Source organism: Pituophis catenifer, unplaced genomic scaffold, assembly GCF_029215685.1.
Source record: "Pituophis catenifer annectens isolate HBS135680 unplaced genomic scaffold, rPitCat1.0.hap2 SCAF_3, whole genome shotgun sequence".
Classification (NCBI taxonomy): domain Eukaryota; kingdom Metazoa; phylum Chordata; class Lepidosauria; order Squamata; family Colubridae; genus Pituophis; species Pituophis catenifer.
The window spans coordinates 171594427-171715715 of NW_027256883.1; the positions used below are offsets into that span (position 1 = coordinate 171594427).

Consider the following 121289-nt stretch of genomic DNA (forward strand, 5'->3'; position numbering starts at 1 on the left):
TCAGCTTGAATAAATAAAAATGTATCTTCAATTTTCTCTGGAGCCTGCCTTGTTTTCTATTTCAAGTTCAGTGTCCTCTGTTGCATGGTTCCTAATCTGTAAAGTTTCAACTTGTGTTTAATTTAGGGAAAGGCCATTGATAAGACCAACTCAAAACCTGACTCTTGGTGATGTTGACATCATTGGCCTGTTTGTTTTAGGGGGAGCTTTAATCATGAGACTTTGTTATCACTCTGCTGCTTGCCTTTCCTCCATTATTTCTGCTTTGTTCTTTGTTGTCAAGAGCATCTGGTATCACTTTGACTGGAAGAAAATACTTTAAATGTTCTACATTTGAACTTGTGTAACACAATAGAATACTCTATTGGGAGATATATAATAAGTATAGATGTTTTTAAAGAGTTATGCTGTGCTCACAAAGACAAGGTTCAGTCAAATTCATAAACTTGATTTAAGCATAAAAATGCACAAAAAATGCTTAGGGGTATATTTTAGTGACACTTTTGGAAAGTAAGAAACTGAAGTATTTTGGGAGAGATGGAATTTCTGGAATACATTTTGAGTTATGAGAGATCTCTCTTGCTCAAAAATTATACGGGGTGTCCAAATAAATTGTTTTCTATAGTCTTCCAATTTTCTCCACCTCTTCTGCCATTTTTTCCCCCTGAGAGAAATAGTTTATGGTTGGTGATACTACGGTATCAGGCTTCTGTTCAAAAGTGTCCTAGGAATTTACAGCTTAAATTACGCACACTTATATGAGAAGAAATTACATTCATTTCAGTAGCAGTAGTTTATGTATAAATGGATGAACAGGCTACTGAAGAATCTAAGGAGTGTACTTTTAGCAAATAAAGATTTAAGTATTAAAATAAGAACAAAATAAGAATACTGTTTGAAAGGAATGTGGAGTTTTCTATTGCATTTTGTTTCTGCTGAACCTGGTCATATTAATCGAAAACTAGATGCTATAGCCAATGAATAGCAGTCATCCTTGTTTGTTTAGAAAAATAAAATTTAGATCTCATTTAGTAGAAGCAGGCAAGCTGGTTTGCTCCAGATTTTCTAGACAGCTTCCAATAGGTCATGACTAATGGTGCAGATTGTGGGATTGGTTCAAAACATCTGGAATGCTTCAGGTTATCTATTGTTGTAGTGTACACATACTTGTTTATGCTATTATGTCTCTATTAAAATCTTAAAGGATTATCTTGGTAGTTAAGTACACTACAAAAATATAATTTCCATCAGAATATTGGTAGTTGTAAGTACATAAGTACGTAAATATGTAAGTAGTTACTAAATATGATTAGTAACTAGTTTCCTGAAATTTAATATTTAGAATGTTCAGAGCATGTTCAGCCCAGTTTTCAGATGAATTGTATATGGGAATTGGATTATGAAAATTTGATGTCCTAGCTGCATGGATTATTAAAGTTTCCATCACACATTTGCATTTGATTGTTGTTTTGTTTTCCTGGCTGTATTCCCATTGGGCTAATTATTGGGTAGTTGACCTATATTCCTCATAAGAGTCATATGTATAGATGTGGTTTGTTTCCTATTTTACTCTGCTCTCTACTATTATAATCATCAGAATTCCAATAGAGGAAGACATATTTTCACAAGAACAGGGTGTTTTTATTTTGTTTTCCTTGTTGCTATTAGAACAAGACTACATGGAAAATGCTCATGGATGTTGAACCTGATTCCAGTGACCTGACTAAATGAATCTTCATGCATCTTAGGATGCAGATTCTGAAGTCAAGGGTTGCTATCTGCAACTGATTTCCTAAAATATAGTATATCTTGTATAATATAGATTTAGCTCTAGGAATGAAAAGTGAGCCATTTGAATCCCTGGAAATAAAGAGGAATAATTTGCCATGCACTTACTATCTTAGAGATCCTTGCCCATCCCTTGCTCATGTTATTCATGAGAAGGTGGAAGACAAAATTGTAAGAGGACATGGCAACTATCAACTTCAACTACCTTGAAGGAAGTTTGGCCACGGAAAATCTTCATTTTATATTGGAGATTGCTAAAATACATACAGGTGGTCTTCAACTCAGAACAGTTGTTATTCAAAGTTATAATGGCTCTGAAAATATGCACTGCTTACGACCACTGATGGATACATATCCATGATCATGTGATTAAAATTCAGACACTTGGCAACCGACTCACATTTATGATATGAGGAAGCCAGCTTCACTTAACAACTGTATTACTCACTTAACAGCTGCAATGATTCCCTTAACAACTGTGGCAAGAAAGGTTGTAAATGGGGCAAAACTCACTTAACAACCATCTTCCTTAGCAACATAATTTTTGGGCTCAAAATTGTGGCTGTAAGTCGAGGACTACCTGTATTATCTTAATGAAAATGAAATGGGAGCTTCTGTTACCCTGTATTTAGAAGGGGAAATAGAGTTTGTGTTTCACTATAAATGAACCCCTTCTTAAGTAAATAGGATGGGGGAAACTGAGGATTCACAGATCTGAATGCACCATCTAGGACTGTGATGGCGAATCTATGGCACGCGTGCCACAGGTGGCATGCAGAGCCATATTGGTGGGCACGCGAGCGTTGCTCTAGGTCAGCTCCAGTGCGCATGCATGCGCTGGCCAGCTGATTTTCGGGTCTTCTGGTCCCACTGGAAGTTGGCAAATGGGCCGTTTCCGGCCTCCGGAGGGCCTCTGGGGGGTTGGGGAAGACTGTTTTTGCTCTCCCCAGGCTCTAGAAAGCCTCTGGAGCCTTGGGAGGGTGAAAAATAGGCCTACTGGGTCCACTGTGCCATCATGTGCCAAAAGTGTGGGGAGCGTGGGGGGAGGTCGTGCGCACATGTGGGGAGGTGGGGCACATTGAATTATGGGTATCGGCATGCGTGTGCATGACCTCCCCACTCTCCCCCTGCTTTTGGCACGTGATGGCAAAAAGGTTAGCCATCACTGATCTAGGACACAGTTTAGTCATGAAGAAATATATGACAGCACATTGTAATATAGTGTATTATTAAAATGGTCTGTATGTTGCAATATTACAGCAGAATTCATGTCACAGGAAGTCAGGTACGTCAGGTACCTTTCATTCAGACCAAATATTGCTCTGGAACGACTAAATCAAGCACATGACGATGGTCTTCACTAAACATGTTTTCAGTTGTCTTTTTATCCTTGATCTCATCCACATAAATATTTCTACTACTAAAGCAGGTAAACACTATGGTTTGGATTGAAATCAGCAATAAAAGTTAGTTGATATAGTTTTGAGCTGGATTATTACTTTATTTTATGCGTGTAATGTATTGTACTAAGCAAGTGAAAATAATTTAGCTTCTTTTTAACTTCTGCAGATGTTAGCAATGGTCTTAAAAAACAAAAACAAAGGAGAGAATAGGAAAAATCTGAATTAAAAAATACAGAGTTGCATTGCAATTATATAGCATTTTATTATATTTGGTCATTATATTATATTACATTACTACATTTATTCTGCACACATAAAACATTGTGAGAATAAATTAGCTAATATTGATTCAGAAGAATGTAAGACTGATAACTTTGAAGTGAAAATCAAGACCACAGGACAAATTGAATTGTTTTAATAACTCTAACACTAAGAATGCAAACCTATATTCATAAAGTGACATGAAATGAATCATGAACAGTTTGAAAGGAAAATCTCTGGAGGCAGACAAATAATTTGCATTCTAGATTCTGGGCCTCAGGGGCAACAACTGGAATCATATGTAGAATAAATTGCCTAATTTTGGAGGTACTTGATAAACATGTATAGAACTGTTTTATTTTTTCTCAAGTTTTTCTCTGTCCCCATCTTGCCATGCTAATGTTACTGTTGAGCCCTTTGAGATATGACTAATTTTCCTGCCTGCTGTGAATTGGTCATATCTTGGAGAAGTTAGTCCTTTTAAGAAGCTTCAGCAACACAACATGGTTGAGTGTAGTAGCTGCCTCCAGTGAAGTGCTAAGTTCCTAGCCAGGCTGGCCATCATAGCTAAAAAAAAATCTAGTATGCAATACATGCTGCATGTACTATGAAGATTTATATAATCCCAGAATTAGGGAAAAGCAGAAAGAAATGGAACATGATCTATTTCGGGGTGGGGGTGGGGAGTCATTATGGATTGTTTTTCCTGTAATATATCACATTCTGTTTCTTCCTGCTTTTATCGAAGGGTCTAGGTTTGAATTTAGTAAGGGTTATTTTAACTATTCCTTACCAGTCTTTGAATTTCAAATCCAAAAATTGAGATAAAGAAACCAACCCATGTCTTCAGACACATGAATATCGGTTGAGAGAAGACAAAAAATATATATTTTAAAATTGGAAGAGGTAAATACGATTTTTGGTGTAGTGAAGGAAATTATATTATAGAAGTTCTCATGCTTACAGGACAAACCTCTTATGTTGATGTGTAGAGATATTGTAAAGACAAAGGTTTCCACTGTCCAGTCATGTCTGACTCTAAGGGCGATGCTCATCTCCTCTTAATTGAGGGAGTCAATGTTGTCCAAAGACATTTCCATGGTCATGTGGCCAGAATGATTATATGCCAAGGTGCATAGAATGCTGTTACATTCTCATCAAAGTGGTACCTATTTATCTATTCACATTTCCATGCTTTTGAACTGCTAGTAGGCAGGAGCTGGAGCAAGTAACAGGAGCTCACCCTGTCACACTGCACTCAGGTCTTGAACCCAGGCTGTCAGCTCCAGCTCCAGATATTTTACTAGATGTTTTAAAATCTAAGCATCTTCAGTTTAATGCAGGCCAATAAAACATAGTTATTCAGCTGATGAGAACTCCTAACGTTCCTGTACTAATTTATTAGAGCAATACAACTACCTTAAAGTAAAGGTAAAGAGCCTGGTGGCGCAGCAGACTAATAGTCTGTTATTATCATTCAGCTGCCTGCAATTACTGCTAATTCGAACCTCCCCAGGCTCAAGGTTGACTCAGCCTTCCATCCTTTCTAAGGTAGGTAAATTGAGGACCCAGTTTGTGGGGGCAATAAGCTGACTTTGTATAAATATACAAAAGTATGAAGGCTATTGCTTAACGCATTGTAAGCCGCCCTGAGACTCCGGAGAAGGGCGGCATATAAATCAAATTTAAAAAAAAAAAGTGATTTATATGCAAGAATAGCGTGAATTTTACCCAAAGCAGCAAACGACCATGCTATACCTTCAAACTATTGTTTCATAGTGCCACCTGGAGGCCTTAGTCAACAATGGTGCTAGGTGCTGTACATTAAGAACTGATAAACCTCATTTTACTTTTGGCCAAAATTGCTTGTTCAATATTCTGAATCCAGTTTTTCTCATTGTAAATGGTAACCTGAATCAGCTACACGACTGTCAAATTTTGGACGCTCTTTTCCTGATATGTAAATGCAACATATTATATAAAAATTGAGAAATGGAATATTGTTTCCCCCCCACCCCACCTCTCTCTCTCTCACATACACAGACAATCACAAAATGGCTGGATATTTGTTGCCTGTTAAAAGAACAAGAAGAAAGCCAACAAATTAAAAAGCCAATGTGTAATTTTCTTTGCCTCTGCTTTGTGATGTCAGTATTGAAAATGAGAATGCAAATCCATTTGTGCGTGTTTTATAATTTGACTTTTGCGAAATTATCACTGATTCTATTATCTGAATAATCTACCCCTTGTGAACCATTGGTAAGAAAAGCAGAGGTTTTTTTTCTCCCTAAAGAACTACTACATCAACAGTCAGGTACTTTGGCTCATATAATCAGTCTTTTGCTGCCACAAGGAAAGCCCACTGACATCAGCATGCTAGTGCAGAATGGGATATATGACAACAGCCAACTTGCCATGGCCAATTCGCTGCAGGACAGTTTACCACAGGACAATTCAACAAATACAAAAGTTAAATTAATTTCAATGTAACCATAGCCAATAATAATAAAATAAACTCAATCCAGAAACAAGATTTACAATAATTTCGATGTAAACATGGTCACCAGTAATAAAAGTAGCTGAATGAAATTATTAATGCAGCATTGAATTGTACTGCAGCGAGTTGTCCTGTGGCAAATTGTCCTGTACCAAGTTGTCCTGTGCTGTAGTGAGTTGTCCTAGACTTTAGTGACATTATTGGTTGGGCGGAAAGATGACTTTAAGTTTGATTTCAATTCCAGTTGAATTGGTTGTTTTCTTTTTCAGACTCTTTCTCCTCTGTTTCCAGAATGATAAAAATGGAGGCATCTAATGTTTTGGGGGAGCCTGAGACTTACTGAGTGGAGGAATGAAGCGAAAGGAGAAGGACCATGGGTGGGATCCAGAAGACAGCATTAAAAGAATCTAAAATTGTGATTTAAAATAGCAGCAACCATTATTTATACACACTATGCATACACCATACACACACACTCAGCAGCAAGTATAATAGATGTTTGAAAGGAGATGTATTTTGATGTCTTTTTTCATTTTCCTTTGTTCTAAAATGCTCTTAAATTCATTTCCCCAAAGTAGGATGTCAGCATAAAGCTCTCTGGTTCTCACCAGCCCTCTTGAGCCTCCACTAGTTAAGCCAAATGTCAATGTTTTTCTTTGCTTACATTAAATATTTGGAGCATTTATAGATGATTTTTTACAGGCAGATGGTCTTTTAAAGTGCAAAAAAATAAAATAGCCAGGAGTCATTCATAGGTTCACGCTTTCACACTTGCTGAGCCTGTGCCAATGTTTGATGTACCACTTCACATGAGTTTCAAGTCAAACTAACGACGGGCTTGGCAGCCAGAATGAGGATTCCAGACACCTGGCAACTATTAATACACACACACACACACACACACACACACACACACACACACACACCTGGAGCAATTGAATGAAAATGGATGTGCACATTTTCTTCTTCCATCTTGAGTCCATGGGCAGGAAATGAAGTTCAGCAAATAGACAAAGGCATAATGCATAAAACCAGGACATATTTTGCCAGAGTAAAAATAAATTAAATTTTAGACCAGTCAAATTATTTTGTCCCCAGAGGCGGGAAACTATGATTTGCTTCCTGGCAATAAAAATACAATTAGCTAGATGCCCTCCAGCTGTTGGACTACAACTTCCATGACCACTTAGTATTGAACACGATACCTGAGTTTAGTGTAGCCCCAAATATTTGGAAGTGTATATGACGTTCCATAACACAAAAGAACAAAAAGAAAAAAAGAAGAAGGGAGTAGATAAATCAGGATATTTGTTCCACCAGATGAAATTGTTCCTCTGTTCTTTTCTGAGGAAGAATATCTTTAAAAACTTGACGGGCTCAATTTTTTTTTATTTTTTGCACACTTTTGTCTCCATATCTTCTTTTTCCTTCTATATTGTATCTTCTCTTCTTTTCACTTCAAGTTTAATTAAACAGTTCATGTTAAGTTGTTTGAAATCTGGGTCAGCACTGGACAACATGGTCTTGATCTAGATAAAATCCAAGTCCTTTGACATTTATAGTTCCATTTATATCAGTGTTTTTCTAACTTGTCAACTTTAAGATGTGTGGATTTCAGCTCCCAGAATTTTCTAGCCAGCAGGCTAGCTGGAAAGTTCTAGGATTTGAAGTCTATGCATTTGCCAAGTTAAAAAAAACAATGATTTAGATGATATCTTCCTTGTGGACATGAAGCTTTCTTTTTAAAATCCAATATGTTGGGATTGAAGCAAAATAAAGAATATGAACAAAGACGTGCTGGGGGCAAAGGATGTGGCAGAGATAGATGGGGATGAAAAGAAAGAAAAATAAGAAGCATAGTGTGAAAGAAAGGAAGATATAGAAGCAAACAGAAGAATCCATTGATCAATCTACTTTCAGAGGTGTTCACTGCGGGAGCAAATAATGAAAGCAACATTGCACTTTTGATGCAAGTGCTGCTCATTCTCAGAATGCTATTGTTGTATGTCTTTGAGTGAGGGATGCAGACTATTAATCTCCGGAATTACCCAGAGAAGATAGCCATGGCTTGCTGTAAATATGCTTCTGGCTACATTCTTTGCACTCTTGTATAGACATGACCTGCATCCTGCTTTCTTGCAATCAAAGATTGGCGACTAATGCAATTGGGAAAGGATGGATCTACACCTCTGAAATCTTATGACTGGTCACTTTATGATGTGCCAATGGGTCTTGGCTTGCAGAAGTCATAGGTTGGTTAAAAGATGAGACATACTTCTCTCCCCACTTCTTTCAGACAGACAGAGAAAATCCCTTTTAGAGCACAAACATTATTTGCAACCAAAAGATTCCCATTGGTTTTTTTCTTGGGGAGTATGTAGGACTACAAGCTTAAATGAAGGAGGCAAAATAGACAGTTTTTCCTGAACTTATTACCCCTTACTAAATAGAACATAGAATAATATGGTTGAAGGGGCCTTGGAGGTCTTCCACTAAAGCCTCCTGCCTGTAGAAGGAGACTATTCTGGAGAAATGGCTGTCCAGTCTCTTCTTGAAAACCTTCAATGATGGAGCACCCAGAACTTCTGAAGGCAAGCCATCCCACTGATTAATTGTTCTCACTGCCAGGAAATTTGTCCTTAGTTCTAGGTTGGTTCTCTCTTTAATGATATACCACTTGTTATTTCTTGTCCTGTTGTCAAATGCTTTGGAGCATAAGTTGAGTCCCTCTTCTCTGTGATAGTCCTCAAGTACTGGGAGATTACTATGATATCACATATCATCTCTAGTCCTTCTCTTTGTTGGACTAGACATACCTAGTTCCCTCAATCATTCATCATATAGTTTAGCTTCCAGACCTCTTATCATTTTTGTTGCTCTTCTCTACTCTCTTTCTAGAATAGAATAGAATAGAATAGAATAGAATAGAATAGAATAGAATAGAATTCAATTCAATTCAATTCAATTCAATTCAATTCAATTCTTTATTGGCCAAGTGTGATTGGACACACAAGGAATTTGTCTTGGTGCATATGCTCTCAGTGTACATAAAAGAAAAGATACGTTCATCAAGAATCATAAAGTACAACACTTAATGATAGTCATAGGGAACAGATAAGCAATTCCAGCATCTCAACTTCTTTTTTGTATCATGGTGATCAGAATTGTATGCAGTATTCCAAGTGTGGTCTCACCAGTACAGCATAAAGCAGTACTATCAGTTCACATGATCTTGAAATTATCCCTCTGTTGATGTAGCCTAGGACTTTTTTGGCAGCTGCAGCACACTGCTGGCTCATACTTAAGTGGTGGTCTACCAGGACACCTACATCTCTCTCACAGTTGCTACTATTGAGTCAGGTACCACCTATTCCATATCTGCATTTGGTTTTTCTTGCCTAAGTGTAGGACCTTAGTTTTCTCACCACTGAATTATATTTTGTTGACTAGGGCCTGGTATTCAACTCTATCAAGGTGTTTCTGAATCTTGAGTCTATCATTTGAAGTGTTAGTTATTCCCCCTAGCTTGGTGTTATCTGCAAATTTGATGAGTTCCCTTTCTATCCCCTCATCTAGAATATTGATGAAGATGTTGAAAAGCATTGAGCCTAAGACAGAACCTTGGGGGTACCCCATTGCACACTTCCCTCAATGTAGATGTAATTCCATTGAGGACCACCTGCTAAGTACAGTTGGCCAGCCATGTTTTATTTGCTATAAATACTGTTAGTACCCCTTTGAAAAATGAATGCCCAATGTAAAGTATTATAACATTAGAAAGTTTGCAGACTGTAGTATTCGACAAAAACCTGAGAACGCTTTCAGCCAGGTGCCTGTAGAAAGCTCTCTAAGGCACACCCTCTTTACCTCCCCAAGTTCTGTTAGAGAACCAGGCACTGAAAAGAACAAATATTTTCATATCACCTTCATTGTTCCTCCAGAAGCGAAGGCTTCTGAAAGTAGGAAAGCTTTCCCTTTGGGAACTGATCCCTGAGGCAGCTTCTCAACTTCCAGGGCTCTCTGGAAGTGTTGGGACTATAAACCCCAGAATCTCTAGCATCACACTTCATTTTCTAAGAGCATCTCTCCATTCCGTGAAAAACTTATTAAGCATCTAGGCAATACATTTGAATGTGCCTTGCTAGGCATAAATTCTAATAGTATCACTCAGTGAAATGCTTTCTTTAATTAATTAAAAGGTTTAAAATATTTATCTTTCTAGCAATTGTAAGCTACAAGTATTTTAATGTTTGTTTAAAATATGAAGTAGCACATGGTCTACATGTTGTGCACAAAACATAAAAGTAAATTCTGAGATTAATGGAATTTTCTTTTGTATGTAAGTATGAGAGTGAATCTTAAACAGTTATTATGGCCTTTCTTTTTCTACTTTCTGTAAACTTTTAAGTTAGTTTAACATAATTTTTCAATTAGTTTAGTAGAACCTGTTCTTGAGGCTCAATTAATTTAGTATAACCTGTTCTCAAGGCTCAGTTTAATTTAGTGGAGCCTGTTTTTCCAAATAGGAAAAAAGAATACACTGTCTTAAAGTATATATTATTAGTGATTTAAATTGTAAAATGTAACTGCTTTAGTCTGGCTTCAGATTATGTTTATTTAAACCCTTCTCTTTACATGATTAATGGTCCCCTGGTGATGTCACAGCACAAATCTGATTTCTGCTTATCAGATCCAGAACTGTAAGTTGAAAAGTTGTAATCTGGACAGCTGTTTCAATAACAGTCATCCAAATCCATCAGAGAATATTAGCTCAGGATAAATCAAATTAAAATGTATATACACTGGATAGTGTTTGTGGTGTACATCTCATAGTTTGTGCAAAGGTTATATTTTTCTGACATTTTTTATACATGGGCAAAGGTGTGTGTGTGTGACAGAGAGAGAGGGAGGGAGAGAGAGAGGGAGGGAGGGAGAAAGAGAGAAAGAGAGAGAGAGAGAGAGAGAGAGAGAGAGAGAGAGAGAGAGAGAGAGAGAGAGAATAAATGTGGGGAGGATTAAATCCTCTCCTTTCTCCTGCACCAGAATCCCAGATTGGAGCACAGGTGCCATTTTCAAATGCTTCCATAGACAGGGAAGTATTCAGAGTCTCTCTCTTCCATCTCTCTCTGTTCTTGCAGTAGCTATAGTTGTTCAAAGGAAGGTTCAGGAGAACAAAAAAAAAAATTGGGATTCAGTTTCTTTTTCTGTGTTTCTAGGTTCAAGCGAACACAAATAATTGGATACAGGTTATCTCTCTCTGTGTGTGTGTGTGTGTGTGTGTGTGTGTGTGTGTGTGTGTTTATAGATCTCATGTTAGTGATATGTATCCTTTCCTTGCTCTGAAACAATGTGAGTGATTTTGTGAAGACTGGCCTAGAAACCCAGGGAAAGAGGGCATAACCACACCTGATTCCTCTCTGGTAACATCTTTTGCATGTCTGGAGCCCAGAAACTGATCTCTTTCTTTCAAATGTCAAATTTTTGACTCTTGGATAGAAGCAAATAAGACAATAGCATCCTGACTTTTAAAATGTCAATCTGGCACAGATTACCACCACAGCACTGTTTTTCATGACTTTTCATTACTCTTCTTGAGCTAGGTGGAAATTTGTGTCCTTTTTTTTCCACAAGAAAAAATGAAACATAGCTACCTTTTATCTTCCTTATTTAGTGCTTACTAGGTATGTTGAATTATAATTGTCATTCATCATCACTCAGTATACTGAGCTTGCTGGCTGCTCCAGATGGGAACTGTAGTGCAACGTTTTGAAGGATAGCAGGAAAACTGTCTGACCTGATCATCATCCTTCTTTTGTTCATATATCTTTGCCTGTATGCCATTGCTTCTTTTTTCTTGCATAATTTTCTGACAATCTCCTCTCTTCAGTATTTAGTCTGTAAGTTCTTTGGACCTGCTCTTTGAGTTGCTGGGTACTAAAATCTAATTAAAAAGATTCACTGGCTGAAGTTTGAAATCCCCACTGACTGGAGGGTATACTGCATAATTCTGGACTATTGACTCCGTTATCCAGCAATTTTTTTTTTCGTAAACTCAGTGCAAATTTGTCTGAACATGGAGCGCTAAGGCTTTGATACTATTTATAATAATGAATTCACATACATCCTGCCATATTTTCCTTCATAAATCATTACCAACTAATTCCTTGGTAAATTTGCTTTGCACAAAAAGAAGAAAAAATTTTTTTTTTAAAAAAAGAGGCACCTTAGGTCTTATAATATTGAAATTCACACCCAATGGTTTGGCAAGCAACTCTCCCTCTCCTCCCTCCCTATGTCCAAACTGAACAAAGAATCCAATTGTGTTGGAGCAGGGCTTACCTTCGCTCAGGAGGAGAGCCGCAATGGGCTGATCCTGGCAGGTGAGTGAGCTGCACAAAGTGACAGGAGGCAGAGAGCTGCCTGCTCCAAGGAGTTGCAACTGAGAAGCTCTGGGCTTCAAAAGCCCTGCGAGTCATTTATAACTCACCTCAGTCAAGGGGACAGAGGGCAGAGCTTAGAGTCTGATTGGCTTGCTAGCAAGGCAGTTGCTAACAGCTCTATCCAGGCAAAGCCCAGGGGATAGGAAAAGGAGATAAGAAGGCACTAGAAGGACAGCTCTCTCCACCCCCCCAATTTCTCTATATGTCTCCCCTCCCTTTAGAATCAGGTTGTTTGATCCCTTTGACCTAGGTGGTCACTCTTAGACAATACATTACATTCAGAGTCCAGTGGGCTCTCCCCCCCAATCCCCAACCATCACTCTGTTTCCAAAGTTGGGACTTTTGAGAGGGTTGCCAATTGAGGAATTGCTTTTGTTGACCTGTTCTATGATTTCCTGATGGACTGGACAGTGTCTCCTGCCAGTCTATCTGTCTTCTTGATGGCCAATCTGCATCAGTCAAGGACAATGGGACTCATTGTGCAATCTCCTGAACTCCCACAAGTCAGGCTTTGAAGATGGGATGTCCAGGGGAAAGCACTTCCTTTCTTGCTTCCAGGTTTTATATTAGAAAAGAATGAGATAAAAGAGGTAGAATGAAAGCAAAGGAAAGACCTCCTCAAAAGTGGCAATTGATTCTGAACTCCCTGAATTGAGGGAAGAGATTGAAATTGAGCAGTTTCAGTTCTCCCACTTCCACACTAGTACAGACTTATACATATAGATGGGCAGGCATACAAATCACACAAGGCTATAGTTTTAAATGAGCTCATTAGAGTAGAGTTCCAAAATAAAAACCTATTTGTATGCCTGTCATGGTCCTTTAAAAAAATAATTTTAAAGAAATGTACTATGACTAGATTCCAGCTCCTGTTGGGAGAGCTAATGTCATAGACACTAGCGCTAATGTTGGGAGATGATGAAAATTGCAGTAAAATAGCATCTGCAGGGCTGCCCTTTGCTTACCTCTGCTTTTTACTGCAGAATTATTATATTAGCATTTTCTTGAGAGAAATAGAAAAGTGGAATGCAGTGATCTGTTCACTTTCCACACAGTGGCAGTTCTTCAGGTAGTAACATAAGGGAGATTGCATACCTAAAGCTGGATTTTGGTGAAGATTGGCTGGTGGGAGCATAGAAATGAGTATTACAGGTTAGTGGTTAGTGAGTGGTGAGGATTAGCAGACAACCTAGACTGTATAAAGACTTCACAGCAATTCTGTACACTCAGATGCTAATATTGGGAGATAAGCAACAATCCAGTCAGCACTACCTACAAATATTGTCCTACAAATATTGGCAGAAATGGTCACAGCAATACTCTGCTTTGTTGCTTTGATATCCAGCTGCTGAGAAAGAGCAGGGGAAGGAGAAGAATTGGAAACAGAAACAGAAAGGTAAAGCAGGAAGAGAAAAAGATGGAGGTGTCATTGACAAGTTCCCAAGAATTTACATTTAGCCCTGGGAAAATAATTTTGATATATGGGTATTTTTTTTTCATATGAGGAGTGCAAGACTGTCAGTAATTTTTCATCCATAAGTATCATTAATATTACAAACTTATCTCAGTGCCCAGAAATCATACTTGTTTGGTTTATCAATGAAAGCAGAAGTCTGATTAATTGTTTCCAGAGAGATAAGAGGAAATAGGTACACACTTGTTCCCCTGTAAACATAATTAATTATCTGTATCACCTGATTTACAGGGCAGCTTGATACAAAATTACAGAAAACCCAGAAAAAGAAGAATGCAGGAAATATCATACCTGTAATGTTGTCTTCCCTGCCTTCATGTCCTTGAGAGGTGTTGGAACTCCATTGCTCAAACTTCTCTGCCAACATAGTCAAAGTCTGTTTCAGATTCTGGAACATGCACTCCATTATACATCTCAAGAATACTAGATTTAAGGTGGCTGCTTTGTAAGATCCTCAGCTCCACATCCTTCTACTATATTCAAGCATAGATTATAACTCTTAATGGTATCTTCACAACATCACTGTGAAGTTGAGATGGAAGAAAGTGATCTCAAAGCCATAATTATTTGACCCAAAAATATATGACTCTTTTCTCTTTCCTCAAAACATGCATAATGAATAGTGAATGTATGATGATGGAGTGATGACTGCTTATTAAAAAAAAAACCTGCTATACATGTCTACAGCCCATGGCTATATATAGTTGCCAAATCTTATGCTTCTGAGCTAGTGAAAGATTATCATCTCTGAACTCTACTTATGGGCTTCCTAGAGGTTTCTATGTGACCACTATAAGATGCTGGACTGTATGTCATGAACAATTAACTTCACCACACTTGCTTTCTAATAATTTACTTTTGAATAACATTTAATATCATGGGATTCAGGGGATTTAAGGTTAAGTGTTACAATACAGGATTATAGAACAAAAACAAACATTAGTTAGAGACTTACTAATTGTGAAAAGATTATTCCTTCTTATGCTCTCATAGCAAATACTCAGAACATTGGAATGGTTGTTATCCCTTTCCTCTTGGTTGTTACCTGGTAGAATGGAAACTACTATTGGATTTCAGTTTGATATTCCATAGGTTGCATGAGCAGCATTATCACATCTACAGTGTGATACACACAGTCAATAAAAAAGCAGGAAATCTCAAAAGTAATGGTTGAACTAAAAGAAGGTTTCAAGTCTTTCTTGTGTATTTCCTTTCTTAACCAAATATCATGATTAATATCATTAATCAAATCTCGTACACACATGTACAATCAGTGTGCATGCCTGACATTCAAATATGGCATTATAGTTCTGCGGAGTTTAAAAGTTGGATTACAGCTTTTGATATGTATAAGATAACAGCATACTTAATAATTCCTGGAAAATGGAATCTGATATGAATAAATAAAATTGTGCAGGTACAAATTATTTATCGTTGGTAAAGGTGTTACCTTTAACTTTAGTGGTTTTCTGGAGCTTTCCTTGGTTTGTGCACTCAGCTCATTTTTTTGGTTCCGTGTTCTTTAAAAACCTAGGTTTTCAAGGAAATTGTGGGAATGATCCATAGGAACTTCAATCAGGATATGTCTTTCCTAGAGCTACCAAACCAGGGCTGTAAGAATCCAACAGAAGGCAAAAATTCAATTTTTGGGGGGCATCTTTTTATTGCCAGCTAGTGCATATATATCGTAGAATTTTGCCAGCCAGGTCTGTAATCAGTAATCAATCTCATGTACTTTTTCATAATGCAAAGGAGGAATATTTTCTTCAGCCACGGGGTGCCATCTGGAAGGATAGTGATTGCAAGGGTGTTAAGGGGAAATTATGGCATGATGGTGACAAGAAATGCATTCTGTCTACTATCTCTACTGCTGTGTTCACATTAGTACAATATGGTAAATCAACTCTTATTTATTGTTTATTTATTGTATATGTATATGCACTGCTTGCTCTCCATAGATAGTGGCTTATACTGTATATGCTTAAACATAGCATTTGAAGCTGAAGTATTATTACCATTTCTAGGGCGCAATAACAGACATTTGAAATCAAAATGGCACAAAGCTCCTGCATCTTGAATAATTGTCAGCAAGGCTATTTCAACAAGTATAGCCTATTGATAAGGTATATTGACCTGAAATTATGAAAGATGCAGGAAGTTTGTCCCTATCAATCAGTAGTCCCTGCAACAGATAACTCTGTTGCAGAGTTAATGGCCTGGACAGAACCAGCTGAGAGACATCAAAGGTGGGAGATCTTCACTGGTTGAGCTCATTTGATTAATCATAGATTATTGAATAAGCTAAAATTGGCTGAGTTCATGCAATGTGCTAAGACACATACCACATCTTGGTTTAGCATAGGGATGAACCCAGTCCTTACTTCCGACTCTTGCTTCCAAGAAAGACTTAAGTTGAGTAAATCTTTCTCAGGATGGAAGTTTAGCACTGCTTTGCTTCTTTTCCAGATGGGGGAAAAGCTCTGAAGAGAGTTGAGTTGTGTATCCAGAGGTATTTACTTATTGCTCTGCTGATAACTTGTTCAAGGAAGTTTGAGAAAGAGGAAATAAATTTATCCTGTTTTAGACCTTAGTGTACCCTAGAATGTACATGCATATAAAATATAATTGTTTTTCACACACCATGATAACATTATCAAAGTAGAGGGTTTATTTCTAGACACTTAATATTAGTGAATTTATGACTCTTCATTGGATAATATCTTAGGATGGATAAACTTATTATAACAACCTTCATGAACCCAACTTAGAATGGTTTTATGATTTTATGATTTGAAATATTGAAGTGTTTTGGGGGATACAAGCTTGACAAATGACATTAAGCTTTCACTAAAATCATAGCAGTCCAATTCTTCAACTATAAAAAAGTCAATAGGACGTAGTCCCAGTTTAACCTCTATAGATTTGTAGTAATTACAATTAAAGTGCATTAATTCCTCACTGGGATTTGCAATCTTATGGTTGAGGTTCTAACTCCGTGATGGTGAACATATGGCATACGAGCCGTCACCCAAGTTCAGGTCCAATGCGCATGAGCGCGTGCCTCTCGCCAGCCAGCTGGTCTTTGGATCTCTGCCAAGCATGCGTGTGGGGTGGGGATGTGCATGCATGTGTGTAGGGGCACATGCTTATGGTCACATGCAAGGGTGTGTGCGTGCATGCATGGGGGTGGGGTGCATGCAGGGGTCACTTGCGCATGCGCAGGGGGCGGGGCACCTGGGTAGGGCCCGCACACGCATTGCACTTTGAGGGTTCGGGCACGCGCACATACGTTCGCGCATGTATAGCATGCTTTGTGCACTCGGTCCGAAAAGGTTAGCCATCACTCTTCTAACGTAATGTGCAAAAAGTTCTGCATATAAATTATTTATAATATTCTCACTGTAATTATGTTTCTGTATGGAAGTTTCGATTTTTAAACAGACTGGGGCGATGAGCAATACTCCTAGAGTAAATGCCTCTATTAGTCAAATGAGTTTCATTATCTGGAGCAAAGCAGTTTTGAAGGACTTGGCCAGAAATGTTACTCAGGAGAGAAACAGGTCCTTTGCTTCTTTTAGGTGAAATAATCCGTATTGAAATTTTAGCTCCCAAGTTGCCTTATGTTATATTTTTAGACCAACTAAATCCCCTTGTGTTCACTTGAATACTTGTCTGAGTTAACATAGGGAGGCAGAACTTTATCCAGGCAGGAATGAGGAACCGAAATTAGAGAGAAAAGGGGGAAGGGGTGGGGGACAGAGGAGGGCTTGGGAGAAAAATTGAAAGAAGCAACCAGAGTTTTTGGCCCACACAGAAAAAAGACTTGAAACCTCTCTTGTGTTTCTACTTACATAGAATATATATGGGTACCATTTTTTATTTATGATATTGCCTTGCTTCATAGGGAGTCCTTGACTTACAACCACAATTGAGCCCCAAATTTCAGCTGCTAAGTAGGACAGTTGTTAAGTGAGTTTTGCCTCATTTCACGACATTTTTGCCACAATTAAGTGAAACACTGAAGTTGTTAAATCAATCTGGCTTCTCCCTTGACTTGCTTGTGAGAGGTTTGCAAAAAGTGTCAAATGACACTGGGACACTGCAATCGTCATAAATACGTGTCAGTTGCCAAGCATCCAAATGTTGGGAATGTGAGCTTGGGAATGTTACAAGGTCATAAAGTGTGAAAAACTGTCATAAGTCACTTTTTTCAGTGCCATTGTAACTTTGAACGGTCACTAAATGAAAGGTTGTAAGTTGAGGGCTACGGTAGCTGTATAAACTTTGAGAAATCTCATTAAGGCTATAATGAGGGTTGCTATGTCCTCCTAACACAAAGTCCAGGCCTGTATACCTAAAATACACTTGTGTATTTTACCAGGGCTGGTGTCAGCATAAAGTATCTTTGGCCAATTCAGATTCTTATAATGGCTAGAGTGAGCAGTCCATACCCACTGGAATGCCATCAGTTGATGAACCCTGAAGATCCTCTGACAATTGAATGGAATGCTCTGGAAGAATTTTGCTCAGGTTCTCACTGACATGGAGTCATCATTCATTTGTGCTATGAGATCACAGATGAGAGGAACATGGGAGATTAGTTGGGTAGAACCATGATTTAGACCTCTCTGAGGGTTAAGGTTCGTGTATTATACTGGGCAATTTTTATATTAACTAAGATTTGTTGAATAATCACAATTGGTGTATAAGCCATAATTGACTGAATTCATCCACATGCTAAGCATATACCAAAAAAAGTCACTTTATAGTCTTGCATATTAGGTGAACCAGGCCATTGTCTTGGCGGCAGCAGACTGATGTCTATTTATTTCGAAGCATAGTTTTTCAAGTTTTCAACCATCTATTCTACGTGCAGGTTTAAGCAGTCACTTGATCTGCAAATCTTACTAATATGTATAGTAGTGAACATTTCCTTGATGATTTCTCTATTTCAAGGTACAAAACCTGGCCAAGCTATTTAAAACCAAAAGCAAGTTGGCATTCCTATTTGGAAGTAAGGCCTTAAACCAAATAGAATTTAACTTCCTAATAAATAGGAATAGCATGGGGTATCTGGTTGATGTTTTAGTAACTTGGAGGAAGGGGTAAATATTTAAGTTCTACTGTAGAAGGAATTACCCCAAAACTTTTTCTTTGTTCAATTCTAGTACTTGACACATATACGGCAAATCTTTCACAGTTACGAATTATTTTAACAACTATAGAAGATACGAGAACCCATAACAATATTGTACTTTTTGTATTTATTACCACATTATTCAATAATAAAGTTTATATCCTGTGAGGATACCTGTAATACCATCAAAAAAAAATTGTGCTTCTCCCAGGTGCGTGGGAAGGACTTGATAGATGGACAGAAATGCCAAAACCGATCTAAACTTCTGGCTGACTGTGCAATGAACCATAATATTAATGACTTGATAGGTAGACAAAAATGCCAAATCCAATCGAAACATTTGGCTGACTAGTTGACCAACAGTAAAATATAACTTATTAAGGACTTTAAAAAAAAATCTATGACCCTATTCAAATTTAATACTTCCAGGTAATTGATTATCAATCTTGTTAATATCATAAGAATCACCATAACATGTGACATGTATAGAATAAGTCAAATGTTGGAAAGAAAAACAAAACTACAGCAGTGTATTACCGGTATGTTTGTTTGTGTTTAATGCCAATCCTTTAGCTAGAAGTAAAAATGTCATATGATTACTTCTAAATGTATTTATGCATTCATTTATTTATTTGTATCCCAACTTTGTTATTATTACAAATAACTCAAGGTGGCAAACATACCCAACGCACCTTCCTCCTATTTCCCACACAATAACAAATCTCTGAGGTGGTTTGGACTGAAAGTGCTCAACTCAAAGTCACCCAGTTGGCTTTCACAGGTCCCACTTTCTAACCACTGGACCTAACTGGTTTATGAAACCAATAAATCCTTGGATTATAGATTTATTACTGGAATATCACTGAACAGGACAGAAATGATTCTATGATAATTCATGATAAGAGAATAAATTTTTCACACACATTTTATATCCATAGATAGACAGATTGGCAAAGAATAGAAAGGCTGTATGGTATCAGCTAAGTTATCGTATGATACAATATCCTGTAATTAGTAAAAGCCAGAAGCTAATAATTTACAGTAAGTTTAGAGGAGTATATTTAATCTTAGAGAACAGCTATGGTACAGTTCAATTGTATCCAAAGCTTTTCCTTTTGCACAGAAATGAGAGGCATTACACTTCCCTTTCCAAACGTTCCAGCTGTATGGATTCTTCACATTCCTTTTCACTGAAGTTTTGAAAGAACATTAAGCTTTAGACTAAGATTTTTGCTTACAGAGGTCATTGTATATGGAGGTGGACTTCCAGCAAATCATTAAATCCTTTGTTTTAGAAACCCACGCATACCTAGAGTGCATATGCGTAATGAAACACATAGGTACATAAAATTATCTCTGGAGTATGAACTATTTGTTTTATGTATGCTTTGTAGGGATAAGAAGAATTGTTTATTGATTATGTAATTCTCTAGACTTTAATGGCAAGTCACAGATCACATATAGTATATAAAGTCCTTTGTACATGTTATTCACAAGACCAGGGACATATACATATTTGTATAGTGAGCCCTTAGGGTAAGTGATGAATATTCCCCGAAGCGGGTATATCTAACAAATCATTCTTGGTTTGTTTTATCACTGTTTGGGAATATTTCCACAATGGTTCTGGCTTCACCTGTCCAAATAAACTAAAGAATGGGTAATTTACTTTTCATTTTTGATATCTTTGCTCTCTGGCTGTTTTCAGACAGAGAAAGTCATATCTAATGTGTGAATATCATATAAGCCTTGGCTAATAGACCTAAGCAATTTAAATGAAAATTGTAAAATAAATTTAGGACAGAATGCGCCAACATTTAGCTATCAAATTTGGGTTTCAAAAATCCAGGGGACCGCTAAATATATCTATGCTGGCATCCAATAATCTACAGGATTATTGCAGTACAAATTTGGTAGTCCTATGAGCCCTACCAGCTCCTCCAAATGGGACCTTCTACTTGAATTAGAAAAACTTCCTGTCATGGGTGTACCCCAGACCCGTACCCAGAATGGGACAACTTGCTGTAGTCAACTCACCATGGCCAACTTGTCATGGTAAACTCATAACAGCCATTTTACCGTGGCCAACTCACTACAGCCAATTAGCCACAGAACAACTCATTGTGGCCAGCTCACCATGAGACAACTTATTGCAGGACAATTCAACAATTCAATTTAATTATTTAGAATAATTTAAAAAATATTTTAATTTTCTTCTTTCACATTTCATTTTGTCCTTTCTTTGGCATCCTTTCCTTAATGATTCTATTCCACGATTTCTTCAATATTAGTGTAACTCTTATCCTTCAGCAAGTTCCCCGCAGTGAGTTGGCATGGAGAGTTGGCTATGGTGAGTTGGCAGCGGCAAGATATTATACACCTGATGTTGTTGACAGCAGAAATAGCGGAATAGGTCTGTGAGACAGAAATCACTTAGTGGTACAGAACTGTACTGTACTATACTGTGCTGAAAGGGTAGCAGTTCCTCTGTTCTATACAATCCACTTGAAGGAAGGAAAGATTAATTATTTGGTTATGCAATAGTAGGCATTCATATTGATCTGTGATGGTCATTTTTTAATTGAGAGGGACTATTAATTCCTGCATAAGTAGTTATTCCCTAACTGAAGTCAAATAAACAGAACCATTTATTTACCACTCTATTGCACTTAATTCCACATAAAATCCCTCTCTTAAGCAGAACCAAAACATCACCTTTATTCAGAAATACAGTCCTATTTTACAGCCCTGACTGATTAGTCGAAGGGAATACAACTGTGATGGGTTTCAAATATTTTTACTACTGGTTCTGAGGAAGTGGCTTGGTGGGCGTGGCGTGGCGTGGCTTGATTGGCATGGCTTAGTGGGCGTGGCAGGGGAAGGATACTGTAAAATCTCCATTCCCTCCCCAATCCAGGGGAAGGTTACTGCAAAATCTCATTTCCTCCCGATCAGCTGGGACTTGAGAGGCAGAGAGAGTGGGGCCAGTCAGAATTTTTACTACCGGTTCTCTGAACTACTCAAAATTTCCGCTACCGGTTCTCCAGAACTGGTCAGAACCTGCTGAAACCCACCTCTGGAATGCAAGTATATTAAGCATTAATATTTTGAGTTAATAATATTCAGGTTATAATCTGGAGGTTGCAAAGAGGATGTCTGTCCCATTATTCATATAAGATTTACCTCAGAAGGCAGATTTTATTTAATAAAGAAAGAAAATAAGTTGAGAGTTGTTTCAAGGTTAGTTACTGGTTTTAAACAATGGCATAAATATTTTCAGACTTCTGGGTTTTCCTACAATTTTTATTTAATTTAATTTTAGTTGAAAGGGAAATATCCTATATCCTGCTCAGTGGAAGTTTGGAATAGACTAGGATAAACTATTTGAACACACAATCTTCCTAAGAACCTATACTTGAAAACAATTTTAGTTGAAACTAGTAAGAGTGCCAAATGCTAGTATAATTAACTTCAGTGTGATTCAAAAATGTTGAGTTTGTGGAAATAAACTGAGCGATGTTATTTCTAGAATATTTCAGGCAATGCAAAATTATATGGCACAAAGAGATGGTTTATGATGTCATTTTTATACACCATGATTAGCCAGCTTCTGTGCAGCCTGCAGATTAAAATGTACTCATGATAAGATAAGGTATGTTCATTGCAGAAGGTTTTGGTACCATAAAAGCAATTTATGTTGGCTTTGTATGTTATGGAATGCAGGGGAAACAGAAAGTTTAAGGGCCTCTAGATTCCCGTATGTGCTTTTCTGCTTTGTCTCTAACACAACTTTCAGATGTCTCTTACTGAATTGAGATATTCACTCATGCACATTTTTTTTTTTTTTGCGTGGTAGGGGAGGAAGCGGGAGGAAAGGGAGACAAACATTGCCAGAAGACACACTTAGAAATACAGGAAGCATGAAATGTAAGGTAAATTCATTGAAGTGGAAAATCCTTCCAAGAAATCAAGCACCAATTATTTACTAATTATGGTACAGATAGTTAACCCTCTGAAGTTAAAACATTAAAGAGTACTGTATAATACTGTATCTTGACCATGATTAATAAGAATTATTTTGTCTGTTCTTAATGCTTAATTTTAAAGGGTGAAAAGCTATTGAAGGCTGGAAGTTGTGCTGAATGTTCCAAGGGCAGCAAAAGTTGGATGTGGCACAGCAACAATGTCTGGTGAATGTGTCCCATCTTGCATTTTTCTGAGGCTAGGATTTGTTTCATTTCTCTGGTTTGCTTTCAAGGGAGATGTGGTGTGTTCCTAGTTTTATTTTGGTTTACCTGGTTTGGTTTACTTTAACCGTTATAGTTGATTTAACATAACTTTAGTTTGTTTTTTCCTCACAAATTGGGAGGGGAGAGAGAGAGAGAACACAAGTATCAGAAGATTTTGGAACAACTCTATAGTTCTTGTACTTTTTGTGAAAATAGAAAAAAACAAAACCAAGAACATATCTTGCTGCAGAAATGTTGCACACCATATGGCCAAATATTTCTGCTTTAAAATTCAAAAAGGCTATTTGCAGTAGCCTTGGGAGACCAAAGCAAAATTCCATAGGGGCTTTATTGCATCCCACAGAGAATATTTATGCCAAGGTCAATGGTGCACTTGAGGCCAGAACTGACTGCTGATTTCAGCAAATCCAAACTTGGCCAGGGAAATCGCCACATCCTTATAATCCTTATTACATGCTGATTTGCAGAAATGGTATGTAAAATTGTAGCGCTAATATAGCCTAGATCGTTGCCATTCCTCAGCTATACGGATATCATGGGTTGTCATTTTGTGCAATATGTGATTATGCATAGCAGAGAAAAGCCCTATACCTCTCAGGGATTTTTTTTTTTTTTGGCAATACACTAGTTTTACCTTCAAGGCTATTAAATAACTTTTAATAATGCTTATGAATTATTTGTTCTCCTTCTGATCAGGATCAGTTAAAATGGAGTACTTCTTATCACTTCTCTTGAACCAACTCAATGTGATATTAACAAAAAAGATGACTTCAGGAAATCAGGAATTTATCTGTTATAATGGTTATAAAAGATTACAAAATATGGATAAATGATTACAAAATGTTGACCTAGAGAGATCTGTATATAGCTTTAAAACAAACAAAATGAGAAAACAGAATTTTCCATGAAATTCAATGCAATTCAAACCACTTGAGATGAGAACTACTAATCCTTTGATGCAGTGGCCACTCAGGTTAGGAACAATGACAGAAGAATGAACATCCCAACTAGATGATTGACTAGATTAGTCAATTTAGAAGAGTCATTGTGTATCCAGTTGATATGGGATTTAAGTGGCAATATACAGTAAATACATATTGTCAGAATATTTCAGTGGGATGAGGATTATGTATGCCGCACTTTCTATTTCATCTTAAAAATGAACAATGCATCTCCCCAGGATACTAATATTCATAAATCACACAAAATTAAGCAGCTTTCTTTGGTTCCTAAGGTTGGATAACCTTGAAGAGACAAGTAAACAAGGGAGGATCTTGATAATAGATGGTGATGAAATAAGCACCTGGTCCCAGTGCACAGAAGTGGAATATCCTCTTCAGAACTCTTTACACATAAGAGAGTGAAATCAAGCACTCTTTATTGTGCTCCTTACCTGTGTTGAGAGTTCACTTTCACTTATTGTACAGGATGCAGATTTCATCCTGTTTGCCATTTCTAAGAACCCTTTCACATCAATTGTTGCCTCATTTAGGATCAGCTCTGGATGTGATTAATCTCATTGTGTAATTTGCTTTATCTGTTAAAACTATAGCAATGTGGGCATTTACTTTGAATCATCACAGATCTTGTAACTTTCACATTGGCAGGAACTCTTGCCTTGCCATGCCTTCTGGATCCAAGACTCAAATCAACTGTCGCTTTCTCAATCAGTCCTCCCCTCTCCATAAAAGTTAACAATTTTCTTCCTGGAACTTGTAGCTTCCTGGGTGCATTGTTTATTTCCTTTCTTCCCCAAATCCAGGGATTCCTAAGCAGGGATTGAAAGTTTGAAAGGATTTGGTGGCTTCTTTAGCAATGGGAAATTCCTTTCTGAAGAGCAGGTAATCTCAGGAAAGCCTCACAAAATGTTATTTTAAAGAACATTTCCTGAATCACAGAATATAATCTGGTACAGATGCAATTTCAATGTGCAACCTCATGTTTACTGTTTTGAATGTAGGTGTTCTGGGATTTGATTTGCTATAAGTGATTTCTCAGACTCCAGCTCTTCCTCAACTCTTAACCAGAGCTGCAGCTCTGCAGCAGAAATCTGGGCAGAGAAACAGAAACATCTAAGTCGTTGATGCCACTGAGTAGTCACTGGGTTGTTCGAATGACCAAACAATAGGTCAATGATCATTTTGAATAAATTAGGCAGATACAATATATATGTGTTCTTGGATTTACTTCTTTCTTTTTTTTTTATTGAAAAAGTTTTACAATTACATTTTCTCCCCAATTTCCCCCCCAACCCTCCCTAACCTCCCTAACCCTCCCTAACCCCCCTAACCCACCCCTCCCCCCCAGACTTCCACAAAATATAATCCAAATCAAAATCCCCTTTTTATAAAACTTGAACCCCTCCATCCCCTGTATATTTTTCACATCTTCACAAAATTCAATTATTCTATTCTGCACATAATCTATCCACTTTTTCCACTCCCATACATAAGTCTCTTGTGAGTGATCTTTTAGATATGCTGAAATCTTCGCCATCTCTGCAAAACTGGCCATCTTCAAAGTCCATTCATCAATAGTAGGCATAGCTTCATTTTTCCAATATTGGCCTATCAGTAATCTCGCTGCTGTTATCATATACAATATCAACTTTGTTTCACCCAATGTAAAACCCTTAACTATACCCAATAAAAACAATTGTGGAGAAAACTGAATTTTTTTCTTCAAAACATTCTGCATAACCCACCAAATTTTTATCCAAAAAACCTTCACTTTCTTACAAGTCCACCACACATGATAATATGTGGCATCTAAGCAATCACATCTCCAGCATTTTGGATGAACATTAGGGTACATGCACGACAGTTTCTTAGGATCTAAATGCCATCTATAAAACATTTTATAAAAATTTTCCCTCAAATTCTGCGACTGTGTAAATTTAACATTCTGAACCCATATTTTTTCCCATGTTTCCAACATCACTGGTTCTGCAAAATTTTGTGCCCACTTTATCATGCAATCTTTAACCAATTCAGTTTCTGAATCCCTTTCTAACAAAACATTATAAACCCTTTTAATATGCATTGGACCTTTCTCTTTTATATGTCTAACCAGTTCTTCCTCATGCATAATTATACCAGTTTTTTGGTCCTCTTTCCATCTCAATTGAAGTTGATTATACTGTAACCAAGTTAAGTTAATCCCTTCTTCCAACAGCGTTTCCAAAGTCTTCAGTTGCCATCTGCCCGCATCTGCAAAAACAACTTCTTTAGATAAAAACCCTCCGAGTGACAATATATTTGTATTCCACATGATATGACCAAGATCCAGCCATAACGGTATTTTGTAATCCAATTTGAGTCGGTGCTTCTTCCAAACTCTCATCAAAGAGTCTCTAAGTATGTGGCTTTTGAATACTTTATCCACTTTGTTCTCATAAAATAAGTAAGCATGCCAACCAAATTCAAGATCAAAACTTTCTATGTTCAATATTCCAGTCTTTTTCCTTCCAAACCAATCACTTGCTTGCATCAAAGCTGCTGCTTCATAATATAATTGTAGGTTTGGAAGTTTAAGGCCTCCCCTTTCTGGAACATCTTGCATAATTTTCAGTTTAACTCTCGGCTTTTTCTCATTCCAGACAAACTTATTCAGTCCTCTTTGCCATTCTCTCAGTTGTTTATCACTTTTAAGCACCGGAATCATTTGAAACAAAAAAAGAAATCTTGGCAAAATATTCATCTTAACTGCTGCTATTCTTCCAAGTAGAGACAGCTGCAGTTTTTTCCAGGTCTCCATATCTTTCTGTACGTCTCGCCACAACACCTCATAATTATTTTGAAACAATTTCATATTTGATTCTGCAACTTGAACTCCTAGATATTTAACCTTTGGTAGTATCTCAAAACCTGCCTTGCTTTCAAGTTCCTGTTTTCGATCTTGTGTCATATTTTTAACTATCATCTTAGTTTTTTTCTGGTTCAGTCTAAATCCTGATACTGTACCATATTGTTCTATAATGTCTTTCATCTGGATTATTGATTCCATCGGCTGTGTTAGGGTAACAACCAGATCATCTGCAAATGCCCTTATTCTGTAATCCTCTTGCCTTATCACTATTCCTTTCAAAGTGCTCGAGTCCTGTATTGAATTCAACAAGACTTCTAATGTTAAAATAAATAACAATGGGGATAACGGACAACCTTGTCTTGTTCCTTTTTCAATATTAAAGTCTGTTGTCAAACTTCCATTAATAATAATCTGTGCCTTTTGTTCTTGATAAATTGCTGAAACCGCCTGTATAAATTGATCCCCAAAGTCCATCTTTTTTAAAGTCTTTAATAGAAAGTTCCAATCCACTCTATCAAAGGCCTTCTCCGCATCCAAAAAGACCAGCACTGCAGGGATCTGTTTATTCTTCTCGAGATATTCCAGTAAATCTATAACTTGCCTTACATTATCCTTCATGTATCTGCCTTCTATAAATCCCGCTTGATCACAATGAATCACCTCTTGAATAACTGGCATCAACCTGTTGGCTAATACTTTTGCAAATATTTTATAGTCATTATTCAGAAGAGATATTGGTCTAAAATTCTAAAGTTTTTTAGGACCTACTTGTTCTTTCGGTATCAATGAAATATAAGCTGTTTTCCATGATGGGGGTATTTTACCCCCTTGTTGTATACTACAAAATAAATCTTTAAGATGTTCAATCATTTCTGCTTGTAAGGTTTTATAGTACACCGCAGTTAAACCATCCGTCCCAGGAGCTTTAGCTGTTTTCAATTGTTTAATTGTGGCGATAATTTCCTCAGCTGTTATAAGATGATTCATTCTCTCCTTTTGTTGACTAGTAATTTTTGTGACTCTTTTATTTTCTAGATATTTCTCTATAAGTCCATTCTGTGTATCATCTTTGGCATATAATTTAGTGTAATAAGCTACAAAAACTTCTTTAATTAATTTTTGTTGAGAAATTTCCTTCCCTCCAGTATCAATGCTATCAATGATCCGTGTACTCTGCTTCTTCCTTAGTGTATAAGCCAACCATCTGCCCGGTTTATTAGCATTGCAAAATGTGTTATGTTTCGCAAATTGTAAATTTGTTGCTGTTTGTTCTGCAATAAGCATTTGAAATTGATCTTTCAAAAGTTTTATAGCTCCTCGTATTCTTTCATCTGTTGGGTTTTTTATAAGTAACTGTTCTTTATTCTTTATTTCTGCTTCCATTTCAGATCTTTTCTTTTGTTGGTTCAATTTGTGTTTAGAGTTCATATGAATGAGTACCCCTCTCATATATGCTTTACTTGCATCCCACACGATTTCAATAGTGGTACCCTTATTCAAGTTCATTTCAAAAAATTCTTTCATCTGCTTTTTAAGTTCTGTTATATTCTTTTCATATCTAAACAGATTTTCATTTAATCTCCAAGATCTTCTCTCACTCTTTCCCATTTCAATTTCTATCCATACCGGACTATGGTCAGTTAAAGTCCTTGGAAAAATCTTTGTTCTTTTAGTTTTTACAAGTAGGTCAGCTGATAGTAAAATAAAATCAATCCTAGAAAAGGATCTGTGTCTATCTGAAAAAAAAGTAAAATCCAGTTCTTTTGGGTTATATATTCTCCAAACATCTTTTAATTCCAAATCTTCTTTCATATCAAAAAAAGTCTGTGGTAGTCTAATCCTTGACTTCGCCGAACTCTTTTTATCTATTTTAGAGTCAATTACTCCATTCCAATCTCCCATAATTAAAATAGATCTATAGTCCCATTGCAGTACTTTAGAATGCAAAGTTTTGTAAAAATTATCCTGTTGTTGGTTAGGAGCATAAATTCCAATCACTAGAATTGGGCCACTTGCTGTATGCAATTCAATTGCTATAAACCTACCACATTCATCTGCTTCTATAATTTGGAAAAGCTAGGCTATGTGGCAGGATGGCTTCTAAGCAGACTAAACAGGATGTGAAGGCAGGGGGGAGGATCCCCCACACACAAACTTGAACAGCAGCCTCCCAGCCAGCAAAGTCAGAAAAAAGAGATTGATCTTGAAAGTTTAAAGGATTTTATTGCTCAGGCTTTGATGAGGCAAGATGAAAATTTGGATGAGAAATTTAAAAAGTCACAACAGGAAATTAAGCAGGAGATTAAAGAAATCAAAGAGGTGGTGCAAGAAAAATATGACAAGGTGACCCAAAAATTAATGAGAGTGGTGACTGGAAGCAATTATTAAAACTGATGCTAAGGTGGAAGAATTTAGATCAGAAATGGATGTTAAAATGAAGGAGACTGATTATAAAATCTTTGGTGCTGACAATAAAATGCAGAGACTTGAAAATGAGATTACAATGATGCAGTTCAGGTCAATGGAATTTGCCATAAGGCTGAGAGGCTTAAAAGAGAATGATAGACAAGACCTGAGACAGACCTGTGCTGATGCCCTAGCTGTGTTGTTAAAGATTAGCCCTGAAGAGATTTTTTGCAAAATGGATAAAGTGTACAGAGTGAATTCGTGGGTGGCCAGACAAAGACAATTGCCCAGAGATGTGGTGATATATTTTACAGATAGAAAAATGAGAAATGATATTTTGCAAAAATCTTTTCTCTCTACGGTGCAAGTGGAGGGGAAGGAGATTGGAATTTATAAAGAGCTACCACCTAAGATGTTAAAAGATAGAAAGGATTTTGGATTTCTAGTGAATGAATTAAAAAAACAACAAATTCCATTCAGGTGGGATGCTCCAATTGGTATAATCTTGAGGTATAAGGGAGAAAGATACCGATTAAATACTGTTGAGAAGGCGGAAGAATTTTATTCTAATGTTTTTAAAGAGAGCTCACCATTCCCACGTACATCTTCTGTGTTGGAGATAAAGGAGAGTGATAAGGAGAAGCAACCTCAGCGAGAGATGGAAGAGCAGCCTAAGCATCTGGAATTAGAGGCAATGGAAATGCAGGGAGCTACAGGAGGTTTTCTGGATGAGCCCCTGCTAGATCTTCCTTCGAAAATTGTGACTGAACCACCTAAGATTACAAGAGAAGTGGCTTTGGATCTAGCCAGGATGTGTGAAGCTAAAGATCAGCGTATAACCCGAGCAATTTCTAAACAACTCAAAGAAAAACAACAACAGGAAAGGCCCAAGCCACAGCAATACAAGAAAGGAGTCAAGGGTGATATACAAGAATCTGAAGCCATGGGGGGAGCAAGGCCAAAGACTACTGACTCGGAAAATCTTCGGCAAATGTGCTTGTCGCTTCAAAAAAGTGTACATGACAATTAAGTTTTTATCTTGGAATGTGAATGGATTAAACTCACCACAGAAAAGGAAGAAATTATTTATACTTGAGACAATTTAACAATGATATAATTTGTTTACAAGAAACTCATGTTAGAATACAAGACCAAAAATATCTGATAAATTCAAGATTAGGAACACATTTTATAGCTTCAAATTTGGAAAAAAAGAATGGTGTGGTTATTTATATAAATAAAAGACTGTCAGCTAAAATTATAGATTTACTCCTTTCTTGAAGTCTGGCTCCAATACTTATGAAGCAATTCCAACTGGACTGTACAAATCCAGGTGATTGGTGTTAAGTAAGCTAATCACTTTATGATCAAGAATAGCTTTAGACCATGGGTGTCAAACTTGCTGTGTCATGTTGCCATCATGTGACGTTTTGTGACATTTTTCCCATTTGTGGAGCTGGGGTGGGCGTGACTTGTGTGTGACGCATTTGGCCAGCAGGCCACCAGTTTGACACCCCTGCCTTAGACTTATAAAAAAAAAAAGAACAAAGTGACTGACTACCAAGACACAACAGACATTTTGTATAATATTTCATGGCAGCTAGTCCTGAAGTTGGTAGCATTTGAATTTTGGCCAAGGAAAACTGTCAAGAATTGTAACTACAATGTCATGTGGAGGAGCCATCCAACAAAGCCCCATTCCAGATACTCATTAAGATGCTATCTAGGCAGTGTGATTTAAGATGATGTAAATTTTTACAGCTCTGGGATGGCAGGAAAACACAATAAAGTGCCAGTTGAACGATAACCTCCCATCCAAAATCCTTTAAAGCTAGATATATTGGAACCTGTTACTGTAGATATTAATCACTTGCAGTCAGCACATAATCAGATGAATTTTATTATTCTTACTGCAGGATCCAGAGTAGGTTTCTGACATAGGATGTATTATTGGGAATAGCCATACTTATGGCATGGAGGAAACTCAGTGTGGGACAATTTCCAAAAATGATCGGGGGGGGGGGGGGCAATTCAATACCATGATTAGAACTGCTCATATACAACTAATATCAACTCTTGACTGGGTTTCAGGAATGAGACAATACCATATAATATCTTATTCTGTTATAAACTGTTGTTGCAGTGTCATCTTTGCAATTTAAGGTAATTGTAACATTAGCATTTTAGAGATTGTTTCATTCCATGTATTTAACAAGTAGCACCACTTTTTGTGTCTACTACATGATTAGTTATCTCCTGAAGAAAAGCAACTATTAACCTGGAGATTTCCAAGTGAGACCTATATATTACTAAAATTCTCCGTATTTGTTTTGTTTGTACCCTCAGTTTAGCCCAAATGATGCATTATACTGCAACAATTTTTTGAATCAAGGTTCTTAAAATCTGCTAGCTTAAAAATATGAACAATCTGGGACCTACTACTCCAGTTGAGTTGAAATTTCTAGAATGTTCAGACCAGTTTATTTGCAAAGTTGTGGCTGTTGTAGTGTCCCTATAGTCACGACTTCCAATGATTCCTGTCAGATCCCCGGAAGCAAAGTCAATGGGGAACCAGCAGGTAATCAGTCTTGGAAATCATGTGACTGCAGGAAGCTATATTTCTCTTGCTACACATATTTAATAAACTGATATTTTCTTCTTTAATTTTCAAAGCAAAGTGACAGCAATACTGTTCATTGTGTTCATTCTGGACACATCTTTCTCTCAAAAGATGGCCCAATGGGTTGGACAGCAGTTGATCAAAATGATCTAATTGGCATTTCCTTTTGCTTTCTTAAAAAGTGGGCTTGGTTTCTCATTATTAACACTTTTTGGAGTTTCCCATTCAACAAAGAAGATGATGCAAAGGCACCTGGGAAATTGATGCTTGGCTGAATATTCAAAGTCAGCAACCCCCTTTAAAACTTGCACCTTTTCCTTGCTGCTAGGCCATGGGTAACCAAAATACAAAAAGGAGGGGGGCTTAAATGTTTTCAGCAATCCAGCCATGGAATTTTTTCAATTACCATTTCCCGATTAGACAAGCTGACAAGTCACTCTCATAGCTAACCTATGACATGGGATCAAAGCAAATCCACTGTGTTTAAAAAAGATGAGAAAAAGCCAATCTATCTATTACCTCATTATTCCATGTGATTTAAGATCAGAATCTAAGATCAGACTGTCTAAGGGTGGGCATGGTGTCTGCTTTATGAAGAACAGTTTTCTGTGGGGCAGATCTGCTTGGCCCATTGCCATCATCGGAAATCCAGTGCTTTCTAAGTACAGGAGCAGATGACGTCTCCATTCTCCTTCGGCCAGGTGAGTGAATATATGCTCCACACCAACATTTTCCTGCTTAGATTTAAAATGGTTGCTTCCCAATCAGAAACCCTTAACCCTTTCAGAGCAGGTGGTTTCTAATGCTTAGTTTCAATATGATAGTAGCCACAGCACCAATTGGTCATAGCACTGGACTTGCCTCCATTGCCTGGTCCTTGTCCTCTACAGGTCCTTGCCTCCATTGCCAGGTCCTTGTCCTCTACAACCCTTGTCCTGGGTTGCTGAGTTCCTTTAAAAAAATAAAGTTGCACTTAGTCTACTGAGGGCCCATTAAGTCTTGAACTATCCTAGCTCTTAGAGACTCCATTCAGCCTTCCCAATGGGCATCTTTTGGTTTTTACCCAGGCTGTCTCCCATCATACATTCTCATGCCTGTCATCACTGCAGCGCCCTCTCCTGCCATTTTCCCTCTCTCACCATCCCACTCTCCCGACAAATCTCCCACTACCAGCTGAAAGAACCAGTCCACAAACACAAGGAGATAAAATGTGAAATGTTAAAGGAAGGAGTGTGGGAAAGGATCCCTATGTGTAAAATCTGGATCCAGTAAGGATATATGATCAAGTGTATACTAGCTTAGAATCTGAGACCTGGAGAAATTGGAGAAGGGATACAAATTGGAAAGTGCCTTGTTGGGGAAAACCAATATTATTACTCAATGGGCCACATTGGCCAGGCTCCCAGGTCAATAGAAAAGAACTGGAGCTTCTTAGCTTGCAAAGTCAACTCATCTCCAATGGCTGCAAGGTAAGGAGACAGAACTAAAGTTGGTACTACAGCCTTTCTCTATAGAGTTCACACTGGTTACTTGGAATCACATTAAGGCACTAATCTTCTTGCTACCATAAATGATTTTATTTAGGGGGCAGAGGCCTTGCATCTCCCTGTATTTCCATTTTTCCTGATGAAATAAAGATTGGTAGGATCCATAAAACTTCCAACCATATCAGTGCTTCCCAAACATTTTCCTTCACTATGAAAAATGCTTATTAGACATTGCTTATCAGAAAAACCTTTTACCCAACAGTAAAAACTTTCAAGTCAATATAAATGTTCCTGTTGTGATTGGGTGATGGGTTTGTGTGCTCTTACCCAAAGGGGAAAAAATGACACTTTTATCCAATTTTGAGCAATTTAGCAAGGTTTGGGAAACACTGCCCTATGCATTTAAGAAAAATAGAGTTACATTGTTACTAGTAGTTACACCAGGACAGTATTTTATGGAAGCCTTTTTTAAAAAAGGCTAAATGTCAATTAGGAAGGACAATTGCATTATTAACCTGCCCTTTCATTTTTTGGGGGTGGTGAGCAATAGCACTTAGACTTACATACCACTTCATAGTGCTTTACAGCCTTCTCTAAGCAGTTTAAAGAATCAGCATATTGCCCCCAACAATCTGGGTCATTTTACGATCTCGGAAGATGGAAGGCTGACTTGCGATGGTGAGCATCAAACTCCTGGCAGTGAGCTGAATTAGCTTGAAATACTCCATTCTAACCACTGCACCACCATGGCTCTTAAGACATGAAGATGTGAGCTATTATTCACCTTATTATACTGCAATACATATAAGAGGACTAGGTGCTGGTAAAATCTCTATAACCCCACTCGACAGCTCTAATCCAATTTGGGCCTTCTGTCTCAAGCTACTGATTGCACCCCCAATGCCAAATTCTGATAAAGTCATTCAAGTATAATCCTACCTTCCTTTTCCCATGGCCCTGAAATTAAAATGTATTAAAAGACCTCCTTGTTAGCTCAGATTTTGGACAATAATGACATGTCCTGGTATCCCACTAGTTGGGGCAAGGAGGGAAACAGAAGAGGGATGGTTTCTCTTACTCACTGTGGGCATATAGGCCTTAACAGAAAACAAGTTTTCTTCCCTGCCATAAAACTTAAGAGCAGACCTTTCAGAAGTGATGCAAGATGTTTGTATTTAAGTAGATATTTAGTGGTTGGGGATAAGTAAGGGTTGTGTTATATTGTATATGTATTCTAGAAATACCCATCCAGCATGTATACTGTTTTAAACTCAGTTGCCTAAACTGACCCTGACTAGAAAAGCAGTCGAAAAACCAAGCAAATGAGAGTTGAAAATATTAGTCATTCTATCCACCAGAGCTTTGCTGTTTTCATGGCTAGATTTACTTTTGCTGAACTATTATTTATTTATTGAATTTATATGCCATCCATCTTGCTATCCAGAGCTATAGTTGCACCACAGATAGAGGCTTAGATCTAGTAACCATGATTTATTAAATAAACTCCAACTGCCATGTTTTGCATAATACACTAAAGTCTATACCTTGGATGGGCACCTTGAAACTGAAATGCAGCCCTGAATCTCCTTTTAGCAGTCCTGAGCTCCTCTGATCACATTCACATTAAAATGAAAAGGTCACAAGATTCTGATATTCTAAGGCAGAACACACAACACACACAAAAGTCTAAGATTTAAAAAAAGAAGAAGCAAACAAGTATACAGGGGGAAAATTGTAAATTGCAGTTCTGCCCCTTTACATGATATGATCCTCCCACTGTGACTATTGACCTACCTAAATTCAGAATCTCAGAAAGGTTGCCATTTTGTCCATAAACGATGGATTATAAATACCCGTGGCTGGATTCACATAAGAAAAGTCACAATTAAACAAACTATATTATTATGTGAATTTAAATCTTATATAGAATTACCATCGACTCTGGAGTCATCCTTGATTAGATTTTCTTCTGTAGTAAATATTGAATACACAAGTAAATTGGTTAATTAAACTGAATATGCAACATCCCATAGAATAATTTTAGTGGGATAAAGAAATATGCTTGAATAATCACTTTTATGAGCTACTGTCCCACAACTGACTTTTTAAAAATGTTTAGGAAAATCTTTTTAAGGAAAACCTTTAGACCTTTGGCTCGCTCACTTGTAGCTGACCACCAAGTTGTAGATAACTAGATGCCCAGCTGATCTAGAAAACTCTACTTTAAGCTTCAGTATAGGCAGTATATATCTGGGTTCCCAGAAACATAGATGTTCTCCCAACTCTGCTCAATGCAGGAATCCAAACAAAAAAATCTATAATCCAGCCCTGCTGTAGAACCTCTCTCTTGATTATTTTCCCTATTGATCAATTAGATCTATAATACCATACTCAATACAATAACCACCATTTCTTATGAGTTATTAATGCAGCCCCAAAATACACATTTTGAGACTGCATCAATATTACTAATGTATATGAACAATCACACAACTAATCCATATACAATTTGTATGCTGGATTAAAATTATAAAATTCATTCAGGCAAAAACTACTAGGCACATTGATCCTACGGCTGTACATTTGATTACTTTCTTCCAGGTAAGTAATTTCACATCTCTTTTTATTAAATTCAATTTTAATTGAGTTGGCAGCACAATGTCCAAAAATGAATTTGGCTGTGTCCTCACCAGCCAAACCTGAATTCCAAGGTGTTCAAGTAGTACAGTCAACAAAATATTTACAGAACAGATTCACGAGATCATATTTCCCCACCCAATTCATTCTGATTTGCAATGAGGTATCAGTTCAGGCTCCATGTGGTCCTTTCACAAGATGGAAATCAATAAAAATCGTTATAACTTAACAATAATTTTATGATGGTTGATGTCTGTACTGGCTGAGTTGTATATTTTTAGTATTAGTCTAGCCTCTTCTTTTAGTTTAAAAGAAGGTGATACATTCAATCATTATGTGAGCAAAGAACAGATATTTGCACCAGCTAGTCTTGACCTGATCTATATCTCTTGTGTGCTAGTTTTCCCTGTTCCTTGATTCATACATATGCATCATTAACTCTTATAGGAAGAAAGTATTTTTCCCCAGTACCCGAGTTCTTCCTTCTGGTAAGTACCGTATATCTAACAAAGAAGCAGACAGCAGGCTGGCAGGACAATAATTGGCCTGATTATGCTTCAAATTTCCATACTGATTCAATACGAGAACATCTTTTCTGAAAATGGCTTCAATCTGTTCCATACAAATACAATTCACATCTGAAACTCTTTTCAGTAAAAAACAGGAGGATCTTTGAACAATGGTAAGAATTAACTACATATCCAATTTTTTTTTAAAAAAAGAAATCCCTTTTTCAAATCTCTGCTATATATTTCCATGTATAAATTGATTCTATTATATTCCCTTTTCCAATATTTCATTTCTCTTTAGTATTTTTTTAAAAAATTCTCTGTAGAACTGCTTAAGTAAGCATTAACCTTCTACAAAAACAAGGACCCTGAAAATAGAGTCTATGTCTATAGTTTTAAAGGTTTTTTTTTTTTTTGCTCAAGAGCCTCTGTTTCTATGCAAAAAGAATCATATATCTATGTGATATTAGTTTCCAATTCTGTATAATATTAATAAACAAATATTAAAAGTTTTGCATTTCTGCTGTAAAATCAAGGTTAACATTGCATTTTTAAGGGCAGGAACCAAGAGGGGAAACCGAGCTGTGCACTAAGGTGATCTAGGAGTTGAATGTTGGACTATGCAAGACTCAGATGCTAGTCAACTCTTTACCATGGAAGTACACTGAATGATTTTGAGCAAGTTACTCTTCCTCAACTCAACACACCTCACATGACACTTGTTGTGGGAATGAGACATAGACCTATACCTAAAATACTACATATGTATATTTAAGTAGCTGAGCCTGAACTATGTAGATCAGCTTTCCCCAACCTACTCTAGCACCTTCAGATGTGCTATTTGGGAATTAAGCTGTATCTAGAAAACATTAAGCTGGGCCAGAAATTATCTACTACAGTTTCCTCAAAAGAACATGACAAAATCTAGCAGTCAATTTCAATATGAGATCAGATCATTCCACAGAGTGTTCTGGAACATAGATCTGAACTTCAAAGTTGCATCTGAGAAGGGTCTGACTGATTCAGTAAGGTCGTAAATCTTTCAGCTCGGTAATTATTTTCCCAATACTTGATGCTGATTCGTAAATGTCTGTGTGTTCAGTAACCACCAGCAGTCTGTTCCATCTTTGCTGGGATGCCAGAGGGCAATATTGTTATATCAGTTCATCTTTTACCCTGATGGGCAGCATTTCCCAGTAGCAGCAGCTGTTCCATGTGCCAACTTTCAGACTGTATCCAAATGTCAATCATTCCGAACGGGATGTCAGCAACATTTGGTTGTGGGCTGATCTTCCGGACTGAGCTTTATAGATTCGGTTAGGTAGTTCTCAATCACCCCTTGATACTAAGAGAAAAATATAAATAATTAAAAACATAAATCTAAAATTTAAATCTAAAAAATCACTTTGCAAGATAAGACCATTTATTCACCTGGCCAATCATTTGAAAGCTGTATAGACAGAGAACTCCCCTAAGAAATAGATATATGGTACATTCATGGAATCTATGAAACGTTAATTTTTTAAAAAATTTACGGCTTCCAGTTTGGCTCCACTGCTACTTTATTTTCTTTTTCTTACTACAGTGAGCGAGGTTATTTTAAGGGAAAGCTGGCTGTCCAATGTGTTTTAATTGATGTTGTTAAGAGCTTTCCAATTGGAAAAAAGCTTTATCCCCTGTTCATTATGTCACTTGGATTTTCCATTCATTTTTCTGAAATATAGAACCACAGAAATGCAGATTTCTCAATTCGAAGCTTTCTTAAACTTCTTAAGCAAGATTGAAAGCCAGGAACTTTGTACCGCTTAGAGGAAGAAAAAACATTCAATGCACCAAAAAATTACATATTTAAAAATGGATAAATTTTTCAGTGCCATCACCTGTATTTTAGAAGCGTCCAAGAACATTCCTGCTCAATGTAAGCATAAGGCAAAAAGACATGTATTGTTTAACGTAATACAAAATAATTAGTTGCAGGAAAATCAAAGCTATCACATTTTTTGGAAATGGTTCAGAGAGCATCAAAGCCTTCCTACCTACTGCAACTTTTGGTTATAGATTTCTGCTTTTATGAAATCCACTAATCATGTGGATTCATCAAAGAAAAAAGCCAAGAACCAGACTGGGGAAGGAAAACCTTTATATTTCTGCATATGGCAATGTGAGCAAACAGCAACACCTTGTGGTGAAACAGTTTCTTCATCATGTTTCATTAGGCAAAACAGATGGCTTTTACTTGGACATGAGGGGGGAAAAAGGAAGCTAAAATCCACAACCAGTCAACATCTTCATTAAAATGTTCTAAAGTTTCATGTTGGATAGAACTTTTGATAGGGCCAGCTAGGTCAAAATGTATGAGATAAGGAAGGCGTCCTCAATCCCTGGTCCATGGCCTGGTGCCGGGCCTCAGCGTGTTAGGAACTGGGCTGCACAAGCGGCAGGCAAGCATGGAAACGCATGAAGCTGGATTTGTGCAGTGTGTGTGCACCAGGGGTGGGATTCAGCCTATTTGGTCCTGTTCGGGCAAGCCGGTTGCTTCGACGATCAGCTGAGAGTGAACCAGTTTGCTCTGACAGTCAGCTGGGCCCGCCCACCTGCCCCTGCACTATACCTACCTTTATTTTGTTTGTTTGAAGCCCAGCTGATAGACACAGCAGAGTGGATTGCCATACCTCCACTGTTTTTAGTGCTTTTAACACTGCTTTTAATGGTGTTTTTTAATGGACTGCATCTGCGCGCTCAGTGCGCGCTCAGCAAACCAGTTGTTATATCGGTCTAATCCCACCACTGGGGTTCGTGAGTGAAACCATCCCTCTGCTGCTGTTCCACAGAGTCGGAAAGATTGGGGACTGCTGAGATAAGGAAAGCAATGTACAACCTTTAGGCCAGCTTAAAATTAATTTTAGCTATTACATCTCCCTTTAGCTAATGATTTAAAAATGACAGTCTCACTAATCTTGGATAGCATTTGCCAAGACATGAGGGTTATATCAGTCTTCCCTTTCTCAACCTCTCCCTTTTGTGATCTTCAGAAGTTTGTTGGAAGAAAGCAAATTAGATCATTAAATATTTATACGGCATATACTTTTGAAGATTATAGTCTACCATGGATGAACTGTTATTCTGAATTGCAGGCATGTCTTTGCTATACAAAAGAGAACAGATTTTCTATTTCTTATAAGCAATTTGCCACTTACTCTTGATAGCGCTTGCCTTGCCAGGGTCTCAAATGCCTGCACCACATTAATATCATTTTTGGCACTAACTTCAAAATATGCTATATCTTTCTCCTTGCACCAGGATGAAGCCACCTCTTTGGACACCTAAAAATAAAAGAAATGTGATTAGCTGGTATAATATTACATGGAAAGTTGTTTCTTTCAAGAATGAATGCAATGAAAATGCTGCTTATATTTGTCATCCCCAAATAATGTAACATAACAAATAATATATCATATATCATATAATGAATCTTGGATGGCACTTAGAAAATCTGCACATTGACAGAATTACCATCTGTCAATTGCAAAAGGCCACACTGCTTGGATCCACATGTATACAGTTAGTCCTCGATTTACACTCTTGCATTTAGTGACCGTTTGAAGTTACAACTGCACTGAAAAAAAGTGACTTATGACTTTCTTTCACACTTAGGACCATTGCAGCATCCCCATGGTCGTATGATCAAAATTCAAACACTTGGCAACTGGCTTATACATATGGCTGTTCCGATGTCCTGGAGCCATGTGATCACCTTTAGTAATCTTCTGACAAGCAACGTCAATGGGGAAGCCAGATTTACTTAACATCCCGATTACTAACTTAACAAATGCAATGATTCACTTAACAACTGTGGCAAGAAAATTTGTAAAATAGGGCGAAATTCGCTTAACAACTGTCTTGTTTAGCAATGGAAATTTTGGGCTTAATTGTGGTCATAAGTTGAGGACAACCTGCACTCTGCCGATACATTACGACATCCTAGGTTCTTTGAACTCAATGCATTTGAAGGCCAACACCACTAAATCAGGGGTCCCCAACCCCTGGTCCATGGACTGGCACTGGGCCGTGGCATGCAAGCAACCAGGCCATGCAAAGAAGTGAAATTCCATCCACAGGATGCAGGCAGCACATGAAACCACGGCCCCTCTGATCCATGGCAAAACCTCTCTCCACAGAACCGGTCCCTGGTGCCCAAAAGGTTAGGGGCCGCTGAGCTAAAGGAATAGTAAATGGCGAAAAAATGATCCATTGATGTATGCAATGAATTATAATATAATACATAAACAATAATACAGTTATCTTGAGCTGCACTAGGATAGCTTTATATAATGGTTAAACGAATATATTCCTGAAGCCTCAGAGATGGATACAGATCCTTGCTTTGCTTGGAGAAGATAAGCCAATGGACAGGGAATACATGGTACACAGATTTGTTTTAATGCAGATCTCAATCTAGTAGAAGGGCATTTTTCATTTAAACATAAGGAATAATTTCTTAAAAACAGTTATACTTTAATAAGTTCAGACTTATGCAGAAGACACTTTTCACCAAAGGACTTAACCAAGGGTTGGACAACCATCTGCTGTAGAAGCTCAGCTGCAAGATTTCTTGCATTATTCAGGGACCAGACTCAGCACTCAACAAAATCCTATCCATTTTGAGTCGATATCTAATAAAAGGCCTGCACAGAAATGCAGGGCTTGTGCGCAAACACAGTTTAGTTCCAATGTTCAATAGCTGGAGATGGGAAAGTCCTATAATATGAAGCATGGTAAAAATGCAAAGAATTCTTTGTGTTACAAAAATGTTAGTTTTTCTTTATGTTTATTGTCTGAGAACAAACTCAAAATTTGTTCTCAGATCCTGATTGGAGAGCTCTATATTCAATTTCCATCCCTATTTCTACTTCCAGCTCTTACTTGTCGATCTTTCAGATCAATTTTGTTCCCCAGCACAACTATTGGGAAGCCTTGCTCTGTAGAGTTGACTTTCTGAAGAAAATCTTTCCTCCAAATATCCAAGGCCTCGAAAGAATCCATATCTGTGACATCAAAAGCCAGCATGCAACCATCTGAACCTTTGTAGAATGTGGACACAATAGACCGGAATCGTTCCTGGCCTCCAGTATCCCAAATCTAAAAGAGGAGGAACATACAAGCATTAGCATTTGCAGTGTGAAAAGCATTACTATTCTACAATTCAATTGTATTTATATTTTATCCCTCTATCTACAATTGACAAGAAGTCTTTCTGCATTAACATCAGTACAGTAACCATTGCAGCAAACATAGGAAACTTTTGGATGTGGGGTCCACATTTGGAAGTCTGAGGTATGTGATAAGCGCACTCACTACATGACTACCAGAATACATTTACCTGTTCACAAAATGGATCTTATAATGGGGAACGATATTTTCAAAATCCCTACATATCAGAATGCAAACTAGCCCTTGGGCTAGTTTACCATTCAAGTGATGAGCCAAGGTGGCACAGTGGTTAGAGTGCACTACTGTAGGCTACTTCTGCTAACTGCCGGCTGCCTGCAATTTGGCAGTTCAAATCTTAAAAGAGCCTTGATAGTACAAGGGTTTAGTGCACCCTGTTATTAACACAGCTGCCTGCAATTTCTGCTGGTTCGAATCTCTCCAAGGCTCAAGGTTGACTCAGCCTTCCATCCTTTCTAAGGTAGGTGAAATGAGGACCCAGTTTGTGGGGGCAATAAGCTGACTTTGTATAAAATATACAAAAGAATGAAGGCTATTGCTTAAAGCATTGTAAGCCGCCCTGAGTCTCCGGAGAAGGGCGGCATATAAATCAAATTAAAAAAAAAAAAAAAATCTCACCAGGGTCAAGGTTGACTCAGCCTTCCAGCCTTCCAAGGTGGGTAAAATGTTGGGGGTACTGTAAAGCGGTATATAAGTCTAAGTGCTATTGCTATGTGGGCCTCAAAGGCACTCATATAAAGTCAAAGGGTACCAGAAGTGAATGCTTTACTTTATAATGTCTCCTTCCTTACTAATATTAAGCAAAAAAGACAGTCAAACAGTGTGAATGAATGAGCAGCAGGTTCAGTTCCACAGGTGACAATAATTAAGGTTTAATTATTTATACGGAATATGAGTATTGACTTCGATGTGGTGTTATCAATTAAGAAATAGCAAGGAAATGGTGCTTGCTGAGACAATCAGATAGCAAAAGACTGCTATGCTGTTGAACTCCCACCTCCTCTCCCAATAGGTCACTGACATATAGGAAAGTGGTTCCTCTTCTCAAAGGAAAACCAAAATGCCATTGGACCATCCAATGCTTTAACATTAACATTTTAACATCAACAAAGTCAGCATTTTAGTGAGAGATGCAATTACAAAGTGATATTCTTAAACTCTGAAGGAGTCTGATAGTTCCTTTTCTAAGAAATTTTATTAAAAAGCACATAATTTTGAAAGTTGCAGCTCACTTCATTAGATGCCAGCTACCAGATTCCTCCTGATTTTTTTTTTTTTGCCACCTTAAACTAACATGATTTTCTTCCTACAATGTCATAAGCTCCGGTCTCTCTTGGAAATTTGCTGTCAACAGCAATATAAACATATGAAAATATTTCACAATATCTGTCCTTTCTTTGCAGTACATTTGATTGAGCTATAAATATTTGGCTAACATGGAATTAAGAAATCTGAGACATTAAAAACTTCTGTCACCTGCAATTTCAGTGGTGTGTGGTCTACTTCCATAACTTTGGACAAAATACTAGCTCCCAGGGTGGTGCGATAGTCTTCATAAAATCTCTTGTGAATATACTGATGGAGAAGAGAGGTTTTTCCTACACTGGGGTGAAAGAAGAAACACATATGCAAATTTCATTTCAGCAAGTTTGGATTCAAACTTTTTAAAGATTGTCCATTAATGTTTGTTTCACTTGAACTGATGAAATTAGAGTATCCTAATCAAAGACTAATTCTAATCAGTTATTGCCTATACTAAAGTAAGTCTGTAGAACTATTTAGTTATAGTCTTTATACAATTTAGTTGATCAGCATGGCCTCGTCTCAGACTGTGTCCATTGCTTTTATATCTTTTCTGCAAGCAGCAAATGTAAGATCATCTCCTCACTAGGTTTTTATATAATTTATAGAAGATATGTCTTTCTTGGTGTTTAAAATAGACAGGTCTGGATATTTCACTCTATGTACTAATGGTGCTATAATTCATGTTGGTTTGTTTGATGAGCCAGGATTTAGGATCTGAATAGCAAGTATTAGATTCTTCACCTGCTGTTGGTAAGTTAAAGTGTTCACTATAACATATCTGACTAGTACTGGCCAACAATAACACCTAGAGTTGCCATTTTAATTATATATTTGGACTGCGATCTGTTCTTAAACTTAGCAGGCTCTCCTTATTGTAATTTTTGTAAGTAGGCACTTTTTTATTTTCCAGAACACCATTTCTATTCTTTGGTTTGTCCCCTGATTTCTGATTGTTGTGCTGTATGAATTTTCTTATGTAACATCCATTTAATATATTTACTAATTGCTTCATCTGCAAGTCAACGAGTAGATCTCTAATCAATACGCAAACAAATATTACTTACTAACAAATATTTTTAATTTTTGGCTACATATATACCATATATAGTTTTTGATAATAACTTATAGTTATAAGTGAATCTTGTATAGCATATATTTGCAAATATTGATATAAAATGTAATTGACAAAATAATCCTGTGGATTGTTTATTTGGAAGAAAATAAACTACTGTACAGCAGTAACTACAGAAAACTTTAAAAAAAACCAAATATTCGGTTTGCCTGCTTTGTTATTTATCTGATCTCTAGCGTATCACTAACAAATTGCTAACTGAATCTGGTCGTACTAGTAGCACAAAGTGGATAGCTGTGGTGTAATATTTCTTTTAATGTCAGCAAGTAGAAATTCCATTTTCTTTTGGAGTAACTGATCATAAATCAATGGCACATTCATCTATGTACTTTGATCTTTTTAAAAATAGGTTAACTACAATGGTTATATGTCAAAGGACTTTTTTCTAAACTAATATATCCGGATAGTGAGGGTTTCTTAAAGAGCACCTTTATTGAATCCCAAAAGTCATCTGTCACATCCATAATTTTCTTTGACTTTATTTATGGTGGTTTTTTTAAAAAAATATTAGGGTTTATTGTAAAAAAGAAATTGAACACTTTATGTACCGTCAGTTGTGTTTCACATATCTATTATCAATCCTTTAAAAAAATATTGCACAGTTTTTATACATTATCTTAGAAAGGGAATTCCAAAAACTGAAATAGTATTTTAAATATTCATGGACATGAAATTCAATTTTTTAAGAGTATATGCATCATTTAATTTAAAATTAATTGTATTTTAACATTTCATTGTACACCACCCAGTCTCTCTCTGAGGGAGATGGGCAGTTCAGAAATGTGAAAAATATTTTTTTAAAAAAATACACATTTCCCCCAAATATATATTTATGATTCATCAATAACAAGGAAGAGAGAATTTATGAATGAGGATTATCCACCACTAAGTCTAATGGAGTCCTTAAACTCCACCTGCCTATTCTTTTATTTACCCCTTCTACTTTCTTTAGAGAAAAAAAAAATCCTCTAGGTGAAAAAAAAAATAGCCAGGACTATAAGACAGAAGTAATGAATAAAGATTTGCTAGTGAACATTATGTAGCATATTTTAGCTGGAATTCCATGGTTTTTCCATTCTGCTCACAAATGCCTGAAATTTAAAACCATAAAAGTTCCTCTTCTCCCACTCTAACATTACACAATTCAATATGTGAATCTACTTTCATTTCTAATGAAATATTTCTTTCCTCTTTCCAATGGCAGAAAAAATTACACCATTATCTCAACTTGTTCTAAACTTGCAAGGTTCTATTACAATAGTTTTAACCTTCCTGTGGATTTGGCCTGGTCTACCTAGTGGATAGATACACTCTGATTATGTAATAGCTCCTTCTCCTATTTGCAGTAGAAATAAGGCAGTATCTGAGCTGCAGAAGCACATTATCATAAAAGAATACTATCTGCTTGGTATGGACTTGAATATATATTTAATCCTTTGTTGCCTTAGCAATGGATTTTGCATATCTCTGTTCAAGTCATCTTCCTTACTCCTTACATTGCTCCACTAAGTACTCTCTGAGAGGGCATGCTTCAGGTCCCCTCTATTCAACAAAGTCATCTTATTGGAGTCATTCTTTCTGTGTGGAATAACATCCTTCTGGAGATCCAGAGGATCCAGACTCTGTTATCTCTTGTAGGCTTTGAAGACTGGCTGTCTTGCCCAATATTTGGGCCAGGAGGTCCGGTGAATTATACTGTTGGCATGGTTTTATAACTGTAGTGTATTATTCCACTTGGGTATCATGGATTATTGTACCTGCTAGTTTTGTGTGTCACCCACAATCACTGCTGTGAAATGAGAAGCCATCAAAATTACATAAACAAACAAACAAACAAACAAACAAACAAACAAACACTTCTGGGATAGTCACTAGAAAACCAAAGTCAGAAGGGACCAGTTAGCTCTGTGACTTTCAGCCAGTCTCCATTTTCTCATTTTCTGTCTCCTAATCTTTTTCACAAACTTATTATGAGACTAAAATGAGGGTTCGGGATGAGAGAGAGAAATGCATCTTAAAAAAGATTTTAAAAATATGCTTACCCCAAAGCTCCAATGATAATGATTTTCAAATCTACTCTTTTACTTGGACCCATGAATGGGACCTACAATGCAAAAAGGAGGAGAGAAACTATTACTTTGCATCTCAAATCATCAAAATGACAGAAATCCATCCAGAAACACAAATAGCAGTAAGCATTAAATCCCAGGTATCTTACTGTTTTACTTACTAACTTTGTTTTACTGCAGAAAAAGAATGTTTGGTTTTGGATAAGACCCCTTAATAAACCTTCTCCCAAGGATTATGCTGTATAGGATTTAATGTCTGTTTGTCACAAAGATTTAGTAGGCAAGCTCACATTTCTAAGCAGTGTCACGGGCAGTGTGGTTTAAAACCTGCCAGCTAGGAAGGGATAAAAAGAAAAAGAGGTAAGGAGGGAATTTCTTGCTCAAACCTATGCCTGGAGAGCAACTGAGATTTCATGACAAGGACTTCTTTGCTTGAAAGTATCCCCAGAAAGATCCTGGATAATATCCTCATAATCTATATATATAAAAGTGAAAACCACTCACGCCATAATCACAAAATCTCCAGAACTGTAAAGCCTACAAACTTGAAATTTGCCACATATGTTCCTCTTGGCTTCTAGGTGCTTACTAAGAAAGGATTTTTCGAAATGACCATCAGAGCATTAGTATTTCCTATATTATTATTAACACGCTCTGATGCTAAGGAGTTCTACTCCCCCTCCCCACCTGAAAAGAAATTTGTTCCAAATGCAAAACACAAGCAGAGGAGAGTAGTTTCAGTTTCAGTTTTACTTTCACAGCAGTAAGCATCTTTACTACAGAACAGTTGAGCTAAGCCACGCCCAGCCTCCTTCCTTTTTCCTTCTCGCTCACACAGCAAATACTGTTTGAGTTTCCAAACACTCCTCAACTCTCTCACACACTGACAGGATGCTAGCCAGATGAATACCGATGGATGCTGCAGGATGAGACATTCTACTCCCTATCTTCCCCCCTCTCTCTGTGTATCTATGTCTCTCTCCCCCCTCCCCCTCTCCCTCCCTCTCTCTGTATCTCTCGGATTTCCAAGGCCAGGCGAGGAGTGACTGGGAGGGGAGAGTGAGGGGCGGGGCCAGCCAGTGATGGGATAGAGAGCTGCAGCAGAGGGCCCAAAGAGCTGCATGTGGCTCCGGAGCCATGGGTTTCTGACACCAGGTATATAGGGTTTTCTGCTTGAGCAGGGGGTTGGACTAGAAGACCTCCAAGGTCCCTTTCAACTCTGTTATTCTGTTCAGCAACAGCAATGTCCACCTTGATGGACTGTTTCCCAGGTAATCTATCTTCTCTCCATAAGATGCATGCAGCAAATAATAATATTAATAATGGTTTTACTTTGTTGTGCATGTAATAATATCAGCAGCTAATTATGGCTTGAACAAGAGAATTTGTGATTGTACTGTTCTGCTTATAGTGGATTATGTTGTTTGGATTCATTTTTATTATATGATTTAAGCTGCACTTAAAAAACCTCAAGTATTGAATAAAAAGAAAAATGTGAACACAAATAATAAGATGCTTTTATAACTTGGATTCCATCTGCCTTTCCTACAAATAATTCCCACATTTATGCTGTAGTTTCTGCAGCAATGAAAGGAGAAAGAACTTGGGGCACCTTTTATATAGAGCTGACAAGGAGGTGATTGTCACTCAAAGGGCTCTAAACAAACCTACCAGTGATGCTGTTGCATGTGGGAGATAGCACCATACATTGTCATTTAACCAAGGCTTTCTCTATGGATATATTATTTCTTCTGTAATTAAAAAAGATAATAACCCTTTGTCTTCTTTGGCTTACATTAATTAATTTGTTCTCATCCAAGGTTCAATATTATGTAACCTTAATAAATAGCGTCTTTCTTTAGAAATCCCTTTGAGTCCTTAAGTGTTTTTATCTAATAAAATAAATTGGAGTATAGCTTATTTTAGGCATATCATAGCTGCAATCTCTAATGCATCAAAATATAGGATGTGCAAATACCTGAATGGAGTTATAGTCTCTAAATTCCCATGATTGCCCCAACTGTGACTGATCAGGAGTATTATTATTAGATTGTTGTGGGCAACATGCTGACTCTGTAAACCGCACAGAGAAGGCTGTAAAGCACTATGAAGTGGTGTATAAATCTAAGTGCTGTTGCTATTATAATATTATGCCACCTAGCTCTGATCACATTATTAGAAAATAACTTGATAGGTGGATCAATGCCTAAATACCTGGCTGATTGTGGCCAACCACAATCAGTGGTGGGTTGCCCCTGGTTCGGACTGGTTCTATAGAACCGGTAGTAAAACCAGCAGGAGGCTCCGCCCACTGACCCTGACGTCATGAGACGCAATCTGTGCATGCACGAGATCCCGTTGTGAACCGGTAGTAAAGGTAAGTAGAACCCACTCCTGACCACAATGATATATGACATTATCTCTCTCTTTCTCTCTCTCTCATACATTAGGATTTTAAAATTACATTCTTAGGATATTCATACACAGGATCAAACTATTAAAAGATTTCGATCTTCTTCACAAAGGAAGGGGAAAAGGAAAAAAATGAGCTCAAGGCTACAATTGTTCATTCTCATTGTTTTCATGGCAGGTTTGTGGACCCATCTCAGCCAAATCTATGGGGATTATTTTGGGGGACATCATTGATTCATTTGTAACATATTTATATTATTACTGATAAATCTCAAGCTACAATTTCAGGAATTGCTGAAATGCTGCAGTGATCCTGCTCCCTTCTATTCAATATCAAATTTGCAAAAAAAAAAAAAAAAAAAAAACAACTAAAAAGGCAACATAAGAATATGTGTGCTTCTGTTGAACATCATCTCCAATGTAAAATGTGACTTTTGATTGGCAGTTTAAAAATTCTCCATACTTCCTTTCTGTGTGATAGCTTATAAGGCAGTGTTGGTGAACCTTTTTGGCACCGAGTGCTGAAATGGGAGCGCATGCGTTCTAGAAACTGGAAGAGCAGGTGCGCGCGCCGTCCACCTGGTCTTCCAGTTTCTGGTGTGCATGCATGCACGAAGACCAACTGCTTGGTGTGCATGCGCCAGCTCCGCCTGGCCTTTCGGAGGTCCTTGTGCTTCCCTGCCCACCCCCCTGCCTGCTTCCCTTGTGTCCATCAGGGTAGCGGGACATCCCCACCGATGACCTGGTTCCGCAGCTCTGGACAAGGAGAGAAAGTTGGGTGGGGAATGCCACCTCCCTCCCCTGGAAAGCCGAAGCCCCTTCCTGGCCTTGGAGGGAAGAGGCATCAACATTCCCAGGGCTCGGGTTGAGGGCCAGCAAGCAGGAGAGCTTTCCCCCAACTCTGGCCGGGATGAAGCATTCCCCCCAGCCTGCCACCAAGAACAAGCCAGTGCAGTCCCCCTCCTTCCCGGCCGGCACACCTCTTACCCCTTGGTGCCGTTTCCATGTGTGAGGAGCTGTGCTCTCCTCCGGCCCTCCTGGGGCAGCTCACCTCCCCAACGGTGGCTCCTCCTCCTTTTCCTCCTGGCTGCTCCAGCATCCTGGCAGAAGTGGCAGCGTGAGAACCGCTGCCACCCCTTTGCCCCTTACAGCCGCAGGAGCAGCTGGTCACCCAGCCAGCAAACGCTGCCCCACTGCCCCGTGTGCCCAAGCCGGCCAGGCACTCTTGACCACGGATGTGCTTCGGTGCCACAGGCTGGAGGGCTGTGGCCATGCAAGAAGCCCACTTGGGTAGAGGGGGAGGGAAGCCCCCCCGCCCAACCTGGCTGGCAGCTCTGCTCCCCTTTGTTCTTCCAGGTTCCAGCATGCCGGCCACCTGGTCTTCTGGTTTCTGGCCCACACATGCGCACTGGCCAGCTGGTCTTCGTACGCACATGCACACCAGAAACCAGAAGCCCAGGTGACCAGCGTGCATGTACACGCCAGAAACCAGAAGATTATCTTCCTGGCGCACACATGCACACTGGGCAGCTGCTCTATCAGTTTCTGGCCCTTCCATGTGTGTGAAGACCAGCTGGCTGGCATGCCAGAATCTGGAAGAGCAACGTGCTCGGCTCATGTGCCCAGATGGCTCTGCATTCCACTTCCGGCACACGTGCCATAGGTTCGCCATCATGGACCTACAACATTGGTTTGTTGACCATTTGTTTGAAATTCTGTTTTATTATATAGAAATGGTAGCAGAAGATTATTATATATCCATACAGATAGATAGCAGAGGATGTTTACTTAGCCAAATAGATCAAATAAATACATTGTACAGTCACCATGGGCATTGCTGCTTAATGGTTTTAACTGTAACAGGAAACTTTCCTCAGAACAAAAAGACATAGAGAGATAAATTATACCCAGAAAATTTACAAACACTGCCATCTACTGGCTGAATACTTCTGTAGTTGTTGCGATACAAAATACATTCTAACATGTATTCCAACACCATCTGAAGTTAGAATGGCACTTAAAAAAGTGATTTATGACCGGTTCTCACATTTATGACCATTGCAGTATCCCCAATCATGTGACCAAAATACGGGCACTCGGCAATCACCATGTATTTACGATGGTTGCAGCATCCTGGGGTCTTGGGGTTGTCTTTTACAACTTTCCTAGGGAGCTTCTAACTAGCAAAGTCAATGGGGAGAGACATAGTTGCTTAACAACCATATGATTCACTTAACTGCATTGATTCACTTAACATCCATGGCAAAAAAAGTTGTAAAATGGCATGAGATTCACTTAACAACTGCCTTGCTTAGCAATAGAAATGTTGGGCTCAATTGTGGCTATAAGTCAAGGACTATCTGTACAGCTCATAGACCTACCGTACAAAGGACCAAGACAAATCAACAAAAAAACATATAAAGCTTGATCACAGATCATCACCAACTGTAACCAGAGCTGGAGCCCCATCCCAAATTGAGATGACCATGGACCAGGTTCTTCTAAAACTCACAGCCAGATTTCCACAGAAGAACTCTGTGGGACAAACAGGAATGCAATAATGGGTAACATTTCCAAATAGGATACACATTGACTATCATTCTGATTTTAAATAAAGCTTTCTTATCCATTATATTATGCTAAAACAAACACCATGTAAAATGAACGATCCCAGAGGCCCAGAACATCAAAGTACTATACTTCCAGATCTCATGGTAACACTTGCCATCCAAACAAACATATGACTCATTTATGTGTGATTTTGAAAGAAGTAGACTGGTTAATAATGAGTGTGCAGGGAAACATTTTTGCCACTATTTAATTACATAGGCATTTTCCATTCCCATTACTGCCCAACATAGCTGGGCAAGTAAGCAAGCAAGCAAGCAACTGTTACTACTACTGAAAATTTCAGCTACCATCATTCTTATGCATCTGGTAATGATATCCAATCCTAGTCATTTATTAGGTGGATGGGAGTTTCAGCAATGTTTTCATAAGACAGAGCACTAACTTATTTTTGGGAGTGGTCATACAGTGGTGAAATCCAAATTTTTTAAATACCGGTTCTGTTGGCGTGGCTTGGTGGGTGTGGCAGGGGAAGGATACTGCAAAATCTCAATTCCCACCCCACTCCAGGAGAAGGATACTGCAAAATCCCCATTCCCTCCCCACTCCTGGGAGAAGGATATTGCAAAAACTCCATTCCCACCCCATTCTGGGGCCAGTCAGAGATGGTATTTGTCAGTTCTCTGAACTACTCAAAATTTCTGCTACCGGTTCTCCGAACTGTTCAAAATTTCTGCTACTGGTTCTCCAGAACTGTCAGAACTTGCTGTATTTTACCCCTGTGTTCATAGCACTAATCTGTTTAAATCCAAAAGGCATCAACCACCTTGGTTGAAGGGTCTGGTTTTTAAAGGCCAGTTCTATGTAAGATTACCATATTTTTTTAAAGCAAAGCTATTATGCTTCTCAAAATTGTATGGCAAGCACAAAGTTTTCCTCATGAAATCTGTCTCCTCTCACACAATCTACTATAATTTAAACTGTAACAAACAACTAGACACACAACTGAAATGAATCAACATTCTTTCCTTCTTTGTAATTCCATTCATAGCTTTTTTTTAGACAAAAAAAACAGGTCAAGAAAAAAATAGCATTACAAACTATGGAAAATATATTTAGCTTAGATTAATATTCCCAATGATTCAAATGGTGCAAACTAAACAAAATTAAAGAGGCAGGCTTTTAAATATGCAGCACAATGAGAAAATGAATTAGTTATGCAGCAGATATAATTAAATTGGCCGGATAAGTTTATGTTTATTCATTTTATTATCTCCTTGGATATAGCTGTATAAGTCAGGTTCAAAACTGAAGCAATGATGTATTTCATTAACCTGCTTGGAGTTTTGCAAGATTTCCCCAATGTATGCTTTAAGCAGCAATCCTCAAACTCTTCAGTTCATCAATCCCTTTATGAAGTTTCAACGCCTCCACAACATTTATTATATAAAAATAATTTTATAAATATTACTTAACTAGTGCTACAAATAACAACAATAAAGAGAAAAGCCAAGGCCAGGGGTCTGCAACCTGCGGCTTTGGAGTCACATGTGGCTCTTTTTTTCGGAGTTCAAAATATTTTTGTTGCATGCAGAAATAAAAATGTGTTTTCTCTGTAGCAGGTCACTGATTTCATAAATGCAGCACACTATAGTTTTTTTTTTATGCATAGCATAAAGGTAAAAAGTGATGTATGCAGTGCTATCTTCATTTTAGATGGCAAAAGGATTTTGTGGCTCCCGGTGTTTTCTTTTCTGTGGGAAACAGGTCCTTGAGTGTTTAAGGTTGCCGACCCCTGGCCAAAGCAGCTCTCGCTGACAGCTGACCATCTAACCATGAGAACATTGTCTTTTTTCACTAGCCACCTCACCTTCAGGATTAAGGACTAGCATAGGGCGAATAAAAAATATCAATGTAATGAGCAAATAATAAACGATCTCAAAATCTAGGGGACCTAGAGATGGGGCTACTCAACTCTGTGCTGTTTCTAGCTTTAAGGGTCTAATCACCAGAGATGGAACCACACAGAGGTCCACATTTCTTATATGTAAACCACACAGAGATCCTGATCTGAAAGTGGCACTAGACAAACCACAGCAATTTTAACCCATCTTTAAGGTCATAAATCCTCTCAAGGCAACCTGCAGAACAAAGTACACCTAATATAAAATTGTGTAAAATTGATCTAATTCATCTCAGGATGTACAGCAAAGCATAGAGGCAAGATAATCTACTTTATAAACATCAAGGTGGATTTAATTCTCCCTGACTTGCTTGCATCAAGACAAGTTTCTTCTGTGCCTGTTATATATACACAACATATGTCTGAAGTAGTAGAGAAGCAGCTGAAGAGAATTTATGCAAAATCTATTTTAGTAAGTAAAAGTAAAAACTACTTTAGTAAGTAAAAACTACTTTAGAATTCTGGGAGTTGAAGTCCACAAGTCTTAAAGCTGCCAAGTTTGAAGACTTCTGCTATAAATCTTAGCATAGACCTAACATATAACACTATATAATAAATACAATATTGATCAAAGCCAAATATTAGGAATGAATCTCAAATACTACCCAGTAAATTATCTCAAATAATAATAACCAATAAATAAAAATAGGAATATAACCAATCTTAAACTACATAGAAGAGCAAGTTAAATGGTTTGATCACTTGGAGAAAATGACTTGGGGGTCTTGGGGGTCTATACAAGTCATATAGAAAAAGAGGGGAAGCCCAAAAAACATGAGGCATTGAGGCAAAGTCAGAAGATGGAGAGACAATATCAAAGACATGCTACAACATTAAATAACAATGGTGGAGGCCACCAGAAGTGCAAGAACCAGAACTTTGTATCTCCTTCGACACCTGAAGTTGTAAAAGAGAAAGTAAAGAAGGAAGAAATAAACATAGGTAATGTTTTCCTATTTTAACTATATGAACAGTTAAATAGTTAACTAACAAAAACACATCAATCTGGTTAGGAGAATCTATCAAATTTGGTTTTACTCTGTTTCTAATTTGCTGGGCCAATTTCAATTTTAGACATCTTCAAGGGTTACCTCACATAACACGTATTACTCAGCCCTCAGGTTACCATTTTATGAATCACCAAACTTAGTTCATGACTTTCATGAAAGAACACCTCTGATTTTTTCAGCTCAATCTTTCACAGTCACAGTCACAGATTTGTAGCTATCCTGCATTACATGTGTATCTTTGCCAGTAATGTTAAGTGATTGCCGAGTGTCATTTTTGGATCCAAGAGAACACCATCCTGTGAATATTGTATGCTCCATAAAAGGCAATGCAACCTCACCAGAAGGTCTATGTCAGTGTTTCTCAACCTTGGAAGCTTGAAGATGGGTGGACTTCTGGGAGTTGAAGTCCACCCATCTTCAAGCTACCAAGATTGAGAAACACTGGTCTATGTATTATTGATCCTATTTGAATTAAGCTTTGGCTAACTATTTTCCCTGTCATTTAGAGCAGGGACACATGGAGATTCTGGAAACATCATAATATGAAAGCACATGAAAGGAATATATTTAGTATTACGATATTTATGACAGCTCCAAACCTGTGCATTATTAAGTTAAATAACATGGAGGGCCTGAAGGATCCCCAAGGAAATTTTCCAAAATGGTCTGATAGAACCCTGAAAAATAGAACCACCATAACCTTCAACTCCTTGAATGCTACAACAGGATCCTGTCAATAGGGTTTTGCTCCCTTATCTTTTCCCCATGATGATCTAATCAATGACCAAGGCCATCTACATGCCAAATCCAGGCTTGAATCATTTTGGAAAGGAGCAAGATAAGCAATTTCTAAGACACTTAAGAGCTACCTATTTTAAATACGGTCATATTTATGCGAGCGTTCACTACTGCATTTTAATTTTTTGTTCATTTCCCCCTAATGTGTACAAATTGTGTGTTTAAAATTCAGAAAAATGTTGATATGCTGGGAAATGCATAAATTATATTTCAGTTTGTGCACTGGGTCAAGAAGGACAAACTGAAAAAATAAAATACAAACCAAATGAACCCCTCTCCCAATTGCCATTTAAAAACCTTTTGCAATTGGAAGCTTCAGGGACTGTGGCATAATAAACAGGGTAATAAAGCTGGCATTACTGCTGCAGCAACAAGCCTCAAGTTATACTTGGGCAATTTTTTTTTTATTGCAGCTGAAACACACCCTGCTGCTTTATGATACAGACTTTTCATCTCTTCTATTTTTATTCGTATTCAACCTTACTGTATTGCCTGCATTTCTCTAAACGACAGATTTGGCATCCTACACAACTCATTTCTAGTATCTTACCTGCTATCCAAGGCAGGTATTTTATTGTTCAGTTTCATAAGGAGACAGGCTGGCATGCGGAGTGAAACAACTGGCATTCGGTGACCAGATTTGTTTTTGCCAATCCTGCTACCAAATTTTTCACAGCCATGCCAAACTGAAGCTACAGCCCTATCATGATGACTGTACCTGGCACTAAGCCACTGCAAAAGTTTAACCTGATTATAGTACAGGTTTGTAGGTGTCTACATGTTCAGAAAGTCTTTGAAATCAAGTGATTCTAAGCCCACTAAGCCACTCACAAAATACAAAGCCCAGCCTATTCTGTAAGCAAAGAATCAGGTGAGATCATTCAATTTTTTTTCTCCTAGTGTATTTCTCCCAAGCTGTCGATGTTAGACTTGGCTCCAAAGAGGAACAGCCCAACCAAGCCTATTTCAAGTCATTATTTAGTGAATCATAACAGATTCCCCTTTCTCTTAGATGCATAGTTTCAAAATGAGTGTTTATATTATGCCGGTGGCTTCAGAAACTCCTTTCTTTTTTCCCCCCACTGCCTAACACTTTGCTTCTTGTTATCTTTCTGCCAAAATCCGATCTGCAGTCGAAGAATTTAAAAGCTAATTTTTTGCTACGACTCTCTTGCCAGGGCGGGACACCTCGCGATTCGCCAGATGTCCGGATCTGGTTTTGGATGCTTACATCTCAACGCCGATCTACCTCGGCATCTGTCCAGCTCGGCTGCCACCTCCTCTGTTTTCCGTCCCACCCTAACCCACCGTCACAACAGGCTACATACACCTGGCTCAAGGAGAGCCAGCCAAAAATTACTTACTGGCGTTGCTTCTGCCGGATTTGAAGTTTTTCTGCCAGCTTGTGGAAAAGGGCTGATCCTCCGGGAAACTTCGGAACTTCTGTGACCTCCGCTCCCGAAAGCGATCGGGAAAAATCCGAGTCGGAACGAAACAAAACTCAACCGAAAGTTTGGGGCAGGATCCTACTACCTCCCCAGCAGCTCCTCCCAACACGCGCTTTCTTTGTAGGGATCTTTTTGTTTTTCCTCCCCCCCCTCCCCAAAGAGTAAGAGTGGGAGGGTGGATCAAAAGACCGCCCCCCCGATGACGTCGCGCAGCGAGGCTGCAGACAGATTAGTTTGCAGATTTTTATAGCGTCCAGAGAGAAAAGAGGAAGTGAGGTTTTTGGCAAATGGCTCGTAAAGTTGTTTATGTGAATCTCGCTTGAGAGTCGTTGTTTGGGAAGTCTGATTAGAAACTCCGGTGGTCGAAAGTAGCACGGTTCCCCCTAGGCGAAAATCCTGGGCCGCGAGGCTGCAACTCTCGGGGCACGGAGCCAAAGCAAAGGCCGACTTCTGCGGCTTGACTGCTGTGGGCGCTTGGGGACTCTCACCCGCAGACAGTCGCTCTTTCGCCAGCTGCCTTTGGGTTTTTTCCTTTAAATCAGAGGTCTTCAAACTTGGCAGCTTTAAGACTTGTGGACTTCAGCTCCCAGAATTCTCCAGCCAGCTATGCTGGCTGGAGAATTCTGGGAGTTGAAGTCCACAAGTCTTAAAGCTGCCAAGTTTGGGGACCCCTGCTTTAAGGAGGCGGGTGGAAGAGTTTTTTAAATTTTTTTTTAACAGTAACAGAGTTGGAAGGGACCTTGGAGGTCATCTAGTCCAACCTCCTGCTCACGCAGCAGACCTGTATTAGGATTTGAACCGCCGAACTGCCGACCTTTCTGATCAACAAGCTCAGTGTTGGCAGTACTGTTGAAATTCTTTTTAAGAAGTCCCCGTGTAAATTATATGCCTTTGCTTACCCATTTGCTGCCTGAGGTGCCCAATTCAATTTCCAAACAAATGCTGGGAGTCGACCCCATCCGGGGGTGAAATCCAGGAAGTTCTGACAAGTTCTGGAGAACCCGTACCGGAAATGTTTGAGTAGTTCGGAGAACCGGCAAATACCACCTCTGGCTGGCCCCAGAGTGGGGTGGGAATGGAGATTTTGCAATATCCTTCCCCCAGAAGTGAGGGAATGGGGATTTTGCAGTATCCTTCCACTGCCATGCCCACCAAGCCATACCACGCCCACCAAGTCACGCCCACAGAACCAGTAGTAAAAAAAAAATGGATTTCACCACTGACCCCATCCAGAAGGCAGCCTTATTTATTTTTATTTATTTATATAGTTTGTCAAACATGTACCATAAAACAGGAATAAGTATAAACATGGATATTAATACAGGAAATGGGTACGAATAAATGGGTACAGTAGGACAGGGACGGAAGGCACTCTGGTGCGCTTATGCACGCTCCTTACCTCTTAGGAATGGGTTGAAGTCAACAGTAGACAGTTTAAGGTTAAAGTTATGTTAAAGATAAGCCTTACCCTTAGCTGTCTATTTTTCCATTTTATATTTTTAGGAGTTCCGATGTGCTTGTAGGACTTGCTTACACATGGTTAACTTTCCAGGGTTAATTTAATGAATATTTTGAAATACAACCACAGCCTAAAATAAGTGGGTTAAAACATAGTTTCTGCTTTCTGCTTGCATGTGTCATTCAAACCCAAGCATAGGTCATGTGCTGCAATGAGATCAGGACCCTAATTCAGATGCCCAGTGATCTACAAATCTTAATGGTTGATCAGTTTCTAGAGTCCCAGGTATTTTGTTGTTTTAATTGAGAGAGAGCAAGAGAGGAAGAGAATTACCTATGTTCCCTGAAGTAGATTAAATGTAGAATTTTACTCCACTGTTCTGTAATTTCATTTGGAGCTGCCAAAATATAATGAGGAAAACCTTACCTAGCATACAGTTTGATTATTGTTTTGACTTCCCTAATTTTATTAACAAATGGAGCAATAAAAATATTGTTTTAGACAAATTATTAGCATAGAGAATTATTAGCATAGTGTAGATAAAATTTTGGTGGAACAATACAGAATACTTAAGGAGATGACTAGTACCACCACAACGACGGTGAAAACAGGGAAGAAAACCGCATCAATACTAACTGGACCATCGGCCTCCCCAGTGACACAGAGGACTTTAGAGGGAATGTTTTCATCAGAGAAGCAGCCTACTGCATTAAGTATGCCAACAATGCAGGCCACACTTATGACGATACAAGAAACTATGGTTAAAATGCAGGAATGCATGACTAGGAACCACAAAGAAGCCAGGACGGACATGGACGAGGTTAAGAGAGAGGTAAAAAGTGATATTCAGAAGATAGATGGAAAGATGGACTCGATACAAGAAATTATTAAAAAAAATGATATAATCCAACAGAGTTTAGAGAAGAAAAAAGAAATAATAATTCAATACAACCAAGAGCTTTATGAGAAAGATAAAGTAACAGTGGAGGAAATAGAGCAATATTTAAGTGGGGAAGGGATTCCAACATTAACAGAGGAAGAAAAAGAGTTACTAGATAAGGAAATTACTATAGGGGAGTTAAAAGAAGCATTGAAGAGACAAAAAAAATAATAAAATGCCGGGGACTGATGGTCTACCAACGGAGTTTTATAAAAGTTTAGGGGAATCACTAAATGGGATATTATTAGAAATATATAATGAGGCATTGACGGAGGCAAAGCTACCAAATACATGGAAGGAAGCATATATCTCCCTGATACCAAAAGAAGGAGCAGATACAACACTAATAAAAAATTACAGACCGATCTCCTTATTAAATACTGACTACAAAATTTTCCAGGAACATATTTGCAAATAGGATGAAAAAAATACTAAACAACAGAATACATCAGGATCAAAACGATTTCTTGCCAACAAGACAAATAAAAAACAATATAAGAATGATAATTAATGTTTTAGAATACTATGAGATGCATCCAGAGAGACAGATAGCACTGATATTTCTGGATGCACAAAAAGCATTTGATCAAGTTAATTGGCAGTTCATGATACATCAAATTAAAAATATGAAATTCGGAGAGAAATTTACAAGAATGATATCAATATATATGAATCAAAAGGTAAATGAGGACCCAACAAAATTCTTTGGAATAAATAAAGGCGTACGGCAGGATTGTCTGCTGTCGCATTACTTTTTATTTTGACTCTGGAAAATTTGCTAATTAGAATTAGGTCAAATAAAGAAATAAAAGTAAAAAAAGAAGAATACAAGGTCCAAGCTTTCACGGACGACCTTGTCTTCTTCATAGAAGATCCAATAAAAACAACACCAAAATTAATAAAAGAGATAGAGGAATTTGGAAATGTAGCGGGCTTAAAAATTAAAGAAAAGACTAAAACGATAACAAAAAATATAATAGCAAAACATGTAGAGAAATTAGCAAAAGATTCAGGATTACAAGTAGTCAAAAAGGTAAAATACCTAGGGATAAATTTGGCAGCCAGAAGTGCAACGATAAAAGAAAATAACTATGGACCTTTGGTCCAAAAAATAAAAGAGGATCTGGAAAAATGGGAGAAATTAAAACTGTCATTGTTGGGGAGATTTGCAGTGATAAAATCAAATATACTGCCAAGACTCCTTTATTTATTCCAAACAATCCCAATAAAATTAGATAAGAAATTCTTTAATAACTTGGACAAAATAACTACAAAATTTGTGTGGGAGGGGAATAAAATCAAGAATTTAATATATATATATATTTATTTATATAGTTTGTCAAACATGTACCATAAAACAGGAACAAGTATAAACATGGATATTAATACAGGAAATGGGTACGAATAAATGGGTACAGTAGGACAGGGACGGAAGGCACTCTGGTGCGCTTATACACGCTCCTTACCTCTTAGGAATGGGGTGAAGTCAACAGTAGACAGTTTAAGGTTAAAGTTATGTTAAAGATAAGCCTTACCCTTAACTGTCTATTTTTCCATTTTCTGTTTTTAGGAGTTTCGATGTGCTTGTAGGACTTGCTTACACAAGGGTTGTATTTCCAGGGTTAATTTAATGAATATTTTGAAGTACAACCACAGCCTAAAATAAGTGGGTTAAAATATAGTTTCTGCTTTCTGCTTGCATGTGTCATTCAAACCCAAGCATAGGTCATGTGCTGCAATGAGATCAGGACCCTAATTCAGATGCCCAGTGATCTACAAATCTTAATGGTTGATCAGTTTCTAGAGTCCCAGGTATTTTGCTTTTTTAATTGAGAGGGAGCAAGAGAGGAAGAGAATTACCTATGTTCACTGAAGTAGATTAAACGTAGAATTTTACTCCACTGTTCTGTAATTTCATTTGGAGCTGCCAAAATATAATGAGGAAAACCTTACCTAGCATACAGTTTGATTATTGTTTTGGCTTCCTTAATTTCATTAACAGATGGAGCAATAAAAATATCGTTTTAGACAAATTATTAACATAGAGAATTATTAGCATAGTGTGTTTCAACTGAATTGACATCCCTAAATTTCCAGCCAGCACAGCAGTATTGCAGGAGACTAAGACTGGATTAAGACACAATAGAGTCTTTCTGTTGTGGCTTAGTATTTTGTATGAACTCAGCCATTGTGATAAGTAAACTATGCTTAATAGTTTAGCGTGTTGCAAAACCCAGATAACTGTGATTTATTCAATAAATACTTGTTAACCCGATTATATATAAACAGCCTAGAGTTATAATTCAGCAGTATCTGGTAGGCCACACATTTTCTTTTCCTGCTTTGGTGGTTTAAATAATAGTATTGATTTGCAGGATTGTTTGTATTGTTTTGCAGGATTGTTTGTATTTCTAATTTTAAAAAATGAAGATTGCAATTTTTTTCTTGCTGTTACTAAAGAGATGTTTTAAAGCCTAGTGTGATGAATTTGCCAACTGATGTGATTAAATGTATGCACCAGTTTAATGACATAAAATTGAACAGGAGTACAATCAGCCCTAACACATCAAGTATTATGCTGTATATGCCTGATCTTGTTTGTATGCTTATTTACTTGCACATTAGTCTTCAACTTACAACAGTTCATTTAGTGACTGTTCAAAGTTACAACAGCACTGAAAAAAAGTGACTTATGACCGTTTTTCACACTTAACAACTTTGTAGCATCCCCATGATCACGTGATCAAAATTCAGATGCTTGGCAAACTGACTCATACTTATGACAGTTGCTGTGTCCCAAGGTCATGTGATCCCCTTTTGTAACCTTCTGACCGAGGAAAACCAAGGGGGAAGCCAGATTCATTTAACAACTGTATTACTAACTTATCAACGACAGTGATTCACTTAACAACTCTGGCAAGAAAGGCTGTAAAATGGAGCAAAACTCACTTAACAAATGTCTCACTTAACAACAGAAATTTTGGGCTGAATTGTGGTCGTAGGTTAAGGACTACCTGTATATGGCCTCACATTGGCTTCATTGTAGTTTATTGATTACAATAAGATTAGTTGTGTTGTGTGAATCTAGCCACTCAGCTGTGCATTTAGCACTGTATTGCTGCTGCAATCATAAAATAATTATTTGAACAGCAGATAATAGGGGCTGTTTAGCTTCTGGATCACTCTTTGATAAGGAAGGAAGGGGATGATTTTGTGCGTGATCACCTGGATAACAAAAGTGCAACCTCACCCGTATCTTTTCTTTGTCTGACAGTTTCGTTTTGTCAAAAAACTGGCTCCAGGAAAGCAGTTCCACATCTATTCCTGGTGTAGGAAGCTAATCAAGTTATATGGAGGAAGAAGTGTTACAAGCCTTGCCTTGATCTCTCGAAGAAAAGATCTACATGTATATCTAACAAACGAATGAATGAACTGAGTTGTCTTAGTTTTCCCGATATGCTTATCCGTAAATCTTGCTATACAGATGTTTCTGGTTGTGGTGAGATAACATGGTAGACTACATACAAGCGACATTGTATATTACGTCAAAATAGCTTATGAAAACCCAGAGTTTTCTGCAGAAAAAAAGAAACTGGTTGCCATGGCATTGCAGGCTCTGAATTACTTAGTGATTAGAAAGAATCCAGTTTGTACAATATTTCCAATATGGAAATATCCTAATAGAGAAAGATGGTGATTTTCTTGTTGCACATAGCCATTATAATGGCAAAAGGTTGAACAGGGAAAAAGGATGCAAATATGGGCCAAATAATGTGCTCATTCTTTGGTTTCATTATAATTTTAAAAGTTAGGGCATTGGTGCCAATATCCTATAATATCTGAGTTGCATAAATTGGGATAATTACTAGATAACAGAAAAGCAATTAAGAAACCCTTTTTCTAATGCCATCAAGTAGTTGTCCAGACATTTGCTGTTTAGTTATGATAGCTTTCTTATCAAAACCTTCTTCAACATTCCCTCTCTCTCTCCTCTCTCTCTCTCTCTCTCTCTCTCTCTCTCTCTCTCTCTCTCCCTCCCTCCCTCCATCCCTCTCCCCCCCCAGAGGAGAGGGAGGGGGAGAGAGAGAGAGAGAATGTTGAGGAAGGTTTTGATAAGAAAGCACATTTCATCACTTTTCCTTGGGGAGCATGCTGGATCTTATATGATATCAATAGTTGTTTTTTATATACCTAATGATAAATATGAAATATGAATCTACTTGGCTTGTACAACCAGACTTTCAAATTATTTTCAATTCATTTGTATTGGGGCCTTTTGCAAAATTTTCAGATTTCCAGTTATAATACTGACATTTCCTGAAGATATATAAAAGTAGTAGTCCTTGTTTGTTACATAGAAAAGCATGAAAGACGGATGGATGACCTTAGGCCAGTCACTTTCTGTCATCCCAACCCATCTCATAGAATTCATTGTTTTGGAAGTATGATTAACATAGGATTGTTGTTGTGGGGAAAAGAGGAGGAGGAAGGTGTGTTAGGTATGTTCACCACCTTGAGTTACTTATAATAAAGTAACCTTACGTAGGATAAAAAAAAATCTAATAAAAACATAATTTTTCTCAGATCATTGCTGATTACTAGCTCACAATCTCTTATTTTCAAAACAGAGGTTAAATTAATGTAATAGAGAATAACAGATGTTAAAAATCTGTTCCTGAGAAAAAGTAAAATATGCATCCTGCAGCATGATAGGATCCACTGCAGCCCTTGAGACTGCCTAAAATTCTCTTCCATCAAAGCTAAAAGCTTTTTGCACCAATTATTAGTAGGTTGACATCAGTGGTGGGTTTCAAAAATTTTTACTACCGATTCTGTGGGCGTGGCTTGGTAGGTGTGGCTTGGTGGGCATGGCAGGGGAAGGATACTGTAAAATCTCCATTCCCACCCCACTCCAGAGGAAGGATACTGTAAAATCTCCATTCCCACCCCACTCCAGGGGAAGGTTACAGCAAAATCCCCATTTCCTTGATCAGCTGGGACTTGGGAGGCAGAGAATAGATGGGGGACAGTCAGAACTTTTACTACCGGTTCTCCGAACTACTCAAAATTTCTGCTACCAGTTCTCCAGAACTGGTCAGAACCTGCTGAAACCCACCTCTGGTTGACATGAACAAAAGCCATTGTCTTTGCAGTTAAACTATGTATGATATGTCCACACAAAAAAGGAACTAAGAAAGTAAGCACCATTTTTATATACGAATTCTGCGATAAGAAAAATTACAGCAGTCAAGTGAGCAAGATTCAAAGATTGATGTAAAATTTGCAAGATTTCTGAAATAAATATTTTTATCTGACTTTTTACTTATAAGTTTGGAAGCTTAATTTGGATTGTTGTATCTGTGAACTTAAAGTGGACTGAAAAATTATTCTTCTTTGAGCTGAGTTTCATTCCTGATGACTTCATGACTTTGTTCAGAATCTATTTGTCTTTAAAATACTGTGATGTTATTTATTCATTTGGTTATTAGATTTGTATCACCTTTTTATTATTTGCACAACTCAGGGCAATGTATAAAATGACTGGCCTGTGTCAATTTAGTAAGATAAAATGAGTAATTAAACGAAGGGACTCTGTTATGTATAGAAATTCAGACTTTTTGACATTACATGAAATTTAAACATGCAAAAAAAATCCTTAAAATTGTTGTTTTTACAAACTCCAAGAACACCATGTGTGACTTTTAAAATAATATGAATCAGTTTTGCAACTGTGATATCACATGTTTCACTGTAATTTGCTGATCTGCAGATGTTTAAGGTCAGCTGTTATGAGTAACTCATTGCAGCAACAGAGTTTATGCTGGTTATTGAATAGCCGTAAAAAAGGAAAAAAGTTGTTTTTCTTTCAGTTTTCCCTTCATATCATTTTATCCTATCTAGCAAGTTAATTTGAAAAATCTGTATTGATTTATGAATGGCTACTTGGAGAGGATAGTTGGACAAATATTTCATTCTGTGGCACAGTTGTATTCCTCCTGAAGAAATGTATAGCTTCCATTTGGAAAAATGCTCAAAACTCTTCTTAATGAAATACGAAAGAATGTCAAGCAGATTATTTTAGAACATGTGTTATAATACCAACCTGGAATATAGATAGGATAAATGCAAATGAAATGTACTAAATTTTCTTTTCACTTAGCAGGCATCCTGTTTGGTGGCATTGTTCTCATATCTTTTTCTGACAAGATTCTGTGACTCGCATCTGAGCCATTCTTTTCCAGTCTGGTAGTCTCTGGATGTGGTAGAGTACAATTTCTAGAATCCCCAACCAAACTCTTTGAAGGCAAAAACTTGAGAAAGGATAGTTTTAGACAAAAGGCACTGATGATTCTTCATACTGCATGGTATGTAATGAAATACAAATACTCAAAGGCATGTATTTTACAGCTCAACGTAGTGGAAGGCAACTCCAACTCTTAACAAAAACTTGATGAGCCAGAACATTTTATCTTTTCAAATGTTGACACAGCACATTGGAAAAGTACACTAAAAAATCCTCTGAGATGTAGTAAAGGACTCTGCATCCACCTCTCCTGAATATTTCATTGCTCATGCGAGCGATCTCCACTTCTAAAAGCAACGTACCATTGGAGGCAAACTAATTACATTTAATTTTGTTACTTGTCTTCACCTAAAAATGTTCTTCCAGTACTGCATTGCTGAGTAGACTTCTCACAGTTCTCTGTTCTCTTCGTAAACAGTTACGAACATTAAAAAAAAAAGTAAAATTAAAACACATGGTTTTGTAACTGACAAAGCCAAATTAGACACAATGAGCAACAAAAAAACAATGATTATGTATCAACTCAGCACACAAAATACATACTCAAGGCAAATGGAAAGATACTAGAGCAAAATAAGCGTGATTCTTCTTGGCTCGCACTTTTGTTTATGAGCTTGTACTGCATGGCGAAGTAAAGGAGAAAAAAGATGGGTATCTTTCCAAGTCACTAATCCTAGAATGATCTTTTCAGTCATGTTAGTTAGAGTGACCGTTACATGGAAGTGACCAAATTGGGGATAGACAAGAGGGACAAGGTTTCCAAGCAGTCCACCAGTCCAGATATCATGAGATCTATAGACAAATCCTATGTTATCCAAATAATGTTATATAAGTGTATTGCAAGATTGTGGCATACATTTTTAAAATCCTATTGACCAGTGGTGGGTTGTTACCAGTTTGCCCCGGTTTAGGCAAACCAGTAGCAGCGGTGCGGGAGGCTCTGGCCACCCACCCGGACATAAAATACGCTCTGTGCACGCACAGAAGTGGCACACAAGAGAGAGAGAGAGCAAACCAGTAGCAAAGGTAAGTGAAACCCACCCCTGCTACTGGCATAACATCACCTACTGTATGTCATCGGACTGATCATAAAGGCACTTCTGTTGTTGACTTTAAGGATCTATGATACGTTGCTTTATTATCTTTTCAATATATTCCAAAATCAATTTATTAGTATTATATGTAAACTCTGGCTTAAAGAAACTGCTACGTATAACAAATTGGAGCCCTCCCCTAAGTTTCAAGGAAAGGTACTGTTTCATGTAGATTAAGCAGCATCTTTTTACTTTTTACCAATATAGAAAAAAAGTTTATAAATCCACAATTCTTGTTTTTTCATCATTTCTGGATGAGTTTTTGCTGAAAGTGACTCCTTTATAGATAAAAAAAAAATTATATGTTTGAATAAATGCTATTTATAATCATGGGTGATGTCTTTATTCACTCTTGCCTATCAAAAAAGATTGTGTAAAGAATCACCATATCAGAAAGTGGTGGCTCCCAGAAGTAAATGCTGGGAGTTGTTGTGAAAGCTACATTATTTGAACTCACTCTCTCTCTCTCTCTCTCTCTCTCTCTCTTCTCTCTCTCTCTCTCTCTCCCTCCCTCCCTCCCTCCCTCCCCACCCCTCCTCTCTCTCTCCCCGCCCTGCCTTGCCCTGTCCCACCCAATAACCTGTTTGGTATGGTAGAACATGCTTTCCTATTATTACTATAGCAAAATACAGCTGCCGGCCCAGTTATATTTTACAGTGTCCTTCGTGTCAAGGAACATTATGTCTGGAGCTGGTTTTCTTAAATTCTGCAGTTTGCTACCATATTTACAATATATATTTCTCTGAGAACAGTGGTAGCTCTGCCTTTCCCCTTTCTTGGATGAGAACAGTCTTCCCCAATCTTTTTTCTAGCATTGCAATTTGTCTGAGAACTCCCAGCCAGCATGTGATTTAATGAGTTTATCAAGATCAGTACAGAATCTGAATAAGTACCAAAAGATCCATACATAACATCTTAATTTTTACTGCCTCCTTAAATGTAAATCCCATTGCACACATATACATGAACGTGTGCGCGCACACACACAAAGGGGGGGTGGACACCGAATATTATCCTTTAGGATAGACTGAGCTACATTTTGGGGTACTGCATTTAACATTGTCTATGAGAAGAGCTGCAGTAGATAACGGTAGCTGCAATATGAATTGGTATAAAGAGTTATGGGTATGTAATCAAGAGCAGAATATTTTTTGCTGAAGATGGCAAAAAATGTCACTCAGTATTCACAGTTGTGGCCCTGGGAAGCTCTGAGATCTTCAAAAAAAAGGTTCAGAGTAACATCTGGCACTGGGATATTAATCTGCCCACATCGGCTTAATGAGAAAGTTGATGTATTTAGAATGTTAATGCATTATTCAGTCCTTTGTGATTCTTTCGTTTCAGAAAATCACACAGAGGTATAATTTATCACACAGTGTATTGCTTTACAAATACAAAAATATTTTTATTAAAGGTTTCCGCTGTTTAAGAAATATTCTTAGTTATTCATCTTTTTACTTAAATCATTAATTTTATATACTTTTGCAAGATGCAGATCTGTTTTCTTTTACAAAGAAATCTCACAAATCAGACTAGATTCACACAAGATACTCAGTCAAAATGCGTTTTGATTAATGTAGATAAGAATGTTATGTAAACCAACCGTGTAGTTTGTAAAATTTGATATATAAGTTAACATGGTGAATCAACTTAGCCCAGTGCGCTTTATTCAATAAATCATGCTTAGCCAATTGTGTAAAGACAGCCCCAATCTGGGACTGTGACACAGTGTTTTGAGTTTAAAATATTCAGGATTTATTTAATCTAATTTACTTGATGAGAGAAGACAAAATCAACATATATCTTGATACTGAGAACTGACAAATCTAAACAGCTCTTCTCCAGGGGATCTCAAGGAATTTGTGTTTATAGATGAAAGTCATAATCTTGATTGCATTTCACATGGGAAACAAAAAAAGAGATAGGAAACTTGATTTTGCTGCTCAAAAGAGGATAAGAAAAGAAATAGAGTTACATTCCTTTACTCTCTAAGCCTCTTAAGAGACAACTGGAGCTAATCCCACTCTGTTATTTCCCCGATCAAAGACAGAGTAGTACTGGCCAATAAAAACATCTCCCAGAATCCAGAGTGGACCAGCTGTAGTGTCTATATCTAAACCTTGGAAGCCACTGGTACACAGGTTCATCCCATCACTAATGACCTACAGGAAAGAGGATATGTAGGATTAAAATTCAATCAATATTGAATTACAACAATAAATCATGTTCAGATTTGTATGCCAAAATTTACACACACTCAAAAGCAGTTTTAACCACAGAAATTTAAATTCTAGAAGTTGAAGTCCTTATATCTGGAGGATGACTTTGTTGGGAAAGATTATTGTAGAACTTCCAAGGCACAACTAAGGACTGCTATAGAAGGAAGAAGGCAATGACTGGACACTGAGCCAATTGCTTTTTAGCATAAATTAGAAAAATTCTAGTTGTGATTCGAGCATATGAAGGAATTATGGCATTTCTAGCCTGGATGCGGGATATGTAATAACATGTTTCTTAGTCTGCGAGCTTAAAATAAAAATGATGACAGCACTAATCCAATATTTTGAAAGTGCCATATTAAAGAAGAGTGTGTTCATGCTGGAAAAAGTATTTGAAAGAAAATTTAGAGTTTTGCTATTATATATATTGACAGCAGGTAGAATCTTATATGTCCAAGATGGAAAGACATACTAATTTCCACAATGGACGAATAGATGATAAAGGTGATGGAGTGGGCAGAGAGGGTAAAATTAACTTTTAATTAAAGAGAAGAATTTATCAAGTTTATTTCCATTTGGAACCAGTTCTGGATTTTGTATTTGAAACTGGGAAAAAAATGACACCCTAATTTTAGGTTTTGACGATTATAATGATTTTGTTGATACAGAAATGGCTTGAAACATTTAGAAATGTATAGCAAAAAGTTGAGGCTGTAATTTATTTATTTATTGCATACTACTGCCCTGAAAAGTCAGAAGCCACTATTTTTTTCTTCCCTTTTTTACTTCTTTCTGCACTTTTCTATTTCTCTCTTTAACTTTCTCAATGTTTGTCTCCAATGGTACCTTTCATTTAGCCACTTTCTGGTATCTGAATATTACAGACCCTTCCCATTCATCTCCCTTTCTCCTTTCATGGGCTGATCTATAGCACTGGACCTCAAAGAATTCAAGTAGAAGAGAGGTGCATGTAAGGTTATATATAGATGCCTCCAAGTCATATTGTGTTTGGGTATGAATCAGGGATGGGTTCTAAATTTTTTTACTACCGGTACTACCGGTTCTTAAAAGCCAGAGGCTTTTAAAGGCATTTTTTTTTTCTACAACCTCTTCGGCTGAAAAAATGCTTTTAAAAGTGAAAAAAAAAAAGCCTCTGATGAGGTGAGCGGGGTAAGCGAGCTGCAACCAGGCCAGGGACCGGTTATTACCGGTTCTCCAAACTACTACAAATTTTTACTATCGGTTCTTGCGAACCGGGAGCAACCCACCACTGGTATGAATATATTCTTTATTATCTTGTATATATGACTTCTAATAGTGAGTAAGATGCTGGCAAGAGGAGGTAGCAGGCTTTATTATGGTGGAAGGAATCACCTCCTTTCCCAAAGAGAAAATGCATTGCAAAAAAAGAAGAGAAAATGGCCCGGATTTGTGAATGCTAAATCTATATGTATAGATGAAGAATTAGAAATAATTGTTAAAATGAAACTATTAGACTTCACAGCTAAACCACCTGAACTAATCTTTTGGATTAGCTTCAATTTATTGAGATACCTGGAAAAATCAAAGACTCTGCACCTTTTTATGCCATTGTCATTTATTCTAATGAGGCTTGTATGGAGGTGGAGACTTGGGGAACTCCTCCTTAAATGTTCTCTTGCTCCATAAATTGACTTATAAAGCTTTTCCCTATTTTTTGTTAGCCTTTTGTTAACCTTAACTTTTAGGTTAGCCACAAAATTAATAAATATTTTGATCTAGTATGAATACTAATCCCCCCCCCTTATGGACAAACGAGACTTGTCAAGCACATATGCCACAATTCCTTCCTTCCTTCCTTCCTTCCTTCCTTCCTTCCTTCCTTCCTTTCTTCCTTCCTTCCTTCCTTCCTTCCTTCCTTCCTTCCTTCCTTCCTTCCTTCCTTCCTTCTTTCCCAGTAAATGAAGGGAATTAAGGAAACCTGTCATTTCCTTAATCTTTAGTTTTACTATTTTTATTTATATCCCACGTTTATGATTTTTATAAACAACTCAAGGGGGAAACATTTTCTATTTTCTTCCCAACAACAACCCTATGAGTGAATTGGGCTGAGAGAGAGAGTGCGTGGTCCAAAGCAACCCAGCCAGTTTTCATGCCTATAGCGAGACTAGGACCCACCGTCTCCCAATTTTTAGCCTGGTATCTTAACCTCTACCCCAAACTGGCTCTTTTTTATTGGTATTATTATTTTGTATTTATTATAATGATGATTAAAAGGTGCTAATATCTGGCTAATTCTCATTAAGCAACCTTACTATATAGTACAACCTTAAGAAGTCTGCTTTGTCCCTTGTTAGCTTGTCTTTTCTGAATCTCACAGTAAAGGAGCAACTGAGCATCTGAGCATCTTAATGGGAAACTCTTACTAATACATCAGTGTCCTTTCCCCATGTCCCAATACAAAATTACAGATAATAACCCATTCTTTCTCAAGAATGACACATGTTCTGCGATGCCTATACAGGAGGAAATGAGTGACAGCACTTACCATGACAGTGTAAGCCTCTGGAGTAAGAGGATAAGAGTTTCCATCGATTGTGAAAGTGACAAGAGGCATCACATTGAGATTGTTGCATTCCACAGCATACTGCAAACAATTGGTATATCTTTGCAATAATGAACATCCAATATTTCAATTAAAAAAACAATCCTAGATATGAAGATGGACAATATCTATTTTGCACTCCAATCTTTTTCTTTTGAATTGTGCTTCCCTTGTAAGATATTATGCACATATGTGAATTGATGTCTTCAAGTATACTAAAACATTGAGCCAGGTTTCAGCCCAAAAATAGATAAGATATCATAAGGATTAGGTGTTCCTTTTCTTCCTTTTCTTCTGCTTTGTTCAATCTATCTCCCTCCAAATGCTGCTTTTTATTTTAAGGAAATTGCTCTGAAGGTTGCCTGTGTTTAATATGCTAACGCACAATATGCTAACACACAGAGTAATTGAAGACTGATTGTTTGAGATGAGAGAAGGATCCAGGGCTAATTCCCCTTGCTCCATACCTTCCACACTCCCCCCCCTCACAGCTATAGCACCATTTCTCACTGTCTGGGTAGCCCCACCAATTGCCTTAGAGGCTCTTCCTCTCAGAATATCTATGGGGCACCTAATGGGCTGCCAAGCCACTCTCAAAAGTTATACAATGTTGGGGCAAAAGGACAGATGCTTCAGAAGCTAAATCAGGAGAAGACTTGGCCTAAATTCACTGCTTCTCCTAAGCCTCCTTTTTAAAGCCTCTGCTTCACCTTTTCCAAAATGGCAGCATAAATTTTCTTTAAAGTTCAGAGAACTAGAACATAATGAAATTGAAAGAAACAAAAAGAGAAAATGAAAGAATAAACTAGGATTGTAAAGAGATAATTTTAGATTTAAATTTATCCTATATTTAGCATCAGGATTAAGATTCTGTTACTGATTTCCAAGTTGGGACCTACCTCATCATCCATAGGTTGTGCCCCGATTAATGTTTGCATTTGCTTTATGTCTTCAGAAGGACCTGTGATGAGAGATGTTCCTGTGTCCACTATAGCCTGACACCCATCTGCACAAAATACAACATTCCCACCAACCTGGATACTGAAAAGAAGATGGAAATAAATTTGGTGGTTTATTTTTCCAAGATATTTACTGTGATACCTCTTCTCCCAGCATGATCCTGACACTATTTTCTTATGTTTGTTTTAATGTCTGTCACTTCATTACTGGTTCTTCTTTGCAAAGATCTGTGCTGAGATGTGCAGTGATGGAGATTAGAAGATTTTAAATGAACAACATTTCTGGTTGTACCACGGGAGAATATCTAGGTCTCCTAAAATGGGAACAACAGTGAGCACTCTTGCTTAGCTAAGAGTAATTAAAGACTGATTGCTTGGAATCAGTTCAAGCTTATTCCAAGAGCAAACTTGGAATTTGGCATATCACAAAGTTGTTTTGTTTGCCTCTACCTGTGACTATAATGGTCCTGCAGGAATCTCTGTATTTTCTCTTGACATATGGATAGTCTAGAGTGACCTTATCCAGTTTGCAAAAATCGCAACAAGATGCAGAAAATCCTATATTTAATATAGTAAATCTTGTACTAAATTACTATCTAATTGTCTGGAAATTTGCAGTCTTACTTTTGTGGGCCTAGTTTAAAAGCAAATACTTCTTCATTCTGCAGCTTCTTAGGCAAGAACTGCAATCTATCAATAATAAGAGTTATTTTGCACATTTGAGGCATTCCATAAAGACACTGATTTCTGATTTCAAACTTTCCTAGGACTTTTGGTATCAAGGAAGCAAAGCTCAGTAAATAGGGGAAGTCTTGGTGTTTTAGATTCTGTAATTTTTTGGAATGAAGCAGGAATCCCTCCATCATGACAACAAATGAATTTGAAGACCTTCTGAAACCTCAACATAACTTGAAATTTTACAAACTGTAGAAACTTAGACAACATTGAAAGGATTGCTACTTTGCTTTTCCATATAAAAAGATGTAGAGGGAGGGATAGAATAATTTACAACATTGGAGAATTGGCAAATACTGTTGTAAAGACATCTGTTACAGACAATGATGTAATTAATATACATAATCACCTGGCTTTTAAAAAATAGTGGAAAATAGCTCTCTAACTCAAAGGATAAATATATACCACATCTAGCCAAATAGTTAAAAGATGATTACAGCTCATTGTAACTGTGAAAGGCTGGGATTTATGAAGCAGATGTGGTGCTTCTGCAAAGATTGGCAAGTCTGAGTCCTAAATGCGCAATTACCCTGAATTCTAGCATTCATCAGAGATAAAAAAGTAGCTATTATCTCTGAGGTCCCCCTTACTTCCAAATAAGATATGTACTTATCCAGTTGGATCTGCCAATATCCCTGCTTAGTGACTGGAATCCAGTTGAGATTTCCACTGAAATAGGCCTCATCATAGCCACCAAAAATCAGTTCCCCTCCTACAGAAGAAGAAGGGTTTCTGAGGAGAGAAAGAAGAAATAATTGCATTGAGCATGAGCCTTTGCTTTGTGTTTTTTCTATTACATAGTCATTCTTTTCAAAATTCTAAACCTGAAGAACATAATTGATGCCCCATATTTTCCAGTGCTCCACATTTTCCAAGTTTCTCATGTCAGCGCTCTGGCTGTCTCTGGATCATGCTCATACATTGGGCACAATGAATGGAATATTGACTGAGAAAGGAAAGTACACAAATATAGCCAATTATTCTTTCCAATACTAAACAAAAATAATGGAATCTGGTTCCAGTACCAGAAATAAGATGTTCACCAATTTATAGGGAAAGAGAAAAGCTTCCCTATTCCTGCTGCAGAATTGGGTTTTTTTTAATTGCCAAAGGAAGCCATTGGTATTGGCTTTTAATGATTTCAAGTAAAGCAGATGCTAGTATGGAAGGCAAACTTTCTACAGTATTGGGAGGAAGAGTCAACTTTTTATGCACTACCTGTTCATGTAAACTGAGAATATTGGTAAGTCCACCAGGTTTTGGGCCATCATATTATCAAATACAGGGGTGACACCATCCACAGCCAAGGATGGATAGGCCAGACCAAGTATCCCATCAAATACTGAATCCAAAAAGGTGTTACCAGGTTCAGAGACACTTTCTGCAAACTGCTGATTTACTATGGTGAGTCCTTCAACCTAAAAAAAATAAAAATAAAAATCTCAGATATGAATTTTAATCTGTGGTAAGAAACTAGTCATACCGTAGTAATGGGCCATGGAATTTTTTTAAAAGAGAAAGCCTTCTGTCCTTCCTTCCCTCTCTCTCTCCCTCCCTCCCTCCGTTTCTGAATTGGTGTTTCATCATGGAGATTTTGGACAGCGAATGCTTTTTGAATAAACTGCACCACCTCTGATGCAGCATATTCTCATTCAAAGTCAGGTTGAATTATATGTTATCCATCCTAAAACTTGCAGAAAATCATACTCAAGTTGAGAAGGATTGTTCTAGAAGAAAAGAAGAACACACAAGGACTAGAGAACATTGTTTAGATAGCACCTTCCATGATGGGATAGGGACAGGTTTCCCCTGCAGCTCCATGCATATCTTTAAAATCTGCACCAAGTCATTGGGGCAATGCCCCTTGTGCTCATCTGTGGCACACGGAAGACCACAGCAGGAAAAAAGGGAAAGGGAAGTCCAGTTGCTCAAATACAGTAGAAGGTATATTTCCAGTGGCGAGATCCTCCTGGCTTAACAACCAATTTGGTGAGCTGCATACGCATGTGCAGTTTGAACAAATCTTCACTTCTGGGTTTCTTCGGAGGAGTAACACAGCTGATTCCCGCGGCAATTGGCTCTGCCGTGCAAATCAACTGAGGAGATAAAGGTAGGAAAATAACGTGGGTGGGCAGGTGGGCCTATCTGATCATTGAGATGAACCGGTTTGCTTCCAGCTGATCGTCATAGCTACCGATTTGCCCGAACCGGTAGAATCCCACCACTGTATATTTCATCAGTGTTCTCCTAATGAATCATATGAACACACATAGAAAATGAAAGCAAAGCCTATTGATGATAATTTGTAACATGGTTCTTTGGTGACATGCCACCAAAAATATCTTATGGTTCATTTTTGTAATGTGCTGCTCATTTTCCCTGAGAGGACATTTGACACTATAAAGAACTGTGCTTTGGAACTCAGTGATAAATACAGATACTGTAGCCTCTACAAGATGGATAATGCCTTACTGTATTAGATTATAATTGGTTAAATGATAAAGCATCGTATTCTTTTTAAGTGAATAGCATCTTTCACTTACAGTCACTTGATCCATTCCAATTATTCCTGTCAAGCTACCAGTACCATAGTGAATAGAAAAAGAAGTACCCACTTCAGTGTAGGTGCTGGACTGTGATGGGTGAAATCTGGAGTGTTCAACTGTAATTGAAAAAAATAAAAAAAATCTCAATGCTTGTATCTCTGGCCTATGCATTTTTCAGTCCAGCCCTGTGCATATTAATTCAAGTACAATATATACAAGATTACCGCCTTATGAATTCACACAGCTGTATACAGTTAATGGCCTCTATTGAAAAATAAAGTCTTTAAAATAAAGCACTATGAATGTGCTGCTTGTAGCTTCAGTATATTTCGCACACGAGAGTTGCCAATGATCCAGTAATGAAAATATACTGATGACTATAACTATGCTAATCTAAGTTATACAAGCACTCTATATGCTATATCTGTGATGGTGAACCTATGGCATGCGTGCCAGAGGTGGCATGCAGTGCCCTCTCTGATGGCATGAGCTGTCGCCCCAGTCCAGCTCTGCTGCATATGCGCGCGTGCCTCCCATCAGCCAGCTGGTCTTCAGGTCTCTGCCACGCATGCATGTGGGGCTGCGCATGCATGCATGCATGCATGTGGGGGGGCGCGTATGCATGTGCGGGGGTGGGGAAAATGCAGGGGCACACATGCACATGCATGGGGGCAGGGTGCATACATATGGCCCGCACATACATTGCATTTTGGGGGTTCGGGCACACGCTTTGGGCACTTGGTCCAGAAAAGGTTAGCCATCACTGTGCTATATGGTCATATTTCACATGTATATTTTCTCGAAAATAAGTTGTCAAAAGAGAATGCTTACAAAAAAGTATGCAAAGGACAACTACCTTAAGTTGCCATTCATGCTGTTTTATCTTTCATAGCGAAGCTTCTGAATAAACATACTTAGTATTGTGCTACTACATTATTATTACAAGCCTTCATTTGCCCAATTACTTTACAGGTAGGAGCTTCTGTCTTCAGAACAAAACTGTAGGAGATGACCAGGCTGAGCCCGAGGGAGGGTCAAAGGCATCATAAGTCATGAGTCCCTTCACACCCACAAGAGATCTAAGTCCATCCTACCATCAATTCCTTATCTACCGCCAAATTGCTTCAACCATTAGTGGTTCAGATTCTTGTAGCAAGTTTAAGCTTGCAATAAATCTTTATACACAACTGCCTGGATCTCCTGATTTCCCTGGCGCTTAACAAAAGCTCTTATTTTTTCTGAATGCAATCTTATTTTAGCATTTATCACTGTAAATGGCAAGATTTGGTTTCTGTTTTGCAGACAAAATGTTAGGGATATTACACCATACTACAAGTACAACAGAATGGTTATTGTATTAAAAGTCTACTCAGTAACTGGATTTCCAGTGTTGAACGTAGCAAATGTGCTATGCAATGATTGATATGTGCAATTGTTTACCAAGGAAATCAAATGACAATAAATTGCTATACATTTGGACTTATTGGAAGCATGAATAGCATTTACTGGTCTGAATAATGCTAGTTCTATAAGCATAGGTACCTCTAACATAACAAATGTTAACAGTTTTCATACTGTTAACACACCATTCAGCGTAATTTAAAATCATTTGACCAATCCTCACCACAAGCCTTGCTGACACAATAAATAGATGGTACCCAGAGGTTGGAGGAACCAGTGTCAAAGAGTATAGTAAAATTCTGTGGAGGGTTTCCAATGGAGATCTGTCCAAAGTATTCCACCTGCCAAAACAGGAAAACAAAGAAGTGTTTCTATTCCATATATTAGGATGGAGAAGCACTCTTCAGGGCTACATAAAGCTGGAAACCTTCTCCAAACCTGAGGAGAATTTTGTGAAATGCAATCTTGTCCAATCAGCATTTGTATTATGTCTAGATATTGTTGTTTGCATTAATGGATCAAGGGTTTAAATAGGATTTTAATTCTAGCTTTCTGGGAACTTTTTTACTCATAATCCAATTGTACACCTTCATTTTTAATTTTCACCCCTAGCATTTAAATTGCAACATATTTTTGATTAAAATATGTGTTTATTTTCCCAGTTAAAGTGTCTCCTATTTTCCTATAGTATGCTCCTGGATGTACCCTTTTTTTGAGGAACAAGACTATTATATAAATTTGAAATCTAGAAGAAGAAAAAAAAAGAGTGGTTTATTAGAAAGAAAAGAAGTTGGCTCATTCTTTGGCCTTTCCACCATCAGCATGCAACAAAAAGGGAGAATTCAGATATGTGTACAAAAGATTTTTTTGGAATAGATATAAACACTCTGCAGGCATTCAAACATATCTGAAAAGGTGAGAAGTAATAGGTGAGAGGTAATAGGGTATGAATATGCAAGCAAGCCAGGTCCTACCCTTCCATATTGTTCATACCTGCTCTTTTTCAGAACTTTGCGTGCTAAAACTTGCAGGGAAAGTAATTATATCTATCCAATTCAACTCATTCACAAACTTTCCCATCATCAGGGACCAATTTAGCTAGGCTTAAGTACATTCAACTTGGTTATAACTCTCTAGCAGATTTGAAGGCAGACTGCAAGTTTTTTGACACATTTAGTTCTTAGGGTGGATGTCTGTGCTTGTATTACACACCAATTTTCTTTTAACTCACTTTCAGAGTTGGCTAAGATAAAAGAATATTGGGAGGTGATGGAGTGTGACATGTGGCAATTTATTTCTTGTTTGTAGACATGCCAAATGGCCAGTTTGCACATATATTCAGGAGCCACGGTGGCACAGTGGTTAGAGTGCAGTACTGCAGGCTACTTCTGCTGACTGCTGGCTGCCTGCAATTTGGCAGTTCAAATCTCACCAGGCTTAAGGTGGATTCAACCTTCCATCCTATCGAGGTGGGTAAAAAAAAGGACCCAAATTGTTGGGGGCAATATGCTGACTCTGTAAACTGCTTAGAGAGGCCTGTGAAGCACTGTAAAGTGGAATATAAATCTAAGTGTTATTGTTATTGCTATTGCTATATTCAACTTTTATGTTTGCAAATGTAGCCAAATATTTCACATCCCCTTAAGCTTCCCGAGAAAACTTTGATATCACTGAAATATCTGATGAGTAAGTGGGAAAGAGATGGGGCAATATTTTTTGCTTGGCAGACGGACATATACAGCCATGCCTTTGGCTCTGGACTTTAATACAGTTACACAGCTATGCAGTGCATTAGAGAAGATAAGTACAGAGACATAGCCCGTGTTTACAACTCTATAAGGCAATTATATCTTTTCCCCAGATCATAATACCAGTAAAATGTAGAAATGATGAATATTTATAATGCATACATATAAACTAAATTAAGCCCCTTGAACAGTGGCCTCATAATATATAATAAATATGTGGATACTGTCAAATAACTCCTGGATTTCTATAAACTGTGTTGTAAGTACAGGGTGAGAGTTTAATAAAATTAAATTCTGTCATTGGAAAAACTGGCGACATTTGTCTTCTTTGTAGCTAACACATCCTCCCCCCCTCCCCCCAATGGTCTCATTCATGCTTTGGCTTTAACTTACATCAAAATAGTTAAGGAGGGGTTCGTTGGTTTCTTTGAATACCGAGCAATCTTGGGTGTACTGTACCATGTCTAGCTTATATTTCTTCCAAAACTGAGGCAATTGCCCACGTTCCCTCAATATTTGCCGCATAGACCGATGTCTTTTCAGGGTAACTCTGGAGAGGAGAGAAGGAGCTATATGCTTAATGCTGATCAACAGAAATAAGAAAATCTGGAAAGCATTTTATTCTAGTACAGGCAATACTAGAATTCCACTAAGGTTAGAATTTTTACGGGTTATTCATACCCTGAAAATTTTGCCTATGTTGTACATGAAAGTAATTATGTATCAAATTCAATATTTGAAAAATATCTCTCTTTTGCATAATTCTTAAATAAATCCAATCTATCACAGTAGCAAATAGAACTCCTGTGATTTATATTTCATCTGGCATTCACTGTTATCCATTAGGGGACTCCCACTTACAATATTTGATGATTTGCAACTTGATGATTTTTGACCCTTAATATATATATATATATATATATGAACAGTGGTTTTGGGGATACTGGAATTTGGAACAGAATGTACAGTACATCAGGATGGATTTGTAATATTTTGAAGAGAGTAAAATAATACCCATAGTTGTTTTGGGGGCCTTCCCCTTCCTACAATTAATATGTCCAAATTTATCTAAATACATTACTGATTATTCATAAAACATTATTAATGTGTTTATGCTCTAATACTGGAACTGGGCTGAACTTGTATTGTAGGAGAATAAAAGAAGTTTCAAGGGACTCCTGTCCCCAGTGCAGCTTTGTAATTGTAATTTCTAATGCTCAATAAGAAAAAATGGGAGGGGGGGAGTGAGCAGCAGAAGAAAGAAATGTACTTACCTTTGTAATCCATTGGCCATCCAAATGTAAAATGTTAAAAAGACCAACCAATTCATTCTGGCAGTGGAGGACTTCTGCTCTCCTTGACTTGTAGCAACTGAGCGAAAGTTTTGTCCTTATAGCCACTAATCAGCCCAGCCACTGAGATAAAATCCCAGGAGAAAATGTACAATGTGAAAGCCACACCACTTAATGTCAATATGGCACTTTTAGAAAAGAAATTAGTCACTGCACATGCTCCCCTTTCCACTGATCAGAGATTAAATAGTTCTGTAATGGTGAAGCAGGAAGTGATTGGAGGAATTGATTGGAGGTGTTCACAAAGAAAGATGTAGATGTTCTTCCATTTCATAGAATGCATTTTCTATAGGACTCACTTTAGAGCTCCTTTGTCTTTATGGGACTGAATATAACCCTTTTGTTCTGAAGCCCATTCAAAAGTATATTGAAAGAGGAAAATTATGCAGTTCATGCTCAAAAGACCCAGATCTTAACTAAAGAGTCTTAATGGTGAATATTAAATTGTTCCCACACATAATATTTTCATACTATGAATTCTCATTGTCTCCCTCTTCCTCTTCCCCCCTCCCTCCCTCTCTCTCTCCATGTGTTCCTTCAAGTCAAGACTCCTGGTGATTGCCTGGACTATTCCCTGCAGTTTTCTTGGTAAGGTTTTTTCAGAAGTTGATTTACCATTTCCTGCTTCTTAGGGCTGAGAACAAGTGTTTGGTCCCAAGTCACCCAAATGGTTTGTGCACAAGGTAGAAATAGAACTCACAATCTCCTGGTTTCTAGCCTGATGCCTTAACCACTACAAGAAACTGGCTCTCCCACCAATATAATTAACTTGAACATTTTTGTTTCTGAAATATTAATCTTTCCAGATGTTGGCAACCCATATAGTGTGGCCATAAATCCTGCTGGTGACATTCAGATTTTATATTTTTCAGTTACATTATCTGCACTTGCAGCTTTAATATGTTTAAACATTTTCACAGCATTGTTTAGTACTTCATCAATTTTCTTCTTATCATTTATAGCATCTGTATCAATTCCAAATTTATCAAATACTCATTCCAGAATTCCTTTACTTAAGTTCATCCCAAAAAATCTTAACACCTTTATTTTTTATCTTATTCACTCTATTGGAAATTATTTTTTTACAAATTTCCAAAGTAATTTTTATTTTCTTCCAAATTACTTTGCATTTTCTCTACTTATTTTAATTTCAATTATTTCTTGTTCTTGACCACATTCTTAGAAGCTATATTATTCTTTCTCTACATCCTCATTCTTTGCAATAGATTTTCTTATATGCTTCTTTCACTTCATTATTCCACTAAGTATCTTTTATCATACTTCCCATTCATGTATGGGATGCTTCCTTCTTTGAATGCAAGACAAGAACTAAGGAAAGTAGATTCTTTTTCTGTTCTCTGTTTGAAAGCCACCTGAAAAAAAAGTAGAAAGCTATTAGGAGTTTTGGTTGCTTGTTTCATAGCAACCTAATACAGTCTGATAACTAGTTTTTAGTTTGGCCCTCTTGTGTATAAAGAAGATATTTATATGTTTCTTGGATTTTCTTCTTTCGCTATCCCAATTTAATTTTCTTTGCTCCCTAGTTAGAAGATTTTGCTTATTATATCTGTGAAATATTATTTTTCAACTTTCTTGTAATCAGGTAGTTCAGCAAATTGTATAATACTTCATTCTGTTGGGACCTGGTCTCTTAATTTTGCTAAATTAAACTATTCAATCAGCATGCTTTTTAGCTATATAGTTTTTGAAAAGTTATTTTTTAAAATATTACATTGGGATTAAACTTTCTTTTCTCAGAGCGCCCATAATAACCAAGCAGTTGCATAATTGCATACTCACACTGGGTAGAACCAGCTTTTCTTTGAAATGGGAAGATCTAAATATTTCTAGATTTCATTAATGGAATCAGTACACTGCAATTTGCAATGAATTCAATGCAAATTCACAATGGGTGTACTCTATCTCATCCCAGAGGCACATAAATGAAGGACACAAATATTACTGAATATACACTGCTCAACAAAATAAAGGGAACACAAGCAGAAGACATCTGAGATCTGAATGAATGAAATATTCTTATTAAATACTTTGTTCGTTACATACAGTAGTTTTGTGTTCCCTTTAGTTGTTTGAGCAGTGTATAAACTATACTGCTATACTGCTAAACAACAAAGTACTTAATAAAGCTATTTCATTCATTCAGATCTCGGATGTCTTCTGCTTGTGTTCCCTTTATTTTTTTGAGCAGTATATTTTAGAAGAATCTCCTTTTGTGTAGTCCAGCTGTTATTTTCCATAGGTAAAAAAACTATTTGCTTTCTATATGCATCAGCTTCTCCTGTTTGGATTTTGGGTGGTGGAACTTGCAGAAACTTAAAGAAACAAGGAAACAAAATTAGAATGTATAGGTTTTTTTAGTGCAGCTAAGATTGTCCATGTCTCTTAAATTATAATTTTATTAAACATATCAAAGTATAAAATATAATTGAAAATAAAAATAGTGGGGAAATGAAGGGGGCAGAAAAAAGGAATGGAAAAACTGTAGGGGAAAAATAAAAGAAAAGCATTGACTTTTGACTCTTTTTGTGCAGTGGAATAACATGATAAAATTAAAGTCTCAATTTTTTACTTTTATGTACCTAATACATTTGAGTCAAGAGTCACTATGCTTCTTCCATAATGTGTTTTACAGAATTATGTGGGTTCCGATTAGGAACTAGCCTAACTAGATTAGAGTAGGTTATTTCAGAAGAAACTTCATTGTACTCATTTATGATAATACAAGGGGCTTGTTCAGTGGAAAAACCTTTGAAGAGGTGTTTGGAATCTTTAAAATAAAATTCCAACCTGGTTACTTCCAACAGCAATGCCAGCTGACAATTCTAGAAGCAATATTGATCTATCTAAAGAGCACCAGACTGCTTAATTGTGCTCAGGCAATGAACAACTATGTTTTTTTAAGGTAGGAATGATTTAAACTGGCAAGACCGGTTAAAGTCATATTAACTGAATTCTGCTGTAGTTGGCGTTTCTGAGTCATCCTCAAGGGCAGATGTGCATGTGAGATATTACAGTAATCTAATGGAAGAGTTACCAGAGCATAGATCATTGTGGCCAGATTAAAGTAGCAAATCCACTAAAATAGCAAAGGGAGTAAATTTAATAATACTTGAAAAACATATGAGTTAAAATAAGTGGAGGAATGGATAAAAATGATACTGCTGTTGATTATTATTATTATGATTGCCTGATCTATCAAGAAGATATATATTATGCTTTCTGGAAAAAACCCATAGGTCTTTCAAAGTGGCATGTAATAATAGTGATGTAGGCCTTTCATTAACCTGACATCAGTTGGGAGACAAATTCTGCTAAGCATAATAGTTTCAGAAAATAACTAATCTGTCTTTCTGACAATTTCCTCCTTTAGCAAGTTGAGGAAGCCAAAGGTGTTCAGTTATTCCTGACCTGATAGAAAGAAAGAATAAATTGGTGAATGGTAGGAGTGGAGTGTTGTAGAAAAGCTACCATATCATGCTGGAGTTTTTGAATGTAAAGAAAACTAGAACTAAGTATAATCAAATACATTAGCTGAGACTTTCAACCAATCAGAATAGATCTGGAAGGGACCTTGGAGGTCCTCTAGTTCAACCCTCTGCTCAAGCAGGAGACTCTATACCAGAGATGGCTAACCTTTTTGCCATCGCGTGCCAGGAGGAGGGGTGGGGGAGATTCACATCCACAACCATAATTCTATGCATCCCACCCTGCACATATGCGTGCAACCCCCCTTCCCCCCCGCTCCTGGCACGTGATGGCCTGGTAGGCCCATTTTTCTTTCTCCTATCCTCTCTAGGAGTCTCTGGAGGCTGGGGACAGCAAAAAATGTCACTTCCTGTCCAACCGAGAAATGGGCCGTTTCAGGCCTCCGGAGGGCCTCCGAGGGGATGGGGAAGGCTGTTTTCGCCCTTCCCAGTTGCATAGAGAGGATCTGGAGCCAGGTGAGAAAGAAAAATGGGCCTTTCCCCCCCCAGGTCCTCTGGAGGCAGAAAACAGCCTGTTTCCCTACTTCTGGTGGGCCCAGAAGACCCGAAAATCAGTTGGCCGGCGCGTGCATGTGCGCCAGAACTGAGCTGGCATGCCCACTGATATGGCTATGCATGCCACCTGTGGCACGCGTGCCATACGTTCGCCACCACTGCTCTATATCATTTCAGATAGGTGGTTGTCCAGTCTTCTCTTAAAAGCCTCCAGTGATGAAGTAGCTACAACTTCTGAAAGCAATCTATTCCACTGATTAATTGTCCTCATTGTTAGGAAGTTTCTCCTTAATTCCAAGTTACTTCTCTTCTTGATTAGTTTCCATCTGTTGTTTCTTATCTTGCCTTCTGGTGCTTTAGAAAATAAGTTGATCTTTTCTTCTTTATGGCAGCTCCTCAAATACTGGAATATTGCTATCATGTCACCCCTAGTCCTTCTTTTCTCTAGACTGACCATACCCAATTCCTGCAACCATTCTTCATATGTTTTTGTTTCCAGGCCCTTAATCATCTTAGTTGCTCTTCATTGCACTTTTTCCAAAGTCTCAACATCTAAGATTTAAGAAAGTGGACTTCAATAAACTCAGAGCAATGATAGGATTTCATAGCAGAAGAAGTTAATGCAAAAAAGAGCTGAAGGTAGATGGAAGTAACAAGAAATAAGGAAGCACTAAACTGGAACAGTAAGAAAATATACAAAGACGAGAAAGAAGCCATTGGGTTCATAAATGTCTATTACGAATTGTGATGACAAAATATGATGAAACATATGTGTATTTGACAATGCAAATTCCAACCTTTCTTACTTGTGTCCCAACTTCAGATGTTCGTACCTAAGTCAAGCATATATGGGATCTCCCAAGCTCAAACGCTGGTACATAAGTAAATTATATATGACAAATTGACATTTTTGTCAATTTTTGTCAATTATCCCCTCAGGTTTCACCCTACCCTGATTTCTGGGTCAGAAATTGTCCAAAAAGTTTAGTGCAGAGCTGGAAAAAAAGATGGTAAAAAAGCCCAGAATTGTAGGGATGTGTCAGTGACAGCAAAGATAAAATGCTGACTGAAGTGAGGTTGATGAAAGAGGGCTAAGAAAAAATGGTTGGTCCCAAGTTATTCAGTTGGCTTCATGCCTAAGGCAGAAGTAGAATTCCAGTTTCTAGCCTGGTGTTTTAACCACTACACCAAACTGGCTCTGTTGCCCTATTATCTCAAGCACATTGAACGAGACAGACAAAATTATTTTCTGTCCCAGATCCAAGCCATAGAAGACTTTATAGGAATACCAATATTTTAAATTGTACTCAGAAACATATAAGTAACCAATACATCATCTTCAAAATAGGTGTAATGATGCTTTAGTAGTTCTCATTTGCTATCATATGTTCTGCATTAACTATACTTTCTAAGTAGGGAGGTATGAATCCAGAACAATGCAAAATCATACACTTGCTTTCTTTAGCTGGAAGGTGACCTCATCCAAAATTATTTCTGGACTTCTGTTATTTTGGGTGAAGATTCCAGCAGAAATGTGATCTGTCACTTCTGATGCTTGCTAAAATGCGCTCCATTCATGTATTTCTGAACTCTTCATCCTCTGAAGATTTAAATCCAGATGGATCTCAAACTTACCACTGGAGGAGCTAGGGACTGTGAAGATCTAAAAGAAGTAGAGTCATTATGAGAATGTGTCATCCTAAGAAAAGAAAATTTATTTCTGGCTATGCTCTAATCCTGTGATGACGAATCTGTGACACATGGAGCCATTTCTGCGGGCACATGAGCCGTTGACCTAGTTTAGCTCTACCGTGCATGCATGCACACCTCCTGCTGGCCAGCTGATTTTTGGGTCTCTGCCACGCATGCGGGAGATATACGTGCATGCCCATGCCACCCTCCCCTCCCAGGAGACTCCACGTGGCCTGTTTTGGATGCCAGGTAGGTACAGGGCTTACCTTACAGAGGCTCTGGAAGGGCGAAAATGAGCCTAATGGAAGTCCGGAAACAGTCCGTTTCCGGCCTCCGGAGGGCTTCCGGAGGGCCTCCAATGGCCAGGGGAGGCCGTTTTTGCCCTCCTGAAAGCTCCAGGAAAGACTCCAGAGCCTCTGGAGCTTGGTGAGGGCGAAAAATGGACCTACCGGAAGTCCGGAAATGGGCCATTTCCAGCCTCCGGACTCTTCAGGGAGGCCTGCTCGGCCCCAAATGGGATGCAGGGGGGTCGTGCACACATGCGCGGGGCGTGGGGGAGTGCGGAGCAGTCTTGTGTGCCTGTGTAGGGGTGGGGCAGTGGGGGGAGTCACGTGCACATGCGCAGGGGGTGGGGCATGCGGGGGGTTATTGCATTATGGGTGTGGGCATTTTTGGCACCCAAGGAAAAAAAGGTTAGCCATCACTGCTCTAATCCATTTTATTAGTTTAAGAGGATTCTTTAAACAACTACTATAACCTAATCATAACTATCATCCTATATTTTCTTTTAAATATAGCCAATATTGTACCTGAGGGACTCTGCTTTTTTGTAAAATTATTTTGTACCTTTTCCTGATGAATGAGCTATAGTGCTATATCTTATATAGTATAATGAGCTAAAAGCTAGTTCTTACTGGCTTAAGAACTTTTCACTTCGGCCTTGTCATAATAAATATTTTTTTTAAAAAAAATAAATCATCCTGTTATCCATATATACAGTACATGGCATTAATCCTTCATTACTTTGTATATGGCTTTTTAAAAATGCTTGTGGTAATCAGAATTGTACTAAGTAAGGAAAAGGAGTGGAAAGTGTGTACAGAGACCTTTCTTTTTATTCACTTACTTGCTTCAGCTATTTAACAAGATGGACTGAGTTCAGAGATTTGCAAACATGTTTACCAAGAAGCTGATAACAATGTATGCATAACTTCAATCTTAATTAGCAATCTTTTTAAAGAATGAAATACTATGGAGTAAATTATTTCTTCCAGGAATAGTGGAAAGCCCAAATTCCTTTTGTTAACTTGGTTTGATCAGGCTAATTGATGCTGCTTCCCTTTCAACCCACTACATCTCGTGTTTATATCCTACAGAGTGCATGAGTAGCTTGTCCACAATTTGAATGTGTATGTAGTTGGACATAATAGTTGCATAGTACGGAATCTATGCAAGTATACCTCCCTGTTTTCTGTTTTGTCATATGAGACAGTTTTCTAATTTTTGTTGGTCTGGGCTTCATGTTAGAGGTCTCAAAATTGCCTCCCCTTAAGGGTGGGGTGTTTTATATATTGCTTTAGATGTTATATTAGCTACTGAGCAGTAGGAGGCACTACACGACTGATTTCCTGTTTATTGAACTCTTCAGATTTAAAAAACAGAATATCTGCTGTAATGTAGAGGGTGCTTCACATCCCTCACATCCTCGACATAAACTGTTTAAACTCCTACCCTCAAAACGACACTATAGAGCACTGCACATCAGAATAACTAGACACAAGAACAGTTTTTTCCCGAACGCCATCACTCTGCTAAACAAATAATTCCCTCAACACTGTCAAACTATTTACTAAGTCTGCACTACTATTAATCTTCTCATCGTTCCCACCACCCATCTCCTCCTACTTATGACTGTATGACTATAACCTTTTTGCTGGTATTCTTACGATTTATATTGATATTGTTTCCTGATTGCTTACTTGTAACCTATGAGTATCATTAAGTGTTGTACCTTATGATTCTTGATGAAAGTATCTTTTATTTTATGTACACTGAGAGCATATGCACCATGACAAATTCCTTGTCTGTCCAATCACACTTGGCCAATAAAAAATTCTATTCTATTCTATTCTATTCTATTCTATTCTATTCTATTCTATTCTATTCTATTCTATTCTATTCTTACTCCTAAAGTGTCCCAATAAGGTGTGTAGTCTCTTCTATTGATTAGTACCTAACGTAATTTATTTGAAATCCTGTTATGTGAAGGGCTTTAGAGAGAATGGCTTCAAGAATGAAAATGTGGAAAGGAAGGGAGAAACAGCTTAATTAAATAGGAATAACAGCAGGAGAATCCTTAGTTAGAGAAAATATGGGAGACAAATGTTTATATTTTATATAATAGAATATTTGATGTTAAGATTCAGTTCTGTGCACAGTGCTAGAAAGAAATGGTTTTAATGTAGTACAAGGTTTGCAAAGCTCCAGTAGCTGCCTCCAAAGTTGTTCCTAGTTTGTCTGCATAGAAACACATACATACATAGTTTGCTTTGCAAGCAGCCTCAGGAACAGTTCAAAAGACACACCTGTTTGAATGACTCAGAGAAGTGTATTGTTCATATTCTTGAGCATTGCAAAATACTTACTTCTCATGCTTTGCCCTGCCCTAGCATGCTGCCTTGGCAAAGACCATTCTAAAAGTTGACAATGTCCTGAAAAAAGAACCATTAGCCAAAGCCTTCCCAATCTACTGGTAGGTTAGATTGCAAGCTTTTGTCTTCTCAGTCACCAGGCATATCTGGGGCAAAAACATTCCACATTAAGGGGAAACTTAAGGGTATAATTTTTTAAAAAAGTAAAGATGATGGTTGCAACAGTGTGATTGATGTTCTTTTTTATTTGTGTTGCATGTAAAAACTCATTTAAAAACAGGCAAAGCCTTGATTTTATCATATTTCCTTATCTAGAAATTGCAAGCATTTACATTTTAACATTCATCTTAAATTTATTTATTTATTTTCATGTTGGAGAAAGAAATGTCAAAAGTCTTCACTTACTCAATGTCCTTTGATGTTTGTCTCACATCTTATTTTTTCCTAGTTTCCACAGAAATTAAATCTGATTATGTCCTTATCATTTAAACATGCCATAAACAAACACAAACACTTAAATCTTTCCTAATTAGTTGCTTTTTTTTTGTTTTACTGGAAACTGGTTTTGTTGCCTTTTTATTTTTTTAAAAAATCAGCTATAAGTGAATGGTTTTAAAAAGTCAACTATAAACTTAAGTATTTAATAACTGAGCAGTCCATTGGTTCTTAAATCACTGTGCTTATACTTTGAATGTTGCTTCTCTTTTGTTTGAGTAGGTAAAGAAACAGGTCAAGTTTACCCTTTAAGTTGGTTTTGGTTAATTGTGGTTTGTTAAATAAGCACAATTGGCTGAGTTCACACATAACACTAAGTTGAAAGTATAATCGTCAGGAAACGTCATTAGATGGAAGAGGGATAGCTACATTACTATATCTTTTCCTTGGGATATTTCCACAATTTAGAAGCTATTGCAAGAACTGGAAATAGTGACTGAAGTAAGAGAGGGTAGGGGACTACAAAGACCATATTAATTCTCTGTTTCATCTCAAGGTGTTAAATTATCGTTATCTTCAACATGCCCTCTTTCTCCTCCTCACCATCCAAGGTTCTTTTATTCTCTCTGTTAAAAAAGATAGGAAGTAGCCATGGGATTTTCTTGAAATTGTATTTCACTGGGCTGTTCAGACAGGCACAGTGAAAGAAACTAACATCCAAGACCAGTCAATTGGGGAATAGTATCTGTTCTTTGCTATTAGCATCGCTCACTTTGGGGAAAGCATACAGCAGAACCAGGAAGGAGTAAGGATGGGTTCACACAACTCACTAAATCATAAACCATAGCTTATATGCCATAATGGCTGTTCACATGACATACTAAACCAAAACTAAACAAACCACATTATAAGCTTAATATTTTTTTATTAAACTAGTCAAAATCTATATAGTAGGCCCAATTATTCTACAGGAGTGCAATCTACTTTTTTTCCAGTTTGAAGCAATTCCCAGAATTCCTAGGTAGTGCGGCTGACACACCTGGAGCACACCAGACTGGAAAAAGTTCTACTAGAACAGACCTGTCAAACTGGCAGCCCGTGGGCTGGATATGTGACACACAGGCGATGCCCACCCCGGCTCCGCAAAGGCAAAAAACATTGCGATATGTCATGATACATCACGTGATATGATAAAGTTTGACACCTCTGTACTAGAACCTCAGCAATTTTAGGATGCTAAACTCCAGAGATAGAAAGTGATATACCGCTTCTTAAAGAAAACGTTGTTCAATCAGATTTAGCTGAGCTGTGACTTGGTACTACTAGCCAGTATCAGCTGAGCTTCCAGCTCATTAAAATGAATGTTAGAAATTAGATGCTATCAGTAGTCTTTATCACTGATAATTGGCTTAGTTAATAGCCTCTGAGTAAAAGCAATGATATTTGAGAGTTCGTTAATTCATAATGAGTGCATGCAATTTGACAGTGGCTCAGTGGCAGATAACGGTCTTTTTAGACCTAATAATTACCTTTCATAATCAAGGTGCTTTTGTAGCCAATAACTTTTGCTGCCAACATGTCATTTCATGCTTGGTGTTTATCGTTCCAAACTGAGATCAAGGATATTTCTGACTTTAAGAACAGTTAACAATAATTACTTCAGGAATAGTGTACCTCAAGGAATACTGATAACAGTTTAAAACCATTTTAGTTGCATGGCATACATTTATTAATACCATTAATTTACATGATAGGAGCTGAAGCATTCCTGATACAATTTTCAGCAATCTGAAGCAAAGCTAACTATTTTCTTCTAAATTAGATGAGAAAGGTAAGTTAAATTGCTACTGATCAATACATCTTTTTAGTATAGGCATAGAGAGGGCCTTGTGAGCAAGAAGAAACCTAAGTTTTAAAAGTAATTGAAGAAAGGAAAGACCTGAAAAGTAATTCTTACCTTCATATATTCATTCATATATTTGAAATTAGGGTTGTATATTTGAAATAAGGTGGCCCATAAAATGTAATTTAAAACATATAAACTGTTTAGTACAATCAATAACAAGATAGCACTGCTATCTTGAGACAAGACTATAATTCAGAACAGTGCTTTTAAAAAGAAATGAATCAGGCCTGATTTATGTTATATATTGTGTGCTATGTTTCATAGCCACAAAGCATATCCTATAGGGCCACTACATTATTCTACTATTTCTGCTTGTTTCAAAATAACAGATTATGGGATAACAGTATCATTCATTGGCATTACACCGCTCCGTTATTTTAAAGTATTCCTGAATCAATCACTGTATCTTCATAAGGCTGGTAGAATTCTTTCATATTTCCCACTTGCATCTGGATCCCAGCAGCATTTGGATCTGGGGTGCTCTGAGGACTGTGACTCAAGATGGTAGTTTTATGGCTGCAGAGGCTGCCATTGGACAGCTGCCTCCTGAGATTGGACCGGAGATTCCCGCAGCAGGAGAAAAAGTGGAGGACACCATAAAAGAGATGCCCACTGAAAAACATGTAAATCCAGGGATTACAGCAGCTGCTAAGGCTGGCCAGCAACATGGTGATGGTAAAAGTCACATCGCTTGACTCTGGAGCAAAGAGAGAAGTAAAGTGAGATGTTTTCTTTTTCAAATCTATATCAACCATAATAAGAAGAGTGAACTTCTAGGTATAATGATCAGATGTACCTATATGGTTCCTCATTGTATGCATATCATGGATGCAGTTATTACAACTTGGCACATGTGTGTAGAGTAAAAATACACCTGTGTTAATGATCATGTAGTCAACATGTAAACACAATCCTTTAAAAAAAAAAAGACATGAAAATGATCATGCTCCCAAAGCATGGCATTCCCTCCCTCCAGAACTGTGCTCAACTCTCCCCATTCTGTTTTTAGGAAGGGAGTCGAGTCTTTTCTTTTTTAGACAAGCACTTTCAAGTTGAACTGGTTTATAAATATGATTTTTATGTTTTTTTAAAAAAAAATAGTTAACTGTCTTAAATGCCCAAAATACAGAAGGGGTCAATAATAATAGTGTACAAATATATATATGCCGTACCGAGTTGATTACATTTCACACTTATTACTTCTGTCCAACCGGTTTGTCTTTGGCAGGCTACAAATTATCTCAGTATCTCTAACATTGAACATAGAGGTTTGAATTGCCCCAATAACCTAAATTCTTGAAGGACGTCTATTTATTCTTTCTTTTTAGGCTACAAGAGTTTTCTGTAAGTGCCTGTTGCCATCCAGTGATCATCTGGATTTTTGCATGGCAAACTATTCAGATGCAATCTAGATTATACAGACAAAATGCCACTAGATGTCAGCAAAGAGATTGTTGTTGTTTAAATTGTGCGCAGACATCTAAGAATAATCTCTCTGCCTCACAGAAACAAGGGTTTGCTCTCTTAATGTCTAAATCATGTTATTTGGGTAAAACTCAGTAAGGTGAGTCATTATCAGACGCATGCATCAGACTCCAGCAGTTTCACCCATAATTTTTTGAAATATCTATAAAATGATTTACATAAATAAATAAACCTTCTGCATGTAATAATAGGTGTAATCTAATAGATGCATGTAAAGGTAGTCAACAACTATCATTCTGGAGACTAAACTCTATATGAAAAAACAGTGCTCTTTTCTACTGCAACCTGTCAATTTATATGCAGTCACAATCCACCAGGAGTGTCCAGAAACTAGGTGGCTCGTTTTTGATGCCTGCAATGTTTTCAGTGACACTCCCTGATCTGCAGAATCCAATTATAGCTGTGTTTTTCAAACTTGACAAGTCTGAGATATGTGGACTTCAACACCCAGAATTTCCCAGCCAGCATGCCACAAATCTTAAAGTTGCATGGTTGAAAAATACTGAATTATATAAATTTTAAAAATTATATAATTTGAGCTGAACCAGAAAGACAAAGTTGAATAGGATATTGGATAGAAAAGGTAGACAGATTTCCCTTAATGGTCCATTGTTCTTCCTATGCACATTGGGAAGGACAGTGAAACAGGGCTGTTTTAGATGTGTCATATATGCATAGGACAAAATTTCACTCTATAGTTTAGAGGCATGAGCAGCAGTAGCAGGGATTGGCTTGAATCTTGATATGTGCATAAATAGATCAAATGTGTTTCACATATACATTTAGAACACAATGCTAACTTGGTGCCTTGTTTGTATGTTTAGAAAGGAATTAGAATTCAAGACTTTGGAGATCTAAACTTAGCACTATAAGCATTTTGGAACAATTACTCCTCAGTTCCCACACTTTGCAACTTGGTAAATCTTGTTAATTTGAGCTTTAGTTTAAAATCTTCAGATAGTGATTATGGTTTTTTAAAGTGTTTATTACTTCTAATTATAAATTCCAATATTACTAATTTAATTAAAAAATAAGTATGAGACAAAGGATTATAGGTAATATAGCTAGTTTGAGTGCAGTTCTATAAAGAACGTAAGGAAAATTTAATACAGGTCCTTGACATACAGCCATTAATTTACATTGGCACTGAAAAAAGTAACTTACAACTGGTCCTCACACTTATGACCACTGCAGCATTCCCCACAGTCACATGATCAAAATTTGGACATTTGGCAACCAGCATATCTTTATTATGGGTGCAGCATCCTAGCTGGCTTCTGATAAGTAAAGTCAGTGGGGGAAGTTGGATTTGCTTAACAGTCAAATGATTCAGTTAAAAATTGCAGTGATTCGTTTAACCAACATGGCAAAAAAGTATATGCAATCAGGCATGCCTCATTTAATAACTACCTTGTTTAGAAATGGATTCTGATCTAAATGTGGTTGTAAGTTGAGGACTACCTGTATGTACAATTGTAGATACATATTTACACATATTTGTAACAGATAGATGTTATCAACTAGGTAATTATTTCAAAGGCACAATTTAGGCGCAGGCATATTTTGTAATAATATTAAAATATGTCATTTTTTAAAAAAAAATACCCCCAAAGGAACAAAATCAACTTACCTGCAATTTTCTTTCAGTTCAAAGTAATTTTAGTCTGCGTTCATATATAGAGCAGTCCAAACATTACAATACATATTACTGTATGGATGTTTGTGACAGCTGAAGCACTCAGTATTACAATACTAAGATAATTCAAGGTATCTAGATAGATTCTAGAATATCTACTTCTCTTCACTTTTTGGCAAGGCATGGTGAATGGTGATGGATTTCTCCATCAGCTTATAAACATAGAGTAGATGGATAAAATTTATATAATAGCAAGTGCAATAGAGCATCATTGTATTTTTTAAAAAAATCTGTCCTAATTTCCTTTTCTGCTTAGATGGAATTGAAATAAAAACCATAGTTGTTCCATCTGAAATCCTGATTGAAATCCAGTAATTGCACTGGCTATGAATCCAATCTATGAATCTGGCAGCAGACTGAACTTCTCAAACTGGTACCCCATCCCTCCAATTAAAAGTGACTCACCATCATTGGGTGCATTCTTATCCCACACTGACCACATCTGTACACTGAAGAAAGGTGCCCAACAAGCAATATAGGCCATCACTATGACAAAAGTCATCTTTACAGTGCGGATCTTGGCACGGGAGATGGTAAGCACACTGCTAACCCGAGAGCCAGAATGGTACCCTTCTGTTCCATTCTGATCAGAGGCTGTGTATGAGATAGCATCTGCTGCAGAGAGACCACATCTTTGAGTTTTTCCTCTAAGATTCTTGCAGATCTTATGACAGATCAGGCCATAACAAACTGAGAGGATAACCACCGGCAGTACAAAGACACACAAAGTCATCCAGGTAATGTACACCTTTGCGCCCCAAGGGTATTTGAACTCTGCCCAGCAATCCAGCAGACCAGAACCTTGGCGGACCTCCCTTAGTGAGAAGATGAAGAGCTGGGGTATGCTAAGCAAGCAACTTAATAGCCAAGTGACTCCAATCATTAGATATGCCTGGCAGGTGGGCTGCCGTAGAGTACGCAGTGGGTAGCACACAGCCATGTAACGATCCAGTGTCATGGCAATGAGCATGTATGTAGAGGCAAACATGCTTAGCACCTGCAGGTACTTGACAACCTTGCAGAGTGGATCAGGACCCTGGAAACGATAGGTCATTTCCCAAATCATCTGGGGAAATACCTGGAAGAGGGCCACCCCAAGGTCTGTCAGTCCCAGGTGAAGAATGAAAAGGTGCATCCGGCTCATCTTCTTCCGAAGGCGATACATGGCCAGAAGGATACCCAGGTTTCCCACCACAGTCACCACCAAGACAGCAGCCAGAATCCCAATCTCAACCTTAGCAAGTTCTTCATCTCGGGTGTGGAGGATAGACTGGTTGAGGTTCCCACTCACTGGTGTGATGTTTTCCAGCAGAGAGCCCTCCAAGACGCTCCTAAAATATGTAACATTCCTCTCCATTGATTAAGGTTCTTAGATGTTTTGATGATTTTTCAGAAGTGTGTCAGTACATGCTCTAGGCAGCTGAGAGGCTATTTTTCTCTTTCTTAAAATTAGAACAAACTGGTAGTATAATAGCAATAGAACATTTTGAGCTAAACTGCATAGATCTAATTATCTTCTCAATCTTGATCCATTTTTTCTTTTTTACTGACTCTGCTGTTAATATTTGGCTCTGTTATTTATTCAGATTTAATTAGCAGTACAATTATTTCTAAACAGCATGTTCATGGTTCTAGAAAATCTACAGCTCTCCAAATATTCAGTCTATAATCCAAATATTCAGACTATACAAAATGGCTTGATTAATTTTCATTTTTCACTTCTGTACCCATCCTTTAAGATAAGCTTCTTCTTGAAATAATACTGTTTCTCCTTTCTCCCTTTCTTTACTTCTTCATTAATTCCATACTGACTTCTCATTTCTTTATGTCTCAGTGCAAAATTCTTTTTCTCTAATCAGCCTTATTATTAACTCTTTATAGAAATACTATTTAAAATGCAAAGAATAATCCTAGTATAAATTGACCTAAAATAAGCATTGGGGTATAAAAGCAAAATCGAAGAAGATGAATCTCTTTTTGGATGCAGGCAGAAATCAGGTATTAAATCTGCATGCTGATGAATTGACTCAGGCTGTTCAAATAGAGTCTGTTGTTTAGGTCTGAGTTTTTATAGACTGGAGCTGTCCCTTCTGGTTGGTTCCTGCTGTCGGGCTACTCTGTCATCCCTTTTGTTGAGCATGAAGTTTGAAGAGAGTCTGCTGCTCATCTACATGAATACAAATCCATGGGTGTGCACACATGTATGCAATCACCAGAGTGAGTGTACCTTTCTTTCATGAGTAAATACACAGATTCAGCTAGGCATCCAACTTTGCAATCTCTTAGTCCAGATGAACATTTTGATTGCTGTGTATGTAAATAGTGCACATAGACTTTTTTTTCTTTAAGCTTCAAGAGTTTTGCTATACGTATCAGCAGATTATGCAGGAGTGTGGAACTGGCAATCCTGAAAGCCTTTTCATTTCCTTTTTTATTTTCTGCCTCATGGACTTCAATATTTTTATATTCAAATCTTTCTCCCCCAGCTCATTGTTACATACAAATGTTTCACTTAATTCAATGATAAATGAATAGGACAGCACAGAAGCAGGCATGAAATGCTCCCGGTTCGGACGGATCACCCAATCCGGTAGCGATGGAGGCGGGTGGTTCGGAGAACTGGTAGCAAAAATTCCTGCCCTCTCTCCCATGCCCAGCTGAGCCGCACAATCATTAGAGGCTTTTTTTTTACTTTTAAAAGCATTTTTTCTACAACCTCTTCGGCCAAAAAATGCTTTTAAAAATAATAAAAAAAAGCCTCTGATGATCGCGCGGCTCAGCTGAGATCGTCAAAGGCTTTTAAAAGAAAAAAAACTCCTTTTTTTCTTTTAAATGCCTCTGACGATCCCAGCTGAGTTGCCTGATCGGCAGAGGCTTTTTTAAAAAGCCTCTGCCGATCAGGCAACACAGCTGGGATTGTCAGAGCCTTTTGAAAGCATTTTTTTACAACCTCTTCGCCGAAGAGGTTGTAGAAAAAATGGTTTTAAAAATAAAACAAAAAATTGGCCACACCTACCCAGTCACATTACCCACCACGACCACCAAGCCATGCCACGCCCACAGAACCGGTAGTAACAAATTTTAGACTTCACCACTGCACAGAAGGCTGTAAATGATTAAGGAAGGATTGAAATTATTTTGAGAAATCCCATTATTCTCCTTTTTTCCATTCTGTTAAGAGGCTTGTTTATCATTCTCATATCACCGGATAACTTTGGAATCAGAACCATATGGAATAGAATTTGACTCTATAAAATGTGGGAGAAAAATAATAGCTCTCCTTGTGCAACTAGCAATGATCTTCCAAGGCTATCCGCAGGGTGTGGCATAAAAAAAAAATTAAGATGGGAGCTGCGATGATGTGATTGAAGTTCTGGCTGGTTTTATGTGTTTGCATATAAAACCACACACATCAAAAACAGATGGAGCTTCAATCACATAATCATGACTGTCATCTAGATTTTTTTTTTCACCATATCCCATGAAACTGCAGAGCACTTTCCCAAGGGCACAACCTTGTAACATACATCTTTACAATAATGATTGGTCTGATAAGCATATATTTATTGTGACTAGAGTTTTGCCATGAGGATTATAATTGCCCTTTTGCCATGAAGATTATAACAACAATAGTAATAGCACTTCAATTTATATACCACTTCATAGTGCTTTACAGGCCTCTCTAATTGGTTTACAGAGTCAGTATAGCCCCCAACCATCTGGGTCCTTATTTTATCGACCTCAAAAGGATGGAAGGCTGAGTCAACCTTGAGTCAGTGAGGATTGAATTTCTGGCAGTGAGCTGAATTAGCCTGCATTATTGCATTCAAACCACTGCACCACCATGGCTCTTATTGGTGGTATTTTGGTATTTCCTATCCAGAAGTGCTCATTCTGATTTTATTTATTTAAATTATTTAGATAAGAATATACATGTAATGTTATATTATTGTATTACTCTGGGCAGATTACAATATTCAAAACACACTCTCCTCACAATATAACTTCCAGTGCCCAATGTTAAACAATTCATAATTCATAGCAGCAAGTTCATAGCAGCAGAGCTCATATCCCTTCTGACTCAAATGCTCGAATGTCGGCAGGATAAGCCATGTCTTCAATGCCTTGTGAAAGGCTAGCAGGAACAGGTCATCCAGATCTCTCGGAGGATGGTGTTCCACAAGGCAGGTGCTGCCACTGAGAAGGCACAACGCCAGCGCCCAACAAGATGACAAGAGAGCATGATCTCTCTATCTATTCCTGGTGGGGGCAAGCAAAAGCAATAGGAGAAAGGTGGTTTTCCTAAATGATCTTTGTAAATGTATGCAGTACATCTAGTCCTCGACTTACAACAGTTCACTCAGTGACAGTTCGAAGTTACAATGGCATTGAAAAAAGTGACTTATGACCATTTTTCACTCTTACGATTGTTGTTACGAACCGGTAGCGAAGGTAAGTGGAACCCACTACTGCTTCAACCTTTCCTTATTGAATGACCTGAGTGAGAATTCTGATTGTTTATGATCAGTTTTATTGCTTTTCATGGTATTCTTACGAGTCTTCTCGAGTACCAATATTCCATAGCTTCAATACCCTTTTTATCCTGCTTCTTCGAAAGTGTTCTTTCACAGTGAACACTAAGTGAATCATTATGCTGATTGGTACTCTGCCCGGCTCTCTGCCCTTCTTCACCCAACAGCAGTACTGATCTGGTTCTATGATACACTACACCATTAAGAAGCTTTTTACTGTGCTGATACAATCATATCTACTTGCATGGTAAACAATTTGTTTTCCTTTTTTTCTTTACATTAGCTACCAGCAAGTACGTATGTGTTTGTTTGTACTACTTACAAAGCAGTGGGTGATGCACCTGAGACAAAAATAAATTTAATGAAATCAACAGGACTGCTGAAAATGCATTCAGGCTGATCTATTTATTTGTCAGTCAGCTGCACAGTATCTGTTATAGCTCCAGGAAGGTCCCTAAATTGAATGATATCCAATCACTTATAATGCTTGCCTCTTAATCCACATTGGTCTGTTTTTAGTTAGAGGCCTAATTAAATCAGGACCTAAATTAGATGAAAGGGCTTGTATATCCTGGTTTGCTTTTAATAGTGGTATGTACATTCTTGAGTAAACTTTCTTCTTAGTTCGGATAGATATATCAGTGATCAGAGCATGACCATCAGATCTTGGCTTCAAAAATCCAGCTGGTGACAGCAAGGAAGTACAGTATAGAAAACCATAAATCTTTGCTGAAATTGGGTAGTTAGTGGAGTTCAGATTGTGTAGCTTTAAATCAGAAGACTGTATGAATTTGCATCATAGCAGGGATTTTTTAACCATCCAGGGGCCAAGTCAGGTGTGGTTTGAGAGAGATTAAACTTCCTGTAGTTTTTGATATCCTGATTATTTGTTATTGTGATCTGCTCTGTCCATGCCTATCCTTCTTCGCAAAGATCTTTGTATTGAGGGAAGGTTCTATTGTGATTATATTATAAAGAAGGGCATAATTTCTATATCTGTAGGTTGATTAGGGAAAAAAACATGAACTTTACAATCTGTGCATCACACCTGAATCTGAGCAATAAAATGATATGGGATGGAGGGATTGGATAAAGTGACTCCTAGTGCCTTGCTTTTTACTGATTGTCTGAATTCAGAAACTTTTACTATTGACAAAACCATTTCATCTTTCCATTTCTATTTTGCTACATTAATTGGGAATAACAATTTAGCAGGGCTAGATTTACAGTGTGTTATGGATTCCTACAATCATATGTCTAATGATCAGAGAACAAATCCAATTGTGTCTAATGGGATTTATTTCTGAATAGACATATATAAGACCTCAAATTTAAACAAAAAGGCAAATGTCTGATTGCTTTTTTAGAAATGGTATTTATTTGAAAAATCACCATTCCAAATCCATAGCCACTGTTTTCAGAATCAATTTAGCACAAAGATTTTAAGATCTATAAAATGCCAGATTGTGGTGAATGTGTTCTTTTGCTATATGAGAAAAATTCAATTCTCCCCTGCTTTTTTAAATTTCCAAGTTATAAAGTGGTAAGATGTAAGTCCTAAGAAACCCAACACCTTTAAAAAAAACCCATACAAGTTGCTTTTGTTCAATGCACCATCACTCCTCATCTGGCTTGATCCTTAAATGGGTCCCCAGTTGCCTCTTCAGAATCTCAAATCTCAACCAAAATTGCTTGACAATCTCTTCTTTATATTTAAAAGGCTTATCTTGAGTGAACGAAAATTCATCACAGAAAGCAGGATTTATTTCTAGAGATTCCTTGTTTTATGAGATAGAGCTTATACAGCCTGGGAAACCATTCTCATGGACCTGTGTTGGCTATCAAATTCCCTTGATGGAACATCTCATTATCTGGTACAGAAGACGAAAGCAGCACCAGGGAGATTTGCAGTTACCTGCTAGGTGAGGCAAATATACAAACAAGCAACACTTAAGCCCTTCATCACCTTCAAAGCAACAAAGCCAGAAAACAAAGGATTCTGTTTATACCATCTGTCCTCTCAGGTATTCCGAGTTCAGTGGCTCTGTTTATAATTATGTTTGGGTAAGCGAAATATTAATTTCATTCTTCTGGTAAAATGCATTAAACTAATAGATGATATAACTAAATTCATGGATATAGCCAAACAGTGATGTATAGCACTAAACACAAAGAGATTGATTTGGCTTGGGCCAGTGGTGAAATGTAAAATTTGTTACTACCGGTTCTGTGGGAGTGGCTTGGGGGGGGGGTTAATGTGACTGGGTGGGCATGGCCAACTTTTTTTTTTTAACTTTTAAAAGCATTTTTTCTACAACCATTTCAGCCGAAGAGGTTGCAGGAAAAAATGCTTTGAAAAGCCTCTGATGATCAGGCAACTCAGCTACGATCGTCAAAGTCTTTTCAAAGCATTTTTTTCTACAACCTCTTCGGCCAAAGAGGTTGTAGAAAAAATGCTTTTAAAAGCCTCTGACGATCCCAGCTGAGCCGCACGATCATCAGAGGCTTTTTTTTTTTTTTACTTTTAAAAACATTTTTTCGGCCGAAGAGATAGAAAAAATGCTTTGAAAAGTAAAAAAAAACAGCCTCTGATGATCGTGTGGCTCAGCTGGGCATGGAGGGGGGGGGGCAGGGATTTTTGCTACTGGTTCTCTGAACCACCCGCTGCCATCGCTACCGGATTGGGCAATCCGTCCGAACTGGGAGCATTTCACCCCTGGCTTGGGCTCAGTGCATTAAGTGAACAAAACCACAGACCATGGTTAAACAAGCCATATCTTAGAAAAAGTGTGAATTAAGTCAATAGCTGAATCAAATATAATAATATTTTGAATATATATCAGATTTAAATCAGCCTCTACTTTAGTCAATTTTTATTTTTTTTTAAAAAAAAATTAAATTTGTTCTAAAACTTTAATCATACAGGAAATAAAATACAGAAAATAATAAAATGGTAATAGAAAATAAATGAAGATGTAAAGCAATCAGTTCAGAGGCGGGTTTCAGCAGGTTCTGACCAGTTCTGGAGAACCGGTAGCGGAAATTTTGAGTAGTTCGGAGAACCAGTAGTAAAAATTCTGACTGGCCCCACCCCCATCTATTCTCTCCCTCCCAAGTCCCAGCTGATCGGGACGAACTGGGGATTTTGCAGTAACCTTCCCCTGGAGTGAGGTGGGAATGGAGATTTTACGGTATCCTTCCCCTGCCACGCCCACTAAGCCACACCCATCAAGCCATGCCCACCAAGCCACACCCAAAGAACCGGTAGTAAAAAAATTTGAAACCCACCACTGCATCAGTTTGTATGGTGACAATAATTCCAATCATTAAAAATACTGTTTTGTACAAGAGTCATACTTTCTCTGGTGTCATCTTACTTTTACTCTAATTTCTCTCATTTTTTTTCTCTTCTTCCATCTGTTTTTTCTAAGATTCAATCAATAATCTGTCTAACATAGAAAACACCTCATTGTCCTTCACTCTCCAGCTTTTATCATAAAAAACTGGGTTTTGTTGCTTGGAGTAGAACAAAAGCAGATCATACTCTACTTCTAAATGTGAAACTGACATTTAGTATGGTCTGTTCATTGATTGCCTCTTATCTGGATGAGAAGGTGCTGCCTCAAACACCTGGAGCTGAGAAGTCATTGTAAGATTATGACTCTCTAACATTTAAAAATCTTAGTCTAAATTTGTTATCTTCACCTCCCAGTTTTCCTTTTGTGTTTTGTCTTTTAGTTTCTAATCCTGCAAGCTAGCATGGTCTTGTTTATATTGATCATCCCTAAGCTCCTTTAGAAGTTGCCCTGTCAGCCGCAGGACAAAAAAAGCTTTGAATAAATAAGCATTAATCTGTTGATAATGAAGAAACATGATTCGATTTTTGCTGTTTATTGCTTGCTTGGCTTTTGAAAGCTTGGCACTGAAAGCAAAACGCCTTTTATTGTTGCAGATTGGATTCTTAGAAGTTGAGCTATTGATTTATTTAAATGATCTATCCAACTTCAATGCTTGCCTGAACACAACAGAATCAGAGCTCAAAGCATAGTACAGAATCCGTCTTTAAAATATAATCATTTAGTGGTTGCCTCTTTAGTGACGTTTCTCAGTTATGACTGTGATGAAAAACTAACTTTGCAAGCAGTCCTCATATTTATGACCTTCACAGGTCTGTAAAGCAAAGAAAAGCTGAAGCAAGATTGTAAATAAAGTTGTGGTTTCACTTAGCAACCTTTTCACTTAACAACCAAATTACTGGTCTCAATTGTGGTTACTGAACATGGAATACCTGTACACTACAAGTGCTTCCTTCCTTGACTCATATTTCTGTTGCTTTTCCTGCACTTCAGCCAAATGTGGAGGTAGAAAGAGGCATGATTCTTATTGACTTCCAGGAATTTGTTTGTTACAGCAACAGGAGTATTAGAAATTAGTTTTCCATAATAGATAAAATAACTTTAACCGAAACAGGAATAGGGATAATAACACAGGAATAATTTTTGATATCAAACAAATTATACAAGGATTCTTTCTTTTTAATGTTAGGAACTGCCAACTCTTCCCACATTCAGACAAAAAGTTGGAAAACTAGATATTTGCAGATAGTCTGTTCATGCTATCCATGCTCTTTTGTTGATGGCATGATTCGGTTAGTGAAGGCGATAAAAGAGTAATGCTGGGATGAATATCTGGAATTTGATAAAGCAATCCTTGCATGTGAGTGTCCTCTAAACATATAGGACTTCAACTCCCACAATTCCTAGGCAGCATGCTCATTCCTTTCTCCCCTCCCCCAATCTGCATTTCCAAGTATTAGATAATACTATGAAAAGGGACTGATGATGTTATCTATTTGGATAATGAAATGTTTGCAAACAAACAATCAACTCAGAGAGCACCAAAAACTCCACAGTTTAACCCTGAGCTATAGGAATTCTCTTCTAGGAGATGATAATTAGCACTCATAAATGGTACTGCTATGAGATCATTCTGGATTGACCGACATGCAACAATTGTTTCCTTCCAAGATGGCTATAATGGGAGTATTGTTGATGTTTGACACCTGGGGCCTGCCTTGCTGTTGGAGAGAGTGGAGCCGTTAAGCCAGGCTGCAGATGCTAGGGAGTTGTAGCAAGTATTACAAGAAAGAGAATGTACCATGTGACCTGTTCTATACCCCCTAAGCTAGCTTGCTGCTTTGGGGTGAGTCTACTGTTGATGTTCCATCATGAGAAATCTAGTTGGTTGGTGAACTTCAAATGGAAGACAGCAGCTTGGTTGAAGAGAGGAAACAAGAGAATTGCTGCTGCCAATGTAGCTAATATCTTTGCTTGGATTTTATAATATGATTAATAGTTTGATAGATGTTCTTCAGAGGAGACTGTTTATTTATGATTTATTTATGTATTTATAACCTGTTTTAAAGGAATAAATAAATTGATGAATCTGCCAACTTTATTGTTGTGCAGCATTTGCCTCTGGCACTTGCAATTGTTTGTCTACTCCCCACATTACTACATGAAAGGATTTCAGACTGAATGTATACTTACAGTATGTTACTGAATACCTGAGACTGAAGCATGAGTTGTTACTTGATATCTTCCAAACATTTGAGTAAAACAACTGATCTGTTAATATCTAAATAAAAATTGACTATCCTCCTCCTGACACCACTGCTTATTTTTGAAATAACAAGAATTGTTGAGATGCATGAGTTTTTTTAAAATTAATATTTAAAATATTTCTTTTTTAAAAAAGGTATGGAAGATAAAGAATAAAGGGGTTACTATGGCAATCTTCAATACTGGGTTCTCGCTATATTCTGCAGTTCTGTGTGAAACTGAAATCTGATAATAGTTACTGAGGGACAAGAATAAGAAATTGGGTGGATCCAGCAGTTCTTAAAATTTTAATCTGCTGTAATTCTGAGCTCAAAAAACTTTCTTTTCTTTATAATTGCAGAAATAAGGGAAAGATTTGTATATGTTTTCTATGTTGTTTTTCAAATTCTTCCTCTTCTTCTTTATTGTTGTTTGTTTTTTTAATTGATCTTGAGTATTTTAATTCATTATTCATTCTGTTATATTGTGAATTGTCCAGAGTCATTCTGGAGTTGAGCAGTGCAGTTAGTCCTTGATTTATGATCACAATTGAGCCCAAAATTTCTCTTGCTCAGTGAGACATTTGTTAAATGAATTTTGCCCCATTTTACAACCATTTTGGCCCCAGTTGTTAAGCGAATCACTGCAGTTGTTAAGTTAGTAAAACATTTGTTAAAAGAATTTGGCTTCTGGGACATTGCAACCGTTGCAGGTATGAACCAGTTGACAAGAATCCAATTTTGATGACATGATGATGAGGATATTGCAATGGTCATAAGTGTAAAAAATGGTCATAATTCCTTTTTCAGGGCTGTTGTAACTTCAAACAATCACTAAACGAATGTTGAGGACTAAATCAAAGTAATTAAAGTAAACTAAATTATATGTGTGAGGGCTATACTTGGAAAAATCCAGGAGCCAATAGGACAGGGTTCCTAGTGGCTAGGGAATAAGTTAGCATCATAATGAACCCACTCCAACCTAATTACTTGTAGTTTTACAACCATTCAGGCCAGGGGTGGGTTCTACTTACCTTTACTACCGGTTTACATTGTGCCCGCATGTGCAGATCACCTATGATGACGTCTGGGTCAGTGGGCGGAGCCTCCCGCTGGTTTTACTACCGGTTCTTGTGAACCGATCCGAACCGGGGGCAACCCACCACTGATTCAGGCCGATAATATGTTGCCACATAGTTGTAGAAAACTATGTTCTGCCACTGTTTTATATGTAAGGTTTGCATTTATTAATAATGCTTAGAAAATCATTATTTCTTGAAATAATTGACAAAAGACCTGTTCAAATCAAATTTGGCTGCCGATAAATAGATTGTGCTGAATTTAGATCTCCTATAAAGAAAAAATAATAATAATCTTGTTATTAATTTAAAAAATCAACCTTCAAAGTATAACATTGCCCTCTGGTGGAAGAAGCTCATTCTACAGAATTAGCATTTATCTAATAAGCAAATTGCTTTGTACACTATTAAATTACCTTATTCCCACCTGAAACTTTCCAGTTGTTACTAATTCTACCAGAAGATCTGCTTTCTCATTTTTAGCAATAGCCATTTAGCCTAGCTATTCTGACTGATTATAAATAAAATATTCAAAAACCATAGTAGGCTGGTGATTTAAATTTACCCAATAAAAAAAAAAAAAAGAAATTGTGCAGATTCTATATAATTTTTATCACAGTTCTCTATAGCCCTTTATCAAAATTTTTACATGAAATGGGAGGAGGAAGTACATATGAGATGCATTCTCAAAACATATTAAACCTTATTTAGTATTAACCATGAGTAAGAAATTTACTTAAGAGTGCCACATTGTGCTCCCTTAGCAAGATGAATATGTGACTTTTTAAAAATGATTTTTAATTTCTTATTTATAATATTTAATGCAGTGTGAATATTGGAACAGAAATATAGTTAAATATGATTCACTTTCTGGCTAAAACAGCCTTCAATCAATGAACAGATGTAGAAAATTCAATCAGCAATATTTACCTTGGGATAGCATTCAATCCCCCCCCTCCGGATATTACTTTTTCAGATAAACTGTAGTCTTTATGTATAGCAGCAGATGGTGTTATAATGTTGATTTCCAAATCAGGGTATAAGAAGGGAAGAAGATGAATAAAGTCTGAGACAAACAAATATGAAAGGGCGGATTTAACATTTAATATTCTTTATTTTTGAAATAAGGCTGATTCACTGTCAGGGTAGCCATTCATGCGTCATCATTATCGTCATCCACAACAATATCATACAAGAAAAAGGCAAAATTGGATGTATATTCACATTGAAATGTGCCTGTGTCAATTCACATATATTTTTATGTTGATATTTATGAGAGGTTAGATTATTATTCCTGATCATACAGTCAAACAGATGTTTAGATTGGTTTCTTATTATGGTTAGTTGCACAAGCATATAAACTAGGTGTTTATTAAGGTAATAAATGAGATGTTTAGACTGGATTTGGCATTTTTATCAACCTTTCAAATGATGTATGGAATAGGACCTGGGATAGGAAGATGTTTTTTGATGGTGTTAAAGGTATCATCGCAGGATGTAAAAACCGTTCCAAGTAAAGCTGCCTTTTGCAATTGACTGATTCTGATTTTGTCAATGCTGATAGTGTTCAAATTGTGTTTCAGATATTTTGGAGATTGCCCCCAACGTGCCTATTATATAGGTACTATGTTTGCTATTTTTGCCACAGTTGTTCTACGTCTACTGGTCGTTCTTTCTATTTTGTGATTTCTTTCCCCAGTTCTTTCTCTTCTCTTCTACTGCTTCCAAGTACTGCAACATCCATTATCCGAACATTTTTGTCTTTCTTACCCACAGTCGTTAAGTCTGGGATATTATGTGGTAAGTGCTTGTCTGTTTGAATTCTAAAGACCCAGAGCACTTTAGCTTCTTCATTTTCTATTACTTTGCCTATTTTGTGATATCACAAGTTCTTGCTTGCAAGAAAGTGATATAAATTGCAAATATTCCAGTGCACTATTGTTACTATTTTGTCATGCTATTGTTTCTGGCCAGTCCTTGCAATCTTCTTGCAGCAATTAACTAGGTGGTCCACTGTTTCTTCAGCTTCTTTGCAGAAATAGCATTTTCTGTCTATTGCTGTCTTCTCAATTCTGATTTTATATGCATTTGTTTTTAATGCCTTGTGCAGACATAATTAACCCCTCTGTCTCTTTCTTCAATTTTCCCACTTTTACCATTGACACGTGTTGTTGTTATTTGCTTTACTTGCTATTTTTTTTAATGTAGTGGCCATATAATACTTATTTATTTATTTATTTATTTATTTATTTATTTATTTATTTATTTATTTATTTATTTATTTATTGGTTCGATTTATATGTTGCCCTTCTCTGGAGACTCAGGGCGGCTTACAATGCGTTAAGCAATAGCCTTCATACTTTTGTATATACCTGCTTAGTAGGGCTTTCGGGGCCCCCCCAAGCAGTGTTCTTTTTTACACAAAGTCAGCTTATTGCCCCCACAATCCGGGTCCTCATTTTACCTACCTCAGAAGGATCAGAGGCTGAGTCAACCTTGAGCCTGGTGAGATTTGAACTCACAGTAATTGCAGGCAGCTGGCAGCTAAGTGCTACTTAACAGCACTTTAGTCCGCTGCACCACCAAGGCTCCTTTTGCCTTGCCATATCTTTTTTTTTTTCAATTTGATCTTTCTTGTAGCCCAGTTTGGTCTCTCCAGTATTCAGTGAGCTTCAGTGTATCTTCTTCACTATCTTTCAGGTATTTTTCCAATGCCCTATTTTTTCTTCTTCAACCGTCTGGTATCCTTGCAACATTTCATGTCCACTCCTTGGTAAATAGAATCTATCACATTGTGGCTGAAGGGCATAATTCATTGTCATTGATCATTATTATTCTGAGTTAATCTACACTTAGATTCACAGTATTAGAGTGGTGGAAACTTAATAATTCAAGTCCCAACCAAGGATCTAAGCATTATTAAGGTAGCATCTAACAATATAGGTAGTTCCAAGCAGGGTGTGCTTTTTTGTTGTTGTAAAACTAGGGTGTTCAGGTCTAACAATTTGAATACCTGTATTATTATTATTACTATTATTATTATCTCTTTTATTCATTAAACATAAAATTCAGTCAACTGAACATTTAAAAATGTATCACAAATATCATGGTCATTGACTGGCGCTGATGGTTGATACGGGTTGCTGCCAACATCCTAGGTATCAACCAAGTATCTTCTTAAAATGTATAGTGTTCCAAGTAGTGCAGTTTTTTGCATTTCTGCTGGTGTTATTGCAGGAAGCTGCAATTTCTTGATATATTTTGTAAAATTCTTGGACATGGTACCAAGTGCCCTGATGACAATGGGTATCACTGTTACATGTTTCATCCACAGTCATGTTGTTGTTGTTGTGATGATGATGATGATGATGATGATGATGATGATGTTGTATTGGCTGCCCAACTCCAATGGACTCTGTGCAGTGAACAAAACTACAAAAATGTAGCTAAAAATAGAGTCTATTAATAGTGGCAGGATTGTGACCAGCAACCTATGTGCACATTCAGTTGGTTGTCAGGATGCTTACTCTTGATGGGCAACTTCCAAACCCTACTAGTCATTTATATTTAAGTGAGACCTAACCTGCACCACCCATCAATAGAAGATTGCTTTTGAAACTTTCAGCCAGAGAGCTTCTTCAGCTAAAGAATGGTCCCCAGTAAAGGACATCTGATCGTCCTATTCATTAAAAATTATAAAATATAGTATATAGATAAAGTTAAAACAATCATTCATGAAGTCAGGCAGATTAAACTAGGAAATAAACAAGCATGAGTTGAGAATATTAAATGAAGAGACAGCTTAATTTTGCCAGTTTTATGTACCTAGGATCTATTCTAGATCATTGTTTCTTTCATTTCCACCGTTAATGACCAGAATTCTCTTGAAAGAATTCTCTTTGACCGGCTGTAACCATCAAGCCAGAAAGGTTGGTGTTTGAAAATGGTTTTACCAGACTTCAGAAACAAAGAAAACATGCAGTATTGATTTGGTATAAAGAAAATCATGATAATGCAGCAGGAAAAGGAAAAGGAAAGCAAAATGTCAAAGAATGTTTTGAACTTTTCCTAAGAAAACAGAATAAAATATCAAATCGTGCACCTTGTACAAGTGATTATTGCATTCTTATATTTCTTTTAAGTGCTTTTATTCATGAATAAGCACATAATAAGAACTTGCTGAGTAAATATACAAGGATTGGATTGGAAAAGCTATTCCACATATAATAAACATGACAGGAAATTAGTTTATTAACTATGCACTTAACTGGACAATGCCACTGGTTGGTGCTTTCTAACAAGAGAAGGTGTTATAAGTCATGCAAATATAAATCTACCATTTTCACATTTGACATTTTCAAGTGCCTGAAAAATTGTGATGCATACTTAAAAATGAAATGTTGCTATGATTGATAATATTTAGACAGGTTGGTCACTGGAAAATGTTATTTATTGTTATTGGTTAATTAAGAATGCCTGGGATTTGATATGGTTGCTTGGCCTGCCTATGTGTGTTGTAATCTTGCAGACTCTGGGATTTAAAATCTTGTAGAAGGATCATGAAAGCCAGTGGCAGCAAACCTGCCCTTGGCTTTGGTATCTATTGCTTGATCAGCAGAAAAGACACAACAATATCAACAAAAGTGGGATTATAAAATAATTGTAATAACATAGCAGTAATAATAAGCCTCTCAGGCCTTGATTCGGGTGTGGAAAGGCATAAGCCTCCCACCGACCAATACGCTCCCACAGAGAGAGGCTCCCCAGGGTGCCGTCGGTCAAACAATGCTGACTGGCGGCCCCCAGGGGGAGAGCCTTCTCTGTGGGGGCACCTACCCTCTGGAATGAGCTGCCCCCGGAGATACGGCAGATCCCAGATCTACGCACCTTTCGCCGTGCCCTAAAGACGTTTTTATTCCAACAAGCTGGGCTGACCTAAACTCTTTTAAATTGTTTTAATTTTTAAACTGTTTAATTATGGGTCTTAATACAGGAGTGCTTTTAATTGTGGGCCAAATTAATTTAATTGGATTTTAATACTGTTTTAAATTTTGTATTTTTTGTGTTTTACCTGTTGGTCGTTCACCGCCCCGAGTCCTTCGGGAGGAGGGCGGTATATAAATATAAACAATAAATAAATAAATAACAACAAATATACAAATAAAGAAAGACACATGGAAAAAGTATCTGAAATGTGATGAGCTTTAATAGAAAGATGCATGTTTGTTGTTATATTCATGATTGAAATTTTTTGGGGCAAAAATACAGTAGTTGCTGAAAAGAAGCTGACTGTTTTAGTAAGCATTATAGGAGGCAAGCGATAGTTTATTAAGAAGCTTAAGCATTGCACATAATTCCTCGTAATTCAGCTTTGCAAAACTAATAAAAACAATGCAGAAACATTTGAGGTTAAAACCATTATTGATTGCAGAGCAATTGTAAGTTTTATAAGCATAAACAAAAAGCAGAGGTGGGTTTCAGCAGGTTCTGACCAGTTCTGGAGAACTAGTAGCGGAAATTTTGAGTAGTTCGGAGAACCGGTAGTAAAAATTCTGACTGGCCCCGCCCCCATCTATACTCTGCCTCCCAAGTCCCAGCTGATCAGGAGGAAATGGGGATTTTGCAGTATCCTTCCCCTGGATTTGGGAGGAAATGGGGATTTTACAGTATCCTTCCCCTGCCACGCCCACCAAACCATGCCACGCCCACCAAGCCACACCCACAGAACCAGTAGTAAAAAATTTTGAAACCCACCACTGACAAAAAGGGTGAGCATATCAATATATTTAAGTTGTCTGATTACAAGTTTTGTGAAGAGTAAAAAGGCAGTGCCTTGAGAAACTAGCTAGTCTGTGAAATCTGAAAGAACACGCTAAAAATATTGTCAGCAAAGGCAGATTAAACATTTAAGAGAGCATTTGAAATTGCTATCTTGATGGGAATTGTGCTAATACTATGATGTTATGGATTCAGTCATGTCTGATTCTTAGCAATTGTATGGGCCAGGTCCTTCTACATTTTCCGATCTTGCACAACTTATTTGAAGTATTTGATGTTGATGTTGGTGGCAACATCATAGTATTAGCACAATTCCCATAAAGATAACAATTTCAAATGCTCTCTTAAATGTTTAATCTGCCTTTGCTGACAATATTTTTAGTGCGTTCTTTCAGATTCCACAGACTATCCTTTATAGTCTTCACAAAACTGGCTGGCTGGTGTCAGCTTTACATTGTCCTGCCACCATGTTCTTTGGCAGCCTGGTTTCCTTTTACCACTAACTCTTTCAAACATAAATGCTTTCTCCAGTGAATTTTCCCGCATGACATGGCCAAAATAAGTGAGATGCAGTTTTGTGATTTTGCCTTCTCATACTAATACTACAGGTACAGGTAGTCCTCGACTTACAACAGTTCATTTAATGACCATTCAAAGTTACAAAACTTAACAAATGTTTTGCTTAGCAACAAAAATTTTGGGCTCAATTTTGACTGTAAGTCGAGGACTACCTGCATTAGAACTATAAGTCAAAATGAACTCTGCTATTGTTGTCACAGAGATTCAGACACTCCAGCTCAAAGGAAACACCTGCAAAAAAATGCAATAAAATTAGTAATATTCAGAGAGCCTGTTGTCAGGAAAAAGCAAACTGTTTGCTAAAGATAAACTCTTTCTGTAAAAAGAGCACAATGGGACTTGCATTAGTTGAATGCGATAATGTGATAATGTATTAAATAATATAACAACTACAGTGATTCACTTAACAACTGTGGCAAGGTCGTAAAATGGGACAAACTCACTTAACAACTGTCTCACTTGTCTTCACATAAAGTTTGGGCTCAGTTGTGGTCGTAAGTCAAAGACCACCTGTATTTCTGCCAAGCTGAGCTATCATGCTCCATCAATTGAACATGAAGGGAAGCTGAGGCACTGAACAAAACTGTGAATAACAAGTAATTAAATACTATGATGACACATTATAATCCATTCTTATCAGTAGATTTGACTTCTGATCCAATATAGAATTGGCACAATTATGTCACATATCCTGAAAGATAGTGGGATGCCTGATCTTTGCATCATGAATACTCCCAGCTGCAGTGAAAAATTATGCACAATTATCCCAGAAGACGGAGTTTACTTTGGGAAGTTAAATGCTTCCACCAATACTTGCACTGGAAAGTGTTTACTCTCATCAGTGAACATTAGTCATTACTGTCATTTTTCAGTTCACAAAAAGGAGATTCCACTTACAGCAGCTGTTTGAATTCAGCATCAGCTTTCTTCTTTTGAAGGCACAGTTATATTTAATTTTAAGGGACACACAGTCATGTAAATGCAGACAGATGGTCTAGTAGTTTACCTCTACAAGGTAAACAATCTGAAAAATCCACACGAGATGGAGATTTCTTTGACAATTGTTCAAAGAGGAACTAGGGGAATTAACACTGTTTCAAGTCTATAGAAAACTCAGGATGGCTGGAATTTCTTTTGCTGCAAACAGGAAATAAAACTCAGTTTATAGCATCTTATCAGTGCCGTGATGAGTTTAAACTTGATTTTTGTTGAATTATGTGGGGATGGAGAATTATCATATCATTTAGTTCTTGGCGGTCACTGAGCTTGTTTGCAGACATTTCATTACCCAACTAAGTAACATCAATAGGGGCATTGACACTGGGTAATGAATTATCTATAGAGAGGCAACCAAACTCAGAGACCACTAAGAATTTTATAGTTCAACTCTGAGCTACAGTATTCTCTTATACTGGCATAATCATATCATCCAAACTGACAAATTGACTATTGTAGGAATTACCTGTGGGACATCTTAGAATAATAAAGATGTTAAGTCATACATTTTCTTAGTGTCTGATAATAGACCAAAACTGAACCAAAACCATTTTTTAATGCTAACCTGTCCAAAATATACCAAAAATAGCATCAATGCATGCATAGTAATAGCCTGTCTTGCTATAGCAAAGAATTCATGCAAACTTTGGAGGACCGCCTGTATCTATCTGTACATAATAGATACATATCCCAAGGGGTTAGAGGTGTTTCTAATGTTTTCAACAGCAGCTGTCCATATCATGAGAAAACTCTTTGCAAGAGATATTACCAAGTAATATGCAAACTACAATGGTCAACAGTTTGTAGCTGAACAGTTTCAGACACACCTGAAAAAGAACACAATTGGATTTATAACATCAGGATCACATTCCCCAAAGTTTCAAGAATGTTAGCAATGTCTGGGGAAAAAATCCCCTTGAATCAAAAACTTGCAAACTTTCTAATTGAACATCACAATGCAATACATACAACAATAAATCAAATGCCAGTGATGCTGTTTTTAAATCACACCTTAATTATTTATTTAAGACATTTGTAGGCCACCCCAATCTGTCACAGTTCTGGGCAGCTTACAAAATAAAACAGTAAGCAACAAATATATACATAGCCTAAAAAAGAAAAATGTAGAAAAACAAACACAAATTAATAGTCAAAACGTCTTGCAAGAAGTCTGTCACCACTCTAGCCCAAGGCTTGAGGGAAAAACCAGGTTTTAAAGGCTTATTTAAATAAGGTCAAGTTGAGAGCCTTCAAATCTTAGGGGGAATGTTGTTCCAGAAAGAAGCATTGCTTCCATTGCTGTTTAATTAAGGGGACCTGGAGTGTAAAGGACAGGCAGAAACTATTGATAACCAGGCCTTTTGCTATGAATGGCTTTATAGGAGATAACCAGGACTTAACATTGTACCTGGAAGCTTGTTGGTAACCAGCACTGTTCAAAGAAGAAGTGTTACATGAGCATTCAGTAGAGTTGTGCGCCCATAATGATCTGTGCCACTGCAATCTCGACCAGCTGCAGCTTTTTCATGGTCTTCAAGAGCAGCCCCATGCACAAATGCATTGCAGTAGTCTAACCACAAGGTGACTAAAGCTTGAGTGATTGTCTTAATGGCCTCCCAGTCCAGTTATGGTTGCAATTGGCACAATGAATTTCCACAAAGACCTTTCTTGCTACAAGCTCTGATGCTTGAGTATGAACTGTAACCCTAAGAACCCCCCAATTGTGCACCACTCCTGAAGGGGGAAGTGCAACCCCATTCAGCACTAAGGATGGAATTATTCTTGACATCCACAGCCATTCACTCTTATTAGACTGGGCCTGTTCCTCTCAAACACTCACACAGCCACTTAGACACTAGGTGACTAGGACAATATTTTGACAGCATCATGTGGGTGTTCTGTGGGTAAAGATGTATAGTTGACTATCATCACTGTATTGATGATTCTGCACCCCAAACTGACAGTTGATCTCTATAGTTTTGCAGACTCTGTAGAGTTAACTCTTCTAGAAGTTTCAAAATGCAAGAAGCAGAAAAATCTACTCTGGACTCTAGGGATTTGTTTGATCAATAGAACAGAAACTATAGAAGGGACTACATATTTAGGGAAAAAATATTTTGGCTACTCTATCACAAATGCAAAAGAAAAGAGGTCTTTCTCCCTTTGTTGTACACGATTCAATAGTAGCTACTTTTACTTTGCCTTTTTATTGTGTCTAAATATGTTTGCATTTTAGGTAAAATTATTTTTACATAGGAATCTAAATCTATCTAAATCTAAAACTCACACCCCCCCTTGTTTTGGGGAAAACTTCAGCTCACAGTCCATAGATAATATTGTGTGAGACTGTGTGTTTGCTATCCCAAGCACATCTGAAATCTGAAAACATCCAGACTGGGAAATGTTGCTATAAAATATAATCAAAAGCTATTTAAGATCGTTTTTTAGAGTTATTTTTAAAATGCCTGCTGAATCTTCAAATCAACTCCCTTTGAATAGAAGCATCTGGAGTAATCATAAGAAAGGGGTATATTTTGTTCTTTAGACCTACGATAGATGTCAATGGCATTTCAGTCCAAAATATGTGTATACAACATTATTCTGATGGCCAAGATCTGGCTCATTTTATTTTATTGATAGAGAAAATATTCCTTTTATCATGATTTCTATCCCAAAACTTGGATATAAATCACAGATCTTCTGAGACTTCATAGTGCATCTAATTCAGATTAACAGATTAATCTGGAAGGGATCTTATAGGTCATCTAGTCCAACCCCCGCTCAAGCAAGAGACCCTATATCATTTCTGACAAATGGCCGTCCAATCTTTTCTTGAAAGTCTCAAGTGATGAAGCTCCCACAACTTCTGAAGGCAAGCTGTTCCATTGGTTGATTGTTCTCACTATCAGAAAGTTCCTCCTCATTTCTAGGTTGAGTCTTTCCTTGGTCAGTTTCCATCCATTATTCCTTCTCTGGCCTTCAGGTGCTTTGGAAAACAGCTTGACCTCCTCCTCTCTGTGGCAGCCCCTCAAATATTGGAACATTGCTATCATGTCTCCCCTGGTCCTTCTCTTTACTAGACTAGCCATGCCCAGTTCCTGCAACCGTTCTTCATATGTTTTAGTCTCCAGTCCCCTAATCATCCTGGTTGCTCTCCTCTGCATTTTTTCTAGAGTCTCAACCTCTTTTTTATAGTGTGGTGACCAAAACTGGATGCAGTATTCTAGGTGTGGTCTTACTAAGGCTTTATAGAGTGGTAGTAGTACCTCACGTGATCTTGATTGTATCCCTCTGTTAATGCAATTTAGGATTGCATTGGCTTTTTTAGCTGCCGCTAAAAATTCCTTGATATGACTTGGTTAAAGACTCTCAGAAATGGTTCAGCTAAATCAGAATCTTTGTTGCCAACAAGAATGCAGCCAAACACAGTAGCTGACTACTTACTGATGTACAACGACAAGGACTTTTATACATTTCAAACGTCTGGGTTTTCCTCCCATCTTTTTGAATCAAGAGATACTTGGCAATGTTGTTTGGTAACATTGAGGAAGGTGATTGTGATTCTTGCCTCCCCAACCTCCACTCTCACAACTCCACACCTTTATCTCATCTAGGTTACTAATAATAGTTAATTTATCCTAAACTGGAAGAATATGTCAATAATTAATAGGAGGGTGAGGCCCTAGAAAATGATCAAGTTTCTTTCCTTTGGTCAGGAAACATGTTATTTTACAAAGGAATCACTATCTAACTCAGTGAGCTTATACTGTATACAGGTAGTCCTCAATTTACGACCACAACTGACCCCCAAATTTATGTTGTTAAGTGAGAAATTTGTTAAGTGAGTTTTGTCCCATTTTACAACTTTTTTTTGTTAAGTGAATCACTGAAGTTGTTAAATTAATAACACAGTTATTAAGTGAATCTGGCTTCCCCATTGTCTGCTTGTCAAAAGGTTGTAAAAGGTGATCACATGACCCTGGGCCACTGCAACCGTCATAAATATGACGTCAAGCTATCAAGCATCCAAATGTAAATCACGTGACCATGGGGATGTTGCAATGGACACAAGTGTGAAAAATGGTCATGTCACTTTTTTCATTGCTATTGTAACTTCGGTCAGTAAATGAACTGTTATAAATTGAGGACTACATACATACAATAGGTACTGGATGTACTGCAGGAAATCCCAGATTCCAGGCCTTCCTTAGGCACAGGAACTTCAGGTTTGGATGAGTCTCTCTATCAGCCCTAGACTGAGAAGTTGAAAAGCATGTATTGACCATTCCACACTGGACTGGCATGGTAGATTATGATCCATAAATTTCAATGAATAAGCATTTATTCTTCAATGAATTGATTTCGGCTGATAAAATGGTGTGCGATTATTCTGTGCCTTTACAAGGCACTTTCTATCAAGACAACTTGTGTACTTCGAACAGGCTATGATATAATTATATTGTGTATGTCTGTGCCCTAGTATTCATCCTGTTTTCTCTAATCTAGTGTCCTCTAAATATACTGGGACAGTCTCAGCAAACCCAAGAGGCATTAGGTTGATGAAGGATGTACTAATCACTGTCCTCAGTAAATGCAGAAAAGTCAGTCTCTTATGACTAGAAATGCTTGATCTTTATTTTAACAATGTGAACGATATGCAAATAAGTATTTTGCCAGTTCTTTCCCCAAATGGCTTTTCTGCAATACAATCTTTTTGTGCAGAACTAGATTTTTTTCTGTGCTTTGAATGTTTTCGAATAAAAGACTTATTTATGGAAAATTTTACATCAGACCTGGAAAACCACCTATTCCCCCAATTTTTTTCCCCATAAAAGCAAATGCATCCTATTGTCTTGAACAATGATGCCAGAAACACCCTCTGAGAAGAACAGTTGTGTACAATGTGCACAATTTGTAAGAGGTTGTGTTTTCTTCCCCACAAGATGAGTTCTCCAGTTCTTCTTTCAGTTACAATGTATTACAGGCCATACTGTTGGTGGTGCTGGAGAGAATCATTGTCTCTTCTGACATTGTTGAATTGCAAATTTCATCTGCCTCGACTATATGGGCAATGAATTTTTGAAACTGTACTAATGGGATTTAACTTCCTCATTAGAGCCCTACAGCATAAACTCTCATTCTCCATTATTATTTTTTTAAATGGGTTTTTCTGGTAACAATTCTTCTCTACCTTTGTAGCCATTGTAGCAAGGATTTATAATGACGGATAATCTGTGCAAAGTCATGTAGGTATCACTTGGTAAGGCTGATATATTTCATTATTTATGAAACTGTGAAATGTTAGCCGATCAAAAAGATACCGAATTTCAAGTTAGCAGGTCATTTTTATTTGACATGTGGCATTCTGTAACATAATTAACTGAAAATAAAAAAGATTTTTTTAAAAAAATTTAGATTTGAGAAAATATGGGCGAAAGTTGAGAATGGGAAGTTGCAACTACTGTGATATCAGCCCGCCAGCTGATATTTTTCTTTAATATTTTATATAAAATTTGACCAATATGTAAAATAAACCATACAACTGCTACTGTTTTAAGTTATGCTTGTTTATTGCTTTGGAGTGAAGTATTTGCTAGCATCTCCTGAGCTAGCTTTTCAGTTAAAATTGCTAATCTGAAGCCAAGACACTTCTTTGCTATGTGTTATTCCTGCTAACTAATGCGTTAGGAATTTTCTATCTGTTAGAAAGTTGCTACGCTGAGAATGATTTTCCTTGATAAAGAACAAATGTTGCTCAGTTTTGAATAATATATTTTGATCATTTTTTACTCAAATGACCACTACAAAGATTACTTTATTGGTAATTTATTTATTTTATTTATTTTATTTGATTTCTATACTGCCCTACTCCCGAAGGTAATCTTTTCTTGTAAAAGTCAATTTAGGCCAGAGGTGTCAAACTTGATTTCATTGAGGGCCGTATCAGGGTTGTTTGACCTCGGAGAGCCAGGGTGGGTGTGGTCATGGTGGGTGTGGCCATAGTAAGCATGGCATAGGACTCGTGTCAGGGGCACCTGTGGTGGCCAAGTGCTAAGGCAGGACTTCCCTGAGTGACTCCTTCACTCTCATTATAATCTTCCTTCCTTCCTTCCTTCCTTCCTTCCTTCCTTCCTTCCTTCCTTCCTTCCTTCCTTCCTTCCTTCCTTCCTTCCTTCCTTTTCTTCTTTTTCCTTCCCTCTTCATTCTTTCTTCTTCCTTCCCTTTTCTTTTCTTCCCTTGCTCTCTTTTTCTCTTTCCTTCTTTTTCTTTGTTTTCCTCTTTCCCTTTCTCCTTTCCTGTCCCTTCTTGCATGCTCAAATGCAAAAGGGAAAACATTTCTCCTTTTGTTTTGTTTTTAGCTTGTTTTGATAGTTTGTTTCTGCCAGTGAAAACGGAGCACGTTTTCACTGGCAGAGGCACTGCAGGCTGGTCCTTTGCTATTTCCAGGCCAGCCCCCCCCGCAGGCCGGGTCTAAACACCCTGCGGACCTGATCCGGCCCGTGGGCCTTGAGTTTGACACCCCTGATCTAGGCCATTGCAAGCAAGTTGGAATAGTTGCTCACTTTAGGATTAGTGTTTGATAATCACAAACATTCATCTATAAGTAAGGTGACCAGACGCCCCGCTTTTGGCAGGACAGTCCCGCTTTTGAGCAATTTGTCCCGCGTCCCGCGGCGTTTCAAAAAAGTCCCGATTTTTCTTGAGCCCCAGCTGATGGCTAGAAGAAAAAAAAACTGTTTAAACTCTTGCCCGGGGCTTCAAAGGGCCGCCCTACAGGCAATCAGTGTAAAGCAGTTTTTTTTTTCCCCTAGCTAAGCTTCAGAAACGAAACCGAAACCAGGGTCTTTGGTGCAGCGTGACAAAATGAGGCAGAGAGAGATTTATTTTTATTTTTATTTTTCCTCCCCAAAAAAGGTAGGTGAAAAACTGCAAACAATGGGAAATTTAGGAGGAGAGTTCAAGATTTTAAAACACAAAGGAAAAAAAGCTGTATTTAACTAGGGAATTGTAATAATTGAGATACTATTAATTGTATATTGTGTTGAAAGCAGAAATGGTTAAGTTGTGGTTCGGAGGAATATATGGGAGAAATTATTTGGTTTATTATTATTGGTAAATATAATTAATTGATTTGTAAGAAATTGGATTGCATGGAAATAATTGGAATATTCATGTTCATATTGATTAATATACAAAAAAGATAGTTTTATAACTAATTGATTTATATTAAAATGTTGAATTTGTATTAAACAACTGTATTACATAATTACATAATTAAACAATGTGAGGATGGATATAAAAATAGATGACAATGGGAAGGGGTATAATATAGAATAGAAGGGAAAAATTGAATTTGATTAAGATTAGAGATGAGGATGAAGGGTAATATTGGTTTTTTTAAAAAATAGATGAGGAATAAATATGGCAAAAAGGAAATATAGAAATTGTAAATTTAATTGAAATGACTAAATGCTGTTTAAATTTGTGAACCAGCCAAATATTCTGTTCAAAGAAAATACATTGTATGTTTGTATGTGTGTTTCTAATTATTGCTATTTATTCATATTTGTTCTCTTTTATTCTTTAAAGTTTAACAATTCATTCTTTATCTTAATATCTTTATATTTCCTTGGGGTTGGCTTTCTTCCCTTTCATCTTTTTTATTGTACAGCAATCTTTCTCCTCAAACCTACCACCTCTCTCTTTTCTTTCCTTCTTACTTTCTCTTCCCCCCACCCTCTTTTTCTCCTCCCTACTTCCTCTTTCTTTCTCCTTCTCCTCCTCTCTTCCTCCCTCTCTTACCCTCACTCCTACTCTAATTTCCATTCCTTCATCCCTCTCTATTGCTGTAATCCTTTAATGCATATGGACTACTCAGAGGGCTGAAAAAGTTATTTTTGACTGGTCCTCACACTTTTGACCAGTCCTCGAACTTATGACTGTCCTCACATTTTACATTTTTGCCCTATCTTGTCATCATGGTGAAGAGAAGCAGTTGTGAAATGAGTGACATGGTTGTTAAGAATGCTGCATGGGCATAAATGTGAGGATGGTCATAAGTGTGAGGACCAGTCAAAAGTGCGAGGACCTGTCAGAAATGACTTTTTTCAGCTCTCTGGTTAGTCCTTTTGTGCATATGGACTACTCAGAGGGCTGAAAAAGTTATTTTTGACTGGTCCTCACACTTTTGACCAGTCCTCGAACTTACGACTGTCCTCACATTTTACATTTTTGCCCTATCTTGTCACCATGTTGAAGAGAAGCAGTTGTGAAATGAGTGACATGGTTGTTAAGAATGCTGCACGGGCATAAATGTGAGGATGGTCATAAGTGTGAGGACCAGTCAAAAGTGCGAGGACCTGTCAGAAATGACTTTTTTCAGCCCTCTGGTTAGTCCTTTTGTGCATATGGACTACTCAGAGGGCTGAAAAAGTTATTTTTGACTGGTCCTCACACTTTTGACCAGTCCTCGAACTTACGACTGTCCTCACATTTTACATTTTTGCCCTATCTTGTCACTTTGTTGAAGAGAAGCAGTTGTGAAATGAGTGACATGGTTGTTAAGAATGCTGCACGGGCATAAATGTGAGGATGGTCATAAGTGTGAGGACCAGTCAAAAGTGTGAGGACCTGTCAGAAATGACTTTTCAGCCCTCTGAGTAGTCCCTATACACATAGCCATGGCCACCCGGTCACATGACCAGGTAGCCACGCCCACCCAGTCACATGGCCTCCAAGCCACGCCCACACAATAAGCCACGCCCACAATGGTGTCCTTACCAATGTTAAAATCTGTTCACCTTACCCTATAGACATAGCCATGGCCACCCGGTCACATGACCAGCTAGCCACGCCCACCCAGTCACAT

At 37.6% G+C, this 121289-nt stretch overlaps 3 protein-coding genes across 3 annotated transcripts; all 3 read right to left on the minus strand.

The window, feature by feature from the left end:
* Positions 1–36939: 36939 nt before the first annotated feature.
* On the minus strand, positions 36940–56748 carry RAB7B (RAB7B, member RAS oncogene family). Its single transcript, XM_070939793.1, has 6 exons — positions 56567–56748; positions 46425–46486; positions 43422–43548; positions 41640–41855; positions 39914–40039; positions 36940–38061 (listed from the first exon to the last, which is right to left on the minus strand). The coding sequence occupies exons 2-6, from the start codon at positions 46475–46477 to the stop codon at positions 37981–37983; spliced, it is 603 nt and encodes a 200-aa protein (XP_070795894.1). The 5' UTR covers positions 46478–46486; positions 56567–56748; the 3' UTR covers positions 36940–37980.
* An 11696-nt stretch (positions 56749–68444) lies between these two features.
* On the minus strand, positions 68445–80385 carry CTSE (cathepsin E). The gene is made up of 9 exons (XM_070941105.1): positions 80291–80385; positions 79033–79189; positions 77115–77232; positions 75488–75606; positions 74163–74362; positions 73554–73676; positions 72150–72291; positions 71194–71292; positions 68445–68609 (listed from the first exon to the last, which is right to left on the minus strand). Exons 1-9 carry the CDS (start codon positions 80383–80385, stop codon positions 68445–68447), a joined length of 1218 nt encoding a protein of 405 aa, XP_070797206.1.
* Positions 80386–91053: 10668 nt separating this feature from the next.
* On the minus strand, positions 91054–95214 carry AVPR1B (arginine vasopressin receptor 1B). Its single transcript, XM_070939794.1, has 2 exons — positions 94263–95214; positions 91054–91373 (listed from the first exon to the last, which is right to left on the minus strand). Exons 1-2 carry the CDS (start codon positions 95212–95214, stop codon positions 91054–91056), a joined length of 1272 nt encoding a protein of 423 aa, XP_070795895.1.
* Between the last annotated feature and the right edge of the window lie 26075 nt (positions 95215–121289).

Coding starts and splice junctions, on each gene's coding strand:
- RAB7B (XM_070939793.1), bottom strand. CDS start 46,477: ATGGGTCCAAGTAAAAGAGTAGATTTGAAAATCATTATCATTGGAGCT. Junction 43,549..46,424: donor ATTATCATTGGAGCTTTGGG/GTAAGCATATTT, acceptor CTTTCACCCCAG/TGTAGGAAAAACCTCTCTTC. Junction 40,040..41,639: donor TTGATCTGAAAGATCGACAA/GTAAGAGCTGGA, acceptor TTTTATTTTTAG/GTGTCCAAAGAGGTGGCTTC.
- CTSE (XM_070941105.1), bottom strand. CDS start 80,385: ATGAACTGCATAATTTTCCTCTTTCAATATACTTTTGAATGGGCTTCA. Junction 74,363..75,487: donor TTGGAATGGATCAAGTGACT/GTAAGTGAAAGA, acceptor TATTTTTTTTAG/GTTGAAGGACTCACCATAGT. Junction 68,610..71,193: donor CAGAGGCTTACACTGTCATG/GTAAGTGCTGTC, acceptor TCTTTCCTGTAG/GTCATTAGTGATGGGATGAA.
- AVPR1B (XM_070939794.1), bottom strand. CDS start 95,214: ATGGAGAGGAATGTTACATATTTTAGGAGCGTCTTGGAGGGCTCTCTG. Junction 91,374..94,262: donor TAAGAATGCACCCAATGATG/GTGAGTCACTTT, acceptor TCTTTGCTCCAG/AGTCAAGCGATGTGACTTTT.